This window comes from Panthera tigris, chromosome B2, assembly GCF_018350195.1.
Source record: "Panthera tigris isolate Pti1 chromosome B2, P.tigris_Pti1_mat1.1, whole genome shotgun sequence".
In the NCBI taxonomy this organism is placed as follows: Eukaryota; Metazoa; Chordata; class Mammalia; order Carnivora; family Felidae; genus Panthera; species Panthera tigris.
Window position 1 is genome coordinate 106,430,298 of NC_056664.1, and position 121,896 is coordinate 106,552,193.

General features: G+C 38.8%; 2 protein-coding genes and 1 pseudogene across 5 annotated transcripts; 2 read left to right on the top strand and 1 right to left on the bottom strand.

Moving 5' to 3' along the window:
• Positions 1–7,977: 7,977 nt before the first annotated feature.
• On the bottom strand, positions 7,978–119,319 carry MCM9 (minichromosome maintenance 9 homologous recombination repair factor). Its single transcript, XM_042987081.1, is given in 14 exon segments — positions 7,978–9,581; positions 9,584–9,762; positions 13,830–13,975; positions 14,464–14,546; positions 16,119–16,322; positions 17,176–17,378; positions 52,706–52,880; positions 94,510–94,629; positions 96,058–96,183; positions 99,826–100,026; positions 104,826–104,907; positions 106,358–106,674; positions 115,640–115,958; positions 119,244–119,319. Coding segments are annotated over 13 exon segments (3,426 nt in total). The 5' UTR covers positions 115,944–115,958; positions 119,244–119,319; the 3' UTR covers positions 7,978–8,295.
• Positions 78,056–90,877, top strand: ASF1A (anti-silencing function 1A histone chaperone). 4 transcript variants are annotated; one of them, XM_042987085.1, is made up of 5 exons: positions 78,834–79,651; positions 83,280–83,341; positions 84,398–84,513; positions 88,963–89,139; positions 90,419–90,877. In XM_042987085.1, the coding sequence occupies exons 2-5, from the start codon at positions 83,293–83,295 to the stop codon at positions 90,629–90,631; spliced, it is 555 nt and encodes a 184-aa protein (XP_042843019.1). In that variant the 5' UTR covers positions 78,834–79,651; positions 83,280–83,292; the 3' UTR covers positions 90,632–90,877. The 4 variants fall into 4 exon arrangements, with proteins under 4 accessions (XP_042843016.1, XP_042843017.1, XP_042843019.1 ...); XM_042987082.1 differs by lacking the exons at positions 78,834–79,651; positions 83,280–83,341 and adding an exon at positions 78,056–78,584; XM_042987083.1 differs by lacking the exons at positions 78,834–79,651; positions 83,280–83,341 and adding an exon at positions 78,599–78,820.
• A 1,175-nt stretch (positions 119,320–120,494) lies between the features above and the next one.
• On the top strand, positions 120,495–121,185 carry LOC102954239 (annotated as a pseudogene).
• Positions 121,186–121,896: the final 711 nt, after the last annotated feature.

Below are 121,896 nucleotides of genomic sequence, written 5' to 3' on the forward strand. Positions count from 1 at the left end.
AGAACAGCAAGTGAAAAGGCCCTGAGGCCTGTTCATGTCTGGAGAATTACACAAACAGCAAGGCTGGTGGTAGCTTGTGGCCGGAGGTTGTAGGGCTTTAGATGTCATTATTATAAGGACTTTGGCTTTTACCAGGAATAGGATGGGGAGCCACTTGAGGGTCTGGGTTAAGAGGTATCATGACCTGACTTTACTTATTAATAGGATCGCTCAGATTACTATGCTGAGAACAACCTGTAGGAAGGGTGAGAGAGAGAGAGAGTGTGTGAACAGGGAGCAGGGGCAGAGCGAGAGAGAGGTAGAGAGAGAGAGAGAGAGAGAGACAGATAGAGAGTGAGAATCTTAAGCAGACTCCATGCTCAGTGTGGAGTCCACTATGGGGCTCAATACCATGACTCTGGGATCATGATCTGAGCTGAAATCAAGAGTTGGATGCTCAACCAACTGGGCCACCTAGGCGTCCTTGGATATTTTTAAAATAGAGAGTCCATAGGATTTTCTGCCAGATGGGGTATGAGATACAAGAGACAATAAATTGTCAAGGATGACTCAAATGTTTGCCCCAAGCACTGGAAGGATAGAGTATCCATTTAATTTGCCAAGATGGATAAATCTGGGAAAGGAGCAAATTTAGGGGGACAAAATCAGGAGTATGATTTGGAATATGTTGAGGTTCAGATGTCTTTTAGATAACCAAGGAGATACATTGAATAGGAGTTTGATACCAGTGCCTAGAGATCAGGAATCATCAGCTAACAGGTAGGTTCTGTGAACCCTAAGATTTCGTGAAAATCACGGGGATAGAAAAGAGCCTGGGCCACGCAAACATTAAAGGTCTACAAGAGGAAGAGAAACTAGGTAAGTTGCAAAAAGACTGAGGAAGCCAGAAGAAGTTAGTAAGGAAAACCACAGGTATGTGTTGTCCTGGAGGACAAGTGAGGAAGGATTTCAGGGAGGAGACAGTAAGCAGGTCTATCAAATCAAGTAAGATCAGGGCTTAGAATGAGCAATGAAGGTCACCTTGATAAGGCTTCTCAGAAGCAGCATTAAGGCCAAAAACTTCCACTGGAGTGGGCCAGCAGAAGGGACGAGAACTGGAGATGGGTATAGACAACTCTCCAAAAAAGTTTTGCTAAGAGGGGAAACAGACATAGTGAGGGAAGTAGAGTCAAGCAAGGTGTTTTTATTGTTTTGAATCCGTGGTGGAAATGATACAGTGGGGAGGGGGACTGCTAAGGGGTGAGGGGAGGATGCTGGGGCCGTGTTCCGAAGAGGCAGGAGGGGCGCGATCCAGCCCAGGTGGAAGGGCTTTCTTTGCATAGGAGTGTGGATAGTCCCCTCTGTCACAGGACAGAAGGCAGGGCACAGGGGGGCAGGTGCTAGCAAAGGTGTGCAGGGGGTGTGAGGTGGACTAAGAGCATGACAAAGTGAGGGGTTTCTTCTGGGTAATACTTTCCTCTCTCATTTTAGGAATTAATACAGGCATCACACTGCTAACTCTTGTAGGGGATCTCGGTCTACAGCAGAAGGGAGGGTATGAAACGGAGAATCTCATTCAAGCACCTCAGAAGGACAGAACTTAAGTACTGAGAGCCTGACTTCCTGGAAATGCCTAATTTACAGAAGACAGAGCCTTCCCTCCTGACCAGTGAACATATGCCAAGAATCTCTCCCCATCCTCAAGCCCATGACCTTGCTTTTTGAACTCTGGCTTTTACTCCTTGCCCATAAATACCCCAAACCCTCAACGGACTCCCTGGAGCTTGCAATAGCATGCATTTTCCAAACTGCAATTCCTCAGCTTTTCCCACATAAACTAGATTTCTGGAAATTCAAGCTTGCCTCAGTTTACCTTTTTATTTAGGTTGACACTAATGATGTAACTTTGGTCAGGTTATTTAGTGTCTCTAGGCTATAGCTACCTAGTTTGTAAAACCAGGATAACAATACTACCTATGTTATAGATTGCTGGGAGGATAGAATGAGTTAATACCTTCATCTAAATATTGAAAAGTGCCTAAAAAATAAGCACATAGTAAGAAATATAAATAGATAATTTTTACCCTCGATCAATAGATATTATTTTTAATGGGGCAATAAAAAGTAAGGGGAGTTGAGAAATATGTTCCAGAAACTAATCTTTCAAATAAGGAATGTTAAAGACATTAAAAAAAAATCACTTAGGGGTGGGTGCCTGGCTGGCTCAGTTTGAAGAGCATGAGACTGTTGATCTTGGGGTTGTGAGTTTGAGCCCCATGTTGGCTGTAGAGATTACTTAAATAAACTTAAAAAAAAAAAAAAGAAAAGAAAAAGAACACTCTTAAAAAAAAAAAAAACCAAACATCTCTTCTTTAAAAAAAATTACTTAAATGTCTGAGGTTTCCCCCATTTGTAAAAGTATCACCTTCATTATGAATAGTATTGATGTGAAAATCAAATGCCATGTGTTGTGTTTTGAAGAGTAAGTACTAATATTATGATGATTGTCATGTTGTAATTAAAATCTCATTGAAATAAATAAGCACTTAAAACCAATTTAGAAAAGTTTCAGTTGCTATGAATTTTAAAATTTAACTTTGGCTCAAGGTTTCTTTGAAACTCAGTTTATTTTAGCATTTTTTGAGAAAACAATTATAACATCCATATATCTAATTATAATGAAATTAAAATTTCTTGGTTTTTGTAACTTTCATGAACACATAATGATATTGGGAAGCAAAATGACTGGACCGTGTCTGGCAGGTAACTTCCCATTCAAGGATAGGTTGTGTTACACTATTTTGTTCATCTTTACCAGTTCTTAGGGGCAGAGTATATAAATGGTGAGGGGGGGGGGGTGGTCTCCAGGGGTTTACCGTACTCCAGGCAACTTGTCATTCCCCATCACATGGAGGCCTCTCAAAGGCAGAAAATCAAAGGTCTCCAATATGCTGGATCCTTCAAGGCAGCTTTGGGCTCCCCTTCTTACAAAGTAGTTTAATTTCCCAACAATGGTAAAATAAGATTAGAGATCAGTATATGTATGAATCCTCAATTTAAAATTATCCTGGACTATGTAATTCTAAAAGGACCAAAGTAGGCCTGAGACACATGTGTCTTCCTCTTTTCACAGTGGATCTAGTCCCTGCTTTGTTGGCAATTATAAAGTTGAAAATTTGGAAAATGTTAAAATATATCTTAACTGCAGACATTATTTCTAAAGTATATTTCAGATGTCTTTTAATGCTCCTACATATTTTGATTTTCATCCAAGTATTTCTAAACCCTATAACGGAGTTATGATGAGAAATTTATGCGCAGAAAAATGGAAACTTAATAACCAGTGACAAAACAAACAGCGCCCTCGGTGGCCGGTAGCCTGAACTGCACTTCCAACAAGCCCAAAGTGGCTCGCAATCCTTGAAAAACACCTAGTTGCTGTCGGGCAGGAATTTACAAGGCTCCCTTAGGAAAGATGATCCAACTACCTTTAGAGGCATGCTGTCTCAACTCAGTAACTGTAACAGAAACAAAAAAGGTTACAGAATTATAAAACTTACAACCCAAAAACCCTGTGAAGACAGAAGTTTGATAGACTGGCCAATCACGGCCTCTCACCCCATTGTTGGGGATGGACTCCACCCACGGCTCCGGATGCTGTTTGTACCATGTGGCCACTCACTCTCTCACCCCCCACATCCTCTTGAACCAAGTGAACACTGAGCCTGAATCTGTAAGATGAAGATAGGTGAGTCCTCCGGAAAGATCAGAGAAAGGAACAGCAGGGAGCCAGGCCTCAAGGTAGATCAAAAGCTGCAAGGCACCAGAGAAACCCCAAGTTAGCACAGAGAACAGGGCTGCAGAGAGGGACAGTACTTGGGAGCACGCTCACCACGAGAAGTGGCGATAAGGGACCTTGAGAACCCCAGAGAGGCTGAGAGAACTTTTCAGTTCCAGGGTCATGTAGGCTGGTTAAACTTTGTTTCCTGCCCTTAATGAGATTCCCCGCCATACCCTTGCAGTGAACCTTTTATTTCAGCTAGCCTCTGAAGTTTTCCTGTTTTGTAACTCAGTAGTACCTGAATCAGAAATGCTTAATCCTCTTTTATGGACAAGAGCCTTGTAGACAGCAAGGTCATACTGCTGGCTACTGATCACTCGGTTCTAGAAACCAATTCGCCTGATTCTCAATTTGCTAGGCTTCCTGGTCTTCTTTATGTACCAGTAGGTACTGAAGAAGTCAGATCAGATGTGTTAAGTAGTATTACCATACTGGCTTGGTTTATTATGAAAGTCCTAAATTAAACCATGTTTGCCCCCACATAAAAATGCACCTGATTCAAACGTTTGCTTTCTGGTGGTTCAACTTGGCCAATGCTTAAGGTTCTAACCAAACATACAGAAGAGTGGCCTAAAAACCATTTGTGCCCGGAGATAAATAACTTATCTCCCCCTACTTCCTGGGGGACATCAGGCCCAGTGTATAAATCCTATTTCCCTTCTGAGACTTTATTTTGAATCAGAGTATTTACATAGACACATCAACAATTTAGTTAAGCCTAACTTGACAGAAATGTCAAGTTTCAAATATGAAATATAATATTTAATACATTAACAGTAATGTTAATATTTAATAAAAACTTAATACAAATATTAAATTTAGATGCATTTTTAAGCCTTTAAAAAGGGAACTGATATAAGAACAACAGAAAAGTGTATCACAGGGAGCAATTTCTATAGCTTCCTGTGCATGTCTTCTGAGAAACAGTGAAGGGAGTATGTGGGTAATGGCTCCCCATATACCTGGGGGGGCTATGGCACTTGTTGCATGGGACATAGATGGCAAAACCCCTATGGGAGTACTAATGTGAGCCAGGAGCCTTCTTTTATCTTCTTGAATGTTAACAATGGGAGATATTATTCTGAACACTGAGGAATTTGCACTGGCCTCGTCTGCCACCCTGTGAGTTCGTTAGATTTGGAAGGAGGCCGTCTGGAAGGTTAACCTGGCTGGCAGGTAGGCCCTAGTGACCCAGACTTTCAGTGTGGGTTGGTTCTGAATTCCCAAATGTTGTGGACTGGCTAAAAGTGACCTCAAGGTATCCTTGACGTATCCTCAAGGTATCCTGGTTGACCCGCGATTTTCCCTACAATTGTTCTTGCAATAAGTCTACCAGCTAGGCAGCTTTAGCACTTGAAGAAAGCATAGAAATCAGGTACAGTGTTTGTGGGAATTCAAATTTGGCAACCAAGAGGAGATCTCTATTATTAAAGTTTTGGTATAGCTTCTGAAAAAGTTTAAAGCTTAAGCCGAACAGTTAAAGATATCAGAATAATAAGCTTATTCTGTCTGCATTTCTGAGAAACACTAAAAATTATAATAAAATCCCTACTAGAAATTTTAGACTACCACATATACACTGAAGACATTATCTTTTACAGGTTCAGAAAACTCCTCTCTTTTACATAATTATAAGAGAGTTAAAATTCTGGTTTGGTCTCACAAATTAGGTGTAATTCTACATTACTAAAATGTTTTAAAGGAGTTCACTGGCCTGAAATAAAAGTATTCTGACATGTTGATGCAGAATTAAGGGTTATTTTTATACTTTCCCTTATTGACCAGAAATATGATTTTTGAGACTGTACATACTCCCCCAAGATGCCCATGTGCTTCTTTGGTACATGCTAAATACCATATAAAAGAAAGTCTTGTGAAATCACATAGTGTAAGAAAAACAGGACACAGCAGGATAGAATGTGACCTCATGACATTAGACATTTTCAGCTCTAAACTATTACAGGGAGCAAACAGCAGTGGTAGTACTTTTGACCCTGCATACCCTTAAGACCATGAGTTTGGCCTGTAATACCATCGGCCTATAAAGGGAATACACTGCCTTAGGGGGTAGCTGATTCTAAGACTAGAGGCAGGAAAAAAATCAAAATGTGTCTGGAACGTGCTGTTATTTTCAGATACTACGGATACTTTTAGAATGTCAGAGTCCTAAAAGGACATCGGCATCAACATAATGGGACTTCCTATTGACCAAGTTGTCAGATTTTGACCATCAAACACAAGCACAGCAAGGTAGTCGTAACCCGAAAGCAGGCTGTGATACAAGTTTAATTTTTTAGTAAGTAGGGGAATGTTCATATTGAACATATTTTATTCCTTCTAATAAGTTTGTCTATTTACAATATTTACAAAGTTATTTCTAACTGGGTAAGCATCAAAGAAATACATGGAACCTGTAATTTAGCCAAATGATCCTGACAGAAGAAGGTGCTAAAATAAAAAATAGGGTGGATTTATTAGCATAAATAATAGGATGCATGGTGGGTACAAAGAATAACCAGGTAGCAGGTGGCACAGGTGGTCATATACAATAATTAAGGAAGAGAGACAATTTAACACTGTATTTTAAAACATGAATTATTCAATGTCCTGAAGAGATAAGTACATAAATCCCTCATTACCAAGAAGTGCAAGCTCTAGAATCAAGATTCCCAATAAGGAACACAGCCATTTTAAATAATGAAAACAGAACATATCAAAATACCCTAGTGACAAAGCCAACAGGTTACGTACTGCCAGCCATGCAAAGCTTTAATACATCGTTACTGCAAGAGATACCAAGTTTCAAAGACAAACATTTATAGGAGGAGGACTTAAAAGTTTACCACAAAAACAAAAACCAAACCCAAAACAACAGCTCGGCATGGTGACTCAGTTTCAATTGTCCCAGTCTACACAATCAGACTAGACTGTGTCTAGACCAAGATTCAACCTGTCGATAACCCGGATCCTCTCTCTTTCCCTCATTTCTAGTCAGACTATTGAAACTCAGGAAAGTACTAATACTGAGACATTAGGGACAGATCACATTAAGAATCATACTACACTGGGAAGTTATTAAGTACAGAAGGAAGAAGAAATTACCTAAACTATAATCTTAATGTTTCGGAATAAGTTGAGGTGAATGTGCAATAGTACATTTTAAAATCACTGCTTATTTATGTCTCTCGCCAGCTGTTTAAGGTGTTATTTCAAAAGACTCATCAATTTGTACTCACAGTTTAACATTTTTCAGAAAATGTAATTAGTCAATTTTGAAATTAATGTTTAAATGCTCAAGAAAATTTGAGGTTCCTTAATATTTTGGTATGAACTTAATGAAACAATCATTAAACAAAGTACAGGTAGTTTTGGGTACTCTTTACATCTAAAAGCCCCTCAGACAATGGAAGCCTCTATTAATTATTGTTTTAAAAATTCATAATTCAGAAGAGAAAGTCTGTAATTAAGAAATCCTAACAGCTCCTGCTAGAATCCAAAGGAAAAAGTGATTTTAAAAGGACTTAAGAAAGACAAAGCTTGAGATGTCTATTCCTACCAAACACAGCCATCATTTGCTTGGTTCTAAAGACAAATGAATCATAACTTAGTAGGAATCATATTTCCATATTAACCACTTGGGTAGATGCCACGATACATGATTGAGATTACTACACGCTCTCCTAACCACAGGATTTAAGTTGTGCTGAAGGTAGCCACCCCCACCCCGGCCTCCCCCCCCCTCCCCCCCGCCAATGATACAAAGAATCTGAAGCACAAAATGTTAGCTCAAGACAACAGGGAAAACTCAAAAGGTGAATACTTCAGAAAGCTACTGTTTGACCAGTTGCCAGATCTTTAAGAATACCATGGAACTGTAAGGATGCCTCCTAAAGAAGGAAAAGCATTAGCACATCTAATTTGACACATGAGAATAAACACAAAAATATTAGAAAAGTCACATCATTTTGGCAAATTACAATATTCATCACACTCAGCACATCTTGGGTAAAGGAAAAAAAAAAAAAGAATATTGTTCACCTAACCTGTTAACTTTATGAGGGCTACCTTCCTGGCATTTGTTCCTAAGTAAATGAAAGAAATGATCTCCCGAAGACCCAACCTCCATTAAAACAAAACAAAACAAAAAAAACAACAGAACAAAACCAACAAAAAACCAACCCAAAAGAAACAGAAACATCTTTGGGAATACAAGTATTACATTTGCAAAATTAAGCACAATTTCAATTAATTCAAGTGCTGGTATGACACTGCCCGACTCTGCCAGACACTGATTATATGACTTTTCAAGTCATGAAGGTAAAGCTGAAATTATAAAACCTGTCAGGGGTGCTGGTATTCTAAATGGAACTCATTATGGGCAAGAGTTTTTGTTCACATATAAACACCACGTCAATATCCCAAAGGTGCCGTGTTGAGCTGGGGAGGCTGAAATTTGACCTGAAAGCTTTTCATGATTATGGTTTTTTTCTCATTTCTTCATCCCAATCAAAATCCAATGCTTCGTCATCTAGTTCTGATAAAGTAAAGAGAGATTTTTTGGAAAGAGCCAATCTCTCAGTGGACCCGTCTAGCTGGAAAGTTCTCCTCTTCTTGCCAGGCACTGGAGCTGCAGTCCCGGGAGGAGGGCTTGGGCCTCTCTCTCCCTGGTTCACACTTTCAGGAGGAGGAAGGGATTCCGGTTTGGATTCAGAGGGGCAAGTAAAGGAGAAGTTTGCCAATTTGGCTAATGTGCAGGAGTGAACCTTGCTGCTTTTGTTACTGCTTGAGACCTCTTCCTTTCTGTCTCTTTGACAAGTAAGATGAGAATGCTCAGTCTTGTTCTCAAGTTCTACTTCAGGCTGGATGGTTCTCCTTTCAGGGATATGTTTGCTCTCCTCTCTTGACCTGTCTTCCTCTGGTGGCTTCCGGGACACCTGCTTTGCCTCATTCTGTGGCTGGTTTGAGTTCCTGCCTCCTGAGGGAGAGGCCAACTTTTGGGGACCCTTCACAGGCGAGGTTGAGTCTCTGCTTGCAACGTGGGGAGTTTCAGGACCTGGGACGGCTACTTCAGTTGTGCCCAGAGACACATGACTGTGGTCTTCAGGGGAATGGATCAGTTTCGACTTTGGTTTGAAAGTAAATTTTGCTAGTTTGGCCAACGGGGGACCTGGACTCTCGGCATGTTCAAGTTCAGGCTCTTCCCTCTGAGCAAGGGATTTCTGTCTCGTTCTTTTGGGAGTTTTCCACGCTCCCTGTAGGCTGTGTACAGGACCAGAGTGAGGATGAGGAGAACCTGTGGGCCGTGAAGGCACCCTGGAGGGATTCCTGTACAGCTCCTGGGCCCTCGCCTTGTGCAGCGTGTGCAGTTTCCTGGAGACATGATGCATCAGTACCGAGTCCGGCTCACCAGCAGGCACTGCCATTTCAGAAACCATTGCTGCCTTTTTTGCCTCTTTACCTTCCACATTATCTGGCCTTGATGGAGCTTCTGCCTCTTCTGGTGCTAGAAGCTGTCCAGTTTCCAATTTGCTCCTTTGGCCTGGCTCATTCCTTTCCTTACCCTGAGATTTGTTCCGGAAGATTTTCAAAGCCGTTTTCCCCCCAGTTGTTTTGGGAGACACAGGAACAGTGTTTTTGGGCTCAATCTGATGAGCTGCTATGCAGTCAAACCAGTCCAAACTCTCATCTTTGCTGTATTTGTGCTCAGGTAAATGTTTTCTATTTGTTGATGTATTAGGCCCCAGGGGGAGAGGGGACCGGGAAGTGGGCTTCCCTCAGGACTGCCTCCAGCAGAGGACGTCAGCATGCTACAGTTCACTTCCTGCCGTGCTGACCAGATTCTGGACTTGCATTCTTCTCCTGGATCATTTTTCAAGGATCCTGGGTTAGTCTCTGCCTCCACTGCCTGGGGCTGGGATTGGTACGCACTCTGATTCTGTAACCTGTGGCAGAGATAAATAAGGAAAACATGTATTGAAGAGAAGAGAATTTTTAACCTTTCCATTTCTTTAGTCTCTGAGATGCCATCTAAAGACTTCAGTCCAACATAATTCCAAGTTAATACCAAATACAGTCTCTTAGAGCAGCAGAAGGAAATTATCCTTTCTCAGCAGTACAGAATTTAAGTGCTTTGATCATCATTTTAAAATTGAAATGAAATAAAGGAAATGAAGTAACAGGTTTGTCTACATCTTTAGATCTCTCTGAAAGTCCATTTAATTCATTTAAGATTGCTTGAAGGTCAGTGTAAAATGCTTGTTCTTATCTCTCCTGTTACATGTTCCACTACAACACAGGCTTCTAACTATCTGCACAGTGGACGGGTGCTGATCGGGTGGTTCTTTCGTAGGCAGTCTGCAGGTCAGAAACAGAGTGGAAGCCCAGAGGTTATGATCTGCTCACATCTCTTCACCTGAGTACTGAATTTTAGTGCACCTAAAAGTCCCCTTCCTTGGGAGTAGAGACTGTGATCCCGCTGGCCCTGTGGCATCACATTCATGGCACACCTCCCCCAAGCAAGTGTGACATCTTTCCTGCAAAGTGTAGCCATTTCAACACATGTTCTGGGCAGCTACTCTCTATCCAGCTGACACAGAGGTGAAACCTACTGACCTTCCAGAATGAAGGGTCTGATCAGTGATAGTCATTTTCAATCTTGGGCATGCCAGAAATGGAAATAATGCCAGAGGATCAACTTCCAACAGAGATGACAGTTTCTCAAAAGGAATAGCTTCGCAGTATAAGGGGCAACATGATCCCACTTCCATGTGTTAAATATGAAAAGAACTAAGCCAAAGAGCAGACGAGTAAGTTATTCTAAAAATCATGTGTAATCACAGAAAAAGGTATAGAAGAAAATACATTATATTTAAATGAATTTTAGATTTAAATAGATTTAAATACATTAAAATGTTAATGGTAGGCCTCTCTGGGAAATAAGATTATATGTGATTTTTATCTTTTTAATTTATTACTGTTACTTTTCAAAATACTCTATTAAGAACATGTATTACCTCTTATGATCAGGAAAAAAACCCACAAAAAATTATGATAAAAATACTGGGTTATATTCACTCACTATAGATTTGGACACATCAATACAGCAAAATCCATATTCACCACAGTCACAGCCAAACAAAAAAAAACCCAAAATAGCTTGCAAAATTACTGCTATCAAATATACATCAAATTGGGGTCACAGATATTCATAATTGTTAAAGCTCCATAAAAAATGTTCTAAAAGACAGTGAATTTAAGGCTAGAATAATTTGGCCCTACCATTTTAGTCTTATTCTGACTTTGGGAATTAAATTCTCCCCTACATAAAATGTTTCCAGTTTTACTATACCTTCCTAAAAGACAATCTCTTTTCATATGAATAGAATGACCACCATTTGAGGCCGGCTGTCACTGGTAGGCATTTTCCAGAAGAAAAGTGTGATAAAAGTACAATAGTTTGATGAGTCATATATGACCACTTTAAGGAATAGACAAGTCTTTCCTGAGGGGATAAACCTATATGCTACGTGGGCTTTTCTCGCTTAACAAAATTAGCCTTAGACTTGCCTTGGAGGTCATGCACTGTCATTTGCAGGGCAACCTGGTTTTGTTACTTTGAGGATCAACACCGGGACATGCCCCTGCATTACAAAGATGTATCAGAAGAAAAGGATATTTTAAGGCAGAATCCTATTTTTTTAGATCATTACCTACCCTTCTTCTTCTTTCCCTCCAGGAGGGTCATTTTGAATTTGGTAAGTTCAACCACTGTTTTTCTATCACATAACACTGATTCTGAGCTTCACATTCCTTTCCTTCCTGAATCCAGCATATGACAGCTTTTGGTAGTCCAAATGTCCAGTTTCTGCTCAGTCAAAATGAGCAGCCTTTCCAAAAGCCAAGCCGGGCCCAGGGCAGGTCTAAAAAGGATCAGCTACATCAGACCATAAAAGAACCAAAGGAGTATCTTTCATCTTAACACTAGGCTCTGGATCATTAAAAAACCAGACCAAGAGAAAAGGGGGTTGATTTTATACAAGGGCACTAGGTATTAGCAACACAAAGCCAGTCCCCAAACTTCCCCCAGGAAGGCTGTGCTGGGGTTTTATGAATTTGAGAGAGAATGCTACTACATGAAGGCAGTGAGTGAAAGGAGAAAAGCCAGGGAAATAATTCTCAAGGTTATACTTGTTCGGTCAACAATCCATCTCAGTCTCTAAATTCTCCTTCAGCAGCCGCTCTGCTTCCACGGGAACTCCTTTCACCAGCTCCCAGGTTTGAGGTCAACGCCAGCTGCCAGACTCAGGGCAATTATTGAGCCACTCACGCTGATCATGAAGATACCCAAATGGATACCTCTGCCATCGCTCACTCATGTGTCACAGGTACACCCTCAAAGTCTAGCTTTTTAGAAGCTCATGTATGCAGGGAGCATGCAAACATTGAAGTCTGGGCAAAAATTCTCTAGGTAATGCACATGACATGTTCCTTCCCACATTTTAACAAATCATTACAAAGCTGAGTTTTGAAACATTGTTTTTGTCATTCTTGAGTTGTTACCCTGTTGGAGGAGAAACAGGTTTCCCTCTTTAACAAAATACATCATTCTCACTGGAGACTTTTTGTCTGTTAAATATGTGAAATTTTAAAGGTCATGAATCTGCGCATGTAGGGAAGGAAAATGATGATGCTGAAGGGAGGGTCAGAGCTGTTGCTAATGGACCAGGAGGGCCTTTCACAGGTAAAGGTCACTACTAGTTATCTCCACTTCTCAAACTTTCAAAACATCCTATTCGGCTGGCTCGAAAGCAATCTGGGCCTCAGTGTTCTACCTGATTTTCTTTCACCAGGGTTACATAAAGATCAAACATTTATTATGCTTGGAAGAGAGCTTTAAAACCATTAAGAATAAAATTAAAATATTAATAAACACTATGATTCTTCATGTAAACTCCCTTGCACATGGTCCTTTCCTGGCAAGGAAAAATGATAAAGCCAAATTACGATAATATTTTGTGGCTGGGTCTAGCCTGGGGTAGACTGACCTCCTGGAGTTCAACTTCCTCTTTCTTAACAGCATTCCCAGCCACCTTTCTAAATGGCACCGCTCTACCTATATCGACCCAAAGAAAGAGAAGAGGATGAAGTAGTGGTAGTGAACAGAATAAATCCCATTTACCAAGGCTTCTTGATTCCATGGAAACTGCATGTCTTGGGTGTGAACTGTGAGTAGCCAACCTTGGTGCTTCTCATGTAATTGGGAACCGGTGGTATAAATTCAGTAAATTAATACACAGTTTACCATATATAGTAAAGAACCTGCCAGTGTTCTCCATGAGGCTCACCAAACCAGCAAGCCAAGGAAATGTAGCTACGGAAGGTGGTCTCCAAAGATGGCAGCCATCAATTCCCCCATTCCTGTATGTCTATGTCACTCCTCCCATCAAGAGGTGGTGTCTATTTTCCCCTACCTTGCATGGGGGCTGACCCTGTGTCTTGCTCTGACCTATAAAATGTGGCAGAAATGATGCTGTATCAGTTCTGGCCCAGCTCATAAGAGGCCTGCTGGCTTCCATTTTTGCTCTGTTGGAGCATTAAGCTACCATGTCAGAATTCCGACTCCCCTGTGGTAAAGAGAGCCCCTGGCCATTTAAGCCACCTCCACTAAGGCACAACACATGTGAGGGAAACCATTCTGGATGTTCCAGTTCCACCTGAGCTCCCAGCTAAATTCAAGTATATGAGTGATCCCAGCCGACACTATGTGGAGTAGAGATAAACGAATTTACGACTCTCAGAAAAGTGAGCAATAAAATGGTGGTAGTGGTGGTTTTCTTTTTGTTTCTTTAAGCCACCAAGCTCTGGGGTAGTTGATTATACAGCAACAGACAACTGAAACAATCCCCTACAGATAGTACAGACAGATTTTCCACTTAATTTCCACTTCCTTCATTTCACTGTCAAACAAGGATTTTCCATTATAAGCCTTTTCTTGGATTTCTCTTCTCACCTTTCAAGTCTTCTTAGCTCTTCACTCAAGAGGTTGTGCAGCTCCAGCTTTTCCAGAATGAGTTCACACTGCCTCTGGTACTGCTGCAGAGGGTTTTCAGGAAAGGAAGTGTGAAGTGCATTCACACCTCCTAGCAGTGCACCTCCCTGAAGGGGTATCGAGAAAATGGAAAATACCAGAGAGAGTCAACCAGTCAGCCTGCATAGAGGAAGCATACGCTGGAGGCCACTGATCCCAGATCGGCCCTCTCTACTCCCATCTTGACTGTCAGTCAACTGGGCCTTTTGCAGATTTCAACAGTTCTCTCCCTCCAGTTCCTGGTGGCAAGAACTGCTCCAGGAAGCACACTGTCACTAGTGGGACCATGAGCGCCCCTCAGATGTGTTGAGGAAAAAAGAGTGACACCCACTGCTGCACACTAGTTGGCAAAAGCAATGCTACTGACGCAAAGAATGCTTCCACGACCATGTTTTCCCCTTCTTTTAAATGGTTTCCTTTGGATATATTTCCTGAAATTATTAGATCTAGATTATGATCACTTTTACAACTCCTGATATGCTATAAATTGTCTTTTTTTTTTTTTTTTTACATGCTTATAGTTAGAGTTCAAATATTAGGTGCAAAATACCCTTACCTGCATCGAGGATTCCATTACTGACACTGCTGTAATAGCATCTTCCAGAGTCACAGTGTCACGAAACATCAGGCGAGCATGAGCTAAGAAAATTATGAAGACAGAAATTTTTTGATGCACATCTGAGGTGATAAATGTAATACTTTACCTGACCCCCTGAAAAATTACATTTTATGAATGAGCTACTAGTACCAAATTCATTTTACTAAAACAAGCACAAAAGTCTAATTTATTTCCTTCCTCCCTTCTTCCCTTCCTTCAGTAGGCTCCACACCCAGCCTGGAGCCCTATGCGGGGCTTTAATCACAACCCTGAGATCAAGACCTAAGCCAAAATCAAGAGTCAGACTCTTAACCAAATGAGCCACCCAGGCACCCCACAGAAGTCTAATTTCAATTAGTTTTAAAGTTGTTTCTCTAATGATGGGCCTAATCTTTCACAGCCCATGTCAATTCTGGGTATTTACATGAAAGTACTCTGGGCTCCAACAAAGAAAGGGGTTATATAAGCATATAGCTAATATTCAACAACTTTTAATCTCCATTTAAAAAAATGTTTATTTACTTATTTTGCAGACAGAGAGGGAGAGAGAATCCCAGGCGTTGTCAGCATAGAGCCCAACGCGGGGCTCAATCCCACAAACCATGAGGTCATGACCTGAGCTGAAACCAAGACTCAGACACTTAACTGACTGAGCCACCCAGGTGCCCCATTAATCTTCATTTTCTAGTCTATTATAGAAATACACAATATTAAAGTCATTTCTCATCTCTGGCACTTCTCTTTATCTGTGAGCTTTTCAAAACTACCAAACTCACAAGCCTGCGTTTGGGATACTTGTCTGAATATTAGCTATAAATCCTTGACACAGTGAAGTGTATTTGTTTTATAAAACTTTTTATTAAGTATATATTCTGTCATCATATGATACAGCCAGTTCACACAGAAATTTTTTTAGAATTATTTTAACAAGGGCTAAATATAAAAGCTAGTATTAGAAAAAAAGTCTTGATGTTTGTTTATTTATTTATTTTGAGAGAGACAGAGTGCGAATGAGGGAGAGGCAGAGGGAGACACAGAATCTGAAGCAGGCTCCAGGCTCTGAGCTGTCAGCACAGAGCCCAACACTGGGTCGAACTCACGAACCGTGAGATCATGACCTGAGCTGAAGTTGGATGTTTAACCGACTGAGCCACCCAGGTGCCCCTAGAAAAAAAGTCTTGAGATACATGTTAGTTGTATGTATGCATGTAAGTCTCATGCCTTAGGATTGGGGTCATCTGTTATGTTAGTGGTAGCCTGTGAATGGCAATTAGTGAGAAAAAACCAGATATGCTTCACCGGAAACAACTCTAAACAAGGAAGTATTCCACCGAAAATGCTAACAGACCACCACTGAGAAACAAACGTTAGTAAATAAGACTTTCTAAATGAATCATGTCACCAAGAGTCCTCTCAATGATGCTACACTCTACTCAATACTTATAATCTGTCCTCAGAAGAATGCAGGTTTCATAGCTCAGAGACTTTACTTTTCAAGCAACTATGAACACCTTAGAAAATCTTCTTATTCATCTTTGAATCATGGTGCCAAGCTCCATGCCTTGCATGTATTGGGCACCCAATAGAAGTATTATTTGTTGAAAGAAATAAACCTTCTGCCAATCGGATCAAGCTTTCCAGCAGGCGGATGGTGGTCCGGGCAGCGTTTCGGGAATCACTCTGCCTCTGCATCTGGTAGTACCGGAGAAGAACCTGATTACCCACGTCAGACAGTGTGGGCTGTAGATTTCGAATCAGGCAGAAATAGGTTTTCATCTTTTCCATGCTCCAGAGCTTTTCTGATTTGCTTGGGTAACCTGTAAATATTAGGTGCTAGGTCAGCAATTTCTAAGAACAGGCAAACATCTCACTTAAAGGGTTTTGATAATGTTCTTGTGTTCATCTTTAAAAAAGATAACCTTCGGGGCGCCTGGGTGGCTCAGTCGGTTGAGCGCCGACTTCGGCTCAGGTCATGATCTCGCGGTCCGTGAGTTCGAGCCCCGCATCGGGCCCTTGTGCTGACAGCTCAGAGCCCGGAGCCTGTTTCAGATTCTGTGTCTCCCTCTCTCTGACCCTACCCCATTCATGCTCTGTCTCTCTCTGTCTCAAAAATAAATAAACGTTAAAAAAAAAAATTAAAAAAAAAAAAAAGATAACCTTCAGGTTTGTGGCCACTGAAACCTAGACCTGATTCTGCATGGCATATAGTTCAAGAACAAGCAGCCTTAGGATCTAAGCTTAATTGAAGGTAAACTTCCTACAGGCGCTAAAATTATCCAGAATAATTCTGGTCTGTCCTATAGTAATACACAGTATTTGAATAAATCTAATTTAATTTAAAGAGAAACACACATTTAGAGATTTCTGTTTCATAATTCAGTCCAGTTTTCTTTGCGTGCAAGAGGTGAGTGGTAACTATTTACCATAAGGTGGCCCTCTTTTAATCACAAAGAACATATTTACCAACTATAAGATCATCAGCAGACCCCCTTCTTTCTGCTCATTATTCTGGGCACACTCAATGGCTCCTCTTGCTGCCTTCGGTCTAAGCATCTCTCTGTTGCCGGTTAGGTAGGTACCTTGAGTATTTACTTAATTTTCTTCAAAGAGAATTTCATTTGGTTATGTCTACTTTTTCTCCACCAATGTAAATGATTTATCTCCACATACCTTTGTTTTCTAAGATAAAGGATGAAATTATACGATCCCAGTCTTCATTCTTGGTATCAAGCAAAACCAGGATCAGATCAAATCGACTTAAGAGTGGGCTGCCAAGGGCAATGTTCACGGACACGGACTCGTGGGGGTCATACTGGCCTTTGGGGTTAGTTGCTGCCAGAATGGTGGCCCTTGTGTTCAGCTTGCACACGAGGCTATTAAAAGAGAGGGTACAATTCACTGACTGCTGAGATTCAAATAAATAGCAAAATTAAACTTGTTAATAAAAAGAAAATCTTGTTCCTTGAAAATCTAGAGAAACTGTGTGGAAGAGAATATGGAATGCTACAAGGAGGTATCACAAATGCCAAGTTCAAAGGAAGTATATTAAAGCAGCGTATGCTGAAGGAAGTTATTGTTAAATAAATATTTCTTATGCCCCTACTATGAGCAGATCCCTCTGCTGGGTGCTAAGAGGTGTACAAAATTAAATTAAACATAGATACTATTCTTAAGGAGCTTGTAATCTACCAGCTATAATGGTAAGACAGGGCAGACTATGATATGTTCTGGAAGGATAAAGTTCCCAGGGGAAGTAAAGATGATGTGTATCCATTTCTACGGTTGGAAGAGATGATTAGAGAAACAATGCAAAGTAGCTTTTGAACTGGGCCCTTCACAACACCTGGACTTTTAAAGTGGAGATTATATATATATATTTGTGAGGGAGTGAAAGTAAGGGGTAAGGGTGACTTTGGAGAATGCTGAGTGGTTAAAGCAAAAACTTCCTGTGTGCTCACTTCTTTTGATTTTTCTAAAAGTGAAAGAAACAAGAGTCAGAGACACAGAGAGAGGGATGGGAGGGAAAGAGGAGAAAGGAGGAAGGGGAAGAGAGGGAGGGAAAGGAAATTAGGAAAAATAAGGATTGATCAGCATTACTGTTTGTTCTGAGCATAGGTGACACACAATGTTACATTAATTTCAGGTGCATAACTTAGTGATTTGACGAGTTTATACATTATGCTATGTTCATCACAAGTGTAGCTACCATCTGTTCCATTACATCACAATTACAATATCAATGACTGTATTCCTTCTGCTCTGCTTTTTATTTGCATAGCTTACTCATTCCATAACTGAACTGCGATTTACTCATTCCAAACTGAACTTATTCCCTCTCCCTTTCACATATTTTCCCCAAACTCCCATTCCCCTCCCCTCTGGCAATCATCAGTTTGTTCTCTATATTTATAGTTCTGATTCTGCTTTTTTTTAATTTATTTTTTTAGATTTAATTTATGAGTAGAATCATACGGTGTTTGTCTTTCTCAGTCTGACTTATTTTACTCAGCATAATACCCTCGAGGTCCATCCATGTTGTCTCAAATGGCATGATCTCATCCTTTCTTTATGACTGTGTAATATTCCAGTGTGTGTGTGCGCACGTGTGTATCTGTGTGCATGCACACGTGCACACACACACATTTTTCTTATCCATATGTATACTGGTGGACACTTAGGTTGCTTCCATGTCTTGGCTATTGTAAATAATGCTGCAATGAACACGGGGGTACATATATTTTTTTGAATTAGTGTTTTTGTTTTCTAACACTGGAATTACCAGACCTTATGGTATTTCTCTTGTTAATTTTTTGAGGAACCTCCATACTGTTTTCCATAGTGGCTGTACCAATTTACATTCCCACCAACAGTGCACAGCTGTTCCTTTTTCTCCATATACTCACCAACAGTTGTTGTTTTTTGTCTTTTTGATTTTAGCCATTCTAACAGGTAATATCTCATTGTGGTTTTGATTTGCATTTCCCTGATGATTAGCGATGCTGAGCATCTTTTTATGTGTCTGTTGGCCATCCGTGTATCTTCTTTGGAAAAATGTCTATTCAGTAAACTGAGGGTTGATGGGGGGTGGGAGGGAGGGGAGGGTGGGTGATGGGCATTGAGGAGGGCACCTGTTGGGATGAGCGCTGGGTGTTGTATGGAAACTAATTTGGCAATAAATTTCATATAAAAAAATGTCTATTCAGGTCCAGAAAATCCTAAATAATTCACCAAAAAACTACTAGAAGTAATAAACAAATTCAGTAAGGTGGCAGTCTACAAAATTAGTACCAAGAAACTTATGGCTTTTCCATACACTCGCAATGAAGTTGCAGAAAGAGAAATTTTAAAAACAACAGTATTTACAGTTGCAGTAAAAAGAATAAAATACCTGAGAATAAACTTAACCAAAGAGGTAAAAGACCTATATTCTGAAAACTATAAAAAAAACTGAAGATGACACAAACAAATGAAAAGATATTCCATGCTCATGGAATGGAAGAACAAATATTGTTAAAATGTCCATACTACCCAAAGCAATCTACAAATTCAATGCAATCTCTTTCAAAATACCAACAGTATTTTTCACAGAACTAGAATGAATAATACTAAAATTTATATGTAATCACAGAAGACCCCAAATAGTCAAAGCAATCTTGAGGAAGAAGACCAAGCTGGAGGTATCACAATTCTAGATTTCAAGATATACTACACAAAGCTGTAGTAATCAAAACAACATAGTACCGGCACAAAAATAGACACATAGATCAGTGGAACAGAATAGAGACTCCAGAAATAAACCCACGATTATATAGTCAATTAGTCTATGACAAAGCAGGCAAGAATATACAATGGGAAAAAAAAACCACTTTTTCAATAAACAGTGCTGGGAAAACCGGACAGCTACATGTAAAAGAATGAAACCGGACTACTTTTCTAGTATTATGCACAAAAGTAAAATGCATTAAAGACCTAAACAAGAGACCTGAAATCACAAGAATCCTAGAAGAGAACACAGGCAGTAACTTCTCTGACATCAGCCATAGCAATAATTTTCTAGATAAGTCTCCTAAGAGCAGGGAGATGAAAACAAAAATAAACTATTGGGACTACATCAAAATAAAAAGCTTTCGCACAGTGAAGGAAATCATCAACAAAACAAAAAGACAACCTACTGAATGAGAAAAGATATTTATAAATGATAAATCTGATCAGGGGTTAATATCCAAAATATATAAAGAACTTATACAAATGAACACCCAAAATACCAAACAATCCAATTTAAAAATGGGCAGAGCATCTGAATACTTTTCTGAAGAAGACATATAGATAGCCAACAAATATATGAAAAGGAGCAGATATATGTTGAGGAGCAACAGTAAAGGGAAGACTGAGGAGGTCTGGGCACAGTGGGCAGGTTAGATGGACAGGACACATGGAGAAGATCAGAGCCATGGTCCAGGAAGAGGCACACAAGTCCTGAACAGAGCAGTGGCGCCATGGGTGTGTGGATATGACATAACTTAGATATTGTTGTTAAATTTATCATTGATGGGCAAGTCCTCAAAATAGCATGGCATATTCATTAATAACAAATATAGATTCTTTTTTTCTCTGTAAATTTGTATGCTCTCCATTCAATGACTATTTTTAGTTATAGTGGCATATCTGCCTCCGAGTAGTCACAGCCCTGTGACATCAGCAAACATGTGCTACATTTGTTAATCTCTAATCTATTTCCAGTTGGCTCCAGTGACCAGCTCATGAGACTGAAAAAGTTTAAGAGTCTTTATTTGTAGTAAATGGCACAAGAAGACACTCATTAAGGAGAAACACAAACAAGGCACTAAATCCCCCTTTAAAATGAAATCCCTTTTGAAATTTTACTGAAAGGGGAGCACTTGGGTGGCTCAGTTGGTTAAGCATCCCATTCTTGATTTCGGTTCAGGTCATGAGGTAGCAGTTCGTGAGTTCAAGCCTTCCGTCGGGCTCTGTGCTGACAGTGCACAGCCTGCTTGGGATTCCCTCTCTGCCCCTCCACTGCTCACTTGCTCTTTCTCAAAATAAATATTTAAAAAAAAATTATTGAACGGGGAAAATTCTGAATAGTCTACATCTTATAACTTATGTGCCAAAATGGCTTTGTGAAGGCAGTTGTTTAGGCCATGGAATCCAGTTTGCCAAAAGAAAAAAAAAAAAAAAGGTAGTAAATTGTTCCTAACTAATCTCACAAAGCACATTTAATCCATACTGAAGTGAGGCTGTTTGCATTTATCATAGAAAAGGAATATTACTGAAATACTGGCAATGAAACAAAGTACAATTGCATCGAAGTGATTTTTTAAAAAATATTTTCAATATGAGATAAAACAGACTGTTCATCCTCTCTCTGATCTACAAATATTTATAATACATTTCCTGTGTGCAGAGGACTATAATGACAATTCAGGAAGGTATACAGTGGTCCCTGCCTTCAGTTAGTTTCCAACAGAACTGATGGAGGAGGGGGAGGTTCTACACAGTGCCTGCCAGACAATACGTGAGCCATGGATGATGGCGTCCCTGTCAGCATTAGCATCAGCAAGGAGACACTTCTGTGGAGACTCCTGCGTATCTGTAAGGTACATAATCTTAAAACTACCCATGATGTGAGAAGGGAAATGAACAAGCAAAGACAGAAAGAAGGAGGTGAATTATTCCTGAGGTAACTGGGGGGGGGGGGGAGGGGGAACAAATAAGTTTAAGGAAGGGGGCTAAGGACAATTTACATGTGAAGAAAAAAGGCTGTCTAATGGACAGTTAGTGAAAATGTGAGCAATGAGAAACAGAAGAGTCGTTTCTGGTCATTTGAAACAGGGGAAGGCTATATACACACCTGGTGGTTGCAGATCTGTGACACAAACATTGCTGCATTAAAAACCAAATGAGGTTTTGGTAAAACACACACACACACACACACACACACACACACACACACACACAGAGAGAGAGAGAGAGAGAGAGAGAGAGAGAGAGAGAGAGAGAGGCTAATCCTAAGTACTTTGTGCATAGTGATGGCTCACTAAATATCTACCGAATGAATGAACTCATGGATTAGTGTAGGGTAATAATCATTTTTCCAATCTAGTATGACCTCCACCTTCTTCAATAACAATAATACCGTATTTGTAATACCAAGCATTGTGCTAGGTTTTATGTATATACACTGTTCCTAATATTCACAAAAACTTAACAGGTAAGATAACATATCACCAACTTAGAAATAAGGAAAATAGAAGTTAAAGGTGACAGAGAGCGGCAGAGCTGAGCTCCCATTCAAACCCAAACCTGCTTAGCTCCAAAACCAGTGCTCTTTTACCTGAAGACTGCCACTGTAGTGTGACATCTTAAACAGTTCCTGTGTGGTCTTTAAATGTTTCTGTGTGTGTGTGTGTGTGTGTGTGTGTGTGTGTGTGTGTGTGTTTATGTTTATTCATTTATTTTTGAGAGACAGCACGTGTGCACACAGGGAGGAGAGAGAGACAGAGAATCCAAAGCAGGCTCCATGCTGATAGCAACGTGAGGCTTGAGCTCATGAACCACAAGATCATGACCTGAGCCGAAACCAAGAGTCAGACGCTTAACGGATTGGGCCACCCAGGTGCCCCATCCTGTGTGGTCTTAAAGAATCTGCCTGAATGGTTTAGACATTCATTGACTTACCTTATCTTTTTCCTACTTGATTTGATCTCCTTGAAGGGCTATGACTTATTGTTACCATGCTCACATGCCTGTCACATATTAAATGCTCAATAAACATTCACAAAATACATGACAAAAAAATCTTCACTTAGTTCAGTATTTCTAAAATTCAGAGCCATTTTATACTTACAGGCTTCAACAGTCATAAAATAATCATGCTAATATGTGGAGTTTTTCTACATTAACCCCAAGGAGTGAAAACATTCCAGTTTTTGAAAAAGCTACTTTTCCATTTTTAATCCACGTTTTCACTTTCCTAAAAACACAGTGGTAACTTTTCTATTCTAAAGTTAGGTTACACAAATTATTTGTATTATTACAGGCCCTCCAGATAGTGCCCTTGATTTTGCAATGCTCTCCCAGTAATCCCATTACATCCTTTACGGGGTGATCCCCATCTCCACTCATGGCTTTAATCACCACCTATGTGCTGATATCCATAAATTCAGTTCTCACCTGTGGCACTGGCTGCTATGTGCTCACCAAACCTTGTTTCCCCTTCGCCCCAGGCACAGACCAGACCACGTTTCCCATTCTCTTTTATGGGTGAGTAGAACTGTGGTAAATAAGTTTTGTCAATGGAATGGGGGTGGAGGAACGTATGCCATTTCCAGGTTGGGCACCTACGTCCCTATGCAACCCTCCTCATCCTCTCCCTCTGCCAGCATAGACCAGGATAAGGCCCAGAGTCAGAGAGCCACCTGAGGGACGAAGCCTGGGCCCTGGATGAGTGTGTGGAGCAGAGCACCCCACCCTCAACCCACAAGAGACTGTGACATAAGCAAGAAAAACTTCCTTTGGCAAAATATTGCAGGAAAGAGATGAGCACAGGAGAGAACTGATGAATTTTCAAGGAGTAATGAAGAGAATACACAGCTCAGAAATGTGAAGTTTTGAAAGGCTGGAAAATGCAACTGCTTCTAGACCTCAGAGAGTAAGAGCAAGAAAGGGCTTTGAACAACAGAGCCCCAGTAAATTTTCCTAGGTGTACAAAATGACCCAGGTTAAGAGTGAAACCTTCAGTTTAGATGCCCTGAAAGCAGCCAACATTAGGGTGAATAAAAGAGGAATGGAAGCCACACTCATGCTCACAGTAATACTGTTCTCAAAGGCCCAGAGGTGGAAGCAACCCCAGGGAACATGGATGCACAAATAAACAAAAGTGATGTACGTATAGCTATATATACACGCACAATGAAATATTACTCAATCTGGAAAAGAAAGGAAATCTGCTACTCACTACAACAGGGACGAACCTTGAGGACACTATACTAAGTGAAATAAGTCAGTCACAAAAGATAAATGCAATATGAATCTACTTATATGGGATTTCTAGAGTAGTCAAACTTATAGCCACAGAAAGTAAAATGGTGCTTTCCGGGGATGGGGGAGAAGGGAAAATGGGGAGTTGTTTAGCGGGTACAGAGTTCTAGTTCTGCAAGATGAAAAGGGTTCTGAAGATCAGTTGTATAACAAGGTGATATGGATATACTTAACATCACTGAACTGTACAATTAGAAATAATTAGGATGGTAAATTTTATGTTATGATTTTTATTTACCCCAATAAAAAAAAAAAGGAGACTACAATGGACTGAATGTTTGCGATTCCCCCAAATCCGTATGTTGAAGCCCTAACCAGCAATGTGATAATATTATGAGTTGGGGCCTTAAGGAGGTAATTAGGTAAGATGAGCTCATGAAGGTAGTGCTCCCATAAGGGAATTAATGTCCTCGTGTGAAGAAGAGGAGCTCTCTTCGTGCTCTCTCTCATGCTCTCTCTCTCTCTCTCCCACAGATACATACCTGAACACGCACACACACACCAAGGAAAGACCTTGTGAGCACACAGCAAGAAGGCAGCTGTTTACAAGCTAAGAAGAGGGTCCTCACTAGGAACTGAATCTGTCAGCACTTGATCTTGAACCTTCCAGTTTCCAGAACTGTGAGAAATAAATGTCTGCTGTGTAAGCCACCAGTAAATGGTATTTTGTTATAGCAGCCCACACTAAGACAAAGGCAAAGAAGGAAAGAAAACAAAAACCCAGCAAACCAGACTTGAGATATCCATGAAGAAAAGAACTCTGGATACCAGCACAGGCATTTGACTGGAAGCAAAGGGATGAGAGGCCTATGATTCCAGGAGATCCATGCTGCCAAAGAAACATAACCTCAATCTAAAGAAAGCCTTCGTTGCTTTCAAGTTGTAAAACAACCTGTGGCGGTCATGACACCAAAAGCACAAGCAAAAAAAGACAGATAAAATGGACTTCATCAAAATTAACAACTTTGTCCTTCAAAGAATGCCATCAAAGAAGTGAAAAAAAACCTCACAGAATGAAATTATTTGCATATCATATAGCTGAGAAAGGACTTTATCCAAAAAATATAAATAACTCTTAAAACTCAACAATAAAAAGGCACATAATCCAGTTAAAAAATGGGCAAAGGATTTGAATAGATGTTGCTCCAATGATGATACACAGATGACCAATAAGCACATGAAAAGATGCTCAATATCATCAGTCATTAAGGAAATGCGAATCAAGACCACAGGCAAGATACTAAAGACACACTAGAACTGTTATCATCACAGACAACTACAAGTATTGGCAAGGATATAGAGACATTAGAACCCACCTACACTGCTTGAGGGACTGTACAATGGTACAGTGGCATTGCAAAGGTTTGACGGTTCCTTAAAAAGTTAAATACTGTTAACATATGACCAAGTGATCTCTCCTATTACATACCCAGGAGCAATGAAAACATATATCCACACAAAAACTTGTATGTGAATCTTCTTTTTTTTTTTTTTTTTTTCCAACGTTTTTTATTATTTTATTTTTGGGACAGAGAGAGACAGAGCATGAACGGGGGAGGGGCAGAGAGAGAGGGAGACACAGAATCGGAAACAGGCTCCAGGCTCCGAGCCATCAGCCCAGAGCCTGACGCGGGGCTCGAACTCACAGACCGCGAGATCGTGACCTGGCTGAAGTCGGACGCTTAACCGACTGCGCCACCCAGGCGCCCCAATGTGAATCTTCTTAATAGCGTTGTTCATAATAACCAAAAAGTGGAAAGCCCAAATTTCTATCAATTGATAAATGGATAAACAAACTGTGGTATATTCATATAATGGAACACTATTTGGCCATGAATAGAAAGCTATTGGTGGTACCTGCCACAGCGTGGATGAAACTTGGGAACATTATGCCAGTGAGAACACTTGAGGACCAGTCCCGAAGGCTAAAGAGCTCTGTGGTGGAAGGGGCCGGGGTCCTTGAATGATTTCATGGGCTAGAACAACTCCTCTTCCACACATTGATGAGCAAGACACAACCTTAGATTGTGTTAAGCCACTGTTTGCTATAGCAGTTAGCCTCCCCTGAGTGATATCCGGCAAATCTCTCTAATGAGCTCTAGATCCTTTGGCTATAGCAAAGACTACTCCAATGTTTGAGTGGTTTCCTCATGCAAAGAATCAGGCCAAAAAATAGCCTGTGATGTCATACTCACATATCTGCTTCTAGATTATCTAACACTTTCAGAATAGGGCCCCAATTAAAAACAACAACAACTATTTAGCACCCAAAAAGTGGGGTAAAAAGCCTCACAAAACTATACAAAATAAAAATATTTTAATGATATTCTCACAATCCATGAATACGTATTACAAAACTGTTAAAAAATAAGACTGATAAAGTTGACAAATCACCTTTTGCTGCAGACTGACTCAATGAAGGGTAACAAGAGACAAGACACAGGCCAGGGCAGCCCATACGGAACATCTAGAAAGAACAGAAACTCTCAGAGTGCATGGCATGAACTTACATTTTCACACCCTGGTGGCATACTTGGATGGCTGTAAGGGATACGTCTCATCCTGTTCCAGAGCCTCCTCAGCACCCCCAGGAGTCAGAGCCATCTCAGTGGGGTTGGGGAGAAGGATTTGTTCCCTGTCTCCTCGCCTTAACCTGAGGCTAATCTGAGGAGGATGTCACCAGAGATGCAGCTTCACAAGATCTGGAGGAAGGGACAGACAGGTTGTCTGGTGTGCAGAGAATCTTACCTGGGAGCAGTGGTTCCTAAGTCTGGCTCATCAATGAGGGCCACGGTTGGTTGTAATAACAGAGATTCCCAGGTCCCACCTCTGAGATTCTGACTGGTAGGCCTGGTGTGGGCTAGAAAACTGAACATCGTCGAGTGACTGGTGCTGTGGCTCTTCTATGGCTGTTAGAATCACATGGACAATAAATGACTACTTGTCTGTCTCACTGCAAAGTCTGAGTATCTTGGGACGCCTGGGTGGCTTAGTCGGTTAAGCATCCAACTTCATTCAGCTCAGGTCATGATCTCGTGGTTTGTGAGTTCTAGCCCAGTGTCGGGCTCTGTGCTAACAGCTCAGAGCCTGGAGCCTGCTTCCGATTCTGTGTTTCCCTCTCTCTCTGCCCCTCCCCCTGCTTGTGCTCTGTCTCTGTCTCTCAAAAATAAATAAACATAAAAAAAAAAAGTTCTGAGCATCTTGAGAACAAATTCCTTGCCTTTTCATCTTTGTGGTGTGAGTAGCAGACAGCAAGACGTTGTTTAGTGCTCAAGACAGGTTTATTGAGCAAAATGATAAATTGCCATCATGCTTGTTTTTACTTTTTAATTATTTTTTATTTCTTTAAAGATTTTTAAAAATATTTTTTATTTATTTTGAGACAGCGAGAGCATAAGTGGGAGAGGGGCAGAGAGAGCCCAATGTGGGACTCAGACTTATAAACCACAAGATCATGACTTGAGCCAAAATTAAGAGTCAGATGCTCAAGTGACTAACCACCCAGGTGCCCCCATTGTGCTTGTTTTTGAAATTTAGATTGTGCTTCCTACCTAGACTTCTGAGTATAATTTAGTAGCACCAAATATATAATTGCAACATCAAATTTTCTCCTACAATGCTATTTCTCAGCAAATAGCAAAAGTATCCTTTATTACTTAAGAGTCAACTGATACCCTGCCTTTGAACTCTAACTCTGTGCAGTGTATACAAAGTGACATGTTTCTTATTTTTTTTTAACGTTTATTTTATTTTTGAGAGAGAGACAGAGCACAAGCAGAGGGAAGGGCAGAGAGAGAGGGATACACAGAATCCAAAGCAGACTCCGGGCTCTGAGCTGTAAGCACAGAGCCTGACACGGGGCTTGAACTCATGAACTGTGACATCATGACCTGAGCCAAAGTCGGATGCTTAACCGACAGAGCCAGCCAGGTGCCCCCAAAGTGACACATTTAAAAACACACACACACAAACTCTGAGAAATTCCCTGCAGCCTTGGAGGCCAGCCAGATATTGTGATTCAATGATTCATACTATATCCTTAAGCTGTAATTCAAATTAAAAAATCCTTCACAAAGCAATCAGACTTTAGTCACTTGAAATGAGAGAGAAAACAAAAGAACACACATTTAAGAATTCCTAAAAATGACACTGTAAAGTGTCAAACACCTTAAAGAAAAACTTGAAGTGTTCTTAGAGAAAGAGCCCAGAATGTCTGGATGATGACGGCCTTTGTATTGCTGGCCAAATTTAGATGGCTTTGAAATGAGGAGTGAGGAGTAGGTAAGGCGTTTTAAGGGTAAAATTCAGAGCATTTTTATTTTACTTTGGTAGAATACATGATTAAGTATTTCCTTTTCATACTTAACCCTTCTGATCTGCTTACTGATTAACAACCGATGCGCTTTATGTCTCTGGAGACATTTTCTCAAGAGTTCTGAATTTGGCAAATAACTGTATACTTTGCATTAGGAAGATTAACAGCCTCCTAATTAGGGACAGAATGAACTTAGGATTCTGAAAACTGTTACCCAAAAAATTTGATGAGCTACTGTTGGAGACAGACCCAACTCTTTCTTGAACAGTAGAGTGACACACAGAGAAAGTGCCATGAAAAATGAACATGAGCTATGGTGGAACTTAAAGATGTTTTTGTTGTTCCCACTACCAAGCAGATGATCTGTAAAAACTGTGCCCTGAAGGCACATTGAACAGCCATCCCAAGAGCAAAACCAACGTGTACTATTCTTGCACTGTTCTGCAAGTGATACTATGTCAAAATAAAAATTTTTTAAATGTAAAAGGACAACTCCTCCAGATGGAGGGAGAAAAATATCACAGAATTGGTGGTAGATGTGGTCTGGGGAGAAACCGTAAAAACTACTGCAGAGCCTGACCAGGAGTGACTCAGTGCTGTCTTGATAAACCCCTGCCATCCTTTTTGTTCATCTCTTTGAAACCCACTGAGCTCAAGACTTTTCTCATCAAGAGCCACCTGCTATTTAGATTGATTCATCAGGCTATTCTGTCTGTCTAAACTATTGCTCCTCAGCACTGACAAATCCACAAGCACGGACGACTGTTGTATTGCTTACGTGATTCTTTCGTCCTCGTTATAGTGCCGGGCAGGCCAACCACTGGAACATCCACCAAGCAGGTAACTCCACAATCTCCTCTTTGTAAACTGCCACGTGGGAACAGCAGACTGGACTAGAGATTGGAAACTGACTAAGGGCAGTCACTCATAAACCAGCCAGAGACGTCTGAGCTGCCGTTGCATAAATCTACTTGGGACAATCTAATTGGCCCTCCTTTAAGGGTATCTGAAATGGACACAAGAGGGAGAACTGAACTACTTCTACAGAGAGCTGCACGAATCTGAAGGCCCACAAATACATATTCACACAAACAGTCACAGGAAAGCACCTGAGTCGTAGTAATGGGAGAGCAGGAGTGGCTGCTATTTTATATCTACTTGAAGCAAACTTCCATTCTCCAAATTATGTTCCAGTCACCAAAAGAAGCAACTTCTTTTTTTCTGTTCCTCAGTTTCTGCATTTGTAAAAATGGGGTTATAATAAGTGCGGTCTGCTATCAACTATTCTGAGAAATAAATGGGTTATTACATGTGCAAGATTTAGAATAGAACCTGGCACCTAATAAGTACTAGATAAATACAGATAGCCCTTATTATCTAAACTCCTGTTTTCTGTAAGGAAATTTGAATATATCAAGATATATGTTCCTAGGAACTTGAATATATCAAGATGAATTTTCTGATACATTCCTTGCTATCCAAATTCAGGAACAAAATAGATTTAGCTAGAGAGAGATACTTGCGTTACTTGTTATAGTTAAGTACCTCATCATGTGCAGGACACTACGCTGTGTGATTTACATGTAAGAGTAAACTAACTTTTTTTTTTTTTTTTTTTTACAAATTAATTTTTTTTTTTAACCTTTATTTATTTTTGCGACAGAGAGAGACAGAGCATGAACAGGGGAGGGGCAGACAGAGAGGGAGACACAAAATCTGAAACAGGCTCCAGGCTCTGAGCAGTCAGCACAGAGCCCTACTTGGGGCTCAAACTCACGGACCGCGAGATCATGACGTGAGCCAAAGTCGGACGCTTAACCGACCAAGCCACCTAGGCGCCCCAAACTAACCCTTTTTTAACTGAATTATATTTAACATGTAACATTGTATAAACCTAAGGTATATAACATGTTGATTGGATACATTTATATATATGGTAATATGGTTGCCATCGAAGTGAAAACTAACACTTGTATCATGTTACGGAATTACCATTTCTTTTTTATAGTGGGAATGATTAGTCTTTTAGCATGTTTGATTATAATATTGTTGTCTACATTCACTATGCAATCATCAGATCTCCAGGTCTAGTCTACTAGCTGCATGTTTGTACCCTTAAAAAATATCTTTTCCTTCTCCCTCAACCTCCAGGCCCTGGCAACCACTATTTTACTCTCTGTTTTTATAAGAGTTTGACTCTTTAAAAAATTTTTTTCTTTAGTGTTTATTTATTTTTTTAGAGGGAGGGACAGAACATGAGCAAGGGAGGGGCAGAGAGAGAGAGAGAGAGAGAGAGAGACAGAATCCGGAACAGGCTCCAGGCTCTGAGCTGTCAGCACAGAGCCCAACGCGGGGCTCGAACTTAGGAACAGCGAGATCATGACCTGAGCTAAAGTCAGACACTTAATCGACTGAGCCACCCAGGTGCTCCTGAGTTTGGCTCTTTTAGGTGCTATATATAAGTGATATCATACAGCATTTGCCTTTCTGTCTGACTTATTTTACTTAGCATAATGTCCTCACAAGGTCCGTCCTTGTTATAAATGGCTGATTTTCTTCTTTCTCAGGCTGAATGTACTCCATTGTATATACACATACCACATCTTCTTTATTAATTCATTTGTTGACAGGCACTTAGGTTGTTGCCGTATCTTGGCTGTTGTGACTAATGCTGCAGTAAACATGGGAGTACAGGATATCTCGATATCCTGTTTTCATTTCCTCTGGTGTATACCCAGAAATGGGATTGCTGAATCACATGGCAGTTCTTTTTTAATTGTTTGAGCAATCTCCATGCTATTTTCCATAGTGGCTGAACCAATAATACATTCCTGTCAACAGTGCACAATGGTTTCCTTTTTTCCACATCTTTATCAGCACTTGTTATCTCGTCTTCATGATGGTGGTCATTTTAAAAGATGTGAGATGGTATCTCACTGTGGTTTTGATTTGTATTTCCCTGATGATTAGTGATGTTGAGCATCTTTTCATGTGTCTGTTGGCCATCTGTATGTCTTCGGGAAAATGTCCATTTAGTTCTCTACCCATTTGTTAATCAGATTTTGTTGTATGAGTTCTGTATATATTTTGGATATTAACCCCTTATCCAACATATGGTTGGCAAATATTTTCTATTATGCAGGCTGCCTTTTTAAAATTAAATAAGTTATTATTTTAGAAAGAGAGAGTGCACAAGCAGGGGAGAGGGGCAGAGGCAGAGAGAGAGAATCCCAAGCAGTCTCCATGCTCAGTGCAGAGCCACATGTGGCGCTTGAACCCACGACCCAGGCATCATGACCTGAGCCAAAATCAAGAGTCGGCCACTCAGGCACCCCTCTAGGACTGCCTTTTGAAGATACTGTTGCAGCAAGACACATTCTACATGGTTGAGCCGGAGGCAGGCATGCAATCCCAGACCAAGTAGAAGCACGTGCTCCTCTTTGAGCAAACTGTCACCTTTAGCAAACTACTCAGGAAGGGGTCCTTCACCCTGAACTTCATGTTCAAAAGGAGCATGAAGATGAATTACTTGGCCCTGGAGGAGAACACAGACAACGACCCCAGCAACTCTTCACTCATGAACAGGGAGACTTCTGAGCAGATCATTCTGCAAGCCGCCAACACAGACATCCAGCAAGCCCGGACACAGGACACCAATCAAGTCTTAGAAACACAGTGAGACTCCTTAAATGCTGCAGTGGGACCTCATTCATCAAAGATTACTAAAGGAGAATGAACCAAGGTGAGGTGGTCCAGGTCCTCACGGTCAACAAGCAGGACATGTGTCTCACGTTATCAGCCTGCCAGCAACCATCCTTCCACAGCTGAGGGCTGGGTTCTAGGCAGCAGGCTGGTGTCCCTCACCAAAGCCAGGCTGGAAGCAGAAAATAGTGACAGGGGCATTAAATAAATGCCTCATTGGCTTCCCCAGAAGAGGAGTGTGTGGATTTAGAAAAGTGAAAAACAAACAACACGAAAGCATAAACACGTGGTAAGGAATTACTGCTGCCTAATCTCAATGGTGCCACTGGAACCGATGTTTTGAGTGTTGGAACCACATGCAGCACGTCATCCCGGGTGGACCTTTCCGATTTTGTGGTTGTTGGTAGTGGTGGTTTCTCCTTCCTCTTTTTCCCCCTACCTCATTAAGAAACCTCCTGAAACCCTAGGTGATGCAAGGCCTGCCTTCTGTTGTTCTACTGACTGACCGCAGGATTCACTGAACTGGACTTCTATTTTTATTGTTAACAAGTTACACACACACACACACACACACACACACACACACACACACACGAAGATGATTTTTTTCCCCCTTCAAAACAAAGAGTTTAGACAACAACTAAAGAAGTAAAATGAATCATACAGCATTAAGCATCAGTATGAGCATTTACATGGGAGAATTAAATTAAGTGCAACCACTAAGGAGAGCTGAACAAGTCTGAAAGACCCACAGACACACACACACAAATCAGTCAGAGAAAGTATCTGAGTCACAATGTTGGGAGAGCAAGTTTGAAGGTGAATACACTTCTGATGCTGAGGCGGAAATGAAACAATACAGCTGCTATTTTAGATCTACTTTGAACAAACACCCATTTTCCAAATTATGCTCCAGTCATCAAAAGATGCAGCTTTTGCCATCCCGGGCACCCTAGCAGGCCTAGCTTAAGGTGCCCTTCAGGTAACGTGAGCTTTTCTCATTATAGCTTTAAAAGGCCTTTACAGTTATCATCCACCCTGCAGCAATCGAGGTTTCATCCTGGAGCACAATCATGTTCTGGCTCACTGATCAAAGTCCCTGGACACATGCAGGAGCCAGGTGATGATGGTGACAACAGTCCATATTCATTTATCACAACTTCAAAATCCAAAAAGTTCTGAAAAAGCGAGTTAATTGTTAATTAAATTCTTAATAGTTAATTTGGCAGGAAAATCTGACCTGAATTGATGTGTCTTTATTCCATTTAGTGTGAAGTTTTATAGCTTCACTGCAATACGATTAAAATGTTTGATTACAGGTGCTGTCGCAGGCACTGCTGGTAGCTTTCATAATATAGGACATATGCACTGTATTACTTTCCTAAAATGAAAACCAAAAAATCTGCATTCCAACATGTATTTGGCCTCAGGGGTTTCTAAAAAGAATTGTAGGCCTATAACAGTAACACTTAACTAGCATTTATTATATGTCAGGTTATATCATAAGCACTTTATATGGATTAACTCATTCATTTTCATAGTAGCCCTATGAAATGGAGTGATTCTCACCATCTTACCAGTGAGAAAGCCAAGGCACAGAAAAGTCCCGTAAAATGCCAGTAATTAGCTAGTAGGTATTGGAGCTGGAACCTCAACCCAGCCAGATTAGCTGTGGAACTCTTTTCTTATTATAATTCTTTCAATACCCAATGCATTCTTGTGGTCACTAAAAAAAAAAAAAAGGTGGAGCTCTTGATGCAGTTTCCTGAACTTGTTCCACGTCTAGCACAGATCATGTTCAATATTCCATGATATAACGTGAAGCCATATTTTATACATGTACACATTCTGCAACAAACCAGCCAGCAGATGAATTCATTTGTTGGCTTAGGTTTACAGTACCTCATAGGTGGTACCTTGAACATTATCCGTTTACTCATTAGATGCTTGAATTCCTTACACAAATGTTTCCTCGTCTACTTTGAAGGCCCCTATAACCATGCAGGCAGTCTGCCTGACAGTTGAAACCTCTAAGAAGTCTTCCTTGTACTGATTCTAAATATGCTTCCCTGAACTTTCTAGCCATTGATTCTAAAGGATACAGAAAAGTTTAATTCCATTTCTATATATTTGATCCTTTAAAAATAATTGTAGGTAACTATTTCTCCAATTACTCTTTCTAGAAATGGTTCAAAGAAAACATGGGTAATGTTTTAAAAATACAGAGAAGTTGGTATGGTAAGTTAAACAACAAGAAAGAATAACTTAAAAGTAAAACGTTGATGGCATGCCTGGGTGGCTCAGTCAATTAAGCGTCCAACTCTTGGTTTCAGCTCAGGTCATGATCTCATGGTTCCTGGGTTTGGCCCTGCATTGGGCTCTGAGCTGACAGTGTGGAGCCTGCTTGGAATTCTCTCTCTCCTTTTCTCTCTGTCCCTCCTCTGCTCATGCTTTCTCTCTCTCTCTCTCTCTCAAACATAAAATAAAATAAAATAAAATAAAATAAAATAAAATAAAATAAAATGTTGATTTCTAGGTTTCCAGAGGATAATGGCAGCTGCTTATATCCACATCTCTCCACATATCCTTCAGAGATGTTACAGATAAACAAGGAGAGCAAATAAACCCATAAAACAAAACTAAAAAATAAAAGTGAGAGAGAATAGTACAAACTTCAATTTACATGGAAATCAACAAATAGACATTAGGAACCAGCAAAACTGATCTAGAGCCCACAATGGAATGGAAAGATCAGTGGAGACTAAGTGAAAAGGAGAAGAGACCAATGGGTTCCTCACGATGGTAGAACATAGACAAAATCACCCTTAGAAGGGGAGAGTCCCACATGGAGTGGGGAAACATTGAGAAAAGGTTTGAGACCTTGTGGATCAAAACACTCACTACTGGGGAACAGAAAGAGGGACTTGAAAGTTCTTGAGACCTTCTTGGGAAGGGTCCTGGACTAGATGAAGGTGACCAGCAAGGGGCAGGAGTCCCTTGGAGTCTTGGTGATCAGAGTAAGGGGGAGACAAGCAGTGGATATTAAAGATCCTACTAAACAAATAAGAAACACAAAATCAGAAGACACAGCAACCACCCTCCCCTTACCTTTAGAAAAAACACTATCTGTTAAGTAATATGCACTCAGCTAACATTACTCTGAACTAAAAACTAGCACACCATCCAAGCTTCTCACCATCACAACAGAGTAACTATTATTGATTTAGTGAAGGATAAGATATTTTATTTTCTTCTTCTTCTTCTTTTTAATTTAAATTCAAGTTAGTTAACATACAGTGTAGTCTTGGTTTCAGGAGTAGAACCCAGTAGTTCATCTCTTACATATGACACCCAGCACTCATCCCTAAAAGTGCCCTCCTTACTGCCCATCATTCCCCACCCAACACCCCACCAGCAACCCTCAGTTTGTTCTCTGTATTTAAGAGTACCTTAGGGTTTGCCTCCCTCTGTTTTTTTTTTTTTTGTCTTATTTTTCCTTCCCTTCCATGTTCATCTCTTGTGTTTCTTAAATTCCACATATGTGTGAAATCATACATTTGTCTTTGTTTGACTGACTTGCATCACTTAGCATAATACATTCTGTTTCCATCCACGTTGTTGCAAATGGCAAGATTTCATTTTTTTTTTTTTGACTGTCAAGTAGTATTCTATTGTATGTTTATAAATCACATCTTCTTTATCCATTCATCAGTTGATGGACATTTGGGATCTTTCCATAATTTGGCTATTGTTGATAGTGCTGCTATAAACATTGGGGTGCATGTGCCCCTTCGAATCAGCACTCCTATATCCTCTGAATAAATACCTAACAGTGCAATTGCTGGGTTTCAGGGTAGTTCTATTTTTAATTTTTTGAGGAACCTCCATTCTCGTTTCCAGAGTAGCTACACCAGCTTGCATTCCCACCAGCAGTGCAAAAATGTTCCCCTCTCTCTGCATCCTTGTCAACATCTGTGGTTTCCTGAGTTGTTAATTTTAGCCATTCTGAGAGGTCTGAGGTGGCATCTCATTGTGATTTTGATTTGTACTTCCCTGATTATGAGTGATGTTGAGCAAAAGATAAGACATTTTAAGAGTAGTGGAAACATATGCAACATCCATACAAAACTACAATAAAATCCTTTATCCAATCTCTTGCCATAAAACCCACAAAGCAAAATAAATCTGTATATAATATGCTCACTTGAATTAAATATCCTTAAACAAATATTTGCATATATAAAAAACTCTCCAAATCAGAAATTCAAAAACTCAAAACATAAACGTACAAAAAAGATGTATATCCAGAGATAACTCAGGGAAGAAAAGGAGGAGAGAGAGGAAAACAAAATAATTTTTGAAATGAACATTCAAACCTGAGATGCCAAACAGACAAGACACGGGGCTAGAAATATAAATAAGGGTGCTAAGAAGAGGAATAAAAACACCATGAGAATAAAAACAAAATACAAAACAGCTAAAAAAGTTTAAGACAAAAACTGGTTGCTACAGAATCTAGGCAAAGAAGACCTAAACTACATGTAGCTAGAATTTCTGAAAAATAAAAACAAAGGACAGATATATAAAACTATCATTCAGGAAAAATTTTCAGAAAGAAAAGAATTCTATATTTCAAAGGACTCACTAACATCTAGACAAATAGACTAGGAATAATCAAATGAGACACAGCCTAGTAAAACTATTGCAATTAAAACAAAAGAAAAAAAATCCTTCTGGGCCTTTCGGTGAGAAAATCAAATTGCCTATAAAGTAAAAGATACCAAAATGGCATCAAATTTGTTAACAGCAACACACAAAGCAAAACTGTAGGAAAGAAAGTGTAAAGCTAGGTCTTTATATCCAGCCAAACTGTTTTCAAGTATTAAAGCTATGAAAAATAGTTTGAAACCTGCATAGATTCAGTACAGCACTCAGGAGCCCTTTCCAAGAAATCTGTTAAGGGGATGAGTTTCATTCAAGCAAGAAATGTTGGCGATGCTCTGGCAAAAGGACTAATGGTTAAGCAATAAATACATTTAATATTAGATCAAAGATGAAAGCATTGGGAGGAATAAAAGTAGAAAATAATGTGTTATCTGTACTGTACAAAGTATTCTGTACAAAGTATAAATAATACAACCATTTTTTTTTTAATAGTAAAGAGAAGGGGGGGGGAGTAGAATAAGCTCATTGGTTACCACATGGGTAATAGAGTAGAGTCAAAGGTATTACTTACACCTCCCAACTGAAAATAAAGGAGCTATAGGCATTATAAAAGGTATTTTTTATTTATTTTTTATTTTTTTTAATTTTTTAATGTTTATTTATTTTTGAGAGAGAGAGTGAGTGAGTGAGCAGGGGAGGGGCAGAGAGAAAGGGGGACACAGAATCTGAAGCAGGCTCCGGGCTCTGAGCTGTCAGCACAGTGCCCGACGTGGGGCTCAAACCCACAAACTGTGAGGTCATGACCTGAGCTGAAGTTGGATGCTTAACTGACTGAGCCACCCAGGCGCCCCAAAAAGGTATTTTTTAAAGGTAAGTCCTACAACAGGTGTTGGCAAACTTTAGGCGACAGGTCAAGTCCAATTCACCTGCTTTTGTAAATAAAGTTTCAATGGGACACAGCCACATACATCCAGTTACATATTGTCTATGACTTTTGTTCTGTCTACATCATAGACAGTAATGTAGCCAAATTATCCAAATCAACAGAAGTGAGTAGTTGTAAGAGATAGTATGGCCCTTAAAGTCTTAAATATTTATATCTGGGTCTTTATAGAAAAGTTGCCAATGCCTACTATATAACAAAAATACAAACCTTCCTAAATGCCAAACATATAGAAAAGGAAACATAGTAAAATTTTAAAAAATGAAACAGTTGACACCATTCATATAGGTAATACCAATAAATATAAATGTGCTTAATTCACACATTAAAAGAAAGAGATTTTTCAGGTCATTCATAAAGCAAAATAAAATAAAACCAACTGTATGCTCTATCTAAAAGAACAAACTGAGGCACCTTTTTTTGCCCACAGGTCCTGTTCCTATGATATAATGAAAGCATTTTATTTTATTTTATTTTATTATTTTATTTATTTATTTTTAATGTTTATTTATTTTTGAGAGGCAGAAAGAGATCGAGTGCAAGTGGGAGAAGGACATAGAGAGAGAGGGAGACATAGAATCCCAAGCAGGCTCCAGGCTCTGAGCTGTCAGCATAGAGCCTGACAGAGGGCCCAAACCCACAAACCGTGAGATCATGACCTGAGCTGAAGTCAGATGCTCATACGACTGAGCCACCCAGGCGCCCCAAAAGCATTTGAAAAATAAAAATACTAGGGGGTTGCTGGGTGGTTTAGTCAGTTGAGTATCCAACCCTTGATTTCGGTTCAGATCATGATCTCATGGGTCATTAGATCAAGGCCCACATCAGGCTCTCCACAGAGCCTGCTTAGGATTTTCTGTCTCCCTTTTTCTCTGACCCTCCCTGCTCCCTTGCACTTGCGTTTTCTCTCTCTCTCTCTCTCTCAAAACAAATAAAAAAAAAAAAACTTTAAAAATGTAAAAAAAAAACAACCCTGAAATCTTAAGATTAAACATGAAGGAATGAAGAAAGATGTATTAGGCAAATACAAATAATATGAAATCAGGAGTTATGATCTGGATACCAGGCAAGGCAACATTCAGACCAGAAAGCTTTAAGACAGAGAAATATAAATGCCAAACCCACAGCAACTATGACCACACAAAGAAAGGAATTAATTCAAATAACCTCTGAATATGCACTCTGACCATATATGGCCTTAGTGAAATATATTCTAAGCACACACACACACAACCACAAAATACAAACCAAACAAACTGCAGAGAAGGCTTGAATATCACTAAGTTTTTTGGTTGTTTTTTTTTTCTTTCTTTCTTTCTTTTTTTTTTTTTTTTTGGTGGTTGTTACTGGCAACAGTGTTGGTATTGTAATTCTGAAACTATTTTTGCAGACTCAACTGAGTTCAGGAATACAAGGAGATTTGTGAACACTTTCATATACATAGGAAATAAAATAATTTTGGAAAGTCACAAGTATCTTCTAGCCCTGGCCTAACAGGAGTGGCTAGAAAACACAGTTTTTTTAAAAAGTACACAAATAGTTGCACAGTAATTTGAATCTACTTAATATTGAACTGTATGCTTAAAAATGGTTAAGATGGAAAGTTTCATGTTATGTATATTTTACTATGTGGCAGGCACTAAGTCAGGATATTGACATATATCAGCCCTAACTTGAGACTATCCCTGAAAAAAGGGTATTGTTATTCGCCTTTCAGAGATGACTAAACTGAGGCCCAGAGATGGGAATAATGTCACACAAGATCAAAAAGAAGTAACAGAGACTAGACTTGACTATGGGTCTCTTTAATCCCAAAGCTTATATGCTCTTTCCACCATAACCAACTGACTTTTCAAAAAGAATATTAACAATTAAGTTTTACTTTATTTTAAATGCAGGGACATATACTAATTTTGTAATTGTTGCATATTTGTTGTTACTGAGTAGTGACAGTGGCAGTTTTAAGTAGTTTTACCAAGAATTCACCAGACAGGAAATAATTCCAGAGGAAAGGTGTTTGGTCTCTTAGATAGTAACATCTGTCCTTACTAAGGATTATTATTACAGGTCATATCCTCTGCATGAAAAATATAGAACCTAACAACTCCAGGTGGAAGAGATTCAAATCCAAGTTATATGTCTAATCTGTGTTTAAATACAGTTTTAGGGACACCTGACTGGCTCAGTCAGTAGAGTATGCAACACTTGATCTCAGAGTTGTGAGTTTAAGACCCACATTGGGTTTAGAGATTACTTAAAAATAAAATCTTAAACAAATAAATAAAATTTTAAATTTTTAAATAGTGTAAAAAAATGTTAAGTCTAATTGAAATATATTTTTGGGCCAGCATGCATTAGCAACATTATGTTCAGAAGCAAAAGCAGTGACTCCTAAGTGCTCATCAGCATGTGGTGGCCCTGTTATCCCTGGGAATTGCCGTTTAGTAAATTCAGAGACCACAAGAACCTAAGTTCTGTTAGTACAAGGTAATTAAAAAATATCTTCACAATTACATTGTTCAAGAAACCCTTTCAAGAAGATGGAGAAATTAAAAAAGCAAACCACTGAATATCATTACATAATAATACTGTTATACAGTATTTACAAACTATGTCTTAAAATGCATGATAAATATTAAATAGTATAAATGTCTTTATGAATCTAGAAATAGTTATGTAGGGTGTGAAATACATCATAATGCCACCAACATCCAAACCTGACAGTCCATGGATAAGAACTAGTGTAGTGATAATAACTAGAAGAGAACAAAGAGCCTTTTAATTCCTGGAATGTGATAAATTATAGTAATCTTTAAATATACATGCCAAAGTGCTTCCATAAGTAAAAATCCTTACGTAAATGTAAAGAAGCTGAAAGACAAAAATATCAGTCATGATCCATACCACAGTTCAAAGAGGTATTAAAGTCTGGATAGTAGCCAAGACAAAAGAGAAACATTTGAAGAATTTTATTTCAAAAAGATAATCATACAAATACTTAGCATAATAATAACTTATATTAATGCCTACTATGGTATAATGGTCAAAAAAGTAAGCCCTTGAGAAGTTTTCTTGTTTTGTTTTGTTTTTGAGAAAGAGGAGCAAGTGAGTGAGGGGTAGAGAGAGAGAGAGGGAGAGAGAAAGAGAGACAGAAGAGAGAAGCAGGGCTCACTTGCGGCTAATGGTTTACCCGAAGCAAGGTTCAAGCTCACCAGATGTAGAACTTGAACTCACAGACTGTGAGATCATGAACTGATGATCTCATCAGATGCTTAAAAACTGAGCCGAAGTCAGATGCTTAACAACTGAGCCACCTAGGCACCCAAGAAAAGTTCATTATATCAGAGCATTCAGAGGTGCTTCTCATGCAAAACTCCTTTCAGCATATATTACATATTTGACAAGTGATTTAAAGGAGAAACAACTAAAAACTGACAGTAAATATGAGTAGCATGTCTTCTAGCTGTAAATTGTGTCCTTTCCCAACAAATAAAAGAAATCCAATCTGTAAATTATTCATTAAAATTATTTCCTTTATATGTCACTACAAATTAAAAAGGGTTTTACTGATAAATGTATTCTCTTTCCTGGCAGAGTTGTTCCTTTCCATCCCCTTCCCACCTATCCTTATGTGGTAGCTTTACTATTCAAGTCCACCATCAGCAGTCAAAGCTTGGGCCTTGAATTTGTACCTGTTCATATATTGTTACCAATCAGGGAAGAGATAAGTACAGAAAGACTAAGTTTTAGAAGTTTCGACAGCAATTTGACAAGGTAATTTCATGTATGTTGAATCTAAAAATAAGATATTTAGAAAAAATATATAGTACATAGTATAGTATAAGTACATATAGATTTATATATTTTTAAAATTAAGGATTACTGTGGTATAATTTACATACAGTAAAATTCAACTTTTTTGGATGCCCCTCTAAAGTTATCCCTTCTCCTAATGCCCAGTCCCTGGCAACCACAGATTTGATTTCTCTTCTTCCAATTTTGCCTTTTCTATTATTTCACATAAATGGATAATAAACTATGTAGTCATTTGTGTCTGGCATCTTCCACTTCACATAGTGCTTTTAAGATTCAGTCATGTTGTTGCATATATCAATAATCTGTTCCTTTATATTGCTAGTAGTATTCTGTCTGAATTTATCAAAATGTTTACCCATTCACCAGTTGGTAGATTTCTGGTATTTTCAATCTTGGGTGACTATGAATAAAGTTGCTATAAGCATTTATGTACAAGTCATTTTTTGGAAATGAATATCCAAATGTTCTAGCACCATTTTTTTGAAATGACTATCCTTTTTCCATTGAATTATCTTGGCATTGTTCTTAAAAATCAACTGACTTTATATCTGTGGGTCTATGTCTAGACCTGTATTCTCTTCCACTGATATATGTCTACCTTTACACAGTGTTACCTTATCTTGATTCCTATGCCTTTACAGTAAATCTTGAAGTGAAGCAAGTCCTCCAAATTTGTTCTTTTTCAAAACTGTTTTGGCTATTATACTTCTTGCGCCTTTCCATAAAAAATTTAAAATCACCTGTCAATTCTGCAAAAAGCCTCCTGGGATTTTAATTGAAATTGCATGGATTCTATAGATTGCTTTGAGGAAAACAGGTATTTTAACATTGTCTTCTGATGAGTGAAATTTAGTCTATGTCTCTACTTCCTTAGGTCTTCTTTAATTTCTTTCACCAATGTCTGCAATTTTCACTGTAAAAATATGGAATATATTTTGCTAGATTTATCCTTAAACATTTCATATTTGTGGATACTATTATAAGTAGTATGTTTTATTCTAGTTTTTAATTGCTCATTGGTAGCATACAGAAATACAATTAGTTTTTATACGCCAACCTTGCATCCTATAACCTTTTAAAACTTATTAGTTCTAACACCATTTTCATTGATTCTTTAAGATCCTCTATGTAAACACACATTTATATAGAGGGTTATAACTTCTTCCTTTCTAAACTGAATGTCTTTCATTTCTTTTTCTTGTATTACTAAATTGACTAAGACTTCCACTACAATACTGATTAGAAGTAGACTGGACATCCTTGACTTGCTCCCATGCTTAAATGGAAGACATTCAGTCTTTCATCATTAAGCATGAAATGTTTCTTGTAGGTTTTTCATAGATAACGTATAAATAGGCAGATGGACTTCTCTTCCTGTTTGCTGACAATTTTTATCATTATTTTGTCCAATATGTTTTATGCATCTATTGAGATGTTTTCTCATTTATTCCTTAATACTGTGAATTACATTAATTGATTTTCAAATGTTATAATAACTTTGCACTCCTGGATGATCTCCAATTGGTTATAATGTATAATCTTTTTAATATACTGCTGGATTTAATTTACTAAAGTATTGCTAAGAATTTTCATGTCTGGCTGGCTCAGTTGGTAGAACATGCGACTCTTGGTCTTAGGGTTATGAGTTCAAGTCCTACATTGGGCACAGAGCCTACTTAAAAAAAAAAAAAAGAATTTTCATGTCTTATGTTCGTGGGGGATATCGTTCTGTAATTTTATTTTCCTATAACGTCTTGGTCAAGGTTTGGTGTTTCCATGGAATATTTTGTTCCTATCCTTTTCACTTACTTATATGTTTGCATTTAAAGTCAGTTTCTGGAGTTAAGATGGCAGACATGCAGGGGGACCAGGATTTCCCTCAAACACAGTTGTATTGAGGTCAGAACACTTGGAACACCTAAGAAATCTATCTGCAGAATGACAGAAAAATCTCCATAGGTGGAGAGAGACAGCCTGGTGGGACAGAGGTGTGTGTATGCAAATTGGGGGAGATAAAACAGCATATCAGAGGCACACCGGAAGAGAACAGTCCCCTCCGTTGAGTACTGTGGAAAGAGAGTATACTGCACCCCCCCACCCTGCCCTGCAAGGACAAAAGACCCTGCAGGCACCAGCCATATTAGCAGGGTGGAGTGGCACCATCCCAGAACTTGGTCCCCATGGTGCGGGATCCTTTAAGACATCGGGTCTTGAATCCCAGCCAAGTGCCTAGGAGGCACAGGAAACTGTGGAGCAGGGCAAGCTGACTGCCCATGCCACTCTGTGAGGAACAGTGTGGTTTGAGACACCTGGTCTAGGGAGGGAGACTGCGGTGTCACCATTTTTCTCCCCATCACCAACACTGTGGGGCTTTAGGGAACAGCACAGTGGCTCCCAGTGGGGGCAGTACCAGCCTACCCCAAACCCCACCCCTCTGTGCCTGGCACTTGCTTATCTACTGGAGCGGGACTGACACTGAGGGAACAGACAGCCTCTCCTCCCAACCAGCACAGCCACCAGTCCCAGGCACCAACAGACAACTGTCCTGTGGTTTTGTATGTTAGTCTGTTCTCTCTCTCTCTCTCTCTCTCTTTTGCCCTCTTTTCCTTCTCTTCTCTTTTCTCTTTTTCTTTCTACCCTCTTCTTTTTTTCCCTTTGGGATCAGGCCCATAGTTTCTGATTTGATTTTTAGTCAATTCTTAATAAATACATAAATATTTTTTTTCTTTCTTTCTCTGCTTTGTCTGTTTAATTGGGCATTTTTACTTTATTCTTTTACCCCTTTTCTATATTTCCTTCTTCTTATTTTCCATTCCCTCTCTCTCTGGATTAAGCCTTATAGTTTCTTTGATTCTCTGCTTGGTCTTTTTTGTTGCCCCTTTCATTCTTCTCTTTGTGTGGGATCATGTCCCCTGCCCTTTCCTTTCTTCCAGGGTTACTTCAATGAACAAATCAAAGCACACCTGGTGGAAGGTCTAAACAATCCACCACTACAAGCAAGGAGAAGCTTTGTAGAAGACTGACCAGTGGGATAAAGCAGTAAAATATGCAACAAAAGAGTGCAAGAAACACACTCTAAAAACACTTGCTGGGGGCGCCTGGGTGGCTCAGTTGGTTGAGCATCCGACTTCAGCTCAGGTCACGATCTCGCGATCTCACGGTCCATGAGTTGGAGCCCTGCGTCGGGCTCTGGGCTGATGGCTCAGAGCCTGGAGCCTGCTTCCGATTCTGTGTCTCCCTCTCTCTCTGCTCCTCCCCCATTCATGCTCTGTCTCTCTCTCTGTGTCTCAAAAATAAATAAACGTTAAAAAAATTTTTTTAAAAACACTTGCTGAAGTGCCAGGCCCTGGAGAGTCTATGACCCCTTTTTAATATAGTAGTTCTCACAGGTGCAGGACACACAACAAGCTATTAAAACAAGACAGAAACCTAGCCAAAATGACAAAATGGTAGAATTCTCCTCAAAATAAATTCCAAGAAGAAATGTTAACGAATTGCTCAAAACAGATATAAACAATATGTCTGAATAAGAATTTAGAATAACAGTCATAAGACTAATAGCCAGGCTTGAAAAAAGCACAAAACACAGCAGAGAATCTACTGCTGCAGAGATCAAAGACCTAAAAAATAGTCACAATGAATTAAGAAATGTTATAAAAGAGATGCAAAATAAACCAGAGGCACTGACAAGGAGGATGGGAGAAGCAGTGGAGAGAACAGGTGAAACAGAAGATAAACTTATAGAAAAAGATAAACTTCCTTTTCCTTCCTGAAAAAGGAAGAGAAAGGAAATTACTAGACCATGAGGGGAGAATTAGAGACCTAAGTGATTCAATGAAATGAAATGATATTCGTATCATAGGAATTCCAGAAGAAGAAGAAGAGAGAGAAAGGGGGAGAAGGTTTATTTGAACAAATTATAGCTGAGAACTTACCTAATCTGGGGAAGGAAACAGGCATCCAAGTCCAAGAGGCACAGAGAACTCCCTTCCAAATCCACAAAAGCAGGTCAACACCATGACATATCATAGTGAAACTGGCAAGTTACAAAGAGAAAGAGAGAATTCTGAAAGCAGCAAGGGACAAACAGTCCTTAACCTACAAGGGTAGACACATAAGGGTAGTAGCAGAACTGTCCACTGAAACTTAGCAGGCCAGAAGGGAGTGGCAGAAAATAGTCAATATGCTGAATAGGAAATATATGCAGCCAAGCATCCTTTATCCAGCAAGGTTGTCATTCAGAATAGGAGAGATAAAGGCTTCTCAGACAAATAAAAACTGAAGGAGTTCACGACCACTAAACCAGCCCGCAGGAGATCCTAAGGGGGAATCTGTGAGTGGAATGCTGCTAAGACTACAAAGGGCCAGAGACATCACCACAAGCACAAAACCTACAGATAACACAATGAAACTAAATCCATGTCTTTCAATAGTCACTCTGAATGAAAATGGACTAAATGCCCCAATCAAAAGACATAGGGTATCAGAATGGATTAAAAAAACCAAGATCCATCTCTATGCTGCCTATAAGAGACTAATTTTAGACCTGAGGACACCTGTAGATTGAAAGTGAGTGGACAGAGAACCATCTATCATGCTACTGGATGGCAAAAGAAAGCTGGAGTAGCCATACCTATATCAGACAAACTTGATTTTAAAACAAAGACTGTTAACAGGAAATAAAAAAGGGCATTATATTATAATTAAAGGGTTTATCCATCAAGAAGAGCTAACAATTGTAAATGTTTATGCCCCCAATGTGGAAGAAGCCAAATATATAAATCAATTAATCACAAACATAAATAAATGTATAGATAACAATACTGTGATTGCAGGTGACTTTAATACTCCACTTAGAGCAATGGACAGATAATCTAGGCAGAAAATCAATAAGGAAACAACGGCTCTGAATGACACATTGGACCAGGTGGACTTAACAGATATATTCAGAACTTTTCATCCAAAAGCAGCAGAATACACATTCTTCTCGAGTACAAATGGAACATTCTCCAAAATAGATTACATACTGGGTCACAAAACAGCCCTCAACAAATATAAAAGGATTGAGATCATACCATACATATTTTCAGATCACACCGCTATGAAACTTGAAATCAACCACAAGAAAAATTTGGAAAGCCCCCAAATTCATGGAAGTTAAAGAACATCCTACTAAAGAATGAATGGGTCAACCATGAAATTAAAGAAGAAATTAAAAAATATATGGAAGCAAATGAAAATGAAAACACAACAGTCTAAACCCTTTAGGATGCAGCAAAGGTGGTCCTAAGAGGAAAATACGTTGCAATTCAGGCCTATCTCAAGAAGCAAGAAAGGTCCCAAATACATAACCTAACCTCACACCTAAAGAAACAAGAAAGGCAGCAGCAAAGAAAGCCCAAAGCCAGCAGAAGAAGACAAATAATAAAGATTAGAACAGAAATAAACAATGTAGAATCCAAAACAAAAACAAAAACAAAAACAAAACAAACAGTAGAGCACATCAATGAATCTAAGAGCTGGTTTTCTGCAAGAATAAACAAAATTGATAAACCACTAGCCAGACTTCTAAAAAAGAAAAGAGAAAGGACCCAAATAAATATAATCATGAATAAAAGAGATCACAACCAACACTTAGAGAAATACAATTATCAGAGAATACTATGAAAAATTATATGCCAACAAACTGGACAATCTGGAAGAAATGGACAAATTCCTGACTCTCACACACTACTAATACTCAAATGGGAAGAAATAGAAAACTTGAACACACCCATAACCAGAAAAGAAATTGAATCAGTTATCAAAAATCTGCCAACAAATAAGAGTCCTGGGCCAGATGGCTTCCCAGGGACTTTCTACCAGACATTTAAAGCAGAGTTAATACCTATTCTTCTCAAGCTGTTCCAAAAAATAAAAATGGAAGAAAAGCTTCCAGACTCATTCTATGAAGCCAGCGTTACCTTGATTTCCAAACCAGAAAAAGACCCCACACTAAAAAGGAGAATTATAGGCCAATAGCCCTGATGAACATGGATGCAAAAATTCTCAATAAGATACTAGCAAATCAAATCCAACAGTATATTAAAAGAATTATTCACCAAGATCAAGTGGGATTCATTCTTGGGCTACAGGGCTGGTTCAATGTTTATAAATCAATAAACGTGACACATCACATCAGTAGAAGAAAGAATACGAACCATACGATCCTGACAATAGATGCAGAAAAAGCAGTTGACAAAACATAGCATCCTTTCTTAATAAAAACCTCAAGAAAGTTGGGATAGAAGGAACATATCTTGATGTCATAAATGCCATATATGAAAGGCCCACAGCTAACATCATCCTCAATGGGGAAAACCAAGAGCTTCCCCCCTGAGATCAGGAACATGACAGGGATGTCTACTCTCACCACTGTTGTTTAACATAGTGTTGGAAGTCCTAGCATCAGCAATCAGACAACAAAATGCAATAAGAGGCATTCCAAGCAGGCAGGGAAGTCAAATTTTCACTCTTCGCAGGTGACATGATACTCTACACGGGAACCCTGAAAGACTCCACCAAAAAGCTGCTAGAGCTGATACATGAATTCAGCAAAGTCACAGGATATGAAATCAATGTACAGAAACTGGCTGCATTTCTATACACCAATAATGAAGCAACAAAAGAGGTATCATGGAATCAATCCCATTTACAATTGCACCAAGAACCATAAAATACCTAGGAATAAATCTAACCAAAGAGGTAAAAGATCTATACGCTGAAAACTATGAAAGTTTATGAAAGAAACTGAAGAAGACACAAAGAAATGGAAAAACATTCCATGCGCATGGATTGGAAGAACAAATATTGTTAAAATGTTGGTACTGCCCAAAGCAATCTATGCATTCAATACAATCTCATTCAAAATAGCACTAGCATTCTTCACAGAGCTAGAGCAAACAATCCTAAAACTTGTATGGAACCACAAAAGGCCCCAAATAGCCAAAGTAATGTTGAAAAAGAAAACCAAAGCTGGAGGCATCACAGTCCTTGGCTTTATAAAGCTGTAATCAACAAGACTGTATGGTACTGGCACAAAAAAAGACACACAGACCAATGGAACAGAATACAGAACCAAGAAATGGACCCACAAATATATGGCCAACTAATCTTAGACAAAGTAGGAAAGAATATCCATGGAAAAAAGACAGCACTGGGTGTTGTATTAGTAATGAATCACAGGAATCTACTCCTGAAGCCAAGACTATACTGTAAGTTAGCTAACCTGACAATATAAATCAATCAGTCAGTCAGTTTCCTGAAGAGAGCATTTAGTTGAGTCTTACTTTTCTATCAAATGTGACAATCACTGCCTTTTAATTGTTTACATAGCTATTAATGTAATTATTGATATGGTTGAATTTGGATCTACCATGTTGCTAACTGCATTCTGTTTGTCCCATCTACTATTCTGTTTCCTTTTTCTTCTCTTCCTGCCTCCTTTTGTATTATTTCTTATAATTCCATTTTATCTCTACACCTGGTTTATTAGTTATGCACTCTTTTATTTTCTAGGGGCTGTTCTAGAGTTTACATCTTCAAATAATATTATACCATTTCATGTGTAGAGATGGCCTTCAGTGTCTGTAAGGCCATGACAGTTGATCTGGGTAGTGGCCTTGTTGTTATCTTCAATGCACCAGAGATTTCAAATTTGGTCACTGTTGAGTCGCCACAATTTTGTGCATCTAGATGGGGGTTGTAGTGCAATGCTGGAAGATCATTCTCAGTGTGTTTACTCTACCTTCAGCTTTCAGCAGTCACTGCACACCCACACCACAGGGGGTGTCTCTTTCCATACTCCTGCACCTTCCCCAGTGGCAGACTGCTAATTACCAGGTGTTAGGCTTATTTGGGAGCCAGGTTGGTTCTTGGGTCTCCTGGTCTGAAGCAGGGTTTGTGAACCCGCTTTTTTTTTTTTAATTTTTTTTTTAACGTTTATTTATTTTTGAGACAGAAAGAGACAGAGCATGAACGGGGGAGGGGCAGAGAGAGAGGGAGACACAGAATCAGAAGCAGGCTCCAGGCTCTGAGCCATCAGCCCAGAGCCCGACGTGGGGCTCGAACTCACGGACCGTGAGATCGTGACCTGAGCTGAAGTCGGACGCTTAACCGACTGAGCCACCCAGGCGCCCCTGTGAACCCGCTTTTTGATGGGATGGGCTGGAAAGCTGTAAGCCTCTCTGTCCCTCCAGCCTGGTGGCAGCAGAACCCTGACATGTATCTGTGCTGGTCCTTGGGAAGGAGGAATTGTTCTGTCCCATTTCCCAAGGAAATGGAATCTTTGCCTTGGTTCAGGATCCTGGACCTGATGAGTGTTTCCTGCCCTTCCATCAGAAGAAAAAGGCTTTTGCTTCTACCCTTTCCCCAGAAGCAGCACCATTTTGCCTGGCTCCTGTGGGAGGGAAGGAAGGTGCTCTAACCTCTTCCTGAAGTACAGTGTTTTTTGTTTTGTTTTGTTTTGTTTTGATCTGTTTTCCTGCTCTATCCCTCCCCTAAGAGGCCCTTAGGAGGAGAAGGGCTTGCAAGAGAGAACTCCCTTTGTGTTTGGATGTGAGTTATTCTACACTGACATGCTAGCTCATGCTTGGAGATCAAGGAATTTTAAAAACTTTAGTCATTTTTCCTTATTTTCTTCTATGGCAGCCACCTCTTCCTCTCACGCTCTGTCAAAAGTGAACATCATCTCTCCTCAGATGGGCCTGTCACACTTTAGAATTAATTCCCTTGATTTCCTTGTAAATTCAGCTCTCTGATATGTTCAAGGAAAGTTATCATTTTTGTGGGCTATCTGGATTTTTCTTGTTAGGATGGGAGTGACATGCTCTTACACCTTTCCACATTCTGGAAGGGGGAGAAGAACTTAGCCTTATGTTCTGTATGTCTTTGCTTTTTTATTTCATTTTTTAAGATAATTTTTTTTTTTTAATTTATTTTTGGGACAGAGAGAGACAGAGCATGAACGGGGGAGGGGCAGAGAGAGAGGGAGACACAGAATCGGAAGCAGGCTCCAGGCTCCGAGCCATCAGCCCAGAGCCTGATGTGGGGCTCGAACTCACGGACCGCGAGATTGTGACCTGGCTGAAGTCGGACGCTTAACCGACTGCGCCACCCAGGCGCCCCTAAGATAATTTTTATAGGGGCACCTGGGTGGCTCAGTCGGTTGAGCATCTGACTTCAGCTCAGGTTATGATCTCATGGTTGGTGAGTTTGAGCCCCACGTTGGGCTCTGTGATGACAGCTCAGAGCCTGGAGCCTGCTTCCGATTCTGTGTCTCCCTCTCTCTGCCCCTCCTCCACTCACACTCTGTCTCTCAAAAATGAATAAACATTAAAAAAATTTTTTTAAGTTATTGTATTTTATAAAAATATTGCTTTGTGGGACACCCGGGTGGCTCAGTCAGTTAAGATTCTGACTCTTGGTTTCAGCTCAGGTCATGATCTCATGGTTTGTGAGTTCAAGCTCTGCACTGACAGCTCAGAGACTGCTTGGGATTCTCTCTCTCTTTCTCTCTCTCTCTCTGCCCCTTCCCTGCTCATGCACACGTGTGCGCTCTTTCTCTCTCTCAATAAACTTTAAAAAAGTATTGCTTTGTGATGAATTGAAAAAGACAAAACTGGTCCCTCATCACAGTGTAAAAAGCCCTGTTTCAGTGCATAAAGTATAGTAATGACAAGATCGTCCAACCTATGGTTGCCATAACTGAACTGTTCAGCTATAGAACATTTCTTTTGGAACTTATGACACATTTATGGATAGCAAAAAGATTCATACTAATTCACATCTAGCAGAGAGTAAGGTACTAGGAGTGATTAAGCAAATATTTTCGCTTTAAAAAGTTTATTCTGTAGCCTATCATATAGCACTGCTAATCTTCTCCCTTTCTAAAAATAGATTTAAAGCATTTGTTCAAATTTTCCCTGATGTAAGGGTAAATTTTTAAGGAATACTTCAAAATGTCCCAGATTTTCTCTGGAAAAGGCATATCAAAATAAACTACAAATCCTGCCAACCAGCAAAGGTGCTAACTAAATGGAGACATAATGAGAAGAGAAAGTAGCCTTGAAGATATTTAGGAAACTATATCTCTAATTTCCCCCTGATAAAGAGTTTAGAAGCAATAATTATTTTAAGTATGATCTCATATCACTTTTATTATGAACTTATCACTTTCGTGCTCTTTTGTTTATCTTCCCCAACAAAATAGCAAACACCTGAAGAATAGTGCTGTATTCATCTTTGTACTTCTCAGTGTCTAGTTCAGTGCCTGGCACATAGCAGGCTCTTAATGAATATATACAGAGTGAATGTACATCAAGTGAAATGAATAGATCTGGTAATGGTTCCACCTAGCTTTTTCTTGTGTCTTTTTCCTATGGGCTATATCCTCTCATCTCCTCCCTTTCTTTTTTTTTGCAAGTGCATAAAATTAGATCTCAGAGAATCTATACACACCAGCATCTGTCTTTATACCCACTGCTGTTTGAAGACTCTGCTGGCAGTCCTATCTGCCTGATCAGCTGGCCTCACATCTATAACAGTAGCATTAGGGCTGAGATAGTTCTAGCTCTGTCCTTTTTTGGATGACCCAGCAGCCTACTTGGTGGTCAGCCTTTGTAGCCAGAGAAGTTTCTCATAATCACCTCAGGGCCTGAATGAATGGATTTCTATCTGACCTGCCTACTTTTCCTCCTCAGTGGTCATATGCCACCAGTGACTCACATACCTCAACCCCTAAACCTTTTGGAGTCACAAACAGGCACATCATTTTATGTTAATATATTTTATTATTCAGTTTTCCACATGCTGTGATCACCTTCTATTAGGACAGATAAGGAGAATGCCATTGAAAAGAGAAATTATGCTATTTTTCTTTTTGAATCTTTTAAATTTCCTAACATAGTAATATGCCCACAGTAGATACACATTATTGAATATGCATATACTTTAGTTTTTCATTTCTTTGTCCCAAAACCTCATTTTTACTTCCTCATACACTTCCAAGGGGATGCTAATGTGTGTCTTGATGAATGTTAACTGATAATACCTGATAAGACCAAACATACCTTGTAGTTCAATAAGGTTCATATTTTTTCATAATCACATATTAACTAATGTCATTATTCCTATAGATTTTAAAGAAAAGAAACTCTTACCCAGCCTTAGCAACACTTATGGTTTGTTGCTCCATTGCCTCATGGATACTGGTTCTATCATGCTCTTTGAGACTGTTAAACTCATCGATACAGCAAAGGCCCGCATCTGCAAGTACTAATGCTCCAGCCTCCAAATTCCATTCTCCTGAGTCTTTCACAGCAGTTACCGTCAGACCTAAGGAAACAAGCAAGCTATGTCAGCTTTTATTTTCAAAAGCATATCTTATATCTATGAGGGCGAAGTACCTATATTTTAAAGGGAAGGGCATAGAGTCAACACTTTTATTTCTATTCTGTATACAAAGGATGGCATCAGACAGAGAGCTGGTAGTTCCCAAGGGGAGGCAGGTGGGAGGATGGGCAAAGCAAATGAAGGGAATTAAGAAGTGTGAAATTATTTGTAAGTCACAGCATGTAAAGTACAGCATAAGGAATATAGTCAATAATAGTGTGATAACTTTGTATGGTGACAGATGGTAACTAGACTTATGGTGAACATTTCATGATGTATATAAATGTCAAGTCACTATGTTGTACATTTGAGACAAATACAATATGGTATGTCAAGTTTACTTCAATTTAAAAAAAATGGATGGCATCAGGACAACTATTTCAGATATCCAGACACTGGAAGGCCTCAGAAGATCCTATGTTCTGAAACTGTAAGATATGTTATTAAATATTTTGTAGCAACCAGAAGTCCCCAAATTTTCTGTCTCTCCTTGGTGGGTACCCTCACTGAGTGTTCTAAACTTTTAGAAGGAGCAAACAGAGCTCTGGAGACCTTATGACATCTTATCACAAGATGTTCTGTATTATATGCTGTTTACAGAGAGGGGTCCAAAGACAGAAAACAGTAGATACTACGGTCCAATGATAAAAATGAAGAGTTTGCTCCCAGTCACGGTGTGAGGGCAAAGACTCCGTTATATATCTTCTCTGGTTTTGATTTGTCCTTTGTACCAGTCAGTAAAGCACAGTGGTCAAAACAAAGGCTTTGTAGTACACCAACTTGGATCTGAATCCTGGATCCGTCATTCTGGCTGTCATACTATAGGCAAGTTTCCTAAGATGTCCAAGCTTCTGTTTATTTGTTTATAAAAGGGAGTAACAATGGAATGTATCTTATGGAGTCTTAGATATTCAAATAGAATATAATAAAGCTCTTTAAAAGGTATAGGACACATAACGAGTATTTATAACGACTACTGTTGATAAAAATCGGTAAGCCTCTGGCTAGAATGACCAAGAAATAAAAAGACGAGGGACAAGTTACAAATATCAGGAATGACAGGGGGAGATTACTATAAACCCTACAGACACTGAACTGATAATAAGGAAATACAATGAACAACTCTATACCCTAGGTTTGATGACTTAGATGAAATGGTCAAATTCTTTGAAATATATAAACTGCCAAAGTTTATCTAAAAAGGAACAGATAGCTTGCATACCCCTATATCGTTTTTTAAAATTGACCATTTAGATCAAAATCTTGCAACACAAAAATCTATAGACTGAGATGACCTCATGGTGAATTCTACCAAACATTTATGAAAGAGCTAATACAAATTCTACACAAAATTTTAAAAATACAGAAAAACAAGGAACACTTCCCAACTCATTTACTGCAATCAGCATTATCAAGATACCAAAACTAAAGACATATTAAAAGAAAACTACAGACCAGTATCTCTCACATAGACGCAAAAATCTTCCAACAGTACAAGCAAATCAAACAATACATAAAATAATGATAGATTATAACCAAGTAAGGTTCATCCTGGGAATGCAAGGCTAATTTTTTAATGAAAATTAACCAATATAATTTACCATATAAATAAATGGAACAAAAAGCAAATGACCACTTCACTACATACAGAAAAAAACACTTGATAAAACTCAACAACTATTTATGATAAAAAAAAAAAACTCTCAGAAAACTAGGAATAGAGAAAACTTCTTCAGTCTTATTTACAAAAATTATACAACTAACATATTTAACAATAAAAGACTGAATGTTTACTCCCACCCTCACCCTCATCCCCCAAATTAGAACAAGGCAAGGAGATATGTTCTCATCACTCGTATTCAAAATCATCATGGGGTTCTAGCCGATAAAATAAAGGAAAAGAAGTCAAAACCATCAGAACAAAAAGGAAAAAATAAAATTATTTACATTTCAGACAACATAATTATGTTTAAAATTCCAAATACTTTACCAAAAAATCTACTAAAACTAATAAGTGAGGGTAGCAAGATTGCAGAATACAAGTCAATATACAAATATCGGTCACATTTCTATATATATTAGAAAACATTTAAAGTTGAAATTAAAAAATAATACAATTTATAATAGTACCTGAAAATATGAAATACCTGGGTATAAACCTTCAAAAATGTACAAGTTCAAGCCCCACTTTGGGTGTAGAGATTACTAAAAATAAATAAATAAAACATAAAAATGTGCAAGATCTGTAAGCAGAAACTACAAAACATTGATAAAGGAAGTCAAATACAACCTAATCAAATGAAGAGATATTCCATGTTCATGAAATGAAAAACTCAGTATTTTTATTTTTTTTTCCAGTGGACTGTGTTTTGTTTTAATTTACATCCTAGTTAGCATATAGTGCTATAATGATTTTAGGAGTAGATTCCAGTGATACATCACCTATGTATAATACCCAGTGCTCATCCCAACAAGTGTCCTCCCTAAAGCCCCTTACCCATTTAGCCCATCTACCCCACCCACAATCACTCCAGGAACCCTCAGTTTGTTCTCTGTATTTAAGAGTCTCTCACTCTAGGGGCGCCTGGGTGGCTCAGTTGGTTAAGCGTCCGACTTCGGCTCAGGTCATGATCTTGTGGTCCGTGGGTTTGAGCCCCGCGTCGGGCTCTGTGCTGACAGCTCAGAGCCTGGAGCCTGTTTCAGATTCTATGTCTCCCTCTTTCTCTGACCCTCCCCTGTTCATGCTCTCTCTCTCTCTCTGTCTCAAAAATAAAGAAATGTTAAAAAAAAATTTTTTTTAAAAAGAGTCTCTTATGTTTTGTCCCCTTTACTGTTTTTATATTATTTTTGCTTCCCTTCCCTTATGTTCATCTGTTTTGTATCTTAAATTTCACATATGAGTAAAGTCATGTGATATTTGTCTTTCTCTGCCCAATTTCACTTAGCATAATACCCTCTAGTTCCATCCACATAGTTGCAAATGGCAAGATTTCATTCTTTTTGATTGCCAAGTAATACTCCATTGTGTATATATACATATACATATACATATACATATACATATACATATACATATACATATACATATACCCCACATCTTCTTTATCCATTCATCTGTCGATGGACATTTGGGCTCTTTCCATACTTTGACTATTGTCGATAGTGCTGCTATAAACATTGGGGTGCATGTGCCCCTTTGAAACAGTACACCTGTATCCCTTGGATAAATACCTAGTAGTGCAATTGCTGGGTCATAGGGTAGTTCTATTTTTAATTTTTTGAGGAACATCCATACTGTTTTTCAGAATGGCTACACCAGTTTGCATTCCACCAGCAGTGCAAAAGAGATCCTCTTTGTCTGCATCCTCGCCAACATCTGTTGTTGCCTGAGTTGTTTACTTTAGCCATTCTGACTGGTGTGAAATGGTATCTCATTGTGGTTTTAATTTGTATTTCCTTGATGATGAGTGATGTTGAGCATTTTTTCATGTGTCAGTCAGCCATCTGGATGTCTTTGGAAAAGTGTCTATTCATGTCTTTTGCCCATTTCTTCACTGGATTATTTGTATTTTGAGTGTGTTGAGTTTGATCAGTTCTTTATAGATTTTGAATATTAACCCTTTATCTGATATGTCATTTGCAAATATCTTCTCCCATTCTGTCGGTTGCCTTTTTAGTTCTGCTGATTGTTTCCTTCTCTGTGCAGAAGCTTTTTATTTTGATGAGGTCCCAGTAGTTCATTTTTGCTTTTGTTTCCCTTGCCTCCGGAGACGTGTTAAGTAAGAAGTTGCTGCGGCCAAGGTCAAAGAGGTTTTGCCTGCTTTCTCCTCTAGGATTTTGATGGCTTCCTGTCTTATGTTTAGGTCTTTCATCCATTTTGAGTTTATTTTTGTGTATGGTGTAAGAAACTGGTCCAGGTTCATTTTTCTGCATGTTGCTGTCCAGTTTTCCCAGCACCATTTGCTGAAGACACTGTCTTTATTCCATTGGATATTCTTTCCTGCTTTGTCAAAGACTAATTGGCCATACATTTGTTGGTTCATTTCTGGGTTCTTTATTCTGTTCCATTGCTCTGAGGGTCTGTTTTTGTGCCAGTACCATGTTGTCTTTATTACAGCTTTGTAATACATCTTGAAGTCCAGGATTGTGATGCCTCCAGCTTTGGCATTCTTTTTTGGGACTGCTTTAGCTATTTGGGGTCTTTTCTGGTTCCATACAACTTTCAGGATTGTTTGTTCTAGCTCTTTGAAGAATGAGGTGTTATTTTAATAGGGACTGCATTGAATATGTAGATTGCTTTGGGTAATATTGACATTTTAACAATATTTGTTCTTCCAATCCATGGGCATGGAATATTTTTCCTTTTTTGTGTGTATGTTTTCAATTTCTTTCATAAGCTTTCTACAGTTTTCACCGTATAGATTTTTCACCTCTTTGGTTAGGTTTATTCCTAGGTATTTTATGTTTTTTGGTGCAATTGTAAATGGGATCGATTCCTTGATTTCTCTTTCTGTTGCTTCATTATTGGTGTATAAGAATGCAGTCGGTTTCTGTGCATTGATTTTATATCCTGAGACTGCAGAATTCATGGATCAGTTCTAGCAGTTTTTTGGTGGAATCTTTTGGATTTTCTACATGGAGTATCATGTTGTCTGCAAAGAGTGAAAGTTTACTTCCTCCTTGCCAATATGGATGCCTTTTATTTCTTCGTGTTGTCTGATTGCTGAGGCTAGGACTTCTAATACTATGCTGAGTAACAGTGGTGAGAGTGGACATCCCTGTCATGTTCCTGACCTTCAGGGGAAAACTGTCCCCATTGAAGATGATATTAGCAATGGGTCCTTTGTATATGCCTTTTATGATCTTGAGGTATGATCCTTCTATTCCTACATTCTTGAGAGCTTTTATCAAGAAAGGATGTTGTATTTTGTCAAATGCTTTCTCTGCATCTATTGAGAGGACCATATAGTTCTGGTCCTTTCTTTTATTAATGTGATGTATCACGTTGATTGATTTGTGATAGCTCTGCATCCCAGGCATAAATCCCACTTGGTTCTGGTGAATAATTCTTTTAATGTATTGTTGGCTAGTATCTTGTTGAGGATTTTTGCATCCATGTTCATCAGAAAAACTGGTGTGTAGTTCTCCTTTTTAGTGGGGTCTTTGCCTGGTTATGCAGTCAAGGTAACACTGGCTTCACAGAATGAGTTTGGAAGCTTTCCTTCCATTTCTATTTTTTGGAACAGCTTCAAAAGAATAGGTCTTAACTCTTCTTTAAAGGTTTGGTAGAATTCTGCTGGAAAGCCATCCAGCCCTGGACTCTTTTTGGGGGGGAGATTTCTGATTACTAATTTGATTTATTTACTGGTTATGGGTCTGTTCAAATTTTCTATTTCTTGTTTCAGTTTTGGTAGTTTATATGTTTCTAGGAATTTGTCCATTTCTTCCAGATTGCCCATTTTATTGGCATATAAATGCTCATAATATTCTCTTATTTGTATTTCTTCCATATTGGTTGTGATCTCTCCTCTTTCATTCTTGATTTTATTTATTTTGGTCCTTTCCTTTTTCTTTTTGATCAGTCTGGCTAGGGGTTTATCAATTTTGTTAATTCTTTCAAAGAACCAGCTCCTGGTTTCATTTACCTGTTCTATTGTTTTTTGTTATTGTTGTTTTGTTTTTGTTGTTGTTTTGTTTCGACAGCATTGATTTCTGCTTTAATCTTTATTATTTCCCATCTTCTGCTGGTTTTGGGTTTTACTTGTTCTTTTTCCAGTTTTTTAAAGTGTAAGGTTAAGTTGTGTATCTGAGACCTTTCTTCCTTCTTTAGGAAGGCCTGGATTGCTATATACTTCTGCCTTATGACTGCCTTTGCTATATCCCAGAGATTTTAGGCTATGTTATCATTTTCATTGGCTTCCATGTACTTTTTTAATTTCCTCTTAACTTCTTGGTTAGCCCATGCATTCTTTAGTAGCATGTTCTTTCCAATATTTGTTACCTTTCCAATTTTTTTCTTGTGTTTGATTTCAAGTTTAATAGCATTGTGGTCTGTAAATATGCATAGTATGATCTCGATCTTTTTGTACTTGTCGAGGGCTGATTTGTGTCTCAGTATGGGATCTATTCTAGAGAATGTTCCATGTGCACTCGAGAGAAATGTGTATTCTGCTGCTTTAGGATGAAACGTTCTGAATATATCTGATAAGTCCATCTGGTCCAGTGTGTCATTCAAAGCCATTGTTTCCTTGTTGATTTTCTGTTTAGATGATCTGTCCATTGTTGTAAGCGGGGTGTTGAAGCCCACTACTATTATTATCAGTGAGTTTCTTTATGTTTGTGATTAATTGATTTACATATTTGAGTGTTTCCACATTTGGAACATAAACGTTTACAATTGTTAGATATTCTTGGTGGATAGAACCCTTAATTATGATATAATCCCTTCTTCATCTGTTGTTACAGTCTTTATTTTAAAATCAGATTATCTGATATAAGTATGGCTACTCCGGCATTCTTTTGGCAACCATTAGCATGATAGATGGTTCTCCATCTCCTTACTTTCAATCTGAAGATGACCTTAGGTCTAAAATGGGTCTCTTGTAAACAGCATATAGATGGATCTTGCTTTCTTATCCATTCTGTTACCCTATGTCTTTGGATTGTTTTGTCCATTGACATTTAGAGTACTGAAAAGATATCAATTTATTGCCATTATGTTCCCTGTAGAGTTGGAATTGTGGTGATGTTCTCTGGTCCTTTCTAGTCGTTGTTGCTTTTGGTCTTTTTAAGTTTTTTTTTTTTTTTTTTCATCTTTTCTCCCACCACAGAGTCATGCTTAAAATTTCTTGCAGGGCTGGTTTACTGATCACGAACTCCTTTAGTTTTTGTTTATCTTGGAAAATTTTTATATCTCCTTCTATTTTGAATGACAGCCTTGCTGGATAAAGAATTCTTGGCTGCATATTTTTCCAATTCAGCACACTGAATATATCCTGTCACTCCTTTCTGGCCTGCCAAGTTTCTGTGGATATGTCTGCTGTGAACCTAATCTGTCTTCCCTTGTAGATTAGGACTTTTTTTCCCTTGCTGCTTTCATGATTCTTTTCTTGACTGAATATTTCGTGAATTTGACTATGATATGACTTGGTGATGGTTGGTTTTTGTTGAATCTAGTGGGAGTTCTCTGAGCTTCCTAGATTTTGATGTCTGTGTCTTTCCCCAGGTTAGGAAAGTTTTCCACTATGATTTGCTCACATAAACCTCCTACTCCTTTTTCTCTCTCTTCATCTTCTGGGACCCCTATGATTTGGGTGTTATAAGTCACTGAGTTCTCTAATTCTTATATTGTGTTCTTTTGCCTTAGTTTCTCTCTTTTTTTCTGCTTCATTATTCTACAGAATTTGTCCTTTATATCGCTGATTTGCTGCTCTGCCCCATTCATTCTTGCTGCCATGGCATCCATTCGAGATTGCAGCTCAGTTATAGTATTTTTAATTTCATCCTGACTAGATTTTACTTCTCTTATCTCTGCAGAAAGGGATTCTGTGCTTTTTTTTCAACCCCAGCTAGTATTATTATTGTGACCCTAAAGTCTGGTTCAGACATCTTGCTTGTATCTGTGATTAAGTCCCTGGCTGTCATTTCTTACTGTTCTTTCTTTTGAGGTAAATTCCTTTGTTTCATCATTTTGAAGGAAGAAAAAGAGTGAGTAAAGTAAAAAACAAAAAACATTAAAATTTAAAAATTAAAAATAACACAAAAAATGCTAGTTCCCAGGTGTGTTTTGGTCTGGTTGTTGAAAGCAGCTTGATAGAATAGAGAAAAAGGGAAAAGGAAAGGAAAGGAAAGGAAAGAAAAAAAGGAAAACATTTGAAAATTTTTAAAAATGAATACAATAAAATAGAATAAAATTAAATGATGAAAGTAAAATTGAATTTGAAAAATTTACAAAAAAGTAAAGATATAGTAGAAAAATATAAGAAAAATTTTATAAAAACAGAAAGTAAAAATAAGTTTATTCTCTTTCTGTATTCAAGAATAAGAAAAAGAAAAAAAACTGAATAGACAGACCAGCAAACAGAATGATATATGACTGAAATTACAGTTTCCCTTAGAAGTCAAACTATGAAGCACTTTATACTCCATAAACTAAGCAGGAGGAGAGATTTGTGGTGTTCCACTAGAGTGTGGTGGCCCAGTGTGTGGGACTTGGTGTAGCAGTTCTGTTCTCCACTGGATGGCGCTACTTACTTCATTGGGGTGGATTGTTGTGGTGGTGTAGGTGTGTATGTGCATGCATGGGAGGGTGAAAATGGCATCATTCAGCTACCTTGCCTCTAGTATCAGAACTCTGTGCTCTCACTGACTGGCAATGAAGCACCCCTTCTTTGTTTCTGGCTCCTGTCCACTCCCCACTTCTACAAAGTCCATGACCAAGCCATCTTGTCAGGAGGTACCTCCCTCCCAAGTTTTATCTCAGATGGGACTATGTTTCCCAACCCCTCACTTCTGAGGGCCCTGCAACTTTGACCCACTCAGACCCTCTAGGGGAGGGTCTCGCTGAGAAATGGCTGGGTGCTGGCCCACCCCCTGGAACATTCTTGGGGCCATGCTACTGCAGATGCCCAGGGACTGTGGCCAGGTGCCAGTCCACCCCAGAAAAAATTCACATGATCATGTAGCAGCAGCAGCATTTCAGGGATTATGGTAAATCACAACACCCATCTGGGCTCCAGGCTTCAGTGAACCCTTAACATCCTTGTTCCAACACCAGTGAATGTGGCTGTTCTCCGGGGTCCACTGGAACTTTGCCTGTGGGGAGGCTGCACAGCCTCTACCAAATGCCTTCCCAGCAGGGAAACTGCCTCTCTCCGTGTGGCCTGAGGACCCCTTGGACCTTGCTGTCTGCTCTTGGGGATTCGCCTTTCCCACCAGAGCACCGCCAGGTATCGAGCTGCGGAGTTTCAGACTCTGCACTCCCGCTGTTTATAGAGTCTTAATGGAATTTAAACCCTCTCCTTTCTCCCTTTTTTTGTTCAGTCCCTTGCAGTCCCTTTTTCCTTTCTCCATTTTTTGTTCAGTCCACTCTTTCTTTCTTTCCAGCCACTCTCGGGGGGCGGGGGGTGCTTTTCCTGTACTCTCCCCTGTCTCTGTCCTCTCTCCACTAGCAAAAACAGCTCCCTACTCTCCGCAGCTTCTCTCCTCCAGTTGACCTCTCTGTTCCACGTACTTGCTGAGTTCTGTGGTTCAAGTTGTACAGATTGTTGTGTTAATCCTCAAATCAGTTTTCTAAGTGTGCAAGATGGTTCAGTGTTGATCTAGCTGCATTTCAGGGATGAGAGATCAATACTCAGTATTTTAAAGACGCTTCCCCAAAGTGTTCTGAATTCTCCCTAAACTGGTCTATAGATTCAATGCAATTCCAAACAAAATTCTAATGGGATTTTTTAAAAATAGAAATTGACAGGGTGATTCCACAATGTATATGGAGAAGCAAAGGAAACATAAGAGCAAACCAAGAAACAAAGTAGAAGGTCTCATATGATCCATTTTCCAGATTTACTACAAAGCTATAGTAATCAACTCAATGACACTAGAAAAAGGATAGACAGCAAGAACAATGGAACAGAGTCCAAAAATGTGCCCAAATATATCTGGTCAAGTGAGTTTTGATAAAAATGCAAAAGCAGTTCAATGAGGGAAAGATAATCAGTTCCACAAATGGTGCTGTAATAATTGGATAGCATTATGCAAAAAGAAAAAAAAAATCAATCTTGATCCATACTTCAAATCTCATACAAAAATCAACTCAAGGATCTAAATGAAAATGTAAAATTTATAGATGAAAACTCATAGCAGAAGATGCAGGAGAAAATCTGTGTGAGTTCTTCTGTTTTCCAGCCCAGCATTTCAAGGGCTCAGAAGTTGCCACAAGTTGCCACCTCTTTAATAATAAGTAAAAACTTGACCAAACTGAAAAATCAATAATTCTTCTAAGATGCATTAGAGAAGTGAGGTCACAGGGCAAACCAATGCCCCAAAATTAGAAAGACAGAAATACAGAGAATCACACCTTACCAGGGCAGATACCTCTATGGGAACCAGTAATGGTATAAGAAAACTTGAACTGTAACTGATGTATTGCTGGAGGCTCAGTGTGGATGACTCTGAGAATTAAAATCTCCATTCATAGGGGGACCCTCACACTTTTGTGAGTTTTACCTCCACGAGCCCTCCCAGGTTCTCCCATTAAACATCAGCAATTTTTCTCTGATACTGTGAGCAATGAGTTGGAAAGTCTAAAAAAAAAAATTCTAGAGATCAAAAACACTGAAAAAGAAAGGAAGAATTCCTTTGATGGGCTCATTAGCAGACTGGACAGAGCTGAGTAAAGAATCTCTGAGTGTAAAGATACTTCACTTTACTACTGAGTGTAAAGGTACAGTGGAAACTTCCAAAGCTGAAAAGCAAACAGGAGAGAAAGTGGAAAATAACAGAGCAGAATATCCAAAAACTTCCTGACAACTACAACAGGCGTAACATACATGTAATGGGAAACCAGAATGAGAAGAAAGACAGAAAGGAACAAGAGTGATATTTGAAGATATTTGACTAAAAATTAGTCATTAATTGATTAATTAATGTCAGACACCAAACCATGGATCCAGAAAACCCAAGGTAACACTGGGCAGGAAAAATGCTAGAAAACAAAACAAAATAAAACCCTCCAAAAAACTTACATGTAGGCATGTCATATTTAAACTTCAGAAAATAAAACATAAAGAAATATCTTGAAAGAAACCAGATGAAAAATACAACTTACCTGTAGAGAAACAAAGATGAAAATCATATACAACTTCCCCTCAGAAATCATGCAAGTAACAAGAGTAGAATGAAATATTCAAAATATTGAAAGAACAAAACCTACCAGTCTAGAATTCTGTACCCTGTGAAATTATCTTCAAAAGTGAAGAAATAATAAAGACTTTCTCCATAAAAAAATTTTTTGAGGTAATTTGTTGCCAGCAGACCTGTCAAAGGAAGTTCTTTAGAGAGAAGGAAATAACATAGGCCAGAAACTCAGAGCTATATAAAGGGCCCTGACTGGCTCAGTTGGAAAAGTGTGCAACTCTTGGTCTTGGGGTGGTAAGTTCATGCCCCACATTGGGTGTAAAGGTTACTTAAATAAATAAATAAACTTAAAAAAAAAAAGTCAGATCTACATAAAGGAAGAACAACAAAGAAGGACTAGATAAAAGAAAAACTTCTACTTTTCTTATTCTTAGTTCATCTAACTGATAGTAGTTTGTTAAATATAATAGCAATAATGTATTCAAGTATGTATGTTTATATGTGTTTATGTGCAAGTGAAATGAATGAGAGAAATGATAAAAGGGATGAGAGGGAGGAATTAGAAATATTTTGCTATTTATAATACAGTGCTATACTTGCACTGTATAGTGTTATTTGAAAGTGGACTTGGATTAATTATAAATGTATATTGCAAACTCTGTAACAAACAATTACAAGTTAAAAAGAAGCGCGACTGATATACTAAGAAAGCTGAAAAAATGGAATCATAAAATGCTCAATTAAAACCATAAAAGGCAAAAAAAAAAAGAGTGGAAGATAAAAACAAGAACAAATAACAAGGACAACAAATAGAAAATGCTAACAAATATGGCAAGTATTAATCCAGCTATATTAATAATCACTTTGAACATCCATGGTCTAAATACACCAAGTCAAAGACCAAAATTACCAGAGTTGATTAAAACACACACACACACACACACACACACACACACACACACACACACACAACCAACTTATATTATGTATAAGAAACCCACTTTAAATATAAATACATACAGATTGAAAATTTTTTAAAAAGAGAGAAAGATATACCATGCTAACACTAATCCCCCCAAAATGGAAGTAGCTATATTAATTTCAGACATAGCAGACTTCAGGACAAGAAAAACTGTCATGGAGAAAGGGGAGCATTACATACTGGTAAAATGGGGTCAACACTCCAAAATGACATAATAATCCTCAATGATTATGGACCTCAGAATAGGTGAGGCAAAAACCAGTGGAATTCAAAGGAGAAATAGATGAATTTGTATTATAGTTAGACTTCACCACCGCTCTATCAGAAATGGGCATATCCAGCAGCCAGAAAATCAGCAGGCCATAACTGAACTTGATAGTACCATCGATCAACTGAATATAACAGACATCTATAGACAACTTCATCCAACAGCAGCAGAATGTAATTTTTTCTCCAGATCTCATGGACTGTTCACCAAGATAGACCACATGCTGGACGGTAAGATTAACAAATTTATTAGACAAATCATAAATCTTTCCTCAGACTAAAATGATATTAAACTAGAAAGCAATAACAGAGAACTAGAAAATTCCAAATTATGTGAAGATTAAACAACACACTTCTAAATAACACATGGATCAAAGAAGAAAGCTCAAGAGAAATTTAAAAATGTTTTGAACTAAATCAAAATGAAAATACAACTTATCAAAATGTGTGGGATGCAGTGAAATCAGTGCTTAGAAACTTACAGCACTAAGTGCATATATTAGAAGAGAAGATATAAAATTAATAATCTAAGCTTCCACCTTAGGAAACTAGAAAAAGAAGATCAAATTAAATCCAAAGCAAGCAGAAGAAAGGAAATAATAAAAATTACAGCAGAAATCAATGAAATTGAAAACAGGAAATCAATAGAGAATATCACTGAAACCAAAAGCTGTTTTCTTTGACAAGATCAATAAAATTGATAAATTAATTAAAAAAGAGAAAAGACACAGATTACTAATATCAGAAATGAAAGAGGGAACATCACTACTGATCCTACAGAAATTAAACAGATAATGAAGATTATTATGAACAAGTTTATGCCCATCAATTTGATAACCTAGATGAAATGGACAACTCCTTGACAGGCACAATCTGCCAACTCACAAAAGAAGAAACAGACAATCTGAATAGGCCCATATCTGTTAAAGTAATTGAATCAATAATAACCTTCTAAATAGAAAGTACCAGGCCCAGATGCCTTCGCTGGTGAATTCTTAGAGATATAAAGAAAAAATTATAAACATTCTCTATAGTTTCTTGCAGAAGACAGAAGTAGGGGGAATACCTCCTAAATTATTCTATGGTACCAGCATTACCTTAATATGAAAACCAGACAAAGACATTACAAGAAAACTATAGCCTATATATTTCATGAACACAGAAGAAAAAATCCTCAAATAAAATATTAGCAAACTGAATCCAACAATAAGAATTATACAAAAAGAATACCCAAAAGAATTATATATCATGACTTAGTGGGATTTATCCCAGGTATCCAAGGCTGGTTCAAAAAGTGAAAATCAAATGATGTTATCTGTCACATCAACAGACTGAAAAAGAAAAAAAATCACACAATAGATTCAAAAGTCCATTAACAGTAGAATACATTTTAAAAATGTGGTATATTCATACTGTGGAATAACACAACAATAAAAAATAAAGTACAGCTAAACACAGTATAGGTGAAATATTAAAACATAATATTGAGCAAAAGAATACATACTCTACAATTTCATTCATGTAAAGTAAAAATATTAGGCAAAAACAAATTAGTGGTAACAGAACTGACCTACAAGAAATATTAGGGGAATCTTTCAGGCTGAAATGAAAGAACACTAAGACAGTAACTCGAATCCACATAAAGAAATAAAAAGCACCAGTAAAGTTCATAAGGAAATATTAAAGATGTATCAATGTAGGTTTGTTTGTAACTCTCTCTCTTCTGATCTAAGAGAAAATTGAAGAAAGAAAAAATTATAAAGTTGTGTTGATCAGCTGGTAATGTATAAAGATGAAATTTGTATTACAATAGCATGAAAGAAGGTAGAGGAAAGATGGGGCGCCTGGGTGGCTCAGTTGACCAGCTCAGGTCATGATCTTGCGGTTCGTGAGTTTGAGCTCCACGCTGGGCTCTGTGCTGCCAGCTCAGAGCCTGGAGCCTGCTTTGGATTCTGTGTCTCCCTCTCTCCCTGCCCCTTCCCTACTTGCACTCTGTCTCTCTCCTCTCAAAAATAAACAAACATTTTTAGAAAATTAAAAAAGAATGTAGGGGAAAGAGAATTATATTGGAACAAAATTTTTATATACTATTAAAATAATCTGAACTGGATTGGTTTCACGTTAAGATGTTATAATAACCCCCAAAACAATCACTAAGAAAATATCTAAAAAAAAAAATAGAGTAAAACAAACACTAAGATATTAAAATGATACACAAGAAATTACATTAAACACAAAGGAAGGCAGTAATGGAGGAATATTGCAACAAAGAAGACATAAGCCATGTAGAAAACAGAGTGGAAAACAGCATTTATACAACCTACCCCATCAGTAATTACATTAAATGTAAATAGGGTAAACACTTTAATAAAAAGCAGTTTGTAGAATGAATACAAAAACATGATCCAACTATGTGTTGTCTATAAGAGACATACTTTAGACAGTAACCAAAAGAGGGTTGCAGTGCCTATGCTAATATCAGACAAACACTTTAATACAACTTAAAAAAATGTTAATGTGACAACAGTATTCACAAGTGAAGATTCAATCACACTGGCTTCTGTGCTAGTTAGATAACATCTAGAGCAGGAGTCAGTAGACTATGATCTGTGGGCAAAATCTGGCCCAACCATTTGTTTTTGTAAAAATACTTTTTTTGGAACACATTCATGCCCATCATTTACTTATTGTCGATGGCTACTTTCACACTACAACAGCAGAGGTAAGTAGTTGTGACAAACACTGGCCTTCAAAATCTAAAATATTTATATGTGGCCTTTTACAGAAAAAAGGTTGCTGACTCTTGATCTAGAGTATTAGTGTTTACTTTGAGACATCACATTTTAAAAGAAATACTAATGAAAAGGGAAGGGTAAAAATATAATAAAGGACAAGGAAATAATGCAATTTAAAGAATAGTTTATGGCATAGAGTGTGTTTAGCCTGAAAGAAAGATTTGGTGAAGAAAAAATAATTTTTATATATTTAGAGAACTAACCTATGGAAAAGGAATTAGCCTAATTGGGGGCAGCTTCAAAAGAAATAACAGAGACCAACATGCAGAGTTTTACAGGGAACTAGAGGAACACTTGAGGTGTTTAAAATGGAATTGGCTGAGGCACCTGGGTGGCTCAATAGGTTAAGCATCCGACTTTGCCTCAGGTCATGATCTTGCAGGTTCCTGAGTTCCAGCCTGGCATGAGGCCCTGTGGTGACAGTGCAGAGCCTGGAACCTGCTTTAGATTCTGTGTCTCCCTCTTTCTCTGTCCATCTCCTGCTTGTGCCCTCTCTCTCAAAATAAATAAACATTTAAAAAAAATAAATAAAATGGAATTGGCTACTCTGCAAAGTACTAACTTTTCATCAAAGTAACTATATAAGCAAAGGTGGAATGTCTACTTGTCAGAGGCAGTGTAGAAAGGCATACGTGCAATGAATAAGTGGCTGTATAAAAAAGGAATTAGACCCCACATTGGGTGTAGAGATTACTTAAAAAATAATAAATAAATAAATAAATAAATAAGGAATTAGAAAATACTTTGAGAGGTAAGAAAATTAAAACACAACATACCATAACTTATGGGATGCAGTTAAAGCAGTTATTATAGAGTAATTTATAGCTATAAATGCGTACATTTAAAAAGAAGAAAAATCTCAAATCAATAGTCTATGCTTCCACTTAAGACACTGAGGGGGTGGGGGGAAAGAAAAAAAGAAAAGCAAACTAAACCCAAAGTCAAATAAATATTAGAGCATAAAACTGAAATAGATGATAGAAAAACAATAGAGAAAGTAAAACCAAAAGTTGACAATCCTTTTTTGGTAACTAATCCAATAAGAGAGAAAAATCAAATTACTAAAATCAGGAATCCAGGATGGGACATTATTAATGACTTTGGAGAAAAGAAAAGATAATAAGGGAATACAATGAACAACTATGTGTTAACTACTTAGATAACCTAGCTGAAACTGATGGATTCCTAGAAAGACACTAACTACCAAAACTGACTCAGGAAAAAAAGAAAATCTTTGTAGACCTATAATAAGTGAAGAGTTTGAGTTAGTAATAATAACATACTACTCACCCCCCTCCCCCTACACATACAGATAGCTACACTGATGAATTCTATCAAACATCTGAAGAATCAAATACTAATTCTTTACAACTCTTCTTTAAAAGTAGAAGAGGAAGGAATCCTTCCTAACTCATTCTATGAGACCCATATTACCCACATACCAGAAAGCAAAGACATCACAAGAATACTAAACACCAGTATCTCTTATGACTACAGATACAAAAATCCTCAACAAAATACTAGCAAAACAAATACCCAAAATACTAGTGAACCAAATTCAGTAATATAGGAAAAGAATTCTACACCACAATTAAGTGGTATTTGTCTCAGAAATATAAGATTGATATAACATCTGGAAACCAATTAATGTAATATTCCCATATTAATAGAAGAAATGACAAAAAGCATATAATCATCTCAACAGAGGCAGGAAAAGCATTTGACAATTTAATACTCCTTTAATTTAATTAATTAATTTAATTTAATACTCAATTTAATACTCCTTCATGAAAAAACACTCAACAAACTAGGAACAGAGGGGACTTTCTCAACCTGATAAAAGGCATCCACAGAAAACCCACAGCTAAACATCATTCCTAATGGTATAAGACTGAATGTTTTCCTGCTAAGATCAGAAACAAGATAGGGATGTTCACTCTGACTATGAACACTGTACTGGAGGTTCTGGAAAGGGCAATTAGGCCAAAAATGATATAATAGGCATCTAGAGGGGAAACAAAGAAGTAAAACTAACTCTATTTGCAGATAACATAATCTTGCATACAGAAGATCCTACGGAATCCATTAAAAATTTATCATAACTAATAAATGAGTTCAGCAAAGTTGAAGGATACAAAATCAATTTTTAAAAATTTTTAATCAATTTAAAACAATCAACTGTATGTCTATACACTTGCATTGAAGAATATAAAATGTAATTAAGAAAGTAATTCCATTTACAATAACATCAAAAAGAATAAAATACTTAGGCGCACCAGGGTAGCTCAGTCAGTTAAGTGTCCGACTTGAGCTCAGGTCATGATCTCATAGTTTGTGAGTTTGAGCCCCATGTTGGGCTCTATGCTGATAGTCTGGAGCCTGGAGCCCGCTTCGAGTTCTGTGTCTCCATCTTCCTCTGCCCCTTCCCTGCTTATGCTCTGTCTCTCTCTCTCAAAAATAAATCAACATTAAAAAAAATAATAAAATAAAGTACTTAAGAATAAATTTAATAAAAGAAGTGTGAAACTTATACTCTGAAAACTACAAAACATTGTTGAAATCAATTAAAGATGACTTAAACAAACAAAAAAATTCCCATGTTCACTGACAGAAAGACTTAATATTGTCGAGATGGCAATATTCCCCAAAGGGATCTACAGATTCAATGCAGTCCCTATCAAAATCTCAACTGTCTTCTTTGCAGGAATTGACAAGATGATCCTAAAATTCTTATGGAAATTCAATGAATCTCAAATAGCCAACATAACCTTAAAAAAAGAACAAGAAAGACTCACATATCCTGATTTCAAAACTTACTACAAAGCTACAGTAATCAAGACAATATGGTAATGGCATAACGATACAGACCAACAGAACAAAACTGATTGTTTAGAAATAAACCCATAGATTTATGATCAAGTCATTCTTTTTTTTTTTTAATATTTTTATTTATCTTTGAAAGAGAAAGACAGCCCATGCATGCCCTTGTGCACCAAGTTGGGGTGGGGCAGAGAGAGAGAAAGAAAGAGAAGGAGACACAGAATCCGAAGCAGGCTCCAGGCTCTGAGCTGTCAGCACAGAGCCCAACGAGGAGCTCGAACCCACGAACTATAAGATCATAACCTGAGCTGAAGCTGGATGCTCAACCGACTGAGCCACCCGGGTGCCCCTATGGCCAATTCATTCTTGATAAGGGTTCGAAGACAATTCATTGGAGAAAGAATAGTCTTTTCAAATGAAACTGCTGGGAAATTGGACATCCACATGCAAAAATAGAAATTTGGACCCCTACTTCACTTCATATACAAAAAATAATGCAAACTGGGTCAAAGACTTAAATATAAGGTGCTGAAGTATAAAACTCTCAGAGGAAAACCATCCAGCAATTCTATTCTGGATATTTATCTGAGGAAAACAAAAACATTAACTAGAAAAGATACATGCACTCCCATATTCACTGCAGCATTATTTACAATAGCCAAGACATGGAAACAACCTAAGTGTCCATTGACGGATAAATAAAGAAATTGTAGTACATATACACAATAGAATTTTATTCAGCCATTAAAAAAAAAATGAAATCTTGCCATTTGCAACAACATGAATAAACCTTGAGGGCATTATGTTAAGTGAAATAAGTCAGACAGAGAAATACTGCATGATGTCTTTTACAAGTAGAATCTAACAAAGCTAATAGATATAGAGAACCAAGCTCATAGATACGGAGAATAGATTGGTGGTTGCCAATCTATTGGTGGGGAGAGAGAAATGAGAAAACTGGTTGTGTTTTTTTTAGTTCAAACAAATTGCATAATTTATAATAAAAAAGTTTTAAAAATGAAACCATTAAAATCCTGGAAGAAAACAAAAATAAAATAAATGTATAAAACTCTTAGAAGAAAATGCAGGTGTAAATTGTGATGACCCCTGAATCAGGCAGTATTTTTGAGTTTTAGACTTTTTGAAAATTAAAAGCTTCTGGGGCAGCAAAGGCCACCACCAAAACAAAACAAAACAAAACAAAAACCCATGAAAACAAAAAACTGTCTCACAGAATGGGCGAAAAAATTTCCAAGCCTGATAAATACAAGACTCTGAAAGTGTCTGATCAGTGATTTGTGTTTAAAATATATAAAGAACTCTTACAACTCAGTAAGAAAAAGACAAACAACCCAATTTTTTTAAATGACCAAAGGATCTGAATAGACATTTCTTCACAGAAGGTATACAAATGGCCAATAAGAAAATGAAAAATGCTCAACATCTTTAGCCATCAGGGAAATATAAGTCAAAACCACAATGAGATCCACTTTGCGTATCACCCGTGGCTATAACCAAAAAGGCATAACAAGTGGGTTGGTGGCAGTGTGAAGAAATTGGACTGCTCACACATTGCCGGTGGGAATGTAAAAGGATGCAGCCACTTTGGAAAACAGTCTGGTAGTTCCTCAAGAGGAGTTACTATATGACCCAGCAATAATTAAGCGTAAACCAGAGAAATGGAAACACAGGTCTTGTACAAAAATTTGTAAACAAATGTTCATAGCAGCATAGCTATTATTTAAAAAAAAAAAATCACTGTGTAATCATACTGAGGTTCTGAGAAGTGGATTCTTTGTATGCTGGATTCAAGGCTTTGGCAGTCACAGATTCTAGCAACCTAAAATCTACCAATTACCTAGTAGCTCATTTGTGAAACCTTTCCCCTTCCTATCCTTCCGAGTATTTGGCCTTTTCCACATGATCCTGCATATAAGGCCTCCAATCTCATGAAGCATCCTTGCCTAGCTTCCGTCAAGTGAGTCTCCATCTAATGCCGATTGTCTCTATAGTAACCAGCTAGAAACGCTGCTATGCTTAGCAGTGGCTTTGTGCAAGCAGTGCTCTAGCCTAGAGAGGTTTTAAAGATTTCAGTCCTCTCTCTACTTATCACACATTTCTCCTGGTATCAGGAAAAGAAAGGAGCCTCTAATGAACAAGACAGGTGGAGGGTTAAAGAGAAAAGGACTGAATGTAAAACAAGAAGGAAGATGGATGAGTGGAGACTGAGTTCAAGAGGAAAACGAGTTTAGAAGGATCTCTGTTTATAGGAGAAATGAGAACACATGGTAAAAAAAAAACAACAAAAAACAACTAGATTCAAGAAATGGACAATAATTATTAAGCATTTTCATTCATATTCTTCTGGTCAGAAACAATATATCAACATCAACAAATGTCAACAACAAATATAATTATGGTGCTTCAGAAAGCTAACTGATATCATTGATAGCTATCCAAAGGGTGTTTCACAGTAGAGTCCATTTATGGATAAGGGATCAGATATAGTTTATATCTTCAACAAACTTGTAACCTAATGATGGGTAGAAATGAACACAAAACAGCAAAACTGCTATTAATGAGGTGGAACACAGAATGGGGGGTGGGGACATACATTATGTAACAAATATGGAAATCTTACAAAAAGCATAAGGATGCATTCCAGGAGGGATAGCTCTATCCTCCCCCCAGATATCCCTTCTGCAACAGGAGGCTTGACACCTGCGGTGCCTCAAGGGGGAGAGGCCCATAGTTTTGCATTGGCTGGGCTTCTTCTCACAACTAGTATATACCTGGGCTAATCTCATTCATGGAACTTTGTTCCCCAAGAGTTCATTAATCAAGACATTACCATGGTGTCTGCCAGCCGGATACAATTGCTTTTTCTACACATAAAGGCCACTTTAAATATCAGACACAGAGGAGAGAGAATAGAGAAGCAAGGTCAGCAAATAAAGGAACGAGTTTATTTTTTTTAAGTTTACTTATTTATTTTGAGAGAGGAAGAGAGAGAGAGAACGAGAGAGAGAGAGAGAGAGAGTATGTTCACATGCGAGCAGGGGAGGGGCAGAAAGAGATGGAGAGAGAGAATCCCAAGCAGGCTCTATGCAGTTAGCTAGGATCCCAACACAGGGCTTGATACCACGAACTGTGAGATCATGACCTGAGCTGAAGTCAAGAGTCAGACGCTTAACTGACTGAGCCACTCAGGGGCTGGAAGGAATGAGTTTCTGAGCACCAGTGTCCTTATTTGTTATGTGGAAATGATAATACCTTACCCTCCTACTATACCAGGATGTTTTGAGGTTCCAAAGCAGATCATTTAAAAGTTCTTTACAAATGGGAAAGCATCGGGGCTGGTGGGTGGCTCAGTCAGTTAAGCACCCAACTCTTGAGTTTGGTTCAGGTCATGATCTCATGGTTCCTGGGATCAAGCGCCATATGGGGCTCCATGTTGACAGCACAGAGTCTGCTTGGGATTCTCTCTCTCCTTCTCTCTGCCCCTCCCCTGCTTGCATGCTCCTTCTCGCACTCAAAATAAATAAATAAACATTAATAAAAAAAAAGCAAATGGTAAAGCATCATACCATATATAGATATACATACATACCATATATATATCATACCAAATATACGTACACATACTATACACATGGGCACACACACACACAGCCTTTATTTTGATACCATATTTTGCCTCCCACAGAACTTTAACAATAACTGGTTAAAGTTACATAACACTTTCTATTCTGTACCATACAGACTTGATTACACAGTTATCTTTCCTGCCAATAAAGTCTATGAGGATTATGCCCATGTATGTTTCATCTTTGAATACTCTACAGAGCTGAGCACAATAATTTCACATAATAAATGCTCTCTATATGATAAATTATTAAAATCATTACAGTAGAATTTATTCCTTTTAGAAATATCAACTCTAGCAAATCTCAACATTCTACAATTATACACAAAATCTTATCTAAAACTATTATTAAATTTTGACATTCTATAACTAATAAATAATAAGGAGCCCTTTAAACTAACTAAAGAGCATACTACGACAAGCCTTAAATTAGAACTTTTTTTAAAAGATGGGGACAATATCTCTTTAGAGAGTGTTAAACACAGGACTAATGTAATTACCCCAGGTGGAAATCCAGGATTTGAACAAAGGCAAGAGGTTAGCACTTCCATTCCTATAACTTCCGCAGCAGGCAGGAGCTAAGACTTGATTTATATCTTAGTTATAATACATTTTAATTCAATGTATTTTCAGTTAATTCAATCTAATACTAGTTCATTTTAATTCACTCTTTCATCTTGTTTTGTGTGTGTCTTCAATTTAACTTCAAGCTTAAGATTTTTAGAAGCCGTCTGTAGAGGAGGCAAGCTGCATCTTGTCCCTTCAGATTTTAAGCTATATGCCCGACACCAATAGGTACTTCTCTGAGTAGCTACAGGAACCACTCCACACCCCACCACAGCCTACTGGCATGGCTAAATGACCACTTCATTTTACACCACAGAAAGGTGTGATAACAGACCAATAATTGGATTAAAGAAACTCAGATTGTCAAATAAGCCTAATTATGTGGACAAAAAAATTATAGCTGTATTAGTTTGCAAGGGCTGCCATAACAAAATACCAGTCTGGGTAGCTTAAGCAATGTAAATAATTTTCTCACGGTTCTGGAGGCTAGAAGTACAAGATTAAGGTGTCCGCAGGGTTGGTTTCTTTGAAAGCCTTTCTTCTTGGATTGCAAGTGGTTGCCTTCTTGCTGTATTCTCACATGGTCTTTTCTCTGTGTATGTGTGCCCTTTGTCTCTTTTCATGTCCAAATTCCCTCCTCTGGGATACCATTTAGATTGGATTAGGGCCCACTTTCAGGAATTCATTTAACTTAACCACCTCTTTAAAGGCCCTATCACTAAATAAAGTCATATCCTAGGTACTGGAGAGTTAGTGCTTCAACATATGAATGGGGGAGGGGGGAGCACAATTCAGCCTATAACAATATCTAACTAGGTTCATTTATCTCTGTCCTTGGCACTAGTTTAGTCTTTATTGATCTTAGAGTCCAAACAATCTCCTTCAGCCATCCTTCCTCCATACAGAGGGAATTTACACGGAGGGAAGCAATTTTGGGGATTATATTCTTTGCAGCCCTCCAAGCATCAAGTGGGCCCCCTTTGGTACTTAATAAATGAAGATACTCATGGTGACCCATCTGTTACAATATGATCAGCTGCTTGAGAGTCACCAAAAAGTTGTCCAGCAATCTTATAGATTGTCTCTGAAACTAGAGTGATGCTTTTAGAATTTTTTTTTTCCCTCTGTGAAATACCAGCTTATTTAGAAATATACTAGGGCACATCTGGGAACCCCTTTGGCCTTTCCTGTAAAGTACTGTAAAAGGTGAAGAAGGAAACTATTGGAAAAGATGCTCAAAGGCTCTTTAATGTTTATGAAAGGCAATAGTAAAAGAGTTAAGGCAGGACACACAACATGAGAGGCCTCGAGCCACTATTTGCGGTTTCCAGTGGCCTATTAAAGAAGGTCACTTTCCCCTTAAATACTGTTGTACATGACATGTTAAACAAACAGTTTTAAAGAAAATAAGCCAAACTAGTGGTATCCAGGTAGATCTCTTCAGTTCTTGATGCTGCATATCCACCAAAAGCAAGTTTTATGGTATAAGGTATACCTTATTATGACACACCTATGGTCAGACTGCAAAATACACTTTATTTTACCAAGCTTATAATGTCATTTTTATAAAGCAAGTGAATTAGAATCTCCTCTTAAGAGAGCCTGCAATAATCAGAAAACTGCATATACCATTCTCAAAGGACTCATGTTTTAATCTTCTATGGCCATTTATCTTACCTACCTAGTGTATCTTAACAGCATATAGCAATTGACACTTTATCTTGGCTAGTGTTAAGACCAGCACTAATAGAGTGAACAGAGAATATAGTTTATCAGTCACAGTAATTTGCATCTATCACCACACTAAGGCTCCTAGTGTAACATACACAAACAACTGGGCTTGAGGAAGCCTTTTCTGGTAGGTCCTATTTTACTGTTTAATCCATTAACAATAAAATGAGAAACCCCTGCTCCAGTTTTTCTAAATATGGGGAGGCCTGGTATTACCTTTTCCATATTAACTTTCAAAAGACTATCTATCAGATAAAGAAGCCTCATCAACAGCAATCTATTTAGTATGAAAAATGCCCAAAGAATGAGAACTCAAAATCCTGGGCACTATACTAAGAAACAACTCTTTCAGCACAGATGATACTTAAGAAGTAATACTTTTCTGAATTTAATTAGTCAAGATCAGTGGTTTCACTCGAAACACTTAAGGAAAAAACTGATGGTTTATGAACAGCAGGTAATAAATCATTATGGCACTCTTACTAGGTAAACAGAAATTGTTCAACAACCCCACAAACGTGTTAAAAGCTCTCCCTTTCCCCACAGTGGTAGTTAAACAGCAGAAATGAATCCACACGAATGCCGACGAATCAAGCCGACTCCTCAAAACTTGTTTGTGGTGCCACAAATTTTTATTTACTAGCGGTTTGGGTCATAAATTTTTTGAAAATCACATGCCCTGGTATGCCGCTGTCTTCTTTACTCTTCCTTTCCCTTTCCTATCATATTTTTTGCCCTTTGGTTTCCTGACACTTCCATTTTCTCTTTTTATGTTCCTGTTATGCTCACGAAACGGCAGAAAACTGGGGTGTAACTGATCACATCGTTGGTAATCTTTTTCTTATTCTGGGGTTTTCCAGATTAGAACGGGAAGACGACTCAGGTGCAGCCCAAATATTACCTATTTAGATTTTTCATGCAAAGTATGCGTGGAAAAGCCTCTCTCTTTGCCCTTCATTTTGTGTCTATTTAACTAACGGCGCTGTAGTGCCCAAACGCAGATATTGACCAAGAACTAGATTTCCAAAATGGCTTTGCTCCGTTCGAGCTGGCACTGGGTCTATAAAATACAATTTATTTCCACTGCAACCAACCCTTTCTACCCCAAATGTACCCAGTACGTAGGAAGCTGAATCTAACCGAGTGTAGACAACCAAATCACATCTATTAAATTCAGTAGAGAGACTGCACAGCAGTTGGACTGATGTTAAAAGAGAGTTAAAAGAGAAAAAAAAATACCCAAAAACCACACGAAGCAAACCCGAGGGGCGGGCGTCGCCCAGAATCGCGCCCTCCCGCCGCCTCGCCGGCCGCGAGCACGCCTCCCCGTCGCGGCCACGCCTCCTCCGACCCCCGCCCCGCCCCGCCGCGGCCACGCCCGACGTGAGGCGCGGGAGCCGCCGGGCCGGGGGCGGGGCCAGCGCCGCCCCTCCCCCCCGCCGCCGCCGGCGGCCTCCGCGCGGGCCTCCCAGCCCGTATTCCACTCACTTTGTTCTCCGCCTTTGTCCTAATCCACACCAGCAGGTGGAGCCGCAGTTAAAGTTTCCGAGTCCATTCCGGGAGCGGGAGCCCATCTTGCTCACCGCCGAGGCCCTCGCTGGAGGAGGAGGGTCAGAGCTTGGGTGCAGCCAATCGCGGGCAACGCTGCTAGTTATCAGAGCAGAATGGGCTGTAGTTTAGTGAAATAGGAAAGCTGCAAAACACTGTGGAGTGCTCCCGTGTAAATAAAAAGAGGAAAAAAAAGTTTCTCAAGTCGCCGCTGCACGACGTCGGGCAGGCGCCGGGGCGGGGGTCTGCGCTCTCCCGAGCGGCCGCGCGCTGGACTTTATTGTGCCGCAACAAGCCCCGTTCCCATTGTTTGTGTTTTTTTCAAAATATGGCAAAGGTTCAGGTGAACAATGTAGTGGTGCTGGATAACCCTTCTCCTTTCTACAACCCGTTCCAGTTCGAGATCACCTTCGAGTGCATCGAGGACCTGTCTGAAGGTGAGTCGGGCGCCCGCCCGCCGCCGGGCTGTCAGTTGCGGGCTGCAGACGTTGAAAGTTTCCCGGGCCCGGCCTCGCGCGGGCGGCCGGTGCTCGGCGCCGGACGGGCGGCAGGCTCGGCTCTGCGGAGGGAAACTTGAAGTTGATGGACGACGGCCGCCGAGGCGCGCGCGGCGTTCGGCCGCAGCCGGGGCGCCTGCCGTGGCTCAACTTGCGAGGAACTTGTTCGAGCGGAGGTAGCCATGTTGTCAGCTTTGTCTGGCGGGCGGGAGGTTCGCTAGACCCGCACTCGCGCCCGCGGCGCCGGCCGGGGGTCGCCCCGGGCTGGCCCCGCGCCGGGAACGGCCTCCGCGGCCCCGGCACGAAGGCTGGGAAGGGAGAGGCATGTGTGTGGTCGCGCCGGCGAGTTAGCAGCGGAGCCATCTTACCAAGAGTAGAGAATTGGGCCACCGACCCCGGCGTCACTACGCCTCCTCTCCGCGCCGCGGGTGACGAACACGGCGCCCCGCCTGCCCACCTTCCTGCCCCCGAGCGAGAGGCAAATCCATTTTTAGAGCTTACGCTGGAGTTGCCCTACTCTCCTGGGTGGCCGTGCCCGGCCGCCCCGGGGAGGAGAGCGAGGCTGTCCTCGCGCTGATTTCTGGCTCCCTGGACCAACCAGCGGGGGAGGCGGGCGCAGGCTCGGCCCCTCGGCGCAGCGGGCCGGGCGCCGGCGCTCCCCGGGGACCGCGGGTGCTCCCCGGCGGCACTCCCCGGCCCGCGCCCGGGATGCTCGGGGCACCCGGGGATGCTGGCGCGCAGGCTCGCCCCGACCGGCGTGGACTCCTGTTCCGTAATGACTGAAACCTTCTCTCCTCTCGCTCAGAAGAAAAATATTGCTAAGCTATAAAGTTACATTTAACCCAAGAGCAAAAATAAGTAAAACACTTAAATAATTCCCAGGACTTAAAATCACTGGCTTCTCAGTAGTCTGAAAGACTTTCTTCAAGAACGTGTTGAAATCTAATTAAAATAACTCATCCAAACACCCTGAGCATAAAATACAAAAGTGGGCCAGGAAATAAAAGGTAAAGTTCTAATGGCAATGCAAAAATTTTTACTACTTTTTTCTAAGTCTGTATTAAGGTCTCCAAAAATATTTTTATTATATGCAGTAACAAATATTTAGGAAGCTAAAACTTGTCAAGGCTTTTTTTTTAATATTTGCTCGTAAATTTTATTAAAATAATCCAGTGCTTGACTTTTCAAAATTTGAAAAAAAAAAATTAGCTTCATCAATGGTCATTTTACAATTAAACAGGACATACTTATTTGAACTTACAAGTATATTTAGCGAAATGCATTTAAAATTATGCAAATAATGGCATATAAAGCAATTTCACTTTAAAAATTAGTTTTTAATATCCACAAAATGTATTTTATGTAGGGTGTTAGGTTTTCAAGTTATAAAAGCAATACATGCTCATTGTAATAAACTTTTTAAAAGTTGTACAGGCGTATATAAAGTAACAGTCCTCTGTACTCAGTGCTTTCCACCATCTCCTGTAATTATAACACTTTAATCTGTGCTCTTCAGTAAGTATTAATGAATATATAAAGCATATATGCACATATATAATATGTAGGTCCCATTTTGAAAGACGATTCATTTATTAAAATAAACTAACTTCTAATAGATCACTGATAATAAAATTAAAGGGGATTTTTCTTACTACTCTGAAACCATTTGATTACTTTCCCAGAGTGCTACTGTCACCATTTAACTACCAGGCCAATTTTTCTTATCCAACCAGTTGGTAATCTTAACTTTTTTTGCCAATTGTATATAAAAATTGGCAAATGCAAGAGAAACCATGGATCATTCCAACTTATAGCATTTTAAGCTTAAGTTATTCAAAGTACAGGTATTTCTCAAGTGATGCCTTCCATTTTAAGAGCCAGTTTTGGACAAGGGTGATAGATGATTCATGATGTTACAGGGCTTTGGCATTGGATGGTTGAAACTCACCATTCATGGAAGCAGAATTACGTTCCATTTTTACCTGGGACCTAATCAGAACTCAGCTGAAGGACATCAGAGTTTTTAGGATACTAGTGTCAACAATACGCTTACTTCCACTTGTACACTTTATCCCAGAGCACTAAGACTGGTTATTTAGCATTTTTAAAAAGAGTTTAAGCTGAGTCATACTGAAAGCTGCAAAGGAATCTTTCAAAAAGGTGCCATGCTTGTGTACTCCACCTAGAGGCTATGTGGATTAAGGAAACTGAGTTTACTTAGCAAAAGCTTCTTACAGGTTCCATACTTTTATATTGCGGATCTCTAAAAAATCTATTCTTAAAATGAAACTACAGAATATTCTGAAGGGAAATTTTCACTTCATAATTTTGTCTCAAGTCCCACACCAGATGTTGGCCACCATTTTTCATACTTTAATTTGATTAGGAGACCCAGGATGTGTTTGATCTGGTGGTCCCAAGTCTGTACACGTTTTGATTGACCTTCCTGCTAATCTTTGTTATGCCCTCTGTGGACTACTGATTCTTTCTCTACTGAATGGAGCTTTCTTTCTTTCTTTTTTTTTTTTTTTAAGTTGGTCAGTACCAATAATTCTAGCTACTATTAGTCGAATACTTACAATGTACCAGAATTGAACATGGTGTTTCATGCTTTTAAACTTCAGGCTTGTTCTAATTCCCAAAGATTACATACTTTCCACTAGATCACAGATCGTCCCAAGCAGTGTAATTAGTTTAAAATTCACTTGGTTACTTCCCTCACTCCCAACCATAAATGCAGATACTTGCAGGCCGGGATTTCCATGATTAGATGAAACAGTTAACTTTTTTTTTTTTTTTAATTTTTTTTCAACGTTTTTTTTTTTTATTTATTTTTGGGACAGAGAGAGACAGAGCATGAACGGGGGAGGGGCAGAGAGAGAGGGAGACACAGAATCGGAAACAGGCTCCAGGCTCCGAGCCATCAGCCCAGAGCCTGACGCGGGGCTCGAACTCACGGACCGCGAGATCGTGACCTGGCTGAAGTCGGACGCTTAACCGACTGCGCCACCCAGGCGCCCCGAAACAGTTAACTTTTTAAATGATTAAACTACTTCAGCAGATAACCTGTGCATCTGACTCTATCCCTTCCTCCTTCAAATACAAGGGACAGGAAAATGAAAGCAGAGTTAAAAAAAATAGTAAGAATAAAACAATTGATGCTAATTTATAAATAAGTACTGAGCATTTTAAACTCAGTAGCTATAGCAAGGATTCCATCAGATAGAAATCAAGGTACAGGTGTTCCCTGAGTTACAGCCTGTGCTCCTTAAGGGTAGATCATCTTCCTATAGCCTCTGGTCTAACCAACCCCCCCCCCCCCCCCCCCCGCCACAATTAATTTCCTTTATTCCACTATTCATTTGAGAGCAGAAATGGAAGAATGCATCTTCCTAGTTTTGGTTTTGGAAAGAGCCCAGGCTTTGGAGTTGCAGAGACATAGTGTAGGTTCTGATTCCTGAGTTTGCTAGCTGTGTGAATTTGGGTACATTACTTAGCCTCTCAGGGCCTCAACTTTCTTGTTTGCATAATAGTATAATTAAATCCATATGATAAAGCTGTTGAGATTTAAATAACAGGTGTGAAATTGGTAAGACCAATGCTCAGCACATAGTAGGTATTTTACAAAATAAGTTTATAAATTCTGACTATGTTTCCATGCCAGACTACAAATGCCAACTTTCTACCAATTAGGAGGCCAAGAGCACTATATGTATTAGTACAAATAAATACATACAAAATGAACAAAATATGAAAACCTTCGTGTGAGAGTTCCCAGTCTTACTCGCACTTGACTAAGTTTAATAGCTTTTATACCCCTTTCTTAAAAGTTTCTCCACTTGGCTTTTGGGTTTCCTATGTCACTAGGCACTAATTTTGTAATTTTATTAGGTATCTATCTAGTAGATATCTCAAATTTAACATGTCCAAAAGAAATTCCTGTTTGATTTCATCCCCTACCCCCTGCAAAAAAGGATTCTTGCTGCCTTTATCTTCAAGATTTATCCAGAGTGTCCTTGCTCTCATCCCTATGGCTACATGTGGTCCAAGCTACCATAATTTCTTGCCTCAGTTGTTAAAATACCCTGTTTCTTGACCCTCACAATCTCACAATCCATACTGAACACAGGAGCCAAAATGATCCTTCTAAAATGAAAAGTGGATCATGTTATTCCTGTAGTCAGAACCCTCCCAATAGCTTCCTGTGCCACTCAGTGTAAAAGCCAAAAATCTTTACGATGACCTTTAAAACTCTGCATAATCTGGGGCACCTGGGTGGCTCAGTTGGTTAAGAGTCAGACTTCGGCTCACATCGTGATCTCACGGCTCATAGGTTTGAGCCCTGCGTTGGGCTCTGCTGACAGTTCAAAGCCTGGAGCCTGCTTCAGATTCTTCATCACCCTCTCTTTCTCTCTGCCCCTCCCCTGCTCACACTCTGTCAAAAATAAAAAACAAAACCAAAAACTTTACATAATCTGGCCATGCCCCTCACACCCAAGCTAAGGGTCAGTTATTTTCCCCTTTATTCAGTCTGCACCAGCCCAGCCTCGTTGCTTCTTCAGCAGATACTTGCTGTTCCTTCTAGCTAGATACTCATATTGCTTCTTTCCTCTTTTAATCTTTATCAACAAATAGATGATCTCGTGAGATGTCAGATGCAGGACCCTGCATCTGGAAATGTGCTAGAAGACAGAAATGTAAGTGGTCTAGAAGAGAGCCATGACTTACATAATAGGTCCTCAGAAAGTGCTGACTTAGAACTAGATTCTCAGTGACCTAGAAACACCCCTCTGGGAGTGCTGTAGTCGCAGCGAAGTGAATCCAAGGGTGGGCCGCACTGTGCTAAACACCCTCAGGACCAGGAGGGCTCGGGTAATCTGTATTTGCAGAGCTGTCTTCTTCCCCCTACTAAGCAGGAAGCTCCTTTGAAAAAGCAGTCATTTTACCCACCTCTGGGTTCTTGCTGCAGAGCACACTGTAGAGGTGCTCAATAAAAGCTGAATTACATGTAACAGTTGAATTACAGAAAATGTCTTGGGTTGCACTTCAGCGTGTCTTATTCCTCCTGATGCTTGTTCCCACTGTATATAGTCTGTTGTATAAAGTGGCACAAGGATCCTTGGTTTCCTCTTCCCAATTTAAAGAATATGACATGAAGAGGGACCATGAGGAAAAACCCTGACTGGTCCCTTTGACAGTTGATGAGCTGAAGCCCCTTCTAAGCCACAAGGGAAGTTTGTTAATAACTTTTCCATTTTGGAGTTCTTTGGTGATTTGGATCTGTGCAATATAGTATGGGGCAGCCCTTCCAAAGTGTTTAAGTAGGTTGTTAAGAGATAACATACGAAAAAAAAGTGGGGAGGGATTCCATAGCCAAATAAACTTGGGAAATGCTGAATTAACGTTACTGGTGTTCTTGACCGAAGGAAGTTCCCCAACACTCTGCCAGTGTGCTTTATTTATGAATCCTTAAGACAAGGTTGTAGCATTTCCCAAGTTTTTGGCCATGTTGGTTTGTTTATGAGGAGCCCTGCCCAGGAACTAGTGTTTCACAAAAGAACATTTTGAGAAACTCTGTTAAGAAATGTAAGAATTTTATAAGGAGCAGTTCAGTGCCTTTTTGGACTTTCTGCTGTGAGAAGTCAATTTCAGCAACCAATAATTGGCTTAAGTGGACATTAAAATAGGGTCTTTGATATCATCTCATAATGTAGTTACTGAATATGAAATAATGTTTTGGTTTTTAACCCTAGACTTGGAATGGAAAATTATCTATGTGGGCTCTGCAGAAAGTGAAGAATACGATCAAGTTTTAGACTCTGTTTTAGTGGGCCCTGTTCCTGCAGGAAGGCATATGTTTGTATTTCAGGTAAGATTGTTCTTGGTAAATATGTATGCCAAATACGTTTCTAAACTATATATCTCATGGTCCTCACTCGTTTCCTTTTGGGTTAAATCACTCTGCTTCTGCTGCGCTCACTTTTTATCTGCTTCTGTTGTGTTTTAGGCACCCTCTGTAGCATAAAGGAATGCCACCTCTTGACTTTGTGTGCTGAGAGGTTAATGTGATGTTTACTCCAGAGTGTGCACAGCATGCAGTAAAGCTTATACTGTGTCATGGCACACGTTGTGGTTAACTCGGGGCTCTTCCTGTGGACAGTCCGACAGTATCAGACCTGTGGCTGTCTAGCAGCCAGTACAGGGGTTGAATGCATACTACTAACTGGTATAGTTAGTAATATGCATCTTGGTTTCTGGTTTCAGCCACTAGGAGTACTGACCACAGAAACAACTTTATTTCAGCACACTCCATGATTGAGCTAGGTTAGTTAGGTATGCTACTAGAGAGATCTGCATAATCTTGGATCATTGGAATTAAAGTCCAGTGTTTTACTAAAGCATCTAATCTACACATTTTATGGAGAATTACTGTTACAAATCTACTACTGTGTTTATTATTTGTGAGGGGAAATTCCAATACAAATTATGTTCTCAGATACCACTGACAGTATTTGGGTCTGTACCAAGGCTTCAGACACTGTCTTCTGTATTCAAAGTGTTACTTCTTTTAATCTATGTTAAATGGTTGTTTAAAACTATTCAGTCATTTCCCAATTATCCATGCTTATTACAGGGAGATATTTACAATAGCCCAAAGAGTAACTACTCATAGGTTTCAAAAAGAAAACTATTAATTTTCTTACAGGTATTTATACACAGCAGAGTCCCATCAGTTAATGTAGAACCCACTGAAAAGACCTCATCCAGAAGGACATTAACTCTTTCTACCCCTGATGTCCCCCCCCTTTTTTTTTTTTTCATTTTCAATTTAAATGAATAGTGTTGGTCAGATAATCCCATCTGATATGGGCCATGAATCTGGGCCATGAATCATGTATCATAAACATGGTATCTATAGAGTTGCTACCTATCCTTCCCTTCTCCTAAATACAGAATCAGAATTGTAGTCTCCTTAGTGCTTTTTATTAAAAAGCAACAAATAATTTACTGTATCTAAACAAATGGTTAAGAAAAGCTCAAATATATTAGTTCATATCTATTCATTAAAAGTGCTGTTGACCTGAGTCATGTGAGTGCATAACCTTGGTGAAAGACATGGGTAGGGGGAGGCACTGCAGTTGACAGACTGCTTCACATCCTGCCCCATTGCTTGTAACACACTTGTGTCTTAAGTTCTTGAAATTATTACACAAAGAAGTATTTGCTTTGACCCATAAGCTTGGAAAACCCATAATTCACTGATGATAATTCATGATGTGGTTAAGAAACCTGGATTGATTTGTACTGGTAGACCTTTTTATGCTACTATAAAACCTGCAAATAAATCTTTTGGCTTTGAAACAAACCCTTAAATGATCTTTTCTGTGTGTTTATGTTGTTAAGAACACTGTTAAGCTTTTGGCTGGAGTGAAAAATATATTCAAAGATATTTCCCTCCAGTGATTTTCCAGTAGTTTTACCTTGGTATCAGTGTTCATATTGCCAAAAAGGACAGAGAAAGAGCACCATGCAATGTAAATCAGACTGTCACCCTGTGTATTTAAAAAAAATTCACCATTATCAGCAAAAAGGGGACTAATCTACAGTTTTTGTTTTGTGTTTTAAACAAACTACATAGTATTCCCCTGGTCTGCCATGAATAAACATGCCTTTCTTATGAGTGTGTCAAAGGCTGGCAGGAAGATGTCCAGACATCTATGTACTACTGCTGGTTGACGTTAAAAATCTCTACCTATCACTTCATCTTTTTTTTCTTACTGTTTATTTATTTTTGAGAGAGAGAGAGAGAGCATGAGCAGGAGAAGTGCAGAGAGAGAGGGGAACAAAGGATCCGAAGCGGGCTCCATGCTGACAGCAGAGAGCCTGGTGCAGGGCTTGAACTCAGGAACCCTGAGATCATGACCTGAGCTGAAGTCCAATGCTCAACCGAGCCACCGAGGCACCCCTCTGTTATTTCATCTTAAGTGATCTGAGAGGACTGTGAGTTTTTCTACTTGAATTTGGATTTGCTCAAGTTGAATTCTTTGGCAATCAAATTTTAAAACACAAACATGGCTAGAACCAATCTACTGAGGGAATGGGAAGCACTATGGGAGGAAAGTTTCCATAGCAGTACTAAACTACCTCTGTTTCCCCATTCTCCACGAACTTCCAGAACATTAGAAGCTCTTTGGGTACCCTGGAAGTAACCTAACCCCTCCAGTAGGGGTACACAGGATCTGTAAGACAAACAGCATATTCTCAGGACAGGCCTTCATACCCCTGCTGATATCTCTCTAAAATGATCATAAATTACTTTAGGTCAGGCATTGAGTTATGCAGGAATTTCAAAATACTAATCATATACTGTGCACCCAGAGCTGTGCCAGACATGGAATTATAAAGATGAACTGGACAGGATTTCTGCCCAGAACAAAGCTTAGAATCCCAGCAACAACTGAAAGATAAACACATTTAAATTATTGGACATACATTAAAGAGGATTTGTGTCAAGTAATAAAGTACAAAAACAGTACTATTAATTCTATCTTCTGAATTAGGAAGGGCTTCACTAAAGGATACATTTTATGCAAACTTAGATGAATTTTTTAGGATGTTAGGGAAGAGACTTACAGGCCAAGGTAACAGTATACGCAAAGCACAGAGGCATGAAAGATTACCAGTACATTTAAAAGAACTCTGATTCTAGAACAAGAGTAAGAGGTGTGGAAATAAAGGGAATGTGAATGAGCTGTTGGTTGGAGACAAATTGTGAAGGGCCTTATAAATGAAGTTAAAGAAGGGATTTTTTTTCTCAGAAATGGGAGTAATCATCAGGAATTTTTAAAATTGGTGAAGGGATAGGAATGGATCTTTGCCTAGCTAATGCTGGCAACAGTGCAAAATAGCAAGCGAGCTAGGGGAGAACAGTTAGAAAGTTGCAACAGGATTCCAGAGAAGACATGAAGACACGAACTGAGACTTGAGAGATGAGAAGTGTTAGACTGGCTGGATGTGGGAGGTAGGGAAGCAGAAGGTGACTTAACTTTTCGGCCTAGATAGATGTTTTAGACTAGATAGATATTTTATGCTTTTTTGTGTCATCTACATGTAATAACTATACAATAATCATTGGTCTTTGATAATTCAAACAGCCTGATTGAGAATGCTGGACAGGGGTTTTCCCAAGCCAAGGCCACGGCTGAAGTGTTCACCAGGCTCAGGGATGTTCGTTAGTGTCCTGGCAAAAGTAAGCTAATCTGCTGGGACAATCTATCCATTTACCATTCAGAATGGCTGCCTCAGGTCTGTGTCAGTGCCCATCAGTCTATGACTCCTTCCAGCCGTACGTAGCGCCACAGGGCCCTAGCCTTTTCTCATGCTGTCCACCTCCTCTAGCTCACTTGCTTCACCTTCTGCACTCAAGATTCAGCAGCTGGATTTAAAACAAGGTCATTGAGTATGTCTGCTCAAACCAATTTTTACCTTCACTGTATTTCCAGTGTGCGTGGTTTAAATAGTACACTATATTTTAGTGCCTATCAAAGTCATTCACAGTAGTTTAATATTTTTGAGAATCTGCTGAATAGCTATTTCTATTCCATTTTCAATTTGATATTAATTTACTATTAGAATATCTGTGACAGGTGGGAGAGTGGCTGTGTGTCTTGGGTATAATAGAGAAACTGGTATAATAAACATTTGCTGCCAACAGGCTATTTGGAGATCATTGAATATTTACTAATTTAGGTTTGAAGATTATGACTGGAGGGGTGCCTGGGTGGCTCAGTTGGTTAAGCATCTGACTCTTGATTTCAGCTCAGGCCACGATGTCACGGTCATGGGATTGAGCCCTGCACCGGGCTCTGTACTGGGCATGAAGCCTGCTTAAGATGCTCGCTTCCTCTGCCCCTCCCCCACTTGTGCTCACTCTCAAAAACAAAAAGAAAATTATGACTGGAAAAGGGTAGAATCAATGAGACTACTGATTTAATTATTTGCTATATTTTATAAAAGGTTTTATAATTGAATATTGCACAATCCCTCAGGAACTACCACACAGTGTAGCTAGATTTATCTTCCTATAGAAGTAGTGAAGCTTTCAGGTACCCAGAGTAATTACGTATACCATGGAGAAATATTTGAACTATATTTTCTGGCTTTAAGTCAATCTTAAAAATGAACATTTGCCTTCCCAGTATGATGTCCCTAAGTTTTTGTTGCTGTACCCTTAATTCATGATGCTCAAGGTAACTAAAACTCCAGTCTTGCTTGCCTCTTTGTGACGTGTGTTTCTTTTCTTTTTAAATTATTCTAGGCTGATGCACCTAATCCAGGACTCATTCCAGATGCAGATGCAGTAGGTGTAACAGTTGTGCTAATTACATGCACCTATCGGGGTCAAGAATTTATTAGAGTTGGCTATTATGTAAATAATGAATATACTGAGACAGAATTAAGGGAAAATCCGCCAGTAAAACCAGACTTTTCTAAGGTAATGTTCTGACTATTCCTCTTTCATTACTTTTACTATTAAGCAAGTGCCAATTCATACTATATTATGAAAATACCTTTGAGACAAAATAAATTTGAGGTCTTTGTGCTAACTGGGCAAACTAATTGTTCCATTACCCATACTTGACCTCAGACCCTACCTCCAAGTGAATCATGAGTAATTAATGTTGGTCAGGCACCTTGAGAGTCTCTGATGATTTAGAAAATTGAAAAAATCCTCCTGTAAGAAACAGTTGTTTACAGCTGCTGCATGGCATTTCCCACACATCATAATTCTTTTCATTTCAGCCTTTACAACATAGAAATTCATGATTATTCAATGATATTCTTGGTCTGTAACTCTTCCAAAAATTGGCGCGCGCGCGCACACACACACACACACACACACACACACACACACACGCATATGTAGGTTTTCCTTTATCTGCTATTCTTAGAGGTTAACCTAAAGGTCTCAAATATTTCTGGTTATGGAAAATGGCTTCTGAGTGAGAATCTGAAACCTGTGATTCAGAAATACAGATTCTCTGAAATACTTAGTATTTCATGATTTTTCTTGGGAACTGTAACAGTTTTAGTAACTGATCATTTATGTGAGATTGAACACAACACCCCATCTGCTGGATCATGCAAGAAAAATTACATGGGAGTAAAGTGGAATGTTTTTTCTGGTAATAAGGCCAGAATGCTTAATCCTGGTATGGGACCTTACATTGACTCCGTGTATTAGTTACTTATATGGCACCTTGTATAGCAAAAAGAGAAGAAACTAGAATACTGATTCTGAGAGTGAACCATAATAATTAAAAGGTAGGAAACCACTAATAATGAGATACTATATTTGAAGAAATTTTTCATTTTCTTTGAAAATATTACTGAAGATACCACATCAATCTACAAAGCATACTAGTTTGTGAGATAAAGCGTTCTATGAAGAATTCATCTGCAAGAAGAAGAAGAGATTCTCTCCCTTTTAGGAAACAAGTATAAAGGGGTTAGATATTTTATTGGTTTATAAGAGATCTGGATGAATTCTCTCAGATTCTCCATATCCTGTTTCCATTAAGCTAAAATAATAATGTCTGCTGTAGGCCTGGTCCTTGTGTGTTGGGTTAAGGTGCTTTACTTAATTAGCCTTTGTATATGAATTTGGCCCTTTAGGAGTACTAAGGTAAAGAATCATTCTATTAAGTTTCTATTTGTATGTAGTATCTAACTTTCTTAGTGTTTACTATTTATATATTTCCTTCTTCCTTCAGCTTCAAAGGAACATTTTGGCATCTAATCCCAGAGTTACAAGATTCCACATTAATTGGGAAGACAACACAGAAAAACTGGAAGATGCAGAGAGCAGTAATCCAAATCTACAATCACTTCTTTCAACAGATGCATTACCTTCAGCATCAAAGGGATGGTCCACGTCAGAAAACTCACTAAATGTCATGTTAGAATCCCACATGGACTGCATGTGACCATCTGCCATCCCTTTAGTACAAATTAAGCTATAAAAACATACAGAACTATTTCCCTGAAATTCCGTAAGTACATAGTCAAGACACAATGTGAAGAATTTGTTTAAAAAACATCCTGTAGAAAGTTTATAAGAAAACCAGTATTTGAGCAAATTGTGGAATATAAATACAACTATTTTTAAGTAATTTTTTTCTCTAATGTGTTATTTTATTTGTTCTGAAACTAATCTGATTAAAACATATATATTATTTTCTTCTCCTCTATATGTAATTAAAGCACTTATAAAGAAAAAATATAAATCATTAGACCAGGCTGTAAAGCTTTCTTAGCCTTTTGGACAATAATCTTTGGACCACTATTTTACTGGCCTTCAAGAGAACAAACTTCAAGTAAAATGTTTCTTCCTGTGATAGTTTGGTTTAATGTAAGGGGCAAATTTCCATTTTTTTTTTTTGTCATATCCTTAAAGAAGGGATTTGAAGTCAAGTATATGCTACCAAGAACTCCAGGACCTGATTTTCCAGGCCACCTTGAAGCCTCTTATGGCTGCTATTACATGGAATGTTAGATAGCATTCAGTTTGGTTTCTAAGATGACAACAAATGTGGTTAATTGTTTATAAGGTCCTCTGGCTCTGGTTTTTGTTTTCTAACAGTTTAGGACATCAGAATATTCCTTGAATGATGCATCATTATTACCCATTGAATTCAACATGTCAAGAGCAGATACAAACTCCCTAAGTTTAAGAACAGGATATTATAATGACTTAGATGTTTTCATTAGATTTATAGAAATGCTATGAAATTTTCAAAACTGATTTGATAGATCATCTGTTGTTGGCAGCATTTATATAAAAACAGTGTATTTGGGAAGGTGTATTTAGCTTTATCGTAAGAGATAAGTCACTATTTTGGAAATATATATATTTTCACACATGTGGTACTCTTCTCCATATCCCTGGACACTCATGCAGAATAAGATAAGGCATATTTGTGGTTGACATATTCTAGATAGCCTTTCCAGTTAAGTTTTTTTAAAAGCAATCTTGGAAAGGAATCCATTAAGTGGGCCAAAGGGTTCTTTTTCTTTGATGAAAGCTAGGTCCTTCCTCAAAGTTTCTTATGCTCCATTAAATTAAGTGTAGAATATTCTCATTACTCTTGCTGCTAAGCAAGACATTAGCCATATGATGCAGAGTTATGCAGTGCCTTCATATCTAAAACTTTTATACTGCACTTTTTAAAGCTTTTATTTTGAGGAAGGGAAAAGGGCATTTGTCTGAATATGGATTCTAAGTTGTATATATTTCCTGTCATTCTAAAAAAGTGAATTTGTGAAGCAAAATTTTGCTAAATGTTAAATTTTGAAATTTAATATACCAGGTGATTAAAATACTGTCCACTAACTAGTTCATAGACTTAAAATACATCCAACTGTTAAAACTATATGAAGAAAATTTCATTTTTGTCTAATTGCAATTAAATTTAAGAATATGTTAAAATAATTAAAATGAAAATAAAAGTAAAAATTTCCAACAAAGAGCTCAGTGATTAATATAACAGGAAAAAGATATGTGCTTGTTAGAAATAAAGCATATATAAGCCAAATAACCAAATGAAGCAATTTGCTGCTGAGTTTTTATTCTAATTATAATGATTGATTTTGTATTGACACCAAGGGTTAGGTTTTTACATCAATTTGTAAACAGCTAATTTTCACAGAAGGTTAAGACTTAAAAACTATGATCTCTTACTTAAAATTTTTATGATTCTGTAATACTTAGAATGCAAACATTAGGAGCTAAGAAGCTATAGCATGTGGGTTTTATTTTTCCCCTGTTTAGCCTCATTTATAGACACTATCTGAATTATACCTAAAATGTTTGGAACAGTTTCTCTCCTTTTTGATCACAGTAAATAGCTCTGTCATGAGAATATACACAGGAACAAATTACCTATACCACAGAAGAGAGAGGCAAATAGATTGGAGGGAGTGAGGATATCATTTGAACTGAGAAAACATTCAGGAAATCTGAGGAGCATGCATGCATTTGTTCATTTATAACCTTCTATAAACTTCCATGTGGTCTTATCCTCTGGTTTAAGATTTGGGTTTCTGGTTTTACCAAGAAAGTCTATGGCAGCGGTTTTCAAAACTTTTCACTGTAATCCATAGTTAAAAAACAAAGTATGACCCTGTAATGCAAGTTTTTATAGTAATTTTCATGACAGTGCACCCTTATAGTGCATCTTTATGTGTGCAATATATTCTGGTACCTTTTATTGTATTTCATTTTTTAAAGTGCTGGTTTTGACTCACTGAACTTGGCATTTATGACTCTAAGTGGTTGCAATACACAGTTTGAAGAAAGGCTAATCGGGCCCTTTGAGTAGATGAGAAGTAGCAGTAACTTTCCTATAGTTCTAAAATTCATATTCCCTATACCTGTCTCTTCTGTCATATTTGGATTATGATCTTTACATTTAAAAAAAGAGGGAGGGGTGCCTGGGTGGCTCAGCCGGTCAAGCGGCTGACTTAGGCTCAGTTCGTGATCTCGTGGGTTCCTGAGTTCGAGCCCCGCTTCGGGCTCTGTGCTGACAGCTCAGAGCCTGGAGCCTGCTTCGGATTCTGTGTCTCCCTGTCTCTCTGCCCCTCCCCCTTTCACTTGTGTGCTCTCTCTCTCCCTCTCAAAAATAAACATTAAAAATAATAAATAATAAAAGAGGGAAAAGTGCTAGTGTAGTGTGAATCAGCAGCCATTCACTTGAAAACTGTCCAAATATTCTGAAATTACTAGTAGCCTAGCAGATAGCTTGGACTCATTTCTTGGTACTCTATACAATTAACTTAGGAAACATTCCACATAATTACTTGGCAAACACTTTTATTTGTTTGTTATTGATATCATTTTATACAGGATTCTAGAACACCGGGTCATAGGAAGTTTTAAATGCACATAAAGTGTTCTTTATATATTCTTGCTTACTACCCTTTCCAGTATGCTGCACCTTGTTTATGCCTCTCAATTTACAGATCCCTTCTCATCAATGCTTAATGTACTAATCAGTTATATTTCAAAATCTGAGAGCCCCTTAGAATGGGGCTCTCATTATGTAGGACCATTAAAACAGCTTTTGCTGCTTTATGATAAGTTTTATAGTATAATTTCTCCTAAGAAATTTCAGCACAGACCATGGACATTAGGCTTCCCTTAACAGGTAGCAAATAATATTGTAAAATGTGTGAAACCAAGAGCCTATAACAGAAGGACAGGAAAGCTATTTCCTAAATCAAAACAGTATAAAATACAAAATGGCATCAAAACATTTTAAAAAATTTTTCCTAAAGTTACTTTATAATCAAATCTTGACATTCTATCTGAAAAAACTTTTGTATGTACTTGTTGAAGAATCATTATAACATGAGTGAAGCTCCATGTTGTAATGATGAAAGTATGCTTTCCACATATTAAGACAAATTTCCTACCTAAGAATTTTCAGTAGGAGCTACTGTTGCCCATGAGATCTAAGAGCACAAAAATGCCTCAAGCTCTATGCCACTGATCTACTTTTGTAAAGTGAGATTTCTCCCATTTATCTCAACGTTGTGTTTTTTTTCCCCCCAAATAGGATCTTTCAAAACTCAAATGCAAAAAGATACATGGGATGAATTTTAGGAAAATAACTTTAAGTGAAGGTGGAGCTTTTAAAATATCTTCTCAGAGCTACAAAAGTACTGCTACATATTTCCATTTTGGGCAGTAACTCAAGAATTAGCTTGAAATTTATCCTACTTAAGGTACTTTTTCATAAGAAAAAACCCACTGTGTTAGCATCTGTAATAAGGTTAAACTAATTGAAATTGTCAAGTAAAATACCTGCACTAGTAGATCCAATCCCTGTTGTGAGCACAGATCTCGGTGTAATCTTTGCTGCATACTTGAGGAATTGAGATTTCCCTGTGCCAGGATCCCCAACCAATAAAAGATGAGATTCACCTAGAAAAAAGTTAATAAAGTTTTAAATTTCTATGAAAGGACCCATGAATAAGTATAATTAATCAAAAGGAAAATGGCCCACTTGGAATGCCATCGTGATTTGTATTTTATGTTTTTGCTGTATACTTAAGGTCATTTAAGGAAGGATTTAACTAGATATCCTTAAAAATTAGGTTAACTATCATAAAATAACAATCTTTAAGTGATTTCTGAATGTGACATTTAATATCTAAATTAATAGACTTTGTGCTATTTCCAGATGTTTAGGCGTATGTTTGACATTTAAGACATTTTTGGCTTCTAAAGCTGCTGATTTTATTTAATCTATTTTTAAATAACAAACTACTCGATTAAATCTTTCCATACAAGCCATACAGGTATTTTATTCCATTTTTATTTAAGTATTTTTAAGTGTTCAAGACTTTATAAGTATCACTTATGATTACAACAGTTAAGTGAAGATGTTTTCCTTTAATGAAAATTTTAATAACTTAATATCTCAAAGTACTTATTTTCAAATGTAACATAAATGAATATGTGACTACCCTGTGGTATGTACTGTCTCAGTGATCAAAAAAATTTATTCAGAAATATTCAAGTGTTTCCTAAATATATTAATAGGAAACTCCCTATTTAAGCTCCACATTTAGCAGAGTGCCTTGCAAATAGTAGGTGATCAAAACATAGAATACATACACACATTATTATACTATCCTATATTGTACCATGTGGTTTTAGAATTCTTATTAATGGCCTTATATATGAACAATGTCCTTTTAGTCTTTGGTTATTATGACTCTCATGTGGCCTATGTGAGGGCCATAATACACCTACTCTATGCCAGATTCAGGTCAGTTAAATGTGTTAGCTGCAAAAGAGCTTTTTGCCATTTGAACATAATTATATACTTAGAGTAATCTTTGCTTGAACGTGTGACCTCCAGCAGCACCTCAGGGCAGACTGCACATTTGCTACCTACCGGCAGAAGGGGAACCAGCAGGCAGATGATTGTAAGCAGCAGTCTGAGAGAAACACACTGACAGTCACAGATGGAGAGACACTGACTTGGAGATATTAAAAAGCATTATTTCTAATCTTTTCCTCTTGAAGAAAGACTGGGGATCCAATGAAAACACAGTAATCAAAATGTAAAGATTTTATTTTGTGGCACCCTTATAGGTTAGAGCAAAAATATATATTCATCAAAAAAACTTAAAAGATTTCTTTTAGTCTTTGGAATTCTAGAAATTACCTTTTGATATACAGATACTGGCGACGAAGTATTAGATAGTCAGACAACTGACTGTCATTAGGGTTGAAAGATTATGGTTAGAAAATAAAGCTCAACAAGCAATTTTTATTCAAAGAAAAATTCTAGCTTCTCACCTTGTATGTATTAATATTTCTCCGTTTTAAGTAGGTACTAACCTCTGACCCGTGTTCCTGTAGCATCAGTCCTTTGAATCCCACCAGCCAGCACCATGGCCACAGCAAGCTTCACTAGATACATCCCAAAAACTTGAGGGCACAAGCTGGCCAATATTTCATTCCTTCCTAGGAAAGGCAGTAAGATCAGTATTACCAACAGTTTTCAAGAAGCCCCATCTGAAATTTCCCTTCCAACTTCCTATGAACATACTCTGCCATCTAAAATGATCCATGAGGACCATTTCCAAATGCCTAAAAGGAGTGAATAACTTTGATTTGGTTGTAAAATGCCTTCTTTTACTAATGCCATGATATGAAAAGTCTGCTTTTCATTCCTTTTTATTTTCATAGCTTAAGTTTCCATAAATTTGTCATACTTTGCAAGGGACAGAAAGGAATCTCCTTTACTCCCTTATTAAGCCAACATTATCCCTTTAAAATACGACTACACTTTCTGTGTAGTAATTTGAGTAAAACTACTCCACTGCCTAAATAAAATGAAGGTACTTGAACTCAAACAAGAAGTCAGATTGTAGGAGCCAGTAATCTTTAAATACAAGAAGTACCTGGGGCTCATGGAGCTTCTGCAGAGGTGTAAGAGAAGTAAAATCAATCCACCCTAGAAGTCAATTCAGCATTTACTCTGAAAAGTTTGGTAAAGTCTGTTTTACCTAGAATAAGGATATCAGAGTATTTAAAAGATCATTATAAACTATAATTCTAGCAACTCAAGCCGGAAGTCTTGGATTCTCCTGATCATGTGCTTTAAATAAAAGAATATCACATTTGAGTTTCTGTTTTGAGAAATGTCAAAACACCAAATCTGAGAATCTGCCTATCCCACCTATAAGTAAAGTAGGTATGTTATTTGATGACTGGCATAATCAACCAGCAGGGGCTCTCAGAACCTATGACATCCTAACAAGCTTGTCCTCAGCTTGTCTTGTGTGGAATTCACTACCGTGATGGTACGCTGTATGTATACAGGCTGGAGCTAATATGTATGTTTCAGGATTTCCATGTTTGTACTCATGTTTCAGAGGTAGGTCTTCTGACGAGGAAAATAATTGTGTAAGTACTCCTTTAGCTGATTATTCCAGTTCCCGAAGCTTTTCTGCCAAAGCATGAAGGGAGAGGAAAGGGGCTTCCTCCACAATTTATGGCCCTATACACAAAGGCCGCTTTTTGTAACATATCAAAATTGATCCAGTGGCAATTAAGGTAGGGTGATATGACCTGGGATGGCAGGAATGGTGAAGAAAGAAAACCTTTTAGTAAAATGGGGATCAGAAAACAATTAGTAAATTCTGGAAGGGGGCTCATTAACTGCTAGAGGGAATTCCTCCCTTTCCTGAGGTAGAAAACCCAGAGAAAAAAGATGAAGGAAGGTTTGAGATCTAAGCAAACAAGACCTTACAGCATATAGGTAAATTCTGACCAGAATCTAGAGATTACACATACAAAGGAAGAAGGAATAGCCCCAACAGGTAGGTTTCGGAGCAGGCAAACTGACCTGGGAGACTCCTACACCAAAACCTAAAGTGCCACTTCTGAATAAATGTGGATTCGGTGATTGATGTGCTGATGCAAAACCTATCCCAGTGGTGAGGAGCACAGGCTCTGGGGTCAAATGCCTGGATTCACATCCCAGTGCTATTACTTACTACCCATCTGACCTGGGCAAGTTTCTTAACCTCTCTGCTTCTATTCCTTATCTGTAAAATGGAGATGATAATGGTATCTCATAGAAGTGTTGAGGATCAAAGGAATCAGCAAGTGTATAGCACACAAACAACGCCTGACACACTTAACTGTTAAACTATTATATTACCTGTATTATTTGTGCTTATTTCTGATCTCAAGATTTCCTCACAATGTAGTTAACACAAAAGGTATACTATAAAGGCAGGTCTGAAGTACCAGAGAAAAATAAAGGGAAAGAACGATTCCCTTAAATTTGTTGCCTGAAGTTCCTTGAATCATGGCAATAGATGCTCCCATGGCTGAATCATGGAAGAAAATTGATTAGAGTGAATACTACCTGCAAACCTATCTCCCTCCCAAATTTCTGGTTCTAGACCATGTTAATAGTGTGTCTACAGCCAATTACCCCACTCTTGTGGTATGGCTCTCCATTACCCTGATGAAGAGAACCTCTTAGATCTAAGATAACGGAGTCACCTCAGCTTGGGCCCCAGAGACCCCAATCCCTATATCTTGGTTTCTACCCAGCATCTAAGCACCAGGCTCTGAGGATCCCTGAAGTTACTATAGACTAGAATAAAGCCTTCAGCTCCTCCTAGACCATACCCACAGTATGAGGTCTTAATGAAGCAGATCCACCTCCGAGGGAATCTTTGGCTTTAGACTAGCAAAATGAAGACACCCTTCTGGATACACTTCCCTCTCTTCATGCCCTCAACTAGCACACATACACTTTGAAATGGTAAAATACAGTGTACTGGTACTTAGGAAACTAAGCAGAATCCATTCAGACTAAAAAAAAAATGTTGCCTCATTTTCTGTCTTCCGTTTCTCACAAGGTCATTATATTTACTTCTTCCTCTTATCTAGTAAATAAATTGTATATCCATAACTTTCTGGTTGAAACAGACTCTTTAATCACCAGCACAAATCACTTCTCATGGTCTGGTTATAGAGCGCTGTATGATGCCCTTCCTTCACTGTTACAGGAAGAGCTGAGCTGTGGCACTGCGATTAATAAGAAATGACTGTGGTCCAAGAAAGAGTTACGGATTTTTTAAGGACCTGATCCTAAGAAACCATTTCAAATTTTAAAAATTCATTTAAAAATACTTCTTATAGGGCTTGCTTCCTAAAGCCACAATGTGGAGAATTTAAGTTCTTTCTGTACAGATCCAGTAAAAGAATGATCAGGAGCCACTACATTACATGCTATATGCAGAAGCAAAAAAAAAAATCATCCCACAAAACAAAAGCAAACTGCCTAAAGTTAGGCAAATAAGAATTCTATTTTGTGAAATGGTATCTGTCCAGTATGTGACTTAAGAATAAAGTAATCAATATGTATGAGATTTGAGGTGAAGTTTATTAGAAATAGTCTATCACTGGCTTCAGTTTATTTTTCTCAGAAGATGCCTCCAAGGAAGAATGCAAACAGACATTTGAAGGTTTAATTGGTGTTTTATACTTTTGGAATTTTTAAATAAAAAATACTCTATGAACCCAAAGGCTTGTGTGATGTTTTAGTCTATGTAATTATATTTTAACGTCACAGTCATAAGTGTTTACAGTGATGACAAAGCTTATTTTTGCATCTTTCTATCTCTCATCATCTCTTTCTACTTAATGCATATTTAAAAATCTTCAGCTAAAATAGCATGAAGTTGTCTTAATTATCTAAGGTACATCAGAAAAGAAATAAGGCTTTATTAGGATGAGGGTTCATAATAAAGTGAGTTTTGCCTACTTAAGGAGGAACTGTGTATTTGGTGAAAAAGGGAGAAAACTGGCAGTATAAGAGATGTCTGAAAGAATAGAAACGGAAAATTTTTTGTAATTAACTCAGCCTTGATTTTCCAGGAAGATCTCTAAATAGAAAAGACTACACGAGAAAAGAGCTCAAAGGGAAATTATAGCTAGAAGTACTGACGAATGCTACTACCCTTTGAATTCACCCATTGAGTTATGCAGCATGTAAGGCTGCCTCCTGACCACAGACTTTATATTTAACTACTGAATGAAATGCCATTAATAATTATCAGCTTTATACCCTTAATCACAAACCTGCAAAGGGATCACTCTTATAGGATTCCCAAAAATCTTCAAATTCCTTTTGGACCTCCTCATCCATGATGATCCCTGTAGACTGCTCATTATTTACTTGGACATAATTGGCTTTCAGGACTATCTCCACTTCACAGCGTACATCTTGCTGGAAGGGCTTCCACCGTTGCATTACGACTCCATAAATAGTGAGGTCATCGCCTAGGAAAGAGCACCACGTAGCAGCAAAGTCCAGTAGTACCACACTGCTTGCTGGGCACAGACTTGCATGACAACCAGAAATAAGAAATAAACCACTCTTGGGTTAACCACTCTCAGTTGGTTAAGTGTCCGACCAACTTTTGATTTTGGCTTAGGTCACGATCTCACAGTCCCGAGTTCTAGCACTGTATTGAGCCCCTGCTGAGCGTAAAGCCTGCTTAGGATGTTCTCTTTTCCCCCCACTCTCTTTCAATATAAATAAAAATTTTTTAAAAAGAGAAAGAAATAAACCACTTTCCTACCAAGTTTAGAGTGGTAAACACTCGTCCAGAAAACAATTTGAAGCCAAAAGAACACCACAGATTTCGTACTTTTTTCTTTCCTTTTTTTTTTTTTTTTTTTACAGGCACTTGTATCTGCACAGCTAAAAGCTAAAGTGAGCATTTTTCTTTTTGTGAATCTGCTACACAATAATCACACCAAATTATTACCCTTCACTGGGAAAACAGTTTACTGGATGATTTATTCATCATTATATTGGGCAAAATGTTCATCTTCTCAGAATCCCTAACCATATAGTTCTCATTTAAAGAACAGGTGGGAACTGCAGCTAAAATGTGAAACTATCATCAATCTGGTGTCAGGAAAGGAGACAATCTTGTGATAACTGACACTAGCTTTAATTTCCTAGATACTAATTTTTACTTACCATATTAATTAGTATTTTACTTACTGACTTAAAAAAAGAACGAACTAAGAAATGAGGAAATTACTGTTACACTTCAAAGCCCTTTTCCCTAAACTATGAAAACACAAGATACAACCCTGCTTATTCTTTCTTGGTTGGTTCCTTCCCACCTGAGGAAACTCTCCCATTCCTGGTGAGAAGAATATTAAACTTTTACAGATATTCCTAACAGGCCTTGGGTAGTTTATAGGCACATTCTCCAAACACTGACATCTGGATTATTACATACAATTCAATGCATCAATTAACAGGTATACATGAATGAATGGTTGGAATTCAGTATTCTGGTACTGCAGAAAAGGGGACCAGAAGAATAGAAGATAATCCTAGTCCTCAAAATCTTGTTGAATATAAGATGTTGGACATACCCCAAACCAATCTGGTGGTATTTATAACTTGCTCAACAAATAGTGTCTCTGAACTAACTGGCAAGTCTTCATATCTAAGCCTGTGTCAAATATACGGTATTTGCTCATGCAAAATGCCTTTTACTCTCTAAATTTCAATGTGTAATCTGCAGAGCTTTTGATTTTCTGAAGAAAAATGTTCTGTAAATGCTAAATGCATGGAACTGGTAGCAGCAATTACAGAATAGAGAGCATATTTCTAGCCAAAGGCAACTTCATAATAAATGGTGAAAACACGTTTTCAAGAGCCTTCCTAAACCACGGCTTGGATGTTTTTCAAACCCAGTCAAAAAACGATCATTTACTATACTGTCTGCCCTCAATTTTTAGATGAAAATGACTGGGGCAACTTTGTACGAGCACTTGGAACAGTCCTTTACTGTGGTCATTTTAATAGATTATGCTTAGGTTGTTTCTAAATTAGTCAAACAAGGAACTTAACTTTTAGATACCGCACCCGTAAGTAACCTGATTTCACTAAGCAGTGACAATGTGGAAAATGTGGAATACTGAAGAACGGCCAAGAGCACTGATTTTACCCAATTTGGATTCAAATCCCAGCTCCACCACTCACTGGCTACGTCCTTGGGCAAATTACCTAACTTTGCTGAGCCTATATTTTGACCTAGAAAAATGGGAATAGTTACATTTATATCTCAGAACAACAGTGAAAATTAAGTTAGATAACGTTTATAAATTACTTCATACAATATCTAGAATACAGGAAGTGCTCAACTGGCAAATATTAGCTATTATTATACGAAACCTTGTTATTATACTTAAGTTTTCCCACAATAAAAATTACAAACAGTGTTATTGTCAGGAGGCTCAAGCTCTTACTTTCTATAATCCCAGCTCTTTGTACCGCTCTGTCTTCTGCAGCTTATTTCCCACTGCAGCCACCCCCAACCAGACCCATGTCTGACCTCCCACTGCACTGGCAGTTCTCAGGACACAAACTCCAACTTTATTACTCTGCATGTGTCAATCTGAGGTTCCCAACCAGACTGTAAATTCCTCAAGGGCAAGGATTATGCCATATATCTTTTCATTCCCACAGAGATTTGTAGCTATGGATAAATGAAAAAAGAGCTGCTGACAGACTGCTTCCATCCATTATTGTTAGTGACATGTGAAAGAAAAATAGCTTCAGGTTTTTTCAGGGCAGAAAGAATTCAGTTTAGATGAACTGCATGAAAACATCTTATTTTTTTTTAAAGAGGGTTTTTAAAGTATTTATTTATTTATTTTGGGATGGGGCATGGAGAGAGAGGGAGAGAGAATATCCCAAACAGTCTCCTCTGCATTGTAGGTATGGAGCCTGACACGGGACTTAAACTCACAAACTGTGAGATCATGACCTGAGCCGAAATCAAGAGTCAGACACTTAACCGACTGGGCCACCCAGGTGCCCCAATAAAGAATTATTCTTGACTCTAGATACTGAACTCTTCTATTTCCATAGTGTTTGCCTTATAATTTTAATGAAACGGCAGTTCAGTAAATATTTTATACATGAAGCATCTGGAGATATCTAGGGTTAAAGAAAAAGAGAAATGGTGGAATTTGCAGAAATGAAGCACTTTTGATCTGTCTGGTAGGGGAGAACAAGGATGTGGAATTAGAGGTCAGATATACTTGTTTCTGTCCAGGGGATACACTTGTGTTATATGTTTTCTATTGAGATTAAGGGTGAGTAAGATTAAGGTATGAGTGAGAACAGGAAATACTTAAAACAGGGAATGTTGAGGTGAATCAAGAAACAATTTTTGACACCAGGCTAAGGTTTACCAACCATTTCCATTTTTTGGCCCACTTTCAATGTAACTTAAATGTCAAATAGCAAGTGGAAATCGCTAGGCAAACAGTAAAAGCAACAGTTTTTAAGTTATTTGGAATAAGAAGAGGAAAGAGAAAGAATAATCTTGTGCCGTTCTCACAGGCAAAAGTCTGGTCAAGGCCTAGGAATGTGTGTAGGGAGCAGAGCTGCTGACTTTTAGGGAGACAGGTTGCCACCTGCCTTTTCTAGGGCTGGAAGGAGAAGCCTCAGAGAAGCTGACTAGGACAACCTTTTTTTGAGATTGAAAGTCTGTAAGTCCAAAAGACTTTTAAACTGTATACTAGAGTTTTTAGTGCCTGTCAGTTCTGGGAAGAAGAGACAGTGAGGGAATAGGATAGATAAGGATACTGGTGCCAAAATACGGAAAACGTCAGTTACTTCGGTTAGAGAAAAAGGTTTTGATTAAAACTGTTAGATTATACATTTGAATGCAGTCTGCTTCTGAGATCTCTACCTTTAGCTGACAGGGCCATGTAAATTTTACAGCCCTAGCCCCTACTAACAGCTGAAAACAATCCCCTTTATTCTCCCTCTTTCTTTTTGCATTACATATGTAGAATAATACATTTGTTTAAAAAAACATATCAAATTTTATTAAGAACATCTCATGATACTTAAATGTGGTTACTACAGAAAATAATATTTACTCTCTCGAGCAATACTGACTTACAAAACCTCCTAACATCTTAATTTTTCCAATAAAACTCTTCCCTACCATTTTTTTTTTGTAAATACAGTCATTTTAAATTTTAATGTAGAACACTTCCATTCTACACATGTGGGCCAATATTAATCCTTGCCCTCCCACTAATACTTTTAAGTTTGATTCTTCCCAGGCTCCCCATTGAGCAGAATAAGAGGGGCAAGATGATTTCAGATGGGGCAAAAAAGAGCTTAGGAGCTGTCTGGTTAGCCTCAAGATCAAAATATAACCAAGAATGACATCACAACAACCCCTGTGAAGTCCTCCAATTTCCAGAATAGCTCTGAGTTGTCTTTGATTTGCCTGGAACACTTCAGATCATCCAGATCAATGGCCATCATGAGGCCTAAGTCACTAACAGATGTTGTACACCCTCTGCTTGACTGTCGCTGAGAAAAGAAACCATCGTCTGATAAAATCTACCTTCCTGGAGCTTCAGACTACTCAAACTCAATATTAATCTCCTCTAACTATAATTCTATTTCTGTATGACAGCTTTCCAATTAACGAAAAGTGAGCTGTCATGTCCTTCCTAAGGCTTCCTCATGCTAAACACCCACAGTTCTTTCAGCATGGTTTCAAATTCCTTCTCAATTTGGGCAAGTGGCCAACGGAAACACCGAGAACCCTCAGAGGACAAAATCAATGTGACTCCTACTGTGGTGTCACCAGCACAGAGGAGAGAGGAACAATCACCTCCTTTCTTCTAGATACCAGTAAGAGTACAGTAGTATCTGACAGAGTCATACTGTCTGATCCACTAAAGCCACTACAATTTGCTACTGTTAAGCAAGGATGTGCTGAAGAGACTCCTGGACGAAAAGTCAGTGGATCTGGGTTCATGTTCTAGTTCTGCCACTTAACCCTCCATGTGACCTTGGGCAAGTCAGATTCTTCATTTATAAAACAGTGGCTGGACTGGACTAAGCTATAGCTTCTTTCCTGCTGTGTATCACCTCCCACCTCCATGCCAGTTTCTGTTCTCAAGGTGAGCAATTAAGCCTCCACACTGAACTTCACAGTGTTCAGGTGAAAATAAAAAATGGCTTTTTCCTAGTCAGTATTTTAGGACCTCTTATAAAAGCCAGCAAAAATTCTTACCAGATTTACAACTGTCTACTAGGTCATCTTCCAGGATAACCTTCATAGATCGTGGAATACTTCCAACAGATAGCCTTTGAACCTAGCAAGGAAAAGGAGACACATACTAAGTATGCTTAAATACATGCTAAGTATTCAGAAGCCTAGCAGTTCTTGAATTACTGTTTCTATTTCCCTGGTATTATCATATAATTTAATTGTGATGGGGATTTATAAAGTTTTCTTGAAAATTGTACCTACTATCTGTTTATAAACTCACTAGAGTAAAATAAAAACACCAATATGGAAAATATCTCCAAATATAATCTACCTTGTGAATGCTCAAAATAAACACATGCTCCACCTATTAAACATAATACCAAAGTTATTTACCTACAAAACACATGCAGTTCTTTCCTGACCTTTAGTCCTAAGACCTGGGCAAATCACTCTGTTCCTCTGATCATTCCTTAGTGACAGAACCCTGGTTTTATTTCACATGGGTATGTACCCAGTAAAAAGACTATTTCCTAGGCTCCCCTGCACATGGAATATGGTCATATGGCTAAGCTCTGGCCAATGAAATGAGTGGGCATGCCTTAGACTTCAAAGAGGACTACTTGAATGGAGACTTGGCTCGTGCTGTTGCCCGTCCCTCCCTTTTCCTGCTGTCTGACTAGTATACAGTGGTGAAAGAGTTGTAACTACCATCTTAGATTATAGAGAACCCTAATAGAGGTCACATGTTAAGAATGGTATATAGAAAGACAGGAGTTTGAATCCTTGACACTGAATATACCTTTGTGTTTCAGCGGCAAGGAAAACCTGGCACACTGTCCCATATTAAAGAGTGTCTATGTATATATACCTCATTTGACACAGCAAATAAAATTGGGCCTAAACCTCAAATCCTGAATACTCCAATGTTTAACAACCACTTAAAACCATTTAATTTTTCTCCTATCCCTTAAATACAACTAGTTTGAACTTCTTAAATATTCCCTTAATTTTAATATAATTATTAATTATGTTAAATATACTACCACCTGCGACACATAAAATCAACAGATGACCGAGTAAACCACAAAGCTGAGTGATAAAGGGAAGGCAGCATAATGACCAGAGTCCTACAGTGTTAGAAGGCTACTGCCTTTTTTAGTTAGGTTCAGAATTTATTAACACACAAATCTGTTTCCAAGCCTTGAATTACCTCAAGGTTTACCTACAACATCGTTTTACCCTTTAAAAAACTTATGTTTTCACCATTAATCAACAGGCAGCTTAAAAGCTACAAAATGCCAAAGAAAATTCCTAGGCAGAAAGGGCCATTCTCATGTTTGGGTGCCATATGCCAATGCTCTCTATACAGAGATGATTACTGCATGGTCTCTAAAGACTATATCCTGGTACATGTGCAACCATACTGTGTGATGACACAAATCTCATTTGTAATCCTTCATGTGTTCCCCACTCTTGGTAATTTGACCACTGCTGAAAAAAAAAAAAAAACCTTCTTCAAAGTTGTGATTTCTCTCATTTCTTTGATCATTTACCTGTTCTTGAATTTTGATTTCCTGATAATCTCTACACCTGGTTGGAGATGAAGATAAGCCTGAGAGGCAAGTGAATTTTGAAGAATCACAGCTTTCCGAGCTGGGACAGGAGGACGGCCGGCAGAAGGTATAGTACAGCTCAAAGTCAGCCTTGACCACAAATACATGCTTGCATTTGTTACACATGTAATCCCGCTCAAACTCCAGGATCTTCACCACACTTGTTCGAATCACTGTCCCAGTGACAGATAAAAAGTGTCCCACATCCTTGGTTTTAGGGATGTGCTCCCTCACCAGCTCAGGACAAACGGGCAACCCTGATGGAGAAAAACAACAAAAAAACCACATCAACTTATGTCTTGGGATTTGACTCTATGGAATATATTCCTCTCATATTTCCTGGAGTAGAAGGTATAACTTCAGAAAAAAAATTTTGAGTTTTACTTCAGAAAAAAAATCAGATCAATTCAGTTAAGAAAACAGAAAAAGATCATTTTAAATAACAATGATCAGTGGACTCTTTTTAAAAGTACATATCCAGATGACATAATAACCAGGATTTTAAAAAAAGGATCGATTCTCATAAGAGGGCTACCTCAGTAGAATCTAAATACATTATGTAATTATAACCTCATTCAGTAAAGAATATACTACCACCTGTGACACATAAAATCAATAGATGACCGAGTAAACCACAAAGCTGAGTGATAAGGGGAAGGCAGCATAATGACCAGAGTCCTACAGTGTTAGAAGGGTACTGCCTTTTTTAGTTAGGTTCAGAATTTATTAATACACAAATCTGTTTCCAAGCCTTGAATTACCTCAAGGTTTACCTACAGCATCGGTTTATCCTTTAAAAAACTTGTGTTTTTCACCATTAATCAACAGGCAGCTTAAAAGATTCAAAATGCCAAGGAAAATTCTTAGGCAGAAAGGCCCATTCTATGTTTGGCTGCCATACATCACTGGAGTAGAGAGATGCTAGCTGTGATGGTCAAAGGCTGCCTTCTAACAGACTGCCTTCTAACAGGTTTACCAAGGTAGCATTTGTTACAGTGGTTCATGCCCAATGGTCCACTGGTTCATGCCCAATGGTCTTCAGAATTCAGCAGCTCTGAGATCTGGAAAATGTGCACACTGAAGATGGATCTACAGGATTTGTCAAGTCATGAGAAATAACCGTAATAGCTATGATTATACTTTAGGTTTCTATGGTCAGCACACTTTCTCCCTGTTGACAGATCTACTCTGAAAGCCAATTGATGATAATAATGAGGTAGTTTGGGAAGTATGAAATTAACAACAACAACAAAAAAGGCAATGAGTTATATGAACTGTATGTACGCTTAAAGCACCAGGTTACATTAATCTGGTGTTACAGGTTACAACTCTATAGACTTAAATTTTCTCTGCTGCTGGCTGAGACTCTATGTATACTGTATATTGTATAAACAAGGCAGGTACTGCCAACATTTGCCACTATAACTCCTTTTTCTGTCCAAGGCTGAACCCAGAGCTGACAAGTGTGCTATTCTATGGGCAGGAATAGACAAGAAGTTGGAGCTGGATCAAAGTAGGTATTTTATCCATTAAAAAAAATATGCATGCTATTTCTCATTGTTGATTTCAGGCATCTGTTAATTCAGCTGTGTATAGCTAAATGTCGAGCTACCAAGAACATACGGATATTTCTAGTTACAACCAGGTAAAAGCCATACCAACAACCAAAGCTTCTCATTTAAAACAGGTCTTGTTCTCATGTCTACATTGCTTATATTTTGGAAGTACCATGTCCTTTTTTAGTTTATACCCTAATGTTAAGAAAGAAATGACTACGTGGAGATTTCCCTTATTTGGCCTTAACTGGAATGAATGTATATTATGGCAACCCTTAACACTGCTTTACAGATTCTCAGTTACTTTTGTTTTGCTCCCCACATGAATACTTTTTTCAAAACTGAGATAAAGATAAAGATAAGAATAAAACTCACATTTACTCTTTTAAAGTATATAATTCAGTGGTTATTAGCATATTCACAAAGTTGTACAACCATCACCACTATCTAATTCTAGAATATTTTTATCACCTCAAAAAGAAAGCCTGTACCCATTAGCAATCACTCACCATTCCCTTACCCCTAGCCTCTGTCAACCACTAAGCTGCTGTCTCTATGGTAAATCTACTCTGGATATTCCATATAAATGGAATCATAAATAAGTGGCCTTTTGCGTGTCACTTCTTTTACTTAAGCATAGTATTTCCAAGACTCATTTATGTTGTAACATGTATCTGTACTTCATTACCTTTTATGGCTAAATATTCCATTGTATGGCTATACCACATTTTGTTTATCCATTCATCAAATGATAAACATTTGGGTTGTTTACACTTTCGGGCTATTATAATACTGCTACAAACATTAATGTGCAAGTTTCTGTTTATCTGTTTTCAATTTTCTTGGGCATATACCTAGGAGTGGAATTGCTGGGTCATATGGTTAAATATATTTTTTGAAATAATGTTATTTTTGTGTTTGCAAAAAGTCACTAGTGTTCTCTAAGTATACAGAGGACAGGAAAATAGTACTATTCAAGTGGGAAATAGGATTATTAATCCAATTTCCTTCATGAAGTGTAAAAAAAATCTACCAACAATTATGAGCAAGGTAAAAAGAATAGAAAAAATGGATTAAGAAAACTCATTTTAATAACTCCTTAGATTTTTTTAGTATCCATTCTCTCTTCCATGGCCCCTAAAAGATATCATTTTGCATCCTATTTCTACTCATTCTAGTTCTGCTTCAGATGCAAACTGATTGCTCAGTATAAGTTATATTATCAATATATTAAAACTATCAATATATTTAATATCAATATATTAAAACTCTAGGAGAGATACAGAAGGAAAACTAAGATCACAAGAACTAGTTATGGGAAGTGTTGTATCACTCTGATTTCTTTCATAACTGCAGAATACCGAGGAAAACTATAGACTGCCCAGTATAATTTATCAGACTCCTTGGATATTTCATATGCTAACGTCACATGTAGCTGATGAAGTCTTACATTGTTATTTAGATAGATATTTGCTATTTCTGGCTTACAAACAAATTTTGGTCTGAAAACAAAAGTAAATGTAATTTTATTATAGTTTTCTCCTAGAAAGCAATCTTTAATTTGACAGTATCTTACTGTAAATAGTACCTTAGAATAGAAGAATAAAACACCATACCCTCCATTGCTTCTACAGTAATCCAGGAAAGAAATAAAGAATGCCTAAGTCCAAATCTCCTCTTCTTATAACCTTTCCATGGCTGCCCACAGATCTAAGAATAAGGAACCAAGTCTGGACTGGACTACAAGGCTTTCCTCTCATACCAAGCCCTCTAAGCACTCAAACATTCACATATAGTGTCCCCTTTGCCTCAACACTCTCCTCCCAACTCTGATCCTCAAAAGAGTCCACACTAAGAAGCAACATAGAAGTTGAGAAAACAGATTCTGGAATCAGACTACGTGGGTTTAAGTCACAGCTCTATTACCTACTAGCTGTGTGATCTTGGCCCAAATTATATAACCTTTCAGATTTCCCTTCTGTAAAATGGCAATAACAACAAAACCTACCTCAAAGGGTCATAAGACTAACGTAATTCATATATGTGACGTTTCTTAGGACAGTACCTTGCATATAGCAAACACTATTTATTATTTATTTTTGAGAGACAGAGTGTGAGCAGGGGAGGGGCATAGAGAGAGGGAGACACAGAATCCGAAGCAGGCTCTAGGCTCTGAGCTGTCAGCACAGAGCCCTACAGGGGGCTCAAACCCACAAACTGTGAGATCATGACCTGAGCCAAAGTTGGATGCTTAATCCACTGAGTTACTCAGGTGCCCCGAGCAAACACTATTCAAATGTTAGTTCTTATACGTGATATTTTCATTTTTCCTCCTTAAAAGATCAGCTTAAATATCCTTTTCTAAATAAAATCTTTCCTTAACCCACCTCAGGTTGAATTTTCTTTTTTATGAGCTTTAACACACTGTTCCTCTCTTTCATTCCACTTATTGCAATTTAAATAATTATTATGCTTCCACACTTGAATATAAATCGCACAGGAACAGGACAGAGGTAGATTTTATTCACCATGCTTTCTAAATAGTAAATGTTCAAAATATACTTGAAAGAAAGATGAATGGCAAGACTAGGAAGTAGGGGGTAGATAGGAGAGATATTAAGGATACTATGTTGACTTTGAGATATGTAGAGATAAGGGATCAGGAAGAAGGTGAAATGTAGAGTGACTCCCAGTTCTCTGGTTCCCTTAACAGGGAATTCTGCAAGGCACACAGTAAATATCTACAACAGTAGATCTACAAACAAATATCTACAAACAGTAAATATCTACTGAAAGAATAAATAAAGAAATACCATTTTCACTTGGAGTGGGACACAGAGTAGAGAAAAATCCCAAGTACACTTTTTGATACACTGAGTTAGCAAGAAAATATCTAGTGTGAAACCTCTGATAAGCATGGTGATATCTGGATACAGAGCTTGAGAGACAGATTTTGGCTAAAATTGAGAAAAAATGTAGAGGTGGTATTTGTTTCTACGTATGCGGCAGCTGAAGCTCAGGTCCAGAAACAGGGGCCACCCTATGAGAGTGCAGGATCCAGGAGAATACGGCCACATCTGAACCTAGCACATACAGTTCAGGTAAAGGAAGGGGCTCCAAAGAGGAAGGAGAGAAGCCACAGCCAGAGAGAAAGGAAAGGGCAAGAGGGTGCTGCCAAGTGGGGCCAAGGCTGGAATTTCGTAAGGTGGGAGGAGTCAACTGTATCAAACCCAGCAGGGAAATAAAGGAAGAGAAATACTGAAAAGTGACCCTCAGTTTGACCATGAGACTGTCACTAGCAAGGCTGGTGAGGGTGGCTCCTGTGTGGTGGAAGTAAAAGTAAAGAAAGTAAAAGGATGAACGGAAGAAGGAATGTATTCTGTCAGAACATTTACTTGTGAAAAGGAAGAGTGCATGGAGAATGAAGGGGGACACAGAGTTGAAAGACGAGTCTTTCTCCTTCTACAAAATGAGCAAAACCCGAGAGAGAAAATTCAGATATAACTGCCAAAAAGGATTCACCATCATCCCTCTCACCCCCTACCACACTCCACAGATTCCATGCTCCCCGGGGGGGTTTGGCCTGACCGGGTGACTGACTTCATAGCACATGGTTTACCCACCTCCCTACCTTGGGTTCCTTTAACCCAAGGGAACTTACACTGACAATATCCTAACTGACCTCATGTAAATCAAGGTTCCGGATTAGGGGACATGGCTGGACTTCAGGAAAGCTCTAAAATTCTTGAAATTCAGGCAAAATGTTATGTATATACACATACCTGCACCTGCTGGAGAGGGTCCATATCTTTCTCAACATTTAACACTGAAGAAATGACTTAAATCCTCCATCCCATAATTCTACTGACTTGCATACGATTCCCTCTAAGAACAGAAGGAACTTACACTGTGGCAACAGTCACTAAATTTCCCTCCCCTCCTCTAATTTAACAGTAATGCCCTAACCTCTAGCATGTCCTACTCAGGCCCCTGGTCCTACATCACATTCAAGAAGATCTCTTCCAAATGCTGTAACAACACGACAGTGACATTCATAATCACTTACTGACTGTACCACTCATTTAGGGTCTTAATCTCCTACTGCTCTGCGTTGTTTCTTAACCATTCTATATGTGGAGGGGACAGTCACCTCTTGAGATCCTTTTCACACCCCTGTGCCCAACCCAGTGCTTTAATAAGCACCTTTCAATAAGGAGAAAATTAGTGAATAGAAGAGAAGGGGAAACGGGCTTTCCCTCTCTCTCTCTTGCCTCACCTTTACCATATATGGCCTCAAATCTCCCAGTCCAGAACAAAATGCTTGAATTTTGTGGTGCATACAGGGGCTTCTTACCTCTGTACCTTTCCTTAGGCACTTTACTTGGTCTGGCAAACTCTCCCCAGTTCACTCAGCCATGAAGACTGCATTCACGTTTTCCCTTCCACAAGAAAATTTCCCTAAGTCCAGGCTAACACATGCACACTCACACAAATGGAATATGTAAGCAAAATGGTCAAATGAATGCACCATTGTATAAACAATGCCTTTCATGTCTAGAGAAATCTTCCGTCAGGAAGAGTAAAAAGGAAGAATCCAGAGACACCTTCCATTCCTTGTAAATGATAACCCAGGCCTCATGATAAGTCTACACAAACTGGTTTTATTTCAGTCAGCATAAGGAGATGTACTGGAGAGATATTACACAGGGAATATTAGAGGGAAGCAGGGTTCACTTCTAAGCATCCCGCATATGCCAACCCAACCTTTTCTGTATTCCTCTACAAGTGTAGCCAGGATGAGTGAATTTCCTACAGCTATGTCTAACACAATTACAACATCTCTGAAGAAAAAACTATGTAAAGATTACAACAAAATTTTCTAAGAAAATTAGCTTTCAATTACCTTCTATACTTTTACAATACCGGGCAATATGTAATCTTTAATGTCCTTACATTGGAAACAAAAGAGCAGTTTACATTTACTGAATCATGTATATGGTGCCTGTTTGCTTTTTTTTTTTTAGAAATTCTGAGCAAATTTGTTCAAAATATGGCAGATTAAATGCTTATTTTGTATAGTAAAGTAACTATTATTTTAAGAAAAAGATAATAAAGGTGAGTATATTTCATCTTCAGATTCTTTTCATTACAGATTATTATGATTTTTAAATAAACTTATAAAGGCAATATGATGTTAAGCCAAACTGACCATACACAATCAAAATCTTAGTGCTAAAAAGGTGCTAAGAGATGGTGTTTGGACAGAAATGACAATTTATTTTCATCTTCCTGTCTTACTATATATGTTACCAAGTAACTATACATGTTAGGTATAACATATGTATCTGTATGTGTTACTAAGTAACACAAAAACCTTTACCATTCTCTGACGAATTCAGTGAGAAAGAACAAAAAGAAATTTTGGAAATAGACAGCGATAGGTTCCTCTCTGTGCAAGAGAGAAGTCCATATCAATTACTTCAGGTCCCTGGTTTTCAGCCTGCAGTTCCCCCAAACAATAGCATCAGCATCACCTGGGATCTGTTAGAAACGTAAATTCTTGAGGCCCAGGCCAGACCTCCTCAATTAGAAACTCTGTGGGTGGGGCCTAGCAATCAGTGCTTTAACAAGCCCTACAGTTGATTCCGATTGCCATTAACGTTTGGGAACCACTACTTTAAATAACACATGAGGGGCGCCTGGGTGGCGCAGTCGGTTAAGCGTCCGACTTCAGCCAGGTCTCGATCTCGCGGTCTGTGAGTTCGAGCCCCGCGTCAGGCTCTGGGCTGATGGCTCGGAGCCTGGAGCCTGTTTCCGATTCTGTGTCTCCCTCTCTCTCTGCCCCTCCCCCGTTCATGCTCTGTCTTTCTCTGTCCCAAAAATAAATTAAAAAAAAAAAACGTTGAAGAAAAAAAGAAAAAAAAAAAAATTTAAATAACACATGAATGCTATTTTTTCCTTCTCATTTACTTTGATGCTATCTTTGTATTACAAGACCTTTCATCAAAACCACTGGAAATAGCAAGTAAACTGTAGGCTAATAAAAATCCCAGAAGATAAAGAGCAATGCATATCCTGGAAAAACAAACTGGAAAATGTCTTAGGTTCCTAAGGAGTCTGAACCACAGAGGCAACCTATGTTTTCATAATCAAATGCCTTGCCTGGAGTCCAAGATGAAGCTGCAATATACTTAAAACCACTCTATTTCCATCCCTGGTTCATTCTGCTTGGGACACCTCTATCCCTGCCTTACCTTCTCCTCTTGAAATCTCCAGTGAATTTCTGAGAATTCTCTGAGAATTCACTCCCTGTTCTATGAAGAAATATATCTTGCACACACCTTAAATGAGGCATGCATCACATAACATAATAGCTGCCATTAAAACTCCTTTACAATTATGTTTAATATGTACTTAGGCATGTATCTTTGAGCATACAGACACCATTTGGTAAATATTTGACTATACAGCTATCTCCTCTACAGCCTTGAACTCCTTTAGATGAGGGGCTATACCATAGTATTATGGTTTCCCAAGAGACTAGCAAATGCCTACACATGATACGTTTGTAGAAGGAATGCTACCATGGTAGTAACATAATTTGCAATTTACTTTTTCAGAGAACTAGAAAAAAAAAAAAAAACAACAACAACAGGCTAATTTATCAGAAACCAATAGGGTCACCCACCTAGGCAGACAAAATTTTGGTATTTAAACTGAGCATGGAAAAACATCTGAATGTAAGGACAGCCTAAAACCATTCCTAAATATATTTCAGCAACATTAAAGCCTCTTCTAACAATCTTTTCACAACATTATTATAAGGAAACATTTGTTCTTGAACCTACCAAGAGATTATCTAGTGTGCTGATGCATAAAGATGTATAATATTCATAATTTTATTCTAGATAAAATACTATTTTTTTCAATTAAATCAAATGCATGCTCCTTGGGGGAATCTTATTTTCTCCAAAGATTTCTACCATACTGACTCATCTCTTTCGAATCACAGCAAGCATTTTTGTTGATTATAAATCCCCACCTTTCTGAAATGTACTAAAAAACTACTTATTTTTAAACAAATGGTACGTGTGTTCTCCAACTTAATCACAGACTACAGTGATTCAAAGATACAGCTTTGCCACCAGGGGCTGATTCTTAAAAATTAAGATACTTAATCTGTCATTCATTCAACAAAAGTTGAGTGCCTAATGGGTGGCCAGTATAGTGCTAAACTTGATATATAAAAATAATAAATTTCCTAAAATAGTTTTGAAGATCACTAGATAGAATCTGCTACTTTTCTAATTCTTTGTATTATCAATTCTTTTGTTAGTCACATAAGCTCGTAAGGCTGCTCTGAATTATAATTTTATACACACATATCCACATGTATATATGTGCACACTACCATACTGTTGTCTCCACACATTCTCTTTCCCCTTGATTGGAATGGCTAGTACCCCAGCCTTCTAATATCCAGTATAAAATCAATATTCTGCTCTGAAACTGACCATCAACTACACAATAGATATATTTTTAAGTATAAAGATCAACTGATGTTCTTATATCATTCAATTCTTAGTGCTCTGAATTCAGTATGTGTTGGGATTTCTCAAAATGTTCCTAGAGAATAACATGGCAGTAAAATCCTTAAGTGATTCACCTGATATCCTGGCATGAAGATTCTGCTTCATAGAGGCACCCTCAGGCTGAGAAAGGGACTGGAGAATTGTCAAGGCTGATCTTCGCAGAGCACTATCAAAAATTGTTAGTACTTCATTGGGGAATGTGTTGAAATACTCCCCAATTTCCATGTTGGTCTCAAAAAGGGTCATGGCATTAACCACAACTGGGTAATGAGCATCTTCATCTCTTTCCTTCAAGATTAGAAGAATATCATTCTTATGGTATTCCGAAACATAGGATTCAAACACTTGACCAACCAGTGTAACTTGATCACTATTCATCTTGAATCTAGGTGACTAAAGAAAAAGAAAGGACCATATTATACCTTTGGTATTCAGACTTAAACACAAGTTAAACAAAAACGATTGGTTGTAAATCATCCTGACTTTGGGTCACACTATAAACTCAAAATATCATTCAAATTAAAATCTTAAGGGGCCCCTGGGTAGCTCAGTTGGTTGAGTGTCCGACTTCGGCTCAGGTCATGATCTCGCAGTCCGTGAGTTCGAGCCCCGCGTCAGGCTCTGTGCTGACAGCTCAGAGCCTGGAGCCTGCTTCAGATTCTGTGTCTCCCTCTCTCTGACCCTCACCCATTCATGCTCTGTCTCTCTCTGTCTCAAAAATAAATAAAGGTTAAAAACAAAAATTTAAAAAAAAATTAAAATCTTAATTAGATTGGAATTACTTGTTATAGTCACTTAGTAAATGCATTTTTTGAGAAAGTGAAGCTAAACCTAACCAAAGAATTATGTTGGTACTGATTACTGAAATCCAAAATGGTCCAATGCCTTTCCTGTATCTTTTCCCCAAACTATCTCTTATTAACTCTATGGTAAAAGGCCTTCCCTTTCCTTTAACGACAATTTGTATATACATTTGCTCTCAAGTATATCTTAAATAGCAGTCTTCTGGCTAAAGTTACTTCTGGTAGAGTTTTTTGCATGTGTCCTGGTTCTAGGTTTTATTCATATAAATAATGTATCCTCTCTTATCACACACACACACCATATTCATGTGTATTCGGCTACATAAATGGAACGTACATGGATAACCAGGGTTTTTAGAAATTTTCTAATATTTATTTTTGAGAGAGAAAGAATGAGGGAGGGGTGGGGAAGACACTATCCAAAGCAGGCTCCAGGCTCTGAGCAGTCAGCACAGAGCCCAATTCGAGGCTCCAGCTCACAAAGTGCGAGATCCAGACCTGAGCTAAAGTCAGACACTTAACCAACTGAGCCACCCAGGTGCCCCCGTGGATTGCTAGTTCTGACTTGAATAGTTAACAGATTCGCTTTAGAAATTTACATTTTGGGGGCACCTGGGTGGCTCGGTCAGTTAAGCGTCCGACTTCGGCTCAGGTCATGATCTCACAGCCCGTGAGTTCGAGCTCTGTGTCGGGCTCTGTGCTGACAGCTCAGAGCCTGGGGCCTGTTTCAGATTCTGTGTCTCCCTCTCTCTCTGCCCCTCCCCTGTTCATGCTCTGTCTCTCTCTCTGTCTCAAAAATAAATAAACGTTAAAAAATTAAAAAAAAAAAAGAAATTTACATTTTGAGGTTAATTTGTTTCCTATTTTCTCTTTCTAGCCTAGGAAACGTACTGGCCTCAGCAAAAACAGCTATCAAGAATATAAAGAAACTACATAATTAAACTGAGGAAAGGAAAATTGGTCTTTAAATGATGAATAACTAGGACTGAAAATAAATACACTATATTACATTACTTCACCTATCACATTCCCCTGGCAATGTATTTTTTTGAAAATTTGTATCTACAGATTAAAAGGGCCTACCCCCATTCCAAGTTCATGTATACAGGCAGATATCTATCATGTTCACAGTACCATGCTGGGAAATAAAAAGCACAATAAAAGATCCTCAATGCCCTCAGGGAACCAAGGGACAGATCAAATGAAACAGTGCTCTGATAGTGGTAAAAATACAATATGAATAGGAGCACAAAGAGAAGGATTAAATTTCAAGGGGGTGACAATCCCAGACGTGGCAATGGGCAGTTAAAATAAACTGTTGAAATTGATCATCTAAGAAAATCTTATTTGGTTTGGAAACAGTACTGGAGGACAAATGTACTTTGACTTATTTAAGCAACATTTATTGTACTCAGTTCAACAAACAGAAAGATGATAAAAGACAACTTATGAAGTTCACATTTTAGCATCCTAACTATGTGTTACAATGCTATTTATTAGCATTATTTTGCTTCTTCTGGGAACCTACTATTCTAGAAGGTGTGAAAGGAGTTAAGATGGGGGGGGGGGGGTGGTTTATGTTACAGGCCAAGAATTCTAACAACTACAAATGCCTGAGACTGACAGATAGGCATGTGTATACCCAGGAGAATGAGTGAGAGCAAATTATGGCCAATACATCAATAAATAACTTGTTTTTATTAGGTAATATTAAATTCAGCCAAATATAAAGCAGAAAAAAGCACTTGAAAAGTAACTCATCATACACTATTTCCAGGACGTGGCCTTTGCTTAAAACAGAGAGGGGCACCTGGGTGGCTCAGTTGGTTGAGCGTCCGACTTCGGCCCAGGTCATGATCTCGCGGTCTGTGGGTTCGAGCCCCGCATCGGGCTCTGTGCTGACAGCTCGGAGCCCCGAGCCTGTTTCAGATTCTGTGTCTCCCCCTCTCTCTCTGCCCCTCCCCTGTTCATGCTCTGTCTCTGTCTCAAAAAATAAACATTAAAAAATTTTAACAAAACAAAACAAAAAAAACAGAGAAACTGTACTCCCAAGAGTTGCTACAAGACAATCTTTAAGATTCTGTAAATACATATTAAATTTGGAGTCACAGTTTAGCAATGTAAAAGACAGCTCCACATAGGGCAGAGAGGGGGTAGCTGCAGAATGCATGGTTCAAATTAAAGTCAGATTAAATTTCGCCTAGTCTTTTTTTGAAATAGCATGTTTTCTGAAAACAGCATTCCCTTTCAAAACCTGCGCAAAACTATTCAACTGTTTCTAAGCAGTTTGCTAACCCTATAAACATGCCCACTCTTACTGTTCTACAATTTTCAAGTTCCCTTTCCTTTCACCTATTGAGTAGCTCGGGGCAAAATACAACCACGTGCTACTTCATCCTCTGGACCAAGAGAAGCGCAGGCAAGTGCCAGCAGGGCGAATCAGCGGCGGCTTGCAGCCAGACCACCGGGAATCCCTGCCCGCCGAGAAGCCGCCGCACTCACCCGGAGCCACGCCCCCTCGTCGGTCCCCGCTGCGCCGCGTCCTAAGACCCGCCCCTCTCGCCCGCGGCCCGCGTCTTGTGGGCGCCTCCTCCCCGCCCGCCTGCCCCGCTCCCCGTGTGCGCTGGGCGAACACGGAGCCGGGTCGTACTCAAAGGACTGCTTTCCATACTTCCGTCTCTGGACGCAGCCCTTGCCCTACAACACCTCGGCAGGTCTCTGACACTGCCTGGCTCGGCAACCGGGCACCTCGGTCGCCCGACAAATCCCGGAGTTGAATAGTTTGGGAACTAACCAGATGTGGGAGAGACTTGGGATGAACTGCGGGAGAAAAAAAAAATAGTAACGGTGAAACGAGGCAGCAATTGTCACTTACTGGCGGACATGCAGTGTTAGAAGTCACCGGGGACGCGCTGCTCCCAAGGCTGAGGGTCGCGGAGAGCTCGGGCCTGGCGGCGGGGGGCGCGAAGAGGCCGCTGGGGGCGGGGCGGGGCGCGTGCGCCGGCCGCTCGAGGCGTCGCCGGCCGCGGGGGCGCGCAGGCTCCGACGGGTCCTCCTGGCGCCTGGGTGAAGTAGGCGCCGCGCCGGCTGCTTGGCGGGCCCGCGCACCAGACGGACGCCGAGCCGCGCGCCACCTCGACTTCGCCGTTCAGGAGGCTCTTCCGGGTGGAGAAGCGGGAGGGCGCGCACCCCGCCTGGTGCCGCGGGACGCGAGACGGTGGAGCTGGGCGGGCTGGGAGGGGCCAGGAGGGCCGAGGCGGGGCCCGATGAGTTCCAGGGCGGGGCTAGGCCGAGCCTCCCGCCCCAGGTGGAGTGAGAAGAGGGGGGCTCTGCGAGGACTCACATGGCCTGTATGGGTCGTGCTTTTGGTCTAAGAACTGGCAAATACAAGGTTGCAACGATTTTCTGCCGTGTTGTCTTCTAGAAGTTTTAGGATGAAGGTTTTATAGCTTAGGTCTATGGCCCTTTTGAGTTAATTTTTGTATATGATGCGAGGTATGGATACTAGGTAACATTTTGCATATAGATACCTAGCACCATTTGTTGAAAGAGCTATACTTATTCTACTGAAAAGCCTTTGCACTTATGTCAAAAATCAGTTGATTTTGTTTGTGCGGGTCTAAGACTTTTCTGTTGCCAGATCTATGTGCCTACTTTACAATAACGCTATTTTATCTGCATCATTTATGCTTTATAATGAGCCTTGAAATCAGAGTTTGGCCTCGATTTTTGTTCTTTTTCAAGTTTTTTGGGCTCTTGTGTTTCTCTGGGCGGGGGGTGGGGGCTCTTGTGTTTCTGTATGAATTTTAAAACCAGTTTGTCATTTTCTATTAAAAAGCTGGGATTATTGGGCCGCCTGACTGGCTCAGTTGACGGAACACAGGGCTCTTGATCTTGGGGTTGTGAATTGGATCCCCATATTGGGTGCAGAGATTACTTTAAAAAATAAAATCTTTAAAAGAAAAAAACTGGGATCTTTATTGGGGTTGCACAGAATATGGGTCAATATGGGAAGAATTTACATGTTGATGATATTGAGTCATATGACCTTTGAACAAAGTAACCTCCATTTATTTGCCATATAATTTCTATTCATGTAATTGATATAGCAGTTGTAGCTTCTGGGATGGGCATGCCACTGGCTGGGCTGTGCCTTCTGGACAACAGAGCAGGTTCAGTTTTCATTTGGGTGCCTGGGCGGCTGCCATTGAATCTGTAGCATCAGTGACAGCAAGAGCAAGAGGATGCCAGCAACCAGTGGGGAGTGGACACTTGGCAAAGCCTACAGTTTCAGAAGCGCCACCTCAGCCATGGTCCCAGTCAGAGTGGGTCGCCATCCTCTCCATGATGGTTTTTGAAGGGGAACCTGGGAACAAGGTGAACCTAACACAGTTGTTCAAGGGCAAGAAGAGAGTGCTATTTGGAGTCCCTAGGGCCTTTTCACCCCCTCCCCACTGCCCCCAGATGTTCCAAGATCCACCTGCCAGGGTTTATGCAGCAGGCTGAAGCTCTGAAGGCCAAGGGGGTCCAGGTGGTAGCATATCTGAGTGTTAATGATGTCTTTGTAGCTGAAGAGTGGGGACAAGCTCACAACTCGGGAGACAAGGTTAGGCTCTTGGCTGACTCCCTTAGGACCTTTAGGAAGGAGACAGATTTGTTACTAGATGATTGATTCATTGGTATCTCTCTTTGGAAATCCACTGCTCAAGAGGTTCTCCATGGTGGTAGAGGATGGTATAGTGAAGTCTCTGAATGTGGAGCTGGATGATAGAGGCTTCATCTGCAGCCTGGCACCCAACATCATCTCACAGTTCTGAGGCCCTGGGCCCAGACATATTCCTTCTACCTCTTTCCTGCCCAGCTCTGGACAGAGGGCCCCAGTCCACCCTCAATGGGGGCCACCAATGGGGAACTTTGCCCAGATTTCTGCAATAAAGATTTGTGGTTTGCAAAACAAAACAAAAAAACAATAATCTTTTGTTACATCTGTCTCTAACTCAGGTTTATGCTTAAACTCTTGGGAAGCGGGAAATCATAGTTTTTGATGCTATGTAAATGATATTTTAAATTTCAAATTTTGATTGTTCCTTTCTAGTATATAGAACTATTGATCTTTTTACATTTATTATTTCAAACAGTCTTAAAAATTAATAAACAATTTTTAAGAGCGGTTATGGATTCACAGGAAAATTGAGCAGAAATTACAGGAAGTTCCCATATAACCCTTCCCCCACCACCCCTAAACTATATTCCCCACACCCCCCACAACCTCCCACACCATCAACATACATACTGTTACCAGAGCGGTGCATTTGTTACAATTAATGAGCACACACTGACACATCATCATCACCCAAAATTTCATTGTTTACAGTCTGGTTCACCCTTGTTGTTGTACATTCTATGGGTTTTAACAGATGTATTATAATAACATGTATCCACCATTGCTGTATCATGCAGAATAGTTTCACTGCCCTGAAAATTTTCTTTGCTCTATTCATCCCTCTCTCCTACCTAATCTCTAGCAA

What these genes read in the sequence shown, in the direction of transcription:
- ASF1A (XM_042987082.1), top strand. Translation starts at nt 78,476, where the DNA reads ATGGCAAAGGTTCAGGTGAACAATGTAGTGGTGCTGGATAACCCTTCT. An exon ending in CATCGAGGACCTGTCTGAAG is followed by an intron (nt 78,585 to 84,397) that starts GTGAGTCGGGCG and finishes TTTTAACCCTAG; the next exon opens with ACTTGGAATGGAAAATTATC. An exon ending in GGCATATGTTTGTATTTCAG is followed by an intron (nt 84,514 to 88,962) that starts GTAAGATTGTTC and finishes AAATTATTCTAG; the next exon opens with GCTGATGCACCTAATCCAGG.